The sequence below is a fragment of the Salminus brasiliensis genome, chromosome 15 (assembly GCF_030463535.1).
Source record: "Salminus brasiliensis chromosome 15, fSalBra1.hap2, whole genome shotgun sequence".
Taxonomy (NCBI): domain Eukaryota; kingdom Metazoa; phylum Chordata; class Actinopteri; order Characiformes; family Bryconidae; genus Salminus; species Salminus brasiliensis.
The window spans coordinates 19,588,232-19,703,741 of NC_132892.1; the positions used below are offsets into that span (position 1 = coordinate 19,588,232).

The 115,510-nt window shown below is 40.5% G+C and overlaps 1 protein-coding gene across 5 annotated transcripts; it reads right to left on the reverse strand.

The window, feature by feature from the left end:
* Positions 1-23,223: 23,223 nt before the first annotated feature.
* On the reverse strand, positions 23,224-88,879 carry LOC140535468 (E3 ubiquitin-protein ligase Midline-1-like). Of its 5 annotated transcripts, none has more exons than XM_072656859.1 (10): positions 88,789-88,879; positions 51,281-52,037; positions 42,233-42,328; positions 35,662-35,769; positions 33,898-34,046; positions 33,242-33,369; positions 27,885-28,028; positions 26,241-26,402; positions 25,186-25,393; positions 23,224-25,057 (listed from the first exon to the last, which is right to left on the reverse strand). In XM_072656859.1, exons 2-10 carry the CDS (start codon positions 51,974-51,976, stop codon positions 24,709-24,711), a joined length of 2,040 nt encoding a protein of 679 aa, XP_072512960.1. In that variant the 5' UTR covers positions 51,977-52,037; positions 88,789-88,879; the 3' UTR covers positions 23,224-24,708. The 5 variants fall into 5 exon arrangements, with proteins under 5 accessions (XP_072512960.1, XP_072512958.1, XP_072512961.1 ...); XM_072656857.1 differs by lacking the exon at positions 88,789-88,879 and adding an exon at positions 68,022-68,224; XM_072656860.1 differs by lacking the exon at positions 88,789-88,879 and adding an exon at positions 65,970-66,041.
* Positions 88,880-115,510: the final 26,631 nt, after the last annotated feature.

Consider the following 115,510-nt stretch of genomic DNA (forward strand, 5'->3'; position numbering starts at 1 on the left):
AAAGAGCATAGCCTTAGATGGAGCTGGAATGCTGACCCAGTAAAGACGGAGAAGGAGAAAGATGCTCAAGCTGTGGTGGGTTGGAAGACACAGACACAAAGTCTGGTGCAGACGGGGTTCGCGTTAATCAGTAGTCAGGTTGCTTCATGAGGCTGCAGTCGACCCAGAGACAAATGAGCCAAGCCTTTGTTTAAGTGAGGAGCCATAGCCTGGGGCTGTCTGTTCCCCCTTCAGTAACACATTAGGGTGTGAAACCCTGAAACAGACATGGCCTTTGTGGGATTAGAGTGTGTGCAACAATACCGGCTTGTTTGTTGCATACGTATGAGTGACTGTCTGTGGTTGTGTATGAGAGAGAGAGAGAGAGAGAGAGTTATAAAGAGAGAGAGTCATAAAATAAAGGTCAAATTTGTAAAGAAACCTTATTGAGATCAAATGTTTCGGGGACTTAAGCTGAATTCATTGCCGTAAGAAGAACAAGAGACTGATGACTGATGAACTATTGGGTGTAATGACCACCAAGAGGCCATGTTTCCATCCAGAGGTTGTAACGCTTTAGAAAGTTTGTCAGATGGTGATACTCGGACCAACCACTGTTGGTTTCGAGGAGAACCATGTCGGTCATAGCAACGTTTGAGAAACAGAGTGATGCCCAAATGTTCAAGGTGGCAGAACAGTGTGATCTGTTCTGATAAGTGTTGTGACTGAAGTTGGAAACTTGGACAAAAGTATAGGGACATCTCATTCATTGTTGCTTTTGAAATTAAGGGGATTGAAAAAGAGTTATCCTGCTTTGGTAGGAGTAACTTACTCCACTGTTCAGGGAAGAAGACTTTCTGCTAGATTTTGAAGCATTGCTGTGAGGACTTGATTGCATTAAGCTACAAGAGCGTTAGTGAGGTCAGGATGTTGGATGATCACCACCCCACCTCATCCCCAACTCCCCAGATCATCCCAAAAGTATTGGATGGAGCTCCACCATCCATCATTCCAGAGAGCACAGATCCACTGCTCTACAGCTCAATGCTGGGGGGCTTTACAGGGACAACTCTACAGGGACTAGACAAGCTGTATGTGTGCATTTGCACATCTGTGTCAGCAATGGGTGCAACTTAAAGTAGATAAATGCATTCATTAGAAGGGGTGTCCACAAACATTTGGACATACAGTGAGTTTGATGGGGGAAAGGGGAAAACAACAACAGATTTTCATTTGCGAAGAAAGTTACGAAGCGTAGCTTTTGGTAGACTGTGTGAGGTTCAACTCCTTGCCAGTCTTCATGACACACTCACTGTGTACACCGCAGATTAGCAGGCACCTCCGTGACACACCCAACCCATGTCACAATCATCCCTCATATCGTTTCCACTGGTCTGATGTGGTTCATCCTAAAGCTACAGGTCGCTTTAAGAGGCCTCTTTATAAGCTCCTCACACTCACAGGCAGTTTGCTTGCTTTCCACATCGGGGGAATGAGTCAGGTTCTCTCACCTCTCATTTCATCAGAGAGCAGCAGGAGGCCAATATTGCAGTTTTGTCAAATGTTTCTTAACACTGGCGTATGCTGCTACATCACATCCCTCCAGGGCTTCCTACTCTGCGATTAGCTAACTAGCACAGGGATCAAGCAGGGTAAATAACAGTCAAGCGTTCTCACTGGTGAACAATAAAGGGAGAAAGGATAGCAGGAAGGAGGGGAAGCTAGAGCCCTTTGTGTTCCTTTCACACCGTAAGCGGTCTGTTGTAGTCCTGGTTTAAGATATTAGAATGGCACTGTATCGACCACTCAAAAAGTGTCCAGAACAGCATTAACTATGGCTAAGCGTTGACTACGACAGACTTCCGTTCCACAGTGAGAGCTTGGCAAAGCTTGTTTGTATTTAAGGGATAAAGTGATATTACAGGTCACTGAACTGAGGTTGTCTGTATCCACTTCGTATCAAACTGGTCGTTCCTGTTATCTGATGGTGAGTTTGTTGTCATTACATATCTTACAGTAAAATACGGTAAGATATTTATCCCAAGCCTTAAATCATCATTATAATACATGGCTGCCCAAGCCACAAGGCTGAGTGGCTGGGTGGTGCCCCTCCACTTTTTCATTGAGTTTTAAACTGCACAGAGTGCAGTTAAACCCAGCACCAGAACTCATTCAAATCTTCTGCTGGAGACAGGACATTTCCCAAACAGTGAAACCTGCGTGATTAGTGAGAGAGACAATGGCAGCTCACTATTTATTGCACTAACTGCAGTTCCAAAGTAATGCACTTAGTCACAGGTTATGCTACCATGCTATGATAAATTTACATAAGCTTCAGTAGCAGCATTTCCTTTTGTTTGCTTGCTTAGCTACAATTTGATGTTGGCTGTCTGAGCAGAACCCAGTTATGGCTGGGTCAAATATGTCCCAATATGCTAGTAATTTCGAGTTTCATGATGTGTATATATCAAATTGTCATATTGCAAAAAGTCTGTTTGATCATTTATGTGACATTTACACTTTATCACTTGTCATTTGCTCAGAAAGTCAATGGAAACGTAGATGTTGAAGCAGAAAAGACTGTTCAAGTACTAATAGCGCCCCCTTGTGGGTAATCTTCAGTCTGTTACGAGTGGGAAGGTGAGCAAAAGGAAGTCCAAAAGCCAGGCCCATGAGGTGCCTCGCATCTGACAAACATGAGTCTCGCCCCACCGTACGCCCAACCAGAGATTCTCGATGCTAACTGCGCTAACTGAAAGTAATGCACTTATCATATACCTTAAGCTAATAATCATATAAAAATATGTTCCAATACATCAGTTCACAGATGGCATCAGTTTCACATAAATCTGGTCCCACCCACTGGAAACTGGAACGTGATTGGATGATTCCATTGTCAGTTTCCAATTATGTTGATCTGGCACATTACCAGTCCCAACCAATAGGAAATAGAAAACAGAACAACATCAGGTCTGAAAGGATTCCACGCCGATTTCCCACTTAGTATAAATATTACAGTAGCTGTTTTAGTGTCGCTCTGGAAGAGTAGTATAACTACCCTACTCTCTAAGACTCGAAAAATAAAATCATTTAAACTGATCCAAATGACACAGGGTCCTCTTAAGGTGCTTAACAGAACGGAAGCCTACGTGGTGCAAAATGTGTAGGTGCAACAACCTCAGAACTTTGATTTCTAGATTTCTGTGTCAGTCCTCATTGGTAAGTCTCAGAGCAAGTCCTTAGGTACTGCTGTGTCCTCTGAAATGATCTCTGGTGCTATATCAAATACTTTTGGAATGAGTTGGGGAGTTGGAGATGAGGTGAGGTGGTGATCATCCAACAGCCTGACCTCACTGACGCTCTTGTCGCTGAATGCAATCCAATCTTGACAGCAGTGCTTTGAAATCTAGTAGAAAGTCTTCGTCCCTGGACAGTAGAGACAGTTACTCCAACAAAATCATTAAAAGTATAAATATTACAGTAGCTGTTTTAGTGTCGCTCTGGAAGAGTAGTATAACTACCCTACTCTCTGAGACTCGAAAAATAAAATAATTTAAACTGATCCTGAAGGTGCTTAACAGAACGGAAGCCTACGTAGTGCAAAATTTGGAAAACTTTCCACCTTGAGAGGCACAGGGGGGACAAACTATTAGGGCAACATACATCCAAAAAATCATAAGAGTGATTCAAAATCTTGTGAAAATTCTAACTTTGTGAAGTAAGGATACATGCTGTTAATACTAAACATAAGCTATAATGACAGCAAAAAGAAGCGAGGCAACCTAAAAGGTTTTGATGCTTATGGACGTATTATGTTCGATCCAGAGTTTTTCACATGTACCTATTGGATTCGACTTGGCCCTGCCAGAATGCAGTAATACTAATTAGACGTGTCTTATTTTATATTATTATAATTAGTATAATTGACGGGATGAACGTTCTTTTTTTCTAAGGAAAAAGTGAGAATTGACTCTTATTTTGGCCGTAACTCTACTGGGGTTTAATTTTTTAGGTTATTTGCTAAGTAAAACAGATTATTTTGACACCACAGTAAAGCCACAAACTTGTAAAGGATTCTCTTCTGCGCATAGATGTAAGCATGTCAGTTCAAACTGAATTTTCGGAGGCCCCCAAGTGACCACTGCACCCTGTTTTACATTTTTGTACACAAAACGGCAAAAAAGATAATTAACAAGATTAAAATATGTAAAAAACATAAACCTGTATCATATCAAAGCCTACACCATGTAGAAAAAATATATAAATATATAAATATTTGATAGTAATGAAACTAATAATAATTCAAATATGACCTTCTAATGCCTATATTCACAAAGCATGTCTAAGAAATAGTCCTTACGTAACGCAAGTATGTTGCCTTACGTATAAAATCCGTTTGTCATTTTTGTGTCATTTCATTTTATCACTTGTAATTTGCACAGAAACTCAATAGAAAGACTGTTCAAGTACTAATAGCGCCCCTCGTGGATAGTCTTCCGCCTGCTGTGAGTGGGCGAGTGATCAAAAGACGAGGCCCATGAGATGCCTCATATCTAATAAACATGAGTCTCGCCCCACTGTACACCCAACCAGAGATTCTCGATGCTAAGCTTCAGCTTGTTGTCAAATTCTGAAGATTTTAATCCTATGCGCTCCACTTTGTTCGAAGTCTGCGCAATGAGCCGCCGCTCCCTACAGCGTAAGCCTAGGCTTCCGAGACACTCTCTGAAGAGACGCTACGGGAGACTGTTGGCCCTGGCCAGCGGCCAACTCAAAGTGCCCAGGAGCCAAGGTGAAGGGAACGCTGCTGATTAATTGTCTTGGAGTGATTCCGCGTGACCCCTCTGATCCAAGCTATTGAGAAAGACTCTCTCTGTTCTCATTCTGCCTGAGACACAGCTGCCAGCCATGGCTGCTTTGCTCTTTTACACCTCTCTTTTTCTCTGTCTCCCTCTCTGTATCGCTCGCACATATTGTTAAATGTGTCACACTCTCTCTTTCGTACGGACTCACTTTGGTGCTGTGTAAAATCCATTAACAGGGAATAATTTAACTACTGATCGTTAATGCAGAGACGATGAGGCATTGTTTGGGGTGAGAAGCCAATTTATCTGCTGTTTCCCAGAGCTACAAGTTTGATAAGGAGCTGTTTTAAAGTTTTCCCACAAGAGACATTTATGTACAATCCGGATAAAGCAGCTGTTCCAGAGGGTAACATGACCCGCATTTCTCCAATGGCTGATACTTTTCAGCTGTGTTTTCTATGCAAACAGTGCATTCGTCTGTACACGAATCAGTGTGCGTTATTATATTTTGCTGTTGGCTAACCTACTGCTCTTTAAAATTGTTAGTTTATTTTAGCAGCTAGATGTGAACAGTGCGTTAACTGAAAGTTACAGTATTCCATAAAGCTGTTCTCAGCATATTATGGTCATGGTCATGGCTTGACTCCACGCTAAGGGACTGAATGTGTTGTTGTTGTTGTCAATGTCTTTGCACCCTTGGCGTTTGAGCCAGCCACTGTGAAGCAACAACATCAGGACTTTGATTTCTAGATTTCTGTGTCAGTCCTCATTAGTCTGTCTCAGAGCAAGTCCTTAGGTACTACTGTGTTCTCTGAAATGATCTCTGGTGCTATATCAAATACTTTTGGGATGAGTTGGGGAGTTAGAGATGAGGTGAGGTGGTGATCATCCAACAGCCTGACCTCACTGACGCTCTTGCTGCTGAATGCAATCCAATCTTGACAGCAGTGCTTTGAAATCTAGTAGAAAGTCTTCTTCCCTGGACAGTAGAGACAGTTACTCCAACAAAATCAGGATAAACTTTTTAATGTCCTCGATTTCAGAAGAAATAATGAATGAGCAGGTGTCGCAATACTTATGCCCATATAGTGTATGAGCTTGAGTTGGCCAGATATTTTACACCAAGATCAATATTTAATACAGAGTTATGTGAGGATGGAAAGCTCATTATCTGTCAGTGCAGATAAAACTTAAAATCTTTATTGATGTATGGCACCAATGGAGGTATAGATGATGTATTGCCCAGCACTAGTACTTCTACAGCCATGTCTCCTGTTGTTTCCTCGACTAAACTGCAGCAAGTGTATCAGGCAGTATTCTCTGAACCCCTATACTAATTACTCTTGTGGCTTCTCCAATGGTAGGTGAGTTTTGTTATGCATCCCTCAATCACCACTCAAAACAATGAAGTGAATTTGGTTTTAGGACCAGACAGCCAAACTTCGTGAATTATTACTGTAATTGTCATTGTCATATAAGTAGATTGATTGGCCAAGCACATTGGTTAGATTTCCCTAGGAAGAAGCAGGAGCATTAGTATTTTTTTCCCCTTGTGATACAAAGAAAAAATGACCTGGTCCATTTTGGTAATGGAAATAACATCCAGTGCATTTGTATAGCAGCTGCACTGTGGCACACTGGCAGTTCTTCTTATTTCTAGGCATAATAAATGCATTCAATGTAAATGTAGCTACAGGACAAGAAACGTGTGATTAAAGAAATGTAGTACCTGCAGTAATGCAATTCTGGCTTTTCGCATTGTAAGGGAGAAATGATGTTCTTTGCACAAAAGGCATCAAGGAGGCCATCGGTTGCCTTCTAGCACTACATTAATCACACACGCGCACACAGACATACAGAAAGTAATACAGTGCACATAGACCCAGGGAGCAGGCTGCCCTACACTCAGTTGCCTACTGCCGAAGGGCCAGATGCAGCTGAACTGTAATTGCATTGGGGATGTAGGGGTCTGACTCTTATTATGCTCTCTCTCTCTCTCTCTCTCTCTATCTCTCTTCATGTCTCTTTCTCTATCTCCCTGTTCCTCTTCCTCTCTGCCTCCCTCCCAGAGTGTCCACCTCTTGCCCATGCCCAGAGAAGAGCTCCTTGTCCCTATTACTGAGAGCCCCTGTTATCCGGCGCATGCTTTGCCAGTCATTTACGATTATCTGCTCATTCCTGCTTTAATTCACTTTCCCAAATTTCCCTCTTCTACCGTATATGTCGTAAGTTGATAGGAAGATAAGGAATCCTCCTTTCTTTCATTTTAACATCCGCTGGACAAGCAGTCCATTAAAACATTCTTTTTAGAGGTAATAAGAGCTTAATGGGATTGTTAATCCACCAGATGTCTCAGAGTTAAGGTGACTTTCTAAACAGCACAGGAGTCAGAGCCAAAGTGTATCGGCACTGATGCATTCGTCTTTCTCAGTTAGTTGCTAACGTTTATCTGATAATAAGGAATGAGCACTAATAAGCAGTCAAGCATCGTTTTGCCTAATTAGGTAGAATGTTGTTACCATGTTTTATACAGATGCTTTAGTCACTAAAGCATCACTGACTATAAACAATATAGGACAACATAACAACAGTAATACTTCTATTAAAGGACACACTCCAGACTGTCATTTAAGAATATTTGCCTACTTTTTGGGTTCAACATGTTGAAATTGCAGCACTCATGGCTTGGGTATCATGGCTTGGGCATGTATGGCCGCCACCGGCACTGGCACTCTTTATTGATGATGCAATTGCTGGTAGTGAATAATAATAAGTAAATTAATATCTTATCTGATCAATTTCCAGTAAATACCTCTAAACTAATCAGGGGGCAACTCATCCCTTGACCAGAGATAGATCCCAAATGTACTGCTAATGCAACACAGGTGTAAAAAGAAAAATGGGAAGTTCTTGCCAAGCACCCAATTGCAATTCTGTTGAATTGCAGAAGAGCTCAAGATGGCTGCATTTGAATCACAGACAAGCAGTCATTCTATGTGAGAGATACAGTCATGGGAAAACATTAGGATACCCCAGTGAAAACCTTTGTCGTTTTTAATATATTTAAACATATAAAGATTTGATCTTCATTCATCCAATATTAAGAAATGGAAGTAATATAACTAAACCAGTAAATCTGAAGATGTCTTTGTAAAGCATACACCCCCCCCCCCCCCTCTCACACACACACACTAACAATTAGGATTAAGAAAATCAGTAAAATCTAATTAGTTGTAAATCAATTTGTCTTGTAAGGAAGAAGTTAGGACGCCCTATGCCCTAATAGCTGGTATTTCCCCCCTTGGATGAAATAACCTCAGTTAGACATTTCCTATAATGATCTACCAGTCTCTGAAATAAACTGGGAAAAAGTTTGTCCCACTCCTCCATGCAGAATTCTTTTAGCATTATTTTAGCAATTTTAGAAATTTTAGCATTATTTTTAGAGAGATAATAAAGAGATACAGTACTCACAAACCAAGGGCGTAGAATTGGCTAGAGACGTCCCTACCAATGTCCAGCGACTACTGAATTGTCCATACCAATAATTTTGATCATAAATTAAAATAGAATGGTCCGTCAGTGTAACAGGTTAACAGGTCTCACAGATCCTACATCGCTAACAGGATTGGCTTTGCAGTTTCTTGCTAATGTGTAAGAGGCTGTGGTTGTAAGAAGTGCCAGAGTTCTGCCAGCTAGATGTGGCAACCCTAAAAGTGTGTGTGGGTATGCTATACTTGATTCTGCTTGCTGTTCACATATGGCAGCATCACTGTGTTAATTAGTCAGGGGACAGAAACAACCGGGGTGTGTAGTAGCTCGGTCAGAGAAGAGGCAGGTGGAGAGGCAGGGTCACAGGTAAGGTCGAATAAAGACTTGGTGATCTGTTGGCACAGAGATATAGTGTTGTGACGGATGTGTTAGGCTGATGATGCACAGTGGTTAGACAGAGTGTGTCTAAAATTAGAGCTTTGAACGGGCACATGTTGTCTTACTGCTCATATGGCATGTGTTATTCTATCAGGTGATAGAAGGTGGGAGTGTGTTGACTACGATACCTGTAAATAAAGGCTTCATATGACATGAAATTATGGTCAGAAGTCATCATACATGCAAAAAGCCTCAACTTCCAGGGGGCCCTGTGGACGGCTTTTATGTCGAAAGTTATTGTCTTGCCCTGAACCATGACATTTCCACCTCTAAGCGTCACAGTTGATATGGGTTCTTGTGCTCAAATACTGTGTCTGGTTTACGCCTGTGTCCTCGGTTACTGTGTCCAAATATTTCAACTTTGGACTCATTTGTCAAAAGCACATTTTTCCAGATGTCCTTGTCTTGGTGACAGGAAAATAGTATTTTTATTACATTTTACAAATTATAAAAAACATGAATTATTTTTTTTATTTATTATTTCCTTTTTTTGTTTTATATTATGTTTAAATATGTTGAAAAAGACCAAGAGTGTCCTAACTTTTGTCCTAACCTCTCTCAACATGATTAAATTACACTGTGGAATGTGTACTTTAAGGACATCTGATTGGTTTGATTTGAGATTGTAAAATGTGGAGCAAAGGGACATATCAAGGAAAATTATGTCTTTGTCTCATACATTAGGTTGAGCAATAGACAGACAGACAGACAGACTGACTTGACAGACAGACATTTTCCATTTCGTGATTTCCTTTTACCCTGTACTGTAAAATACACCAAATGTCTTGTAAACCAACTTATTTGTAAACAATTTAAGCAACATCATTATAATCCCATCCTAATTTAAATATGCCCTGAGAGAAGGTGTCAGTTTGCCTGGCGATGCCCCACCAGAACGCTCTTTACATCTGCACATTCATATTCCAAGGCTTTGCTGCACTGCAAAAGTCACATTGATGAACCACAGCCCCATAGGGTCGCATACAGTGTGTCTTTTGTTAGCTCTGTCTCATTCTTGACCTTATCTATTCCCAGACACACCAAATATAAGCATTACTGTTAGTTAGATGTCTTCTTCTTTAACAGTAGATTGCCTCAGGGGGTTTCTGGCTGTAAATTGATGGTAAATTTGAACTGCGAGCTGACCCATCTAATTATGGCCGTCCTACGCAAATTCACAACCGCTCCAGCTGCTTCCAGGGTCTGTAGATCTTTCCTGGAGACAAGAAAAGTGTTATTTTGAGCAAGAAAAAAATGGAGTCATGGAATTGGCATTTCTTTTTTTAGTAATGCCGAAATGTCATGAGGGACGTTGTTACAATTCTCGAACAAACTATTGCATAGTCTTATTAAATGACATAAATGCTTATGGATTAGGGGCCCACATTGGTGCAAACATATGTTCAAATAGCTTTGACATTAGTTCATCATGCTCCAAATGACTTCACAAAAACAAATTCTTAAAGAAGAAAATAATGCTAGTTATAATTTAAGATTTAATTTCATTTACATTTACACTGAAAGCATTTAGCAGACACTCTTATCCAGAGCAGCTTACAAAAGTGCTTCTTTGTTTACTCAGAGAATACTCTTAGCCAGTTTGTACAGACTAGAATCCAAAAGGTTCCTCTTAGAAGCTAAAATACTACTAAACAAAAAAGTCAGTATGGAGACCACAATACTCAGCACTTTACTTTTTTTTTTTACTAAAAAAAAGCATAATAGAAATTCATAATATTCATTTTAAGACGCAGAAACCCATCTTGACCTCAGCATAAATAAAGACCACACCAAACATTACAACGACTGAAACTAAAGAATACACATAATCTCAAATCAAGCTACATGATCTGACCAGACCACAGTCATTAGCATTTCTAGTAGGGCTGCGCACTATATATGGTTTCGGCATTGTCGACGCAATGTGGTCATGTGCAATAGTCATGTAAGGCAAATTGTACAACAGCTAGTTGCGGCCTCACAAGCTGATTGGTCGTGAAGTTTGTTACTGGGACCAGGCAAACTGTGTCAGTGCCTGCTGCCACCAAATCCTGCTGCAGGTCTTTTGCAGTTGCTGACCACCTGCCTCCTCAGGAATCTGGGGGCAGCCAATGATAGCTTCCTATTTCTGCCACATTGTTTACTTTGTGTTTACTCAGAAAATACCCTTAGCTAGTGCTTGTGCAAGGCTCTGGACTTTCTGGACACTTCTCTTGACTTAGCTATATTTCTAGTGTGCAATCAAATGTCGTAGTCATCTCAGGCACACCTGATGCAGCTAAATGAAGCCCTTGACTTGCCTCCTGATTTGGAAATGTGTGCTCTTATGAAGAATTCTGTTGAGGGGTTAAATCATTTTGTAACTGCACTAGTCTTTAAAAGTGTCATTTCCCTTTTTGTTCAATTACCGTGATGTAGCCACAAGCTGCTTGTTAAGGAAATGCTAACGGTTCTGAAGGACCATGTTGGCAACATTGCTTTGTGGGGCTCTAGTATTTTCTTTGCAGTTGTTGAAAGACGAAAAAGATTTCATGCTCTTTCATTAACGTGCGGTAAATGAAGATATAACCTGAATATTGTTTTAATACCAAAACATTAAGTTATTTAGAAATTGTCAGTTATTTTAACTGTGACATAAACTGTTAAACATGCTTCTCATTTATTTGGATGATTCAATTACATGTTGAAAAAGTTGTGGAAACAGTTTAACAACACAACTGACAGCAATATTATCATATTGCAGAGAGAAGATGATTTATATTGTAAGTCATGCTGTTCTCAAACATGTGACAAGCATCTTGTGACTTGAAGAGGCAGTCTCTAAGTGGTTTCTATTCTAATAAGGAGATCTCACCGTCCTTTTGTTTTTTTGGGTTTTATTTTCAGCTCTTCGCTGCTTGTGAAAGTGTGGGTTAGCACCTGCTATCCAGAAGTGAGAATGTGCAAAGCATATGCTTCCAAATCACATCAGCTCACCTGTGAGGTAAAATGCAAAATGCCGTAAGTTGTTTTTTCTTTGTTTTGCCCAACAATGTAGTGGTAGGTTAACAAACTCCTACTGTGTTTGCTAACAAAATGGCCTTTTTATGTGATCAAGACAACGCAATGCAATCACGACAACAACCAACCCAAGCTGATTATTAGCTGGTGGGCTTAGCGGTTAGAGCTCCAGGCTATTGATGACAGGGTTGTGGCTGCCACTGTTGGGCCCTTGTCTTGTCTTGTCTTATTCAGTGAACAGAGAAACCCTGCATTTCATGCTTGGTATACTCCTAGTCTGTTATTGAGCTTATAGATCCCTAACCTGTCAGCTGCTGCTGTCTGTGAGTGATGTAAAAATGATTCAACCCCCACTGCAAATTAGGTTTTTTTAGCAACATTTCGAAACATTTCGAAGCTGTATGCAATAAACCGATCAAAGAAGATAAATTTAAACCGCTTAACATAACTAATAGAACAAGTCCACATTCAACACTGAAAAGCACCTTTAATGACTGCAGTCTCAGAATTATTCCATCCCTTTAGTACTTAGTAGAGCCCCCTTTTGCTGTTATGACCTAATGCATACATGAAGCATAGCTTCTGGCAGTGTTCCTGAGGAATCTTGGGGTAGTGTGCTGCAACCGCCTTATTTAAATTCAAATCAAGCGACTGTGAAGACCACACCTAACCCTAACCCTAACCCTGTTGGAAGGTCCAATGATGCCTAAGCTTCAGCTTCCTTACAGAAGTCAGGATGTTTTCTCCAAGAATTTTCTGATACTTGATTGAATCAATTTTGCCCTCATCATGCTGCAGCTTTCCAATGCTGGAGGAAGCAAAGCAGCCCCAGAATATCACAGAGTCACCACCATGCTTTTCTGTAGGCAAAGTGTTCTTTTCAGCGCATTTTTAAGTCTTCCTCCCCCAGACATACCGCTGATCCACAGACCTGAAAAATTCCAGTTTTGTGTTTTTCACTCCACAGAATAGAATCCCAAAACTTCTGTGGCTTATTTATTTGGTATTTAGCAGATTGGAGCTGACTTTTCTTGTGCTTTTGGGTCAGTCGTAATTAACGGGCATGGGGATCTTCAGTGTTCAGTATGCGCCTTACTATGCAAACTGAAACCTCAGTGCCTGCTGCCACCTATTCCTGCCTTCTCTTTCTGCCACGTTCAGGTAGCATAGCTACCTTCAAAGCATAGCATAGATTTTTCAGCTGTATCTCTAGGAACATCCTTTTCCTTGTTTGTGCAATGCAGTGATCACAATCAATCAATCGTCACAGTCAGCAAACCCTCCCAGCCAGTCCAGATATTTGATGTATTTCATCTGAAGCCCACCTAATAAAGCCCTTGATTTGTCCCCTGATTTGTAAATGTTCTCTATTCTATAAGTTTGTAAACCCAATCTGCAGTTGAATATTTTGACTGCAACTGTACATGAACTAACCAAACTATTGAATTAAAATATTAAGAAAACATAAGCAAAAACTAACCTTAAATACGCCCACTCTTGTGAAACACCCTGAACTTACTCCATATGGTGCCATTTGAAGCTGAAGCTGGCTGTCGTTCTTCTGTCTACCTCGTTTTCTCATCCATAGAGTCATGAATGTGCTGAACACTGCAGAAGGTCTCTTGATGTGACCTTGGTGGTGACTGGAGGCAGGCTTTGCCATGTGGAAGGGGACAGAGGGGTGGTGTGGATGGAAAGCATTCCAGCAACTGTCACCTCGTCAGCTCGTCACAGGCACTTCTTATGATCTCCTCTGACACCCAAATCGGAACAATGTGGGCAATTGCAGCTGAAAGGTTGAGCATAGGTACCAAGGTCGTTTTCTGCGTGGAGCCTGTGGAATGGTGAAATTACACAGTAGCCCTAATAACACTGTCCAGGTTTTGTTTGCATAGGCATTTCCTGCTATGATCTTTGTGAACTGCTAGTTTTTTTTCCATATCAATCGTGCATCTTCTTCAGACTCGTCTATGAATTAATGACAATATGCAAACATTTGTTTGAATCTGAGGTGCAGTTTTAAGTGCAGAAGGCACCAACAGACGAAGAAGAGCTGGGCCCGGGGTCCACTATCATCCTTCATTCTCCTGAAAGCAACTAACGAGATAATAAGCTGTCCGTATCCCTTTCAGAGAGCTAAATGTGACGACTCAGATAACGCGCTGTATAGATTCTCTTGTCTCTGCCTGACGAAAGGCCGCCCTCCCTTCTCCCGCCTACCCAACACATTCGTGCCTCTCTCTCGCGCTTTCTCTTTACTTTTATCTTTTCTTTGCCCGGAGTCTCACAGCCCCCAATTTCTCCTCCAAAGTCTCTCCATTTGCTAGGCTCTTTTCCCTTGCCGCTCAGCTTCTTTCACTCCTCTCTTACGCTTCCTCTTATCTCGTTACTTTTACCTCCTCCCATCCCATCGTTTTTTTTTCGTTTTTTTTTCATCTTAAGTCCTTCTCCCTCATTCCCCCCACTCGTTTTCCCAGCTTACGTTCCCTCTCCTCCTCTTCACCTGTCTATTTTAATCTATTCTTAAGCACTTCTTCTCTGTGCTCACATTATACTTCCCCCCCCTCTCTGTTCATTCCACTGGGGAGGGTTCTTTCTCATGGGGGTGGGGGTGGGAAAAGAGGTGTGATGGTGGTGGTGGAGGTGGGGGGGGGGGTACACAGTACGTTGTCTGCTGAATGTTGAGCACCCTGGAACAAGGTCAGGCAACATTTTCAAAAGTGCTGACTGCCATTCAACTCCATGTTGTGGGAACGTCGCAATGTCCTGCGGTGGATTAAGGGCATGTTAGGTGCCCTTGCTTTAAATTGGCTTTGAGGAGGCAAATCCTGCCTTGTGAAAAGTCAACTGAGGGTCAAACTGCTTGAGCGGTTGCTACAGCAAAGCAGTGATATAGGTGTTGGAAGACTAAGGTAGACTTTAGGTAATGTCATGCAGGGGTTTCTAATGCTGCTAGATATGATGATGATGATGATGATGATGGTGGTGGTGGTGGTTGCTGGAGTGTTTGAGGAAGAAGATGTGTCTAAGTCGGATGTTTCTTTAGGTACATTGGAACAGAATGTCATTCTTTAGGCCTGTGGTGCAACACATAACAGCAGGCTTGTTTGTGACCCGAGGACCTTCTGTGTTTTGAGGTGGGTATTATGGTCACAGCTCAATGGAACCTGCAGCATTACATTGGCATAGTGTTCTTTTGCTCTTTAATTTGTTAAGAAACAAACATACAGGATATATCAACACTCCACATCTCATGATGCCATGCTTTAAGTGTTTTTACCCCAGCAATATCGACTGACCAACACTCTCTCATATTCCTAAGCTCAATACCTACTCAATCAGACCTTTGCTCAAGTATATAGTTGATACTTTAGGTCTTAGCCCTCTATTCTCCTATCTTACCTGGACCAGAAAGGCTTTGTACAGTGCTGCTTTAATGCTTAAAAGAGTTAGCACAGCGCCTCCTACTGCCCAGTGCAAAACATGCTTTACCCAGCATCATTTAATCTAAGACACATCTCCCTGTGGTTATTGAGCTACGAGATTGGAATCAGTAATGAAGGGCTTACTGCCGCTGTGTACATTTCAGTCCTACTTTACACTCTTTTCCAAGTAGGTCACTGTAGTTGGTGAATGCGTGAAGGCAACATGCTAGAAGGGTGTGGGACACATCTCATTGTACCGAGATCAAAGAGGGTGAACATTGTGTCTTTTGTCAGTCTGCTCACTCATTGTTTCTTCTGAAATCAAAGGTATTAAAAAAGAGTTGATCCTGCTTTTGTTGGAGTAACTGTCTCTACTGTTCAAGTAAGGCTTTCTGCTAGATTTTGGAGCATTGCTGTGAGGATTTGATTGTATTCAGCAACAAGAGCATTAGTGAGGTCATGATGTTGGGGATTATCACCACCCATCCCATCCCCAACTCATGCCAAAGGTATTGGATGGAGCACCATCAATCATTTTCAGAGAACACAGTTCCACTGCTCCACAGCTCAATGCTTTATAGCACCTTTAGCCCACGCCTAACATTAGGCATGGAGCCAATAGGTTAATGTTGTCAGCAATGGGTGCAACTTAAAGTACCAAAATGCATTCATCAGAAGGAGTGACCACAAACATTTGGACATACTGTTTATTTTGTATTCTGGTTTGCTTGTAGAACGCACTGCATTGCACTCACAGCCAGGATTAAAGATAGGAGGAGTGGGGGTAGACTGTCATTTACCAGAGCTAAAAAGAATGATAAAATATGTCACATGGTAGCTACAACGTGGGCAGATGTTGTTAACACTGAAATATGTTAAGCTTGTTTGTACTTCTGGAAATGAAATTATTTCTCAAATGAGGCATCACAGATAAAACTGCTGATAGAAAAGAATTGCCAGTGTCAACAACAACATAATAACAGACCAAAATGGCTACCAAATGTTTTAGCCTAGTTATCAGATATTCAGCATTTCTAATAGTATAGTATAGTAAAATTACATGTATTTATAGTTTAACCCTTACAAAAAAGTGTACTTAAATAAACTTGAATAGAGTTTAAGTATATTTGTCAAGCATAGAGTGCAGTAAGTACACAAATACCAATGCATTAGTAGTATATTTGTATTATCATTTGTATTATTATAATACTATTCAATATTTCTTGGAACGATATTTATAAATGAAATAAATGTAGGTTTATGAAAGGATACATGTAAGTATGCTTTAGGTGTAAGAGCTATACACGTTGAGTAGTAGTTATATAGCTCTATCCCACTTTTTAGTTTATGAAAGTATATTTTATACAAACTCCCTTTAAATACTAGTTTTATACTACAAGTATACTGGTAAGTAAGGATGCACCGCACTGACGTTTTATGTTTCAATACCCATCTGATATCAATGTTGAGTTAATAAACCATATAACTCCCCATATGGGAGAGATTTAAGGCTTCAGGATTGACTTAAGCATTACTTTACTAACTCTGTAAAACACAGATACAAATGAACCGACCTTCGGACCTTCGCACAGTGTTGTCTGGGCTCATGACTTTTATTCTGAAATTGTGAGGCCTTCTTAGTTCTCCTAATATGGAAGACCAGCTGTGGCACTGATGTCATTGCCACTCTCTCTCGCACTCAGCTGTCCTCTGTTACAGGTGCAAACCAGCCTCCAAATGAGCAGTTCAGCTCTGGTCTCTCTTGATCACTGAAAAATTGCAGAAACAGTAAAGCTGTGGCTTTTAAAAATGGAACTTAAATCTGGAATCTACTGATATTTAGTGAAGAAATACATACTCTGTGGATTTTGGACACTTCTAGGACAGTGTTTGGCCGTGTCTGCCTGTGTGAGAGAGATTCCCTGCTCGACCCTGCTAACCTGCGCTGCTCTTGAGTAAACAGAGCAGGCTGCTAAAGGCCTTGTGTGTGGATTTTAGCTGGTTTTCTGAGCTGGATTACTGCGGAACTGGATTATCACAGGTTACAGGAGGGCACCATACTGGTTGGATAGGGTAAGTCTTGCTATTTGCCATGATAAGTGCATGATGTCTGATCTGTACTACTCTGATCCTGAGTTATAAAGCCTGGAATACCAGCTGGATTACAAATTACACACTAGCAAGTATTTGCTGTTTTTAATGTGTCCTTTCTGCATGGATTAAACCCGATTAGAGCAGTTTTATGTTGCTTTAACATCACATTTCTGTGTATCCTACTCTTCTCGATAACATTTGGAAAAGACAAGCGATGGCAACAAGGCCAACATTTTGAAATGGTGTTTCTTTCTTCACTAATGTGGCTTGGGAAATGAGAATTAATGGCTTGTGCTGAAATGACCATACGAAAGGAAAGCCCCTACAAGTTTAATAACACCCATTTTATTTTTTATTCTTTAAAACCTTCTAAGCTCTAGCAGACGAGCTTCTAAAAGTAGTCATCATCTGACGGCAATTGCTCACTAAACACTATACGATACCATATATGCTACACTACTATAACACAAAAGACACCTTACACAGTGTGGGTGTGTGAAATTCCAAGCTAGGTTTGTTAGGTTACATAATCGGATTCATGATTTAGATTGGTTCATTTATTCCGATCTGATATCTGATGCAGCATTTTCTCCTGCCGTGATATTGACGTGATACATTACCCACTGATAACTGTTCAGTCATATTCTGTGCTGATACACAAATAATGCACAGTCTATTCTATATACCCTTGCCAATCAGACTGCATTGCAAACCAAACCAAGTGACAGAACAGTCTCCAACCTCAGATCTGTCGGTAGTGATTGGAGTAAGCTGATTTCAGAAACATGCCTTAAAGCAAGGGTGTCCAATCTTATCCGAAAGGGCCGGCGTGTTTGCTGGTTTTCATGCTAAACAACCCGCAGCACACCTGATTCCACTTGTGTAATCAACTGGTGGAGTCTTCAAACAGCTGATTACGTGATTCTGCTTGGCTGCAATAAAAAACCTGCCGCCACGCCGGCCCCTTTGCGGATAAGATTGGACGTCCCCTGCCTTAAAGGCATGATTCTCCTCTCCTTCTATTCTGTCAGTCCAAATATTTAGGCTTTCTGAAAGCATATCCTAGAAGAATGGATCAGATTCTCAGCCTGAGAAATTCAAATATTCATTCCCACAGAGGTCATCATGAACTTTATCTATGAGGACAGTGACTTTCAGAATGCAATATGCTAGGCGGCTGCTCAGACACTGGCAGGTAAAAGAGTACAGATACCGCAGCCGTTGGTATCTGTGCACTGCTTACAAATACAATACCCACCATGTGTGTAAAGTTTTTCCACCAGTGCGAAAAATCTCTTTAGCCAGGAACAGAACTATGTAAGCATCCAAAGTGTTTTTGTTGTTATGGGTCCATATAGAACCATTTCCATTAGCATAGACTCGGAGGTGCCATAGGATGGTAAAATATGAGAGTTCAGTTGATTTAAATAATAACTCTTGATCCTCAAAAAACTGCTCATGTCTCATCATTTAAAAGCAAATGGCACATCATCAAATCTCCAAACTCTTAGGTAACAGTCTTAACTTGAGTCTTGATTAATATTAACGGCCCCCAAAAAATGACCTGCAGACCCTAGAGACAGTTGGTAAAATGCCACAAATTCTGTGATTTTGTTACTAGTAGTTATTTTTCTGAGACGGCCTTTGCCATAATTGTGCGTTAGTAAAATTGGAGAGCAGCACATCATCCTCAGACTCTGCTAGATGTCAGAACATGGGCTGCTATGCGAACCAGAAAGCCAAAGCCAGGAAAGCGCATGGATATCTGCTCTAGGCTAGAAGCTAACCCTGGCTGACCGGCTTTACCATCTCCTCAGCTAGCTAACCATACGCTCCAGAACTGGATATTAGCACAGCATGATATCAGAATATAACAGAGAGCTGCTGCCTGTAGCCAGCTGCTAACAACAGTACATAACAGCCAGGTTAAGCACGACTCACAAAGGGAAAGGTCTGTACAGTGGGATGGGGCAACTTACATATGAAACTTTTTGAACCAGGAGCGAGACAGTGATAGGCTATGGAGGTTGCTTGTATGTCTTGAAAAACCTCCATGGGCAGATGCTGTTCCCTCTCTGCTGTTGCCAGTGTGGCCTCTGTCCTCCAATCCTGGCAGATTCTTTTGACATCTGCTGGGATCTGTAATCCTCCGTCCCAGCTAACACAATTGCGAGCCCGTCGCCCGCTTGCCAGTGCTGTGGAAATAAGTCCTTGCGCCTGTGCCCATGCCCGTACTCGTGCTTGAGTGATGGAAATGGCACTCCGTGGAAACTCTGTGGAAAATGGGCAAACAGTGGCACGCTGCGCTCCAACCGAAGTCATCCATAGGGAGCAATGCACCAGTGTAATAGCTGATGATTAGATTAAGCTTTTGGACGGCATATGATAAAGTAGAAGCAATTTGAGTTTTTAATATGGACTAAAAAACAACAGGCAGCAGATTTTGCTTTTTAATGCTTTCCTCTCTTATGAAGTTTTTAATAATGTATGTGTTTTTTTTTTTTTGTTTTAAATCTATTTTTTAAGGCAAAGGATAAAAAAAAACAAAAAACCTCAAAGACGTTATAGGCCGAATCCCAAGACATGGGTCCAAAAAGAAATCCAGCATTCAAAAAAAAGAATAGCTGAAGGTTCAAGACAATTTTTTTACCCTGTCTTCCCCAGGGTAGTCAGTGGACTACAAAAAAAATAAATAAAATAAAATCTTTTTATAATCCTTATATAGAAACTAGGGCTCTTCAGCAAAATGGAAGAACAATTACATCTAAAAAGCTTTGAATAATTCATAAATCATTGTTTGAGAAGCTGTCATTTGAAACAACAAGGCTGCTCTAGATACAGTGTCCTAGAGGAAAACTATTAACTGGCAATCCTATTTGTGAATGTGAGCACAAAGCTCCTCTTGCTGGAGGACATGGTTAATAACACTTCTCATTAACCGCACACGCCTCAATTCAAATAATAATATCCTGACGACTTCTATAAAGGAGATTAAAGTGAAGCCCCTTCAATTCATTCCCGAACACAGGATCTGGTATGCTATTAGAACATGCTGTAATACGTCTGTATTGTATTATTTGCATGTGTGTTGCTTTGTTAGCTGTGTGGATAGTGGTGTTGGGGCATCTTTGCTGAATAAGGCTGCATTGCTATTGTTTTTCCCCATTGACAGGCAAGAGATCTGTGGTGTGTTTGTGCCACCTAGAGGAGCGATTGTGTAAAAACAGTTTCCGTTCTGTATGATAAAACGGTGGAGGTGAATACGGTAACTAATGCATGTAAAGGTTACTCCCAAAAGTTACTCTGCATGTAAGGGGTTGGGTTTTCATGGTGCCATAGATTACAGACTAAATACCCAGGCTCTTCTAATTTCACACACCCTATCCACTCACCAAATTCTTTAATGTGAAGCCATGTGCACCTTCTAATGTATGCAGTTATCTAATCCGTCACACTTATGGCAGCAGTGCAATGCATAAAACCATGCCGAGACAGGCCAGCAGCTTTAGGTCATGTTCACATTAGCCATTAGAATGAGGGGGGAATTAGGGGGGACATTAATGATGTTTACTACGGCTTGATTTTTGGTGCCAGACAGACTGGTTTGATAGACTGATATGCTGGGATTATTACCACAACAATCTGAAGAGTTAATAAATAAAGAAATAATATATAAATTATCTGTATCATTATTATTAGAAATAATCTGTAATAAATAAAAAGATCCAGTGAGTCAACAGAGAAAGTCCAGACTGGTTTATATAGTCTGATAGAAAGTCATGGTAAATCAGATAACCACTCTGTACAGTTGTGGTGAGCAGAAAAGCATCTTAGTATAGTCTCTAATCCTATAAAAGGTTGGGGCATACCTATGGTCTGTTCAGAATGTGGGGCAAGTGGTATGAATCCATGGACCCCTGTGTGAAAAATCCAGGCTGGTGGAGTTGGTGTGATTAGTGTAGGGAAGATACCAAGCAGTCATCGCTGGAATGCGACAGTCTGTATGAGTATTGTTGCTGACCATGTGCATCCCATCACGGCTAAAACTGACCCTTTTTCTTATGGGACTACTTGCATCAGGTCACAAAGCAAAAGTCATCAACATGCCTTCAGTGTTCTTCAGTTAGTAGTCACTGTGTCTGAATCCAGTGGAATACCTTAGAAAAGCACTGCAGATGCTCTGAAGAATGCTCTGGAGAATCTGCTCATGAACCTGAGGTCATCATGCTCAGTGGCAGGTATCAGGTAGCGGTGTATTAAAGCCTCCAGTGGCCTCCCCAGTGGCCTCCCTAGTCACTGGATCTGAAAATTCAGTCCTTAGAAATTCACAGTAAGTAGAATGAGATGCTCTGTAAGATCTGCCCATGACCCTGGGGTCATCATGCTCAGTGGCAAGTATCAGCTAGAGAGGTATGAAGCACTGAACCAAAGAGCAGCAGAACTTCAACTGTTCTCCAGTGTAATGAAGCCTCATCCAAATACTGGAGTGGAATTTGTGATGCAGAACGTATCAGCCAACATCAGCACCTGACCTCACCAATGCTTTTGTGACTGAATTTCAATCAGATCCTCACATCAGTGTTCCACAATCAATGACTTGAGGCCATTACTGCAGCAAACACCCTTTCAGTACTCTTTATTTTTTTGGAAGAAACATTGGAAGAGCAGTTGTCCACAACCTTTAGGCCATGTAATGTACCAGTGTGATCAGTTTACCTTAGTTTTAAATATTCTAATTTAATTCAACCTTAGAAGGACAGATGGGTGTCATATAAGTCATATCTTTAACATCTGATGTTAAGTGGGGGCCCAGAATGTCATTTCCTGTTTGTACCATTGTCAAATGCTGCACTGATGGCTTGTTTGTAATGTGAAGCAACAAACCACAGCCTTGCCCACAGTCACAGTTTTTCATCTGTGATTCGAAACGAAATGTCAGATCTGGTGCTAATCTGCCAGATCCTCATTGAAGGTACCTAAGTTGTTCTGCTTACATTCAGGCAGGACATGGTGCATAACACTAAAACCACCGGCCTAATACAATGTTGGTGCCCCTTATGCCACCAAAACAGCTGTGATCTGCCGAGGCATGGACTCCACAAGAGCTCTGAAGGCGTTCTGTGGTATCCTTTGCAACATTCACTGTTTAAATCATCTGATTTCTCCATGTCTGGGTTGCATATGAACAAAGGTGTCAAAAATATTGACATTCATTACTCAGGTAGAAGTGGAGATACTAGGGTTTAAAAAGACTTCTATAGAAGTTGAAGTATCAGCTTCAGCTTTTTACTCCAGTAAAAGTGTAAAAGTACTGGTTTTAAAACTACTTAAAGTAGAAAAGTAAAAGTAATGTAAGGAAAACAAAGGCCAAAAGCTTAGCGGTCGCCACAGGGGCCTATAGTGCACTACCCCACCTCCCCAAAAACACATTTTTCTAAAAGCCATAATGAGGATAATGTTCTATTAAAATGTTCATGTTGAAAAATGTTGGGCTGCACTAGGCTGCCTGATTCAGCTGCAGATCTGCCCATTGAAAATGAAGCATTTTAGTAATATCAGCTCTATTAAAGGAGCGTCTATGTGCACTACTGAGCATTAATGTGTGTTTCATGGAGGGAAAATATGATGAGAATGATGAGAATATGATGCAAACCGAAATAAAATAGGAGAACCTAGGCTATTTTTAAAATGTAAGGAGTAGAAAGTACAGATAATTGGGTGAAATGTAAGCAGTAAAAGTAAAAAGTCAGCTGAAAAAAAATTAAAGTAAAGTATCGATAACCAACATTTCTACTTAAGTAAGGTAACAATGTATTTGTACTTCATTACTTGACGCCTCGATTTACTGATGCAACCCAGACGTGCAGAAATCAAACGGGTGAAATTAAACAGTGAATGTTACAAAGCAACCAGTGTAATAATTGTATTTTGTAAACATGAACTTAATTAGCCTTATTTTTGTTAGTTAAAACTAAAAACATGCTACCAACAAGTGACCCATATGTTTTAATTGATCTTTTGACAAATGCTACAAAAATTGCACAGTGATACAAGCTTTTAAAACAACTCTTCGCAAAAGTGTTTTTTTTTGGGGGGGGGCTCACTTTACCCTCAGGGACCCGGGGCAGGCAGTTTATGTACAAAAGGGCAAAATCTTAACCTTTGTCACATAGATTATTATATCTTCAAAGAAAAAACTTAGACCTCAGATTGAAACAAAATATGTATTTCCTGACTTTTAAAACTTCACAAAAACTACTGGAGCAACATAAATAATATACACTTATCAAGCAAGCATTTCAGGCTGAAGGCAAGAGCGTTCTCTTGATGAAGTGAAGGTGTGGTCAGATCTGCTTTGTACAGTCCGTGTGATGGTCAGTAGCTCTCTGGGATCAAGTCCAAGTGCAGAGGTGTAAACCATTGCGTAGTCTGGGTAGCAAGAGACGTACACCGTGACATGAAATGACCTTTTAATTGAAGCTATGTTACGGTCAATGAATGATCTTACCTACACTGTTTTTAAAAGCAGAATGAAAATGACAGAACTTTCCCCGCAAACACAATCCAGGTAATTTGCATACTACATACTGTGTACATTTTTTTTTCTTCTTTCTTTCTTTTGTGTGTGTGAGTGTGTGAGTTCACAACAGAGATAGAAAAGTCAGTGAGTTCATCTTGCGTCGTCTTGCGGATATAAACAGATAGATTCCTCAAAAAAAGCCAACGCACGAGGCATTGACCTCTTCACTTAAAGTCCAGAGATTTGGAAATCTAACACATGGTCACTCATTTTCCAAACATGTCTTAAAGTAGCATTAGCAAAGTCAAGAACATAAAAATAATGTATTTGCAAAAATAATAATAATTGTTGCAATTGTCCATTGAAAGCAATATAATAGGTCGCATGACACGTTTGATGTATTTCATCAGTCCTGCTGCATTAATGATTATTATAAAGTGTGGAAATTAATTTCTGGCCATTTAATATCCCCATACCATACAGATATATTGCCTCTTACTTTTATTGAAGCAAATAATGTGCTTAGGAATATGTAATAGGATTGCGCTAAGTAATTACATAAGTGCATCAGATTGTGAGACTGACTTTAACCTGTTTAAACCCCTTATTAGACTTAAACCCCTCTTACATAAATAAAGTATAGACATTGCTGTGCAAAACATCCTCCAGTATAACCAATATCAAATTATCTTATCTTTCATCTCCAATAGATCACTGTTTTCTATACAGTAAGAGTATAAGTCAACGCATCAGACTTGTGCCCGCCTGTTCACAAGGAGTCCCTGTCAATGCTTTCTTTACTCTCGGTTCGAAAAAAGGAGGGCGATTGTGGCCAACGATGGTCCAGGGTGCATAGGGTAACTTGGGATAGCTTAAGATAGTCAGAGCTGGTGAACGCCACTGTCAGCAGCTCAAGACGTCCACTTTCCTGTTCATTTCAACAATGGCCACTATATCAGTCCAGAAGCTCCACGCCCTCCAGATGGTCTGGAATGGGGAGGCCAGTTAGGACTGTGAGACATTTGTTCCATACGTTGAAGACTGGGCAGACCGGCTGGGTAAAGGAAACATGGAAGGTGTGAAGGTGCTGAGATCCCACGGCGTCGTAGAAAGCCAGTGAGCCGGCGTCGTAGTCCAAGAGCACTCCAACTCTTCTCAGATGGGGTGAGGGCTCGATGGCCATCTCCTTGCTGTTATGACGCACTACCCAGGAATTGTTACAGCGGCAGAGCACCCATGAGGAAGAGTTTTTCCCAATCCATTCATGCTTGGGTGCGGACTTGCAGGCTATTCCCACTGCGTACCTGAGGAGAGAAGTTAACAGTTGGTCAGTTTTGGAGTTGTGGCTACACTTGGTCATGTCTGCAGTGGTGCTAATGACCCAACAATAATCAGATTCAAATAAACAACTCCGGCATCTGGGAAACCTCACCAAGTGCTCCCTCCAATAAGAGCCTCCCAGTAGTGGCGGCCGCTGTCAATGTACACGTTCCCAGTGACCCCATAGCTGCTCTGGCTGCTGAAACGCTCCTGACCATGGCTCTTCTTGGAGGATGTCTCGTCACGCTCTACTGTCAGATTGTCGTGCGACACTTTGAGCTTCCGGTGAGCAGACTTTGGGTCAAGCTTAAATGGTTGACCTGTGGAATGGAAAATGACAGCATTCAGTAACACATCCCATTTAATCAAACCTTGATTAGCAAATTTGACCTGAGGAATGTCACCAGTTGGACTGTCCGCTAAAAAGTTTTCAAGCTTTAGAAATTCTCTGACTTTTCAAACCTAGCGCACAAGAACTTTAGGCTCCCCTAAAGCCACTGTCTAAAGAAACAGGAGGCTATAAGAAGATAGCCAAGTGTTTTCAGCTTGCAGATTCTAGTGTGCAGAATGTTATTAAGAACGGTCAATTCAGGAAAACTACTGTAGGGGTCATGATGAGATTTGTAAGACCAAGAAAACTTTAATCATCAACAAGTGCTGTGGTTTGATGGAAGTCTGCCATCGTCCACCATCAGCAAAAGCAAAAAAAAAATAATAATAATAATAATAAGATTGCATTTCATAGAAAGAGCACCAACTGTGAAGCTTTAGGTAAATCCATCATGCTTTGGGTTGTGTTGCCACCAGTGGCATTGGCAGTTTTGCCTGGGTGGAGGAAGGAAAGGATGGATTCCACAAAAGATCAGCAAATTCTGAGTGAAAATGTCAAACCTGTCTATAAATGGGATGGGAAGGCTTCCACAATGGATTGCCTGAAGAGACCTTTTGGAACATTAGGGAATGGCACCCACAGTCCAGTGAGCTAAACATCATGCAACATTTGTGAATGGACTTTAAATGGAATGGAATTCCAACTGCAAAAACTAAAAGACACTCAGCAGGCTAGAAAAAGCTCATCTGATCTTTAAGTTATCCAAAAAAAAGGTTTTTAATGTAATACTTCTGTATTTGACCACAAGCCCAGTAAGAGATTTTGCATGTTCTTACTGTTGGTCTTCAATGTTCCAGGTTCACTGCTGCGACTTCCTGCCTGATTGATGGCTTTGACAATGAAGATGTACTTGGTACCGCTCTGTAGGCCATGAACCGTGTAGTGGTTTTGCTTGATGTTGGGGACGATCATCCAGCTATCAGCAGAGTTGCAGAGACCTGGACGGACGAGCACAAGTAAGTTTTGCGGTTCATATATTACAGCTTTGATTCAAGCTTCTTTTCTATACACGTAATTGTCTGAGAACTGTCACACAGGTAATATCAGGCACAATTAACATGGCCTTCTTCATTATCTAACTGAAGTTGGGGGTGGCAGTTTTGCTTTTTCACATTATGAATGATATGACCCTTTGCTGTGAAGGTCATTCAGAGGTATATTATGAAAAATGGTTGCTTTAAAGAAGGGCAAGACATGTTTTTATCAGTCCTTGTAATGCAGTTAGGTAGCTGGTTGGCCCAAATTGGCCCAAACCTCCTGATGCTATTGCTTAAATGTTTCTCATCACTGACCTACATTAAGGAATAAGAGATTATGCAGTAGTGTTGAATGCTGCCCATTATCCTTTGTTGTATGAAACTTGTGTGACACAGTTAACCCAAATACATGGCTCAGAATGTTAAAAACTGTGAAGCTCTGTGAAGCCTGGCTTTATCCTTTATTTCTAACAGCTGATACCCATATACAGAAACCATACTTACTGTGAACTGCTAAAATAAACACGATCTGAGGATGTGCAGAACATTTCAACCGAGCGATTTGTAGTAAGAGCATTTGCCTCAAACAAGTCATAGATCTCGCACATACCCTCTCCTGTTAATAGCTCCTGCGGGTGTAATGAATAGGGATAATGCACAGTCGCTGTGCTGCTCCAGTGCCTTCTACCGATGACTGTCAGCATGAAATGTGTGCTGCAGCCTTTAGTGCAGGCCACACTTCCGCTTCACTGCCACCGTCTCACATGCTTTCATGCCTCCGGCACTGAGCATGCACATGCGTCTGCTCCGTTATTGTACTAGCTGGGCCTGATGTGCTAAGCCTTTTGAGCCAGTTTCAGCTGTAGTTCGGCCAAATTCTGCCTGTGTGTTCTATTCTACCGGCACATGAGCCTAAGCCTGCATTAGCTACAGCCTTAGTAAACTGAATGCTAATTTTAAGCTCATTGTATGTAGATCCACTGTGGGCGGAACTGCTATAGTGAATTGTACTGTAATTCAATGAACCTTTTTATGAAGAGATCAAAATTACAGTGAGTGCACAGTCACAGTTAAAACTGTGTAGTCGTTGTTTGGATGATTGTGGTTATTCAGGTATGCATGTCTTGAAATCATTACAATGTTGAAGAACTCCTTAGGTATTGGAATTTAATGTTGTAATGTAACATATATAGATTAAATATTACTATTATTACGTGAATCCAAGTTATCTTTGTGTAGCACAACTGGTGGTGTGTTAAATCACATTTGACCAGAGATAAATCACAGAAGCAGCAATGCACAAGCACCTAGTTTTATGTGATAAACTAATTGTAAATTAAATAAATGACCATTATTTTAAAAGTGCAAATATTGAGTGACCTCTTGAGGTGGACTAGATGCTGTATCATTCGTTAGAATCCATAAGAATGTGTCTGTACTTACTGACAATGTTGGACTGTCCAGTGAATATGGCATACTGAAGCTCATAAGAAACCACAGAGAACTCGTCATCAGATGTCCAGTGCACAGTAATTGTGTCATAGGAGGCGGTGCACAGCTCCTCTCGGATGCCAGGGGGACTCGGTGCTGGAACGAGAGGGGGGGCGGCGATTTTTAAATACATAGCGTTTAAGATGAGGCGAAGATTCAACAAACTTATATTTATATTTGTGAATTGAACCTGATGATTGATTACAGGATGCCCTCATTCGAAAGTGTAAAACTCATAAACATAACTGTTCAAAGCTGAAAGTCATTTTTAAAAGAATAGCACCAGTAGGGGTAGGTGGTATTGCACAAATAAAATCTTACTGTACATAAAAACATTTTTACAATGCACAATAAGCATCACATGATTTTTTTTCTTACGTTTGATATAGTCAGAATAAGTCAGAAAGCTCCAATAATCTTAAAAAAAAAAGGAGTAGTTTTACGAACAGTACAGTAAATTTCATATTTCTCAAGCTACAGTCCACAATTAACCAGGATGAATTACAATACTGGACTTCTGAAATCTAGTATTTCAAAAGCATTGATATTCCATTTTTGATTCCATGTGAAAAGGTCATCTCCAGTGGTTGCCAGTCTCGAAAAATGCAATTATAATAATAAAATAATATTTGAAGGCCGACAACAGATTATGCATAAGCAACAGATCTTCAAAAGTGACTGAATTTCAGGTTAGTTTGAAGCGTCAGAAATTTCTAGGGGTGTATGAAAATATTAAGAAATAACAAGATTATGATATGTGCACGTATTTGTCACTGCACTATGTACAGTGAAATGTATCCTCCGCATTTTACCCGTCTGTGGTAGTAAACACACACACACACACACTAGTGAACTAGGGGCAGTGAGCACACCCAAAGCGGTGGGCAACTAATTCCAGTGCCCGGGGAGCAGAGAGGGTGAAGGGCCTTGCTCAAGAGCCCAACAGTGGCAGCTTGTCAAGCCCAGGTATCGAACCCACAACACTGTCATCAATAGCCCGGAGCTCTAACCGCTGAGCCACCACTGCCCTACAAAGTCACTAAAGATTTGCAATACTGTATTGATTCCAAAAATCACAGTATTGATATTTATTTCATATTATATGTACAAAGACAGTGGCTCATTGTGCTTTGCAATCTGTCTGACTTCTGACTTCACTGCATTTTATGCATATGATAATGGTTTTTTTAATACTATGACAGTTGTGCTATGGCAATTTTTTTATAAAAATAAAATCACAATATCGGCTTGCTTACAGTATCGTGATATATCAAAATCTATTAAATAGTAACCCTTGTATTGTGAGACGTACTGTATCGCCAGGTTTCTGCCAATACACAGCCCTAATGTTGGCCCACTAACACATTTTTTCTTTTTTTGTTGTTTCTTTTTTCAAATTTGTATGATTGTGTCCATTTTGACCGCAAGATGCTATATTAAATGTGCAGATGTACTGTTTTTAGGCACTGTCAGTAGAATTAAACACATGGGCCTAAGGAGCATATGAGGGCCAGTGCCAAGCATCAACTAGAGGAGCATAAAGACCTACAACACCATGCAGTGTTGCCTATGGTATGTTCAGAAAAGCTTATTCTGACAATAGTGATAAGTGCCATTAAATTACCCACCGCTATCACCGAATGCTTTCAGAGGATCTGCTGGGTAATGCATTTTAATCCTCTGATCGTCTGCCAAACACTAAAGAAAACGTAGCCAGGAAAAACAGCTGCTGACCATCCATCTCCATCTGCTATGATCTAGTTGGCAGACAGTATGGAAGCCTCTGCATATGGGTCTGGGGTTTCACAGGTACGTGCGAATTCCATTACACTGTGTCACGAGGAGGGGACAGCGCTCATACACCTGAGTGATGATGATACGCTCTGTAGAGCGGTAAGACAGATCCACTCCAGAAACCAAACATCAAACCAACTATCAGAGGAAGTGAGACACACCAGATCTGGAATACTTTAAATGGCAATAATTATATTATATTTTAAAGAAATGCACTGAACTATCCGTCTCCCTCTCTTACGAAACCTGTCACAACTATAATGCAGCATGCTGTGCTGTACAGCACAGTGCTGTAAATCCCTACTTTATTAACAAGCTTTTCTATAAACTAAAAACTGTTCCCTAACTTCAGCCCTGTTACTTCATTAACATTAATATTTCCATGTCCTGCATTTATTTATTTATTTATTTATTTATTTAAAACAACATAAGCCTTTCTCTTTAGGGGACGTCCATAGAAAATAAGATCAGGTACACATAAAAGTCAAGTTATCTAGATCTTTCTAGCTGCCTGTATGTTTTAAAGCAACATTATGTAACATTTACCATAAAATATCTACTTCAAAAGCCTGTCAGTGCTGCTCTTTAGTTGTAATAGCGAAAGTAGCATCTTAACATTGCTACTCTGGGCTCGGCAAGCTGCTACTGCATGTAACTTTGGTGAAGTGGGCAGGACAACGTTCGCGAAAACTGTGTAATGCTGTACAACCCTAGGCATATTTGTGTAAAATCACATCACTCATGTTTCTTTTTATTTTCAGTAATGGTCCTGTATCTCCCAGCTTGTCCAGAAATGCATGTAAAGCATGTCTTTTATGGATAACTCGCAGCGAATTCCTGACTGTAAGTAGAGCCCAGAAGCAAGACCTACCAATTCTCCATAATGCTGCTTTAAGTCTATTAAAACAAACCCAAGACCGGTGAAGACTGATGAACATCCTTACACTCGCACTGATGTTCAAAGCAGTTCTAATATCAGCCTTTCTTTTTGTCTCTGTTACACACAGGGCTGCAATACTACCATACGTCCCTGTAATCGAGCACACTTATTTGTAACTTAATGAATGGAATGCCTTTAATGAGAGAGACTCTAAACTGGATGTCTGGCAAGCCTAGTTAAATGCATACAGGTGGCACGTAGCAGTACACATTCAGCTGTAAACCTTTTTTTAATAGGTTTAGAGAAGTAGATCAATCTGCTACAATTATTGCTAATTAACTACGACGATATTTGTAGTAGAAGACAGCTAGAGAAGCTGGCTGTTTGCTCATTTGACTTCACTTTTAAACCTCCTGGTAAATCCTGAACACTGGCGAAGTAGAGCTGCTGGTACAGTAAAGGTGCAGGAGAAATGCCAGCTGCATTGACTGCATTTCCCTGCATCAGCCCTTCATGCAGGCATAAACCAAAAAAATGGCTTTAAAGCAACCTTATGTAACATTTTTACTTTGAAATAACAGCTTTAAAATCACATTGATGCTCCACTGACCTGTAATGAGGAAAATGACGTTTCTGTAATTGCCGCTCTGGGCCGACTGTTGGACCAGGTCATTTGTTTGAGCTGCATGAGAAACTGCGTAACCCAAGTTGTATTTATGTGAAGCTCTACCACTTCAGTCCACATTCTACCTTCACTTTTAACAGCGGTACTGGATTGCTCTCGTGCTTGTAAAATGCATGTCTCCTCTGCAGTAAAGTAAAATCAATGCCATTCTCCACCAGTAGGGGGAGCCCAGAAGCACAAAATTTCAATTCTCCATAATGCTGCTTTAAATATAGATTCGGAAAAGCAAATATACTCTCTAGCTCAGGTTTAAAGCCCAGGCTGCTGTCTTATAAAGACTCCTTGTTCGTAGCTTGTGGGAGAAAGTGGAGCCTGTTGCATCGTGCCTCTTGCTCGATCCAGATCCAGAGATTTCTGACTAATCAATCATTTTACACTTACTAAAGTCACAGGGATGAATTCAAGTTCATTGAAAAGCGTTTTAAACCTTTTTTTTCGTTCCTCACGTAGGCTACATTTCTAGGCTGTGTACGAAGGGTCCTTCACTTTGAAACAACCTTTTATTTGAAGCAGCAGCTGAGAAATGCGGCCTACCTCGCCTGCAGCCTTGGCTTTGGGCCACAGCTTCTGTTTAAGCCACAGTGGTTTTAAAACGGTCTGATTTTTAAACATCGTTATTTACCACTGTTTAAAAGCAAAGAGCCAGTGATTGATTCCCCCTTCAAACATCAAAATGGAAGTGTCCCCTCCATCTCCTTTATGATGAGATAAAAGTAAGGCACACCGTGAGAAAGCTCAACTTCTCTAGTTTAACTTCAGACTTCACATGTGCTGATATCTCAAGAGCGTCTTACGTTATCCAGGTTTAAAAAAAAAAAAGAACGTCGCCTGTATGTACACATCGAATTCATTAAGGAGGTGTAGGCCTGAGCTGAACCCAGGAGATCACAGTAGATTTAGGACACTTTGGCCAAGGCTACAGCACTTTTAACAGAGTGACCAAAAGACTGATGGCCCTTAATTGCTTCTCAGTCTTCACTTGTTCTCCTCTGACTGCCCTTGGCCAGCGTGTGAGTGTGTGTGTTTTGTGAGGGGGAGACTGGAACTGATTTGCCTCGCTTTTTTGCCCCCTCGTCGAAATTGCTTTGCAGCACAGGGCCACGCCGCACAGTGCAGTGATTTTTAGAGTGCACAGCGCTGACAGATTTGTCGTGACTGACTTCGTGAGCTGTCTGACGAATTTAGCTCTGTCTCTGCACGAATAACCCAATATACAAGAAATGCCTAACGGAGAGGAAGAATGTGAAGTATCGTAGGATCATCGGATTACAGTGCACATTTATAAACGCCTGATTTTGTATTTAGAGTGTGAACTGAATAAAGATCCACTATATGGACAAAAGTATTGGGACGCCTGTTCCTTTTTTTTTCCTCACAAGAGATTCTCCTTTTTTTTGCTGGAGTAACTAGAGTCTCTACTCCCCTGGAAAGAAGGCTTTCTACCAAATTCAGGAGCATTGCTGTGAGGATTTGATTGCAGTTCGCAACAAGAGAATTTGTGAGGTCAGGATGTTGGATGATCACCACACCACCTCATCCCTGATTCCCCATGTCATCCCTATGGTATTGAATGGAGCACCATCTTTCCAGAGAACACAGTTCTTCCACTGCTCCACACCTCAATGCTGGGGGGGCTTTACACCCCTCTAGCCCATGCCTGGCATTAGGCATGGTGCCAATAGGTTTGTGTTAATATGTCCAGAAAGTCCAATTCTATTGGCAGTACTTCTCTACAGGGGCTAGGCAAGGTGTGTGTGTGTGTGTGTGTATGTGTATATGTATATGTATGTGTATATATATAATATATGTATAATATGTGTATGTATGTATGTATGTATGTATGTGTATATATATATATATATATATATATATATATATATATATATGTGTGTGTGTGTGTGTGTGTGCTGTATGATATGATATGATATCACATGAGACATTTGCAGTTACCTGTGAGGTAATCAAGACTTTCCAGCATTTTCTTCTCTCTGGTAAAGTCCAGTGCGAAGGTGTCAAAAGTGTCCGTCAGATTAATCTCCGGTATCAGGACCTGGGAGGATGCGGTTGCCATGGAGACCCTGAAACAGCAGTGGAATTAATGGACATGTGATCACTGTTCTTTCATTTTAAATAAATATAAAAAAATCTTAGCATAAATGTATATTTACTGCCAAAAGTTAGTTGTCCCCAAATGAACAGGGACTGAGCAGTAGTAGGGAGGAGATGGGATGAATGAGGGAGGGACATTTGTAAAAAGATACATAGAAAGAAGAAGGACCTTCAGATCCTCCTCCTTACTGTCTATACAGGACGCTGTTTTTTACATAATGGCGTTGCAGGGGATTCCAAATGAAAGTATCTAACCAGCTGAAGCTCCCTTTGCTGATTGCACATGCATAGCCTGTAGGGAATACAAGGGCACTGCTTGTAGGGACCCTGTGGGGCGGAATGAAGCTAGGAGACTTTGCTAATTGAAAAAGGCTATTAGAAATAGGTGGATCCATGGTGGATCTAGAACAGGAGTGTCGATGAGTCTCCCAGTAGTAGCAATAAAACTCGTCGTGCAGCTCATTTTATTGGTAGCGTGATTTTATTGGGTTGCTTACCGTTCCGAGATGCTCTTGGCGGTCTGGAGGAAACGGGCATGGTCGGTCTCTTTGAGGGTCTGGTCTGCCTGAGTTATAAGGGCAGAGGAACGCTCTATGCACTGCTTGCAGTTGGCAATCTGCTGTGCCAGTTTGCGCAGTCGAACCGTCTAAAGGCAACAAACATCACATCGTTAAATGGAACAGAATGTGTTACTTATTGGGGGGAAAAAAGACATGACCATCATGAATATACATAATATAAATAATAGTTACGTTGAACTCAAAAGCAGCTGTTTATGATATGATATAACCCAATATACGAGAAATGCAGAGAGAGAAAGAAAGCATGAAAGTATTATAGGCTCATCGTATTATAGTGCACATTTATAAACGCCTGATTTTGTATTTAGAGTGTGAACTGAATAAAGATCCACTATATGGACATAAGTATTGGGGCATCTGCTCCTTTTTTTCCCCCCAAGAGATTGTCCTGCTTTTGCTGGAGTAACTGTACTCTACTCTCTTGGGAAGAAGGCTTTCTACTAAATTCAGGAGCATTGCTGTGAAGATTTGATTGCAGTTAGCAACAAGAGCATCAGTGAGGTCAGGATGTTGGATGAATACCAGATGTCGATGTAACGACGGCGTATGGTATTCTGTGTCAGTAAAGGGCAACCCATTTTTATAGTGGTGTGTTAAAATGTGAGTAAACTGTCATTTGCATGTAGGTCAGAGAGGATTCGAAGGATTTAGGTCGTAAAGCTGGTAGCTTTAGTTTGATACGGCCAGGCATATGGCAGGGGCATGAGCACATACTCTTTAGACCTGATCCCTGACCTCTGCAAGTGCTGCAAGTGTTCATTTTATGTAGTGTATTTACAGCTGTCAGCTAAGCAACCATATACAGGGGTATGCAAACATTTGGGCAGCCCTAGTTGTTCTGTTCTGATCTCCAAAAGGCATATTTAAGCAAGATTCTCTGAAAATGAAACCAGTGATGTTCACATGGGAGGAAAAGGCCTAAAGAAGATAGCAAAGCGCTGTAAGGAATGGCAGTTAAACTGTTAAATGGTGGTGGTCAAGCTGACTTGGCAAAACTTTCCAGATCTCGTAGAATTGCTATAAGGGCAAATCAAAATTCCAGATATTCTGCAGTTATTCTCCAGTTATTCTTCTGATGACTCATCCATGAAAGTCATATTTGTGCTGGTGTTGCTGCACAGCAGATTCACTATAACTGTGCAGCAACACCAGCACAAATATGACTTTCATGGATGAGTCATCAGAAGAAAGCCTTGTAGACTGAGAAATGGGCAAAAATCCCCCCAACAAGAAATGAACAGGTTGCAAGAAGCATTTACAAGCTGTGAAACTTCAGAGGCGTGACTACGTCCTGACCATGTAGGGTTTTTGATATTTTAAAACTGTAAAAAAAAAAAAGGAAAAAAGAAGGAAATAAAGAAGTAATCTTGATGAATATATTAAGAACTGGATCATGGCTTACTTGCTTTGCTACTCACGGTAACAGATATTTTCATCTAGAGTCCATAAACTTAACCTCCATAAAACTCCATAAACAGTCGCTGTAAATATGACTGACATTTTTTTGGTAATGTGTGGAGTGCAATGTTATGGTTGCAAGTTGATGTTGAAGTAATTCTGTACATTTCCGTTTTGTACACCCTGTTATATGACATATGACATTAAGTGTCCAGGTTTTAAATGTCCATCTGCAGGTTCTCTTGTGAAGACGTTTTTTCATTGCAAAAGCCAGTGACTTACCTTGCCCTCTTTGATTTTAGCACCGATGATCTGTCTCCGCTCCTGAATTATATTGATCAAAAGGTCACACTCATCCATGAGCTTGCCTTCCTGCCGTGACGCATTCATCTAAGAAAAATACACACATGGTCTATTAGGCAAGGCATATTAGATTCATGTTTGCAGAACTTGGCAACATTTCTTATGACTGTAGCGTTGCCAGGATTCAACCCTGTGATATTCCAACCATCAGGCACTCCTTGCACTTGCATCATCACCAACTTACCACCTGTTTACTGTTTAGCCCGTTTATCTACCAGTTCTCGGTACAGGCTAAATGTGTAGATTTGTACACACAACACGATCATGGACAAAAAATTACCACAGCATATCCAAAATGGTGACTTAACAGGAGCAGGCAAAACTGTTCTTAACTCTGAATGGAAGTCAAATAAAGAGCTTATTTTGGATAATTTAGAGCATTTCTATTGGTCTGTTCATCCAGAAATATTTACATTGTGTACAGAAGCAGCTACAGGGTTTAAAAATGAGGATACATGTTTTGTATTGGACAGCAGCGATATGCCTCCAAACATGAGACTAACAACTGAAAAATATAAATACTATGAATAATATAAATTTAAGTGGTGATAAAAAAAAGAAGAGAAAATAAACCTAATAACATAAACCAATAAAACTACTAACCGCTCATATTTATTGGAAAGTGTAAGATGTATCATTAAAGCAACTGGACTTTGAAGCAATTTAAAATTTAGTTTACGGAATAGCGGTAAAACATTAAAACACAAATTAATAAATGTATCAGTGTTCACCAGCCTAATGAACAAACCAGCGTTTGTGTTTGAGTGAAGCCGATGTTTCTACTACAGGTGTAAAGTTTTGAAAAGTGCATGTCATGAAAAATAGTAAGATATTGCCTAGGTTATACATATAATTCTTGGTCCAGGGCTGCGTTACCTTTCAGTTCTTATTTCTACTGCATGGTGAGCAGCAGTAAACACATTGTGGTCAACTATTTAACCAGAGCTGGGCAATATGACAATTTTATCATATTTTATTGTGATTAATTTAGTTATCATGATACACAATATGCTCTTCTAGGCATATTGAGGATTTCTTCAGAGCTTAATAAACACTGATCAGCTGCAGGTTTCTTTACAAGCAGTGTAATTAGACTGGTTTAATTAGATAAAGTGCAGCAGATGTTGAATATAAATCACTGTGTTCAGTACGGGTATCTGAACTATCTGAATAACAGTTTTTAAGAATCTGTAGCTACTGATGTATTTATTGTGATTGCGATTACAGTGTATCGTGATAAATATTGTGTAACATGAAAAATGTCTTTAAATAACGTGATATAGTATTTTTACCATATCACCCAGCCCTACTATTAACTATTCAGTGCTGCTGTTGTTTTGAAGAGAGAGGGGTCAGATAAATGTCGCTCATTTTGCATGCTCACAGTTCAGCTAATGCTGTGATCTATGATGTTCACTAGAAATTACGAGTGGGCCGTGAGTTTTTAGTGCCTCAAAATCACTGGTATTTCATTTCACCATTCGGACACTGAAATAAAAAAATGGCCTACATGCTCAGTAGTGCCCTAAAATGCAAATACGGAGGGATTTTGGTCACGGTCATTGTTATTTTTTGTTGAGCACAGTGCCATCATGTCATCTTCACTGTGTGACCATTGCTAACCATCTTGTAGAGGCATTTTGCTTCTTTGTCTTGTTTGAATGTTCTAATAAACATGTGCTAATTTTAGTTTGGTATTGGGACTTTAGACCATTTCAAGGAACTCACCAGTCTCAACAGTCAGAACATTAAAATTCACCTTAAGTCACCTCAAACCTTAACGAACTGTTCTGAAAATTCACCATGCAGAAACACCTAAATCATGCCAGTACGGCCATAACCAGCATTCTCCAAGGCCTACATGATGAGGTAAGATGTGAAAGCAGGGGTTGTCTGAGACTTGCGAGACCTTTGAGGTGTGTAATAGCTTCTCTCTTGAGTGATTTTAGCTTTTTTTTTTCTGTGTGAAAGAGACTTATTCACTCACAGTTCTGGCCTTTCAACACTACTAATTAGGTCCCCTGACCTTTGAGTAGTACTCTCAGTAGTGCTACCACACAAGTCCCTTTTTTTCCAGAGGTTTTTTAGCATCGTCTCAGGCTGGTACCGTATTAAAGCTCACAGGGCTCTTCGGATGACTCAGGTGGGGAGTGAAAAAACTTTGGTTATAGATTGATTTCAGACATGTCAAACACTTGCTATTATTTTTACTTATCCCATTATGAGGCAAACTTTCCATCCCACTTCATATGCTGCAGCATTCTGGCACCTATACAGGACTGTAGAATCTAACTGCTGCATAGTTTAAGGTGCAGTGGAAAAGCAGCTATCTTCAGCTCAGTGTTTATTACCAGCTATTTGGAAAGATTACAATCTCTAAGTTTATTATAATTATGCCATTATAGTAATGATACCGTTTAGACAACTGAAAAATACCTCAGTATCTCCCAGGGCAGCCCAGCTAGCAGTGCTGGTTCAGCCCTGAACATCATGAACCATAGCACTGCATAACAGTGTCCCATTCTCACCTTAGTCATTATTTTTCTTTATAATTGTAGTTATTTTATTATTATTATTATTATTATTATTATTATGATAAAAGTAATATACAATGATGCCTCTAATTTGTTCTGTATATGAATGTGAGACACATTCAGTATGAGCACATTCATATATTTTAGGAATATTTTGTTAGAATTGGTTCTGGTCTGTGGGTTTTCCACAAGCCTCTTGCCCCAAATACAGATGGGTGTTAAATACTAGAGGGAGCATCACACCGAACCCTCTCTATCTTGGAAGATTTTAATAGTATTTGAGAAAGTAAGCTTGGATCAGGAGTCTGATCACCCATATTTTGCAATACAGTATACAACCCCAGCTAACAAGCTCAACATGTGAGGCTCACATGGGTGAAACGTGGGTTTCGAGGTGGGTTCCAGATGAGGTGGACATGGGCTCTGAGTGGGTTTGTACATTTGCGTTGTAACTGAGAACCAGCTAGGCTTCCCAAATGGGCCCCATCGTCACAAGGCACCTTAATCTCACATGGAGTCCACCTAGGCACCACATTCAGTGCTCATGTTTGGCCCAGATGGGACCCTTATGTAACCCCTCCTGGTTTCATCACTCACCCTGGTGGGCATCCATATGTGGGACTAACATGGTTCAAAAAAAACAAAACAACACAAGACGAAATGTTCTGGTTCCTATTTAGGCTTCCCATACAGGCCCTGCATGGGTATGTTAACTGGAATGTTGCAACTAGTTACAATTTACGATATGATCATAATAAGAATAATAAAAAATAATAATAATGATCAGAAAATTCCATGTAGACCTTGTGTTACAGTAGTTTAGACCAAACTAAACTTTCCTTTACACCCATTCTTTCCAGGAAATCCTTTTTTTTTCTCACATCCTTTGCTTGATACAGAGCAAGGGGCATCACTGATTGGTAGCACTGAGGAACACTGGGACTTACATAAGTAATATTGATGAATGAGGCCTTTTTACTATAGTAACATCCAGTAAAAGAGGATCGGCTTGTTAATAGGACAGGGCTGGGCTGATCTGTATGATTGCCTGCAAAAAGAGTTTGATGAATATTCTGTCAAAAACTTTTGCGGTTTGACTTTTTGACATAATGTGAATCTATCATTGTATCATAATTTCATGATGAACGGACCAATAGAAATGCTCCAAAATGACCTGAACAAAATCTTTTTACTTTGACTTCCATTAAAAGTAAAAATAAAAATAAATAAATAAATAAATAAACTACTTTTTCCTTCTCCTCTAAAGTTGCCAGATACGTGTGTGTGGATCTAAACTTTTTTTTGAAGGCATTTCTACCTGTCAGTCCTGTTAACAAGTCCTTCCTCTTTAACTGGATGTTATTCGAGCATGGAGGGGGGGGGGGGGGGGGGGGGGTTGTGGGGAGGAGATAATAAACCGTGCAGGACAGTGTATTGACATCCACTGCCCTACATCATTCGAGTCTCTGTAAGTCAGCTGAAACAACATGGCTCATGTTTTCACATGTGTATACTCTGACAAACATGCGCCTGTACACTCATGAACATGCCCGGTACGCTGAGAGGCAGATGTAGAGCAGCACTCCAGTGAGTGCAGTGCCCTTAGTGTGACTGATGTGACGAAATAGTCCTCGACAGAGCCATAAGTGATTCATTTAACCCTGAGGAGATGCAGCTTGGCAAAAGGCCACTTTTAGAAGGCAAAGAGAAAAGCCATAGAAGGGATGGAGCAGCTTTTTGCTCTAAAATATTTAAAGACCAGGCTTAAACGCACATCTGCCTCCTATGTTTCTTGCTGTGAGTGCTCAAGAAATCCCAACAACTCTTGTCCAAGTATTGCACAGTTTGAGATGATTTCTAGCTAGCAATTTAAAAGGGCAGTAAAAAGGACATTGCTGCATATTGCAGGTTAGCTGCTTGTTATAGCAAAAATCACCAACTAGCCATACTTATAAAGTTATATGGAAAATGCTTCAGTGGGTAATTTTTCATAAAGAGACAAGAAACAATATTTGGCACTTAGACCACATGTGCATGCACATATAGCCTTGATCTTGTACATCAGCGTGGGGGATGTGGGAGGGCTTCTCAGCTTGTTTTACTGTCCTTGCAGAAATTGTAATGCTTGCTAGAGGTGTAGATGTCCATTTTTGCCGGTTTTGACTTTGACATGAATTGACATGAAAGATATTTACCTAAAGAAATGTTCCAAAATGACCACAAATACAATCTTTTTACATTGACTTCCATTGAAAGGTTGCTATTTTGGAGATACAAGTTTTTTGCATGCCAGCAGCAATATATTTCTTTAATGTCATTTATATGTCATGTCATATCACTGCTGATGTACTGTGCTTTAATTGGATTCTTCAAGGTTATTTCTAACATTTATAACAATCTAACATTGCAGTGGGGACTGCTCCCACTTCCAGCTTAATTAAATGTGCATGCTGACATTACACACTGCCCCATGCATGATGCACACGCAAGATCCACAGTGCAAGCTGTAAAAAGGGCATGAGCGTGTGCGGAAACGTCAGAACTCAACTCCGGTGACCCAAATGCAACACAAAAAAAAAGAGGACAGGCTCTTCATCTTTGTGTTTACTCTCCTAAATGCATTATTTAAACACATCCGATTTGCAGTCCCGTTCTGTTCGCGGTTCTCCTTTAGGCCTGGAACTCTTCAGAAATGCTTTAAGGTGGCTGTGGCAGAGGTGTTACCCTCGATTTCTCCTCTAATCCTATTGCTGTGTTTACGAATACAATGGGTGTGAATTCCTGTAGCCAATAATTGTGTTATGGAGGTTGCTGCATTGGAAATGATCAAATAATAACACTCCCAGGTCACTTACTCCAGATCCAAACTGGGAGTAAGTGGAATTTTACTTACTTAATCTTTTAGGTCAAGTGAAAGCAAATGGGCATCAACCTCGTGAGTAAGTTTGACAATTTTAAATAAGAAATAAAAGGATAAGACATAATATATCAAAATATCCCACTTATTTAATAAAGCAATCAGTGGTGGGCAGTGCAGATAAAGTGCAGCATTTTAAATATGTGTCTCCGTCTCAGATGATATTTAATGTAGCATTAATAAAGTTTAACAGTTGTTATTTAATACAAGTTATTAATAACTCATTTTTGCAAAACAAATGCAAAAATCCGACATGCTTGTTTTAATTGAACTGGTTCTATTTTTAAATTTTTATTTTTTAATTGAACTGGTTCTATTTTTTCCTAATTATAAACATTAGTATTAATTCTAGTATTATTAAAAAAATAATCTTTTACAAAATGTAAAAGTACAACTCAAAACAAGCTGCTTCTCTACAAGGACGCCATTATTTCATATTTAATGGGAATTATGTATTGGATTCAATACATATTATGTTTCAGATATAATTAAATATCTGTGAAAAATCAGTGGATCAAGATCCTCTAACCCTAAATTGGAAAAAAGCATTACAGCAACTATAATTCCTCTAATTTTCTATATTTCACCTCATTTTTTTCAGATTAGATTAGTTGCAATAATAATATTTTTCAGAGCAAAGAAGAGTTTTATTTCAAAGGCTTTTTTTAAATATAGAATATAGTTTAAAAATGTAACAACATGCTGAAATACTTGGCTTGTTAATTAGGCTTGGTTTACTAGTCATGTAGAGCAGAGAACAAGCGCACACACACACACTCACTCACACACTCTCTACTCATAACTGCTACACATTGTCAGTTCACTTATATACTTATATGAACAATTTGTCCACTTCTGAATCTTTTAAATTCCAGCCCGGCAACACATTTACAATACAAAAACACTTCAGAGCACATACATGCACATTCTCTTAATTTATGATCATACAAAACAAACTTTATTGTATAATTGGACATTAAGCATACACACATGACCCTCTTAGACTCAGCCGTGAAGATCAACAGCGAATGCCGCTTACCTCCACATGTTGGCAGGTTTGGATTAGTTTCCCCATCAGAGATTCCAGCTCGTTGTTCCTCTTGATCAAACTGCTGAGGTTAGAGTCCAAAGTTTGCTGTAGAAAGAACAACAACAACAAAAAATGCCTGAGCAAAGATCAAGTTTTGGGGGAAAGTCTTTCCTAGAATCTTAAAAAAAATAACTTACCATAATTTAAAAAACAAAATAATAATAATTAAAAATAAATAAATAAATCAAATTGCAGTTGCAAAAGCAGGCATCGGACTGTAGTTCGCGAGCGCCTTAGCTGGAGCAAACAGCAAACAAACTGAACACGTTTACAGACTTCCTGTCCTATTTTTCCTGTATGAAGCCTTGTCACTTTTGGTTTTTGGAGATTGAACCACTGACCTCGGGGCACTGTCTCTCTGCCCGATACCTCCTCATTGCGACCGCTTGTCTACAAGCTTAGATTCCAACAGACTCGACTGGAATAACCTCGACAAGGAATGAGGCTCTCTTGAGGGAGGAAAAAAAATAGATATATAAATAAGTCGACCCACTCAACCAGCAAATTGAGCATCAATAGCCCCTTTCTGACATCCGGGCTACCTATCAAGTGCAGCGTCTTTTACGTAAGATGTCAAGAGATTGTTTAGTTATTTATTTATTTTTCTTCCCCCTCTCTCTCTCTCTCCTTCTCTTTGCCCAGAAACAAGGATGCTCTGTCTCCTTTATTTTTGCATGCCGTCCTATTATTGCTCCATCGGGCATGTTGAGCCACAATGGGATGCAGAGATTAAATTTGCCCAGCAGGGCCAGTGCTGTACCGGTTAATGGACGAGCCCTCAGTGCTGGGACGAAGCGAAAAGGGCTTCAAGTTCTATAGCTAAGGCTTCATCAGTGATGCTAAATATAGATTCTGTTATCAGGAAGGGATGCATTGCAAGGCATTAACATTGTATGGCATCTTGCAAAAGCATGCTGTGAGGCACATGAACAAGAAGAGATTTCCATTTTAATGTCTGGGTTGTGGGACAGTCATGGCCAGTTCTCAGTGGGCAGATTTCCATGCATATTATCTATCAGCCTCATGATCCAGCAAATTATTCTATGCTGTGGGATATTTGTTATACCATACATATGTCTGTTTAAATGCACGGTAAATTCTAGTGACAAACACTGTTGCTTTTCAATTAAATACATTTATATGTTTACATTAATACAATTAATCATTACCATTAGGGTTGAACTTTACCCTGGGAATTAATGGGTAATTATGGGAATTAACGGGAATAAATGGGAATAAAATGGGAATATTCAAAGCTAAAGTTGACACTTACATATAGTTACTATATTCTTGGCTGAAATATTTAGATATGAGACCAAAACGACTGAATAGCAAAGCTGCTCCTCAATCCCAGGCACACTGCACATTAGCCAGGGCTATTGAAACCACACCCCCTGCATGCACTGTTCATTCCTCCGTCACATGTACAGCATATGTCCAGATGATTTCTAGAAACTTGACACTCGCCACTACTGAAAACACACATTTGGACCAAAGAACAACCTAAAGTCAAGTACGTTTTGACAAGGTTCATATTTTTATTGACAGTAAAGGCATTAAAACATTTAAGCAACTGTTGAATCAAGGTAAACCAGAGAAGCTTAATGAGGAACTTAATTTCAGACTAGTTTACCAAGGTTAGCAAAGAGGTTACCAAGGTTAGCATAGGCTCCCTGTATTTTTTTGCCTTTAAAGGGTTTCTGTAACCATAAAATAATACTTATTAATTATTTATTTAACATTTTGAAGACCATAAGAATGCTATTTGGATTTTCAATTAAAGAATTATGCATTTATAAAGTTCTGCTTGCAACTACCTGTCATAGTTATTATTTTTATTATGTTCTCATTTCTGCTGTTGACAAAAAACAGTACACTGATGATGGTGTATGATGTAGTTTAGTATAGTAGTATTACTATAGTATAGATATATTTTAAATTATCCAATATTTTCTATAAATTCCCACAAATTCCCATACATTTCCAAAGGTCCCAAAGGTCCCCAAGTGCCCATGGAAAGTTTACATTTTGGAATAATCCCAAAGTTCCTGAGTTAAATGTACTGGTAATTTACTGGAAATTTATCAAAATGTTTTGACCCCTTTGCAACCCTAATTACCATACAAAAAAAGGGAAAATATCGTTTAACATGCAGTTGAACTGGGTTTATTCAATATGTTGAATCAGACATTATTTGATGCAAAGTTTAGTTTACTGACAAAGTTTTAGTCGAGTAAACAAAGTTTAATTACTTGTTGCCACATGAACCAATTTTTAGGTTAAATTAATGCAATACTTTTTAACAATGTATAATATACAAAAACATATTATAAAAGACAGTGAGTGGGTTGATCCTGGTTGTATATACTATAGACTATATATAATCACTTTAGAAGCTTGTTTTTTTTGTCATAGCTGACAAGCTGGTTATATTACAAGCGCTGCTACATTTGGTCTAAAATACTTTTATTGTTTTTGAAAAAATTAGCTTGGCAACAGAAAGTTGTTTTAAATGATTAAAATCATGGAAGTAATGTAAAATATGCAAAAAATAAACAAACAAGCAAGCATTTGTGCCACTTATATGTTTCTATTGCTATTTGTCTCTAGTATTAACACAAGCCTTACAATGTAGAGTGAATTTGGCTCATTAGTTTTGGATTCAGTAACTACAGTAGTGAGTACTTAATCATTAATGTATGTTAATTAGTACTTATTGAATGATTAGTAGGTACTGAAATTATGTTCAAATTACTTTTTATAATAAGGCTGAGGTTCGAGGGGTTCAAGTACAAGTTATTTATTTTTCAGTAGATATCTGTGAGGAGATTAGATACAAGCTAATCCAGTTACATCAAAAAGGGACGGTAATGGAAAAACAAGTGGAAAAAAATGAGACAGAGAAAATCATTTCGCTGTGATAAAACAACACAACACTGTGGGATAAAAACAGATGCAGATATCTCTATTTTTTTTCTATTTATTTTTCTATATTATATTTATTATTCCTTTCCTCAAGCAGGGGTTTATGCTGCTCTGCCCATCTCTGTCTAACTGGCATCTGTATGCTTTCTCTATGGGAAAGTTAAAACTGGGGAAACGATTAGATCTGACGTAATTTATTGAACACAGATTAAAACAGCAGTGGAAACCTACTTAATGGTGAGGCTTCGGTGAGGTCCACAACAAGTGTTATTTTTAAAGGTCTCAGTCCTGCCCTTACTTCAGACTGGGTCTGTTTTCTGTAGTCACTCACCTTCAGTCTTTTTTTTTTTCCACACCCTATGCAATCTGCCTTTTACTGTGTGTTTTAAGAGCAGTATGTCTGATCTGTGTTTGGTCTGTCCAGTTTCCTCCCTCATAAGGACGAGTGGCATGTGGTGTTCTACATTTTGTGTCCGGACGTCTAATTCTACCCAGCTGCCTTTCTGTGAGATAAACACTATGATTATGTTTACTCTTCGAGACAAGCAGCTTTGAGCAATGTGTAGCACCTGTGGTAGCACTCGTGCTAAATAAAGATAGAGAGAGGAACAATCATGCGCCACAACCAAAATGAGCCAAATGAGTTGGAATTGGTTTAGACAGAGAAAACAAAGCTGATGAAATATGATTTCTAAAGCCATGGCCTTGACTTACTTATAACCTCATCATCTCGCATCTTATTGGTTTCCAAATCAATGCTCAGAGCCAACAAAATGATGATATCACGAGGGTAAGGTCAGAAACTGCCTGAAATTGTGGACATTGTTTGGTGTGCGAGTGTGTGTGTGTGTGAGTGAGTGTGTGTCCCTTAGGAAGGAAGCCTTTATCCCAAACCTGAGATGGAGCTGTGCCAGATGGTTTCGGAAGAGAGCGGTGCTCTAGTTGTGAATTGAATTTTCCACTCAGTCTATTTCACTGTTTGAATGCGACCTTCCAGAGTCCAGCTGGCTCCTAATTTGTATCGGTCATGTTGAAAATGGCAAACGGATCTCGAGACCCATCATAATTCTTTCAGGTTCAGTTTAATTCAACGCAGAGCTCTAAAATCTCAGAGCAGTCGCAGCTCAGTGTGCTGCTTTAATCAACATGGCTTTCGGCTTTATCCTGCCTTCTGCTCAGTGATGACTATATAGCTCATTTCACAATCGCACATACGTCGTCACATTTCAGACGGACCAAGTACAGTATGTTCTGATTGTGTTTTTTTTTTGTTTGTTTTTTTTCTGGAGGGTCCAAGCTACAACCAGATGTGCTAGAATGTGTCTGTTTTAACAACACATCAGAAATGAAATATAAATATAAATACATAAATACATTACATACATAAATTGACTTGCTCTACTTGCTTCATATGTACCTAAAACAAACCTCCAGTGGTTATTTAGGGGGTTGCGTACCAGTGACCTCTGACCTAGGCCCGTAGACCACCAAGAAAAGACAAGACTATTTTTGGCCATTTCCTTTTGGTTTCCTCCCCTTCCTAACAACATTGTGAACCATTCTCAACAAGACAAGGATGAGTCTGTGTGAGGAGTGTCTATTCATGACTTAAAAAAAATAGAAATGACAGTTGTGCAATTTAAAAACAGTCTAAATACTACTAAACAAACTAAATTTAAAAAATCTTTATCACAATAAATGACAATAATTATATCCAACATTTGTTTATTTATTTATTTATTTATTTGTAAATTTTTCTCCATTTCTCCCAATTTGGTACTGCCAATTAACCCACCCATTCATAGCTGCCTCTAGCACTAGCAATGCTGGCAACACTAGGAGGTGAGGACTACATGCAAAGCTAGCCACCGCTGTTGATGCGACATAGCTGGACGTTCCGTCCGGCTTGGAGTAAAATCTGCATCAGCTAACCATGCCTATGCCGGACGACGCCGCTTTGAGAGTGATAAAGGGGGAGAGCATCATCTCCCCTCCCAGAGAGAGAATGGGGAACTGTGTCCTCTCGGACTCCGGCCACTGATGGCAAAGCGGCATGTCTCTGGATTGGAACTTGCGAGCCCTGGACCGCTGTGGTAGCGCATTTGACCGCTGAGATGACTGGCTAGCACTTTTCTTCGCCATAAATGTTTTGCTGGCCTTTCTGGACGATGTGTTGCAGTTTGAGTGTCTGCAGTACAGTTTGTTGACTTTGTTGAAAGACAAACTCCAGTTTACTCTGCCTTTAAAAATAAGTGTCTTATAAATCTGAGGTATGAATTATTTTAATGATGACGGGTCTGCTATACAGAACAGAATGTGATCCATAATGCAAGAGGTTTTAGTTGATGTAGCCTGTAGTTCTATTTTTGTTTTTCCACAGCACTAAATAATTCACAAAGACATGAACAATGATAAAATCTGCAGTGCTCAAAACTTTGCTTCTAAAGGATAGACGCACACGTCAGTTTATCTTTCAGCCATACTTCAAAATGTATTCTTTTCTAAAATATGTTTGAAGACATCACCAACACCGCTCTGTTATCATGTACACAATCAAGGAGTCTGTTTCCAGCAAACCTGCCCTGAACCTGTTCAACTTTCACTGGGCTAATCTAGTCTAATCGCATTGGCAGTTTTGGGGTCATACAGAATAACAAGGTCTTAGCCCTCCGTTCGGGCTGAAATACTCCTGCCAGATGGCTGTTCTCCACCCAGGGCTCTGACAGGTGTCCTTAATGCCTGTACAGTTACAGTGAGAATCTACACAACGTTCACCTCTAATCAGTATTATGTCCTTTGGATTCAGAAATGCTATTGGAAACTGTACTGTTGCCTGGCGATTGTTAAATTCCCTTCACCAGCTACCTTCGTTCAGGACACATGTACTCATATATATTCCAAATAATGCTTCCTTCAATAGTTCTTTGAGCTCTGCTATAGAAGAACTGTATTTGGTTCCATAAAGAACTAGAGTAATAGAGATGTGTAAATTGGTAGGGAACCAATTCTTTAGAGCTTTAAGGATGTTTCTTCACATTTAAAGCACCTTAATGTTTTAAGAGTGCTAATGAGTGTATTCCGCTACTATAAATTGCACCCATTGCTGATGCAGATGTGCAAATGCACACAATCGGCTTGTCTATTCCCTGTAGAGAAGTGCCACTAACAGACTAGGACTCTCTGGAGCAGATAAACATGACCTTATTGGCACCATGCCTAATGCCAGACGTCAGCTAGAGGGGTATAAAGCCTCCCAGCGTGGAGCTGTGGAACTGTGTTCGCTGGAATGATGGTTGGTGAGTTGAGGAAAAAGTGAGGTGGTGATCACCCAACTACACACTTGTCGCTGAATGCAATCAAATTCTCACACCAGTCCAGTGGAATCTAGTAGAAAGCCTTTACCTGACAGTAGAGAGGGTCAACTCTTGCTTGATGCCCTTGATTTTGGAGGAAACAATGAATGAGCATGTGTCCCAATACTTTTGTCTATATAGTAAATTAAACCAGTAGGGTTATGTGGTAATAAATACAATGCATTTGTGCCAACTTTCTGTTTTAGCCATAACTCAAAGCTGCAAGATTGATAAGGGGGGGGAGGCATTTCCCAGTAGGGCCTCCCACTACCACAGCTATGCTCAATTAAACACACTCGCTGTGGAGAGAGCAATTAGAACTGCTTAACCTGAAACACAGAGGGGTGCTTCAGCTTGCTGCTTTTTTTTTTTTCTAATGAGGCTGGGAGGTGGGCCATTTTTTTTTCTTAAGCAGTAATAGTGGAAAATTAAGCCCCTGGGCTTTTGCACTCATGCAGTTTATGTCTTCCTACCATGATTAATAAGCATAACTATGACTATCTGACTCCACATTAACATGATTAGGATTTTAGCTCTTAGTAGAGTTACCATTAACAAATTGGAAAATATCCACAGTGCTTTTTTTTCCAGCGGCACTAGGGTATTAATATCAGTGGGCCACCACTGATATAAGGCAACATTGGGCCTTATTCATCCTTCAACCATCCTTGGTTAAATTTACAGGGAAGTGTAGAGCTGTGAACAATTCAGCGATGTAAAAATGCATCATGAATCTGATGCAGGGCCTGATCTTACACCCTGCGCAAGGCGCTGTCGCGATGCTCATTGCTATTTTAAACCCAGACAACAGTCTATTTTCACACCTTCCGCCTGCGCCGTTTAAATAGCAACGGTGCTCGCAAATATGTCTATGCTGATGGGAGTGGTGGTCTCGAAATGAGGTGTGTTCAGGTACATGATTGCTATCTTGGCAACGGACAACACAGGAGAAAACAACCTAGGCAGATGTCAACAGTCAGACGTTCGGTGCTATCTAGGCAGTGAATTGTCAACACAGGCTTAGTCTTAGTACATGTCTTTCGAGCCGCGTAAGGCATACTTTTTTCCATTATTACGCTAGCAAAGACACACTGACACGCCCTAAATTAAGCAGCACGGTTCATAGCTCGCCTAACGATCCCTAAAATAGGGCCCATAGACAATTTATCTTTTTATTTTTTTTTATTTAGAATTTTTCTTAGGAAATTCAAGAAAATTCTCAGAAAGATGGGACCCAGTGCTCCTTTCACAACAGCGTTTGGTTTCCACTTCATTTTAGGAACAAATCTCATAAACATGTTCTCCATAATCTGACCGTCCTTCTGGGAACTACTTCTCTGCCCATTTTAATCTGCTTCAGCTGGCGATGCTAAACATCTGGCCAAGGCAGACATGGTGAGTGCTCTCGCACACGCTCTCTCTCTCTCTGTGGGGTTTAAGTGCTGGACTTATCCATCCTTAGATGGCTCTGTTCTGACCTAGGGCAAGAACCACTGCACCAAGCAGTAGCCTCTTATTACTGTTGACACTCTGTCACTTCTCATTTGTTATTTTCCAAAAATATCAGCTTCTGTGGGTGTTCTTGCAGACATTTAGAAATGTTAGGCCGAACAAAACTTTTTGTGATGAATGCATCGTTCGACAGGACCCTCACAGCGATTTGGGCTCAGCTGTATCTGGTGCTAATGTTTAAAAGGGGGGAATGTCATGTTTTGCCTTTTTAGGTCAAGGTGCTGTGTCATGGCAGAGCTTTGATGGTAATTTTTTTTGTTTGTTTATTTTTGCAAAGATGTATTTTGTCCTATATTAAACAATAATCACCACTGATTGTGGCATGACTTGCCTGATCTGTACCCTGCCATCCAATAGCTCATTCCTTTTCGCCACGTATACAACAGAAATGGCCAATGTACTTCTGTCTAGCTCTAGCCAATCAACATACAACAATTAGAAACAACAGAAAAGGTCTACCCACTCCCATACGCTACGCTAACTCAGCCAAACTAGCTCATTCATTCATCTGCCTTTAAGATGGGATGGGGGGTCACTGATTGGGGATGTCCTTCTCTGAAAACAGGTCCAGCGTAGTTGCGAGTGTTGCGAGTTTGGTGATGTGTTGAGTTTAAATGAAAGGGAAAGCAAGCAAATCTGGATGAACCAGTCTGTTCATTATGCATGAAAACAGTCGAAGACACTCTTAAGACCGTTCATTCGACTCTCTATACTCTCAAATATGCTGCTTCTGTATCTGTAGCCGAGCTAGCCAAGCATAGGCTAATGAGTGGGCCACAGATCCAAAACCATGAGGAAATTAACTTTGTCACTCAATGTGAGCCATATTCATCTAATCTTATATAAATGGACTTATAGTCAACCAGACTTGAAATGGAAAGTTCTGTGGTGAACAGAATGGTATTGTGCTAACTATAGTATAAGTATTTTGTAACTGTCAGACCAACAGTTTAACATTTATTAAATGTTTGATTCACTAAGTTATCAAACTGTGAGCAAACTGAACTTTTCTGTATGTTTTAGGGTTTTAAAAATAGCGCAAGATGAGATGATAGAGAAGCAACGTAAATGCAGGACCCTCTGCACTACTTGGGCATCTTTGGCTATTCCCCATCATGAAAAAAGTGGATACCGCCCAACCCCGCTGTGGGTAAACGCAAAATTACACGTTGCTAAATTCAGGTCCAAGAAAAGATTTTCAACGTACCTTCAGTTTCTCATAGCGTTCGCTCAGTGCTGCCACTTGATGGTCACGGTGGCGGCCCACCAGCTTGCAGAGGGAGCAAATGAGCTGCTCATCGGTCACGCAGTACATGTTCACCTTCTCCTCCTCATGCTCCAGGCACTGCAGCCCGCGGAGGTGCGAGTCCGGAAGGGGCTCGATGAGGCGGTGCCCTGTGAAGGGCTTCTTGTTGGGGTGGGTGGCACGCAGGCACTCCTCGCAGTACGACACCTCACAGGTGACGCAAGTCTTCACCGCGTCCTGTGGCGGGTCCTGCTCACAGAACTGGCACTGCACCAGCTCGGGGGACGGAGTGGTGGTCATGGCGGCAAGAGAAGAAGGTGGAGGACGTCCCTCGTCGCTCGGTGAGTTGGGCCCACTGGTGGGCAGAAGCAGCGTGGTGGCGGACGACGCCCTCTGGACACGGTCGATGATGTTCTGAAGGGTGACGTTGCGCTTGAGTCCGTCCAGGCCGCGCTGTGGGCTCAGGGCGATGACATAGCGGCAGGTGGGGCACTGGAAGGCGCCGATGGACTCTACGGACTCGCTGGAGGCACAGTGAGAAAGCAGGATGCGCCGGGCGCAGTTGAAACACAGGCTGTGGGCACAGGGTAGCAGCAGCGGGTCCTCGAAGAGCTCCAGGCAGATTGGGCAGGTCAGCTCCGACTCCAGTGCGTCCATCCTTTCAGGCGGAGCGAAGCGGGGAGGGCGTCAGCGAAATCCAGGGAAGCCAGGCAGCTATCTGTAAAGGGGGGTACATGGAGAGAACGGGACGAAATTAGGTTAAACTGGCTTGGGTGTTGTCAAACAGAATGGGATGAGAACTGACACAACAACAGGGGGGCTGTGAAGTTTCACACTGTGGCGTGGTGGAGATTGACAAGCTCGACACATTTCCATTGTCCCATTGTCCTCCAACAGTGTGTGCTGGAGTTCTTTTGGGTTGTAGCGAGTCTTGTATAGTGTAAACTCAAGGGCTAATGAAAAATTGCTGCTTGTCTGGGGTTTTTTTTGGGCAGTAGCTCATCTTTCCTCCTTCATGTCCTGCTGTTTTAGAGTGCCAAAAGATTGTTTGCATTCTTCTTTGGCTCTTACCAGTTCATACATACTGTCTGAATTACGACATGTGCGAGGAACCTCCGTAACAAGCCCAAACATGGTTCTTATTTAACCATAATGCTTTCTCCCCTGGCCAGCCAAACAGTAGGTCCTTTGTCTTGAGGGCATCTGATACTTTCCCTAATTGGCACATTCACACCCCACCAGCCCACATCTACCACATACCAAATCCTTAACCTCTGCATAAACCCTGTACTATGCGGTTAATATTCAGATGTACCAGGCAAAAAATATCACCAAGCTTTTACTGGAGGAGAGACCAGAGTTCCTGGTCTAGCGCTTACACTGAATTTTATTTCACTCTGTTTGTTACATGACTGTAATGTACAGGTTTAGAAGAATAAAGTGCAGTTAGAAAATTGCAGTAAGGACTGTGCATACTCACAGACACTTAGTATGATTAGTTTTTTGGTATTTTCATAATTGTATGAGGTAGGACTCAGATGGGACTTTGGAGTACTGAGGCAGCTGCCATTGTTTATGGTGTTTTACAGGCTAAGATAGCGTCACTGACCTACATCCTAGTTGGGCTCTTCTGCTTTGCTGCTCTCCCTGCTCACGCTCTGGTCTTTTAGATTTGAAAATAAATGATCTCCACAACCGTCCTCACTGAAAGGACCTTCATTACATAGATTATACTGAATTGGAAATTGTACTTTGCATTAAAATACATATATTTTTATTTTTTATGTAGATTCTCACTCCATCCATAGATAATATAAATATTAATAAATAAACAGTTTACTTTCACAAATATGATGCAATAAACCTCAATCTGACAGTAAATACATGTTATTGAAATACCCACATATCCCACAACTGCAACAAAGAAACGCAGCAGTTAAAAGTATGCAGTCGTAACTCAACACCTCATCTCGACCTGCTGGCTCTCCAGAGAAGTGATTTACTCCCACACACATGTTGACTTTGATAAACACACACTTGTCCACACACATACACACACACACACACACACACAAGCGCACGCACATTTTTCGCATGTGTTTTCGCTTGTACCCACCAATGGATTTCGCCTCAGACCACACAGTGGAGACATCTCTCCTGACGAGAAAGACCAACGACCTGAATCGAGAACGCAGCGAGAGTCTCATCCCTTATGTAGACAGCCACTCGTCTGGGGCAACTTAACAGCCTGCATCATTCCAGCTCGCCCCCCTCCAACCCTCCTCCCTCAATCCCCCCTTCCATTCCAACTCCTTCTCCCGGTGGCTTAGGGTCCCGGGAAAGCAGGACGCTAGTTGTGACCAACGTCAGTTTCGGCCTGTCGCTCGTTCCACACGATGCAGGGAGGAAAAAAAAAAAAAGCTTTGACCCGACAATTCCAGGAAAGTCAGTTTCCTCCACCCTGAGCCGTGGGGGGCGGGGGGCGGTGAGGTGTTGTCAGGAGAGTTGGGACAAAGCTGGGTAGTGCAAAAAAGCTGCGAGCATGCCCCAGCGCGGAAAGTGGTTCGGTCACACACATGCTTCGGCGTGTCTTTGGATATCCGAAGTTGAAGAACAGAGGGAGGGTAGGAGTGTTGCCCAGTGCCTATTGTGTGCAAGTGATGGGGCGAGGGAGAGGAAAAAACAGCAGGGATCCATGTTGGCACACACACACACACACACACACACTCGCTCGTGCACACACACACACACAGAGAAGTGAGTGGCTTTCCTGTGTTGGGGGATTTTGCAGAACGCAAGGGAAATGGGAGTTTGAAGAGGGAGCCTGGAATCATTGACGGTGGTGGAAGTTTGTGAGGCCTTTTTTTTTTTTTTTTTTTAACACTGACTGACAATTAATAAAGGAATACATAGAAATGCAGGGCAGGTTTGGAAAAACTGCACCTATACCTGAACTAAAGGGAGGTCAATAAAAGCATTGCAAAGTTTTCAATGTGTTAAATATAGTCGCAGATGTTCGCCTAGCATTTAAGTTGAGGGTAAATTATTCTTTATGCAAGCACACCCTACACCTAACCTTGACCTAAACCATAAAAGGGCAAGGCTACGCAAGGCTATGCTCCCTTAGGTGTTTTTTTTTTTAACTAACTTAGAGTTCAGTCGCATTTATTAGCTAGTCAGTTCAATATTAGTTGAGCAACTAATGAGGCATCTTCAATGGAACGTCCAAGCCAAGCGTTGCCTACATTTGTACATATCAATCAGGGAAGAAAAAACCTAATGAAGACAAAATATGATTAAACTATAATAAAAAATAATAAAAAAACTTTGATCAGGTGTGCCTCACAGGGTAAATCACAGGTGTGTGTGTGTGTGTGTAAATGAAAAGACTAAAGACGTGAGTTTCAGATAATGTGTTGGTGCACACAGTGCTCATGAATAGAAAATAGAGGAAAAAAGAACTTCTACTCAGCAAGCCCATGCTTACAGTAACTAGATAAGTGGTCCCAGCCCTAGTGATAAGTGTAAATCCAGTGTTTCTGGTCAGTGCATCAGTAGCCTTTATCTCAGAGATGTAGAACAGGGGCTTAGTTTAGAGCCAGGACTCCTTATGTTGTGGTCTTTAACCTTTGTGTTGTTTGAAGGGTCGAAAATGACCTGCCACTATTTTTTTTAGCAGCAGAGAAAACCCCCTTGAATGGTCTTAATTCAGCTTGAGCCCAATATTACTACGTCCATGAAAGCTGCACACCACCAGTGTACACAGACTGCCTTTGGTTCATTTTTACCTATAGGATAAGGGAAGTCTACAGAATGTTAAATAAAATAGACACCATAAATAGCAAGAAACATAGCACCATACTCCGCAGAATGTGAGTCACTTCTCTTTGGACTGTATATGATTGAGCACAACAGAATATTTCCGCTGATTAACTGCCTTGTGTTCCTCATTTTGGCCCAACACTGCACTTCTGTAATTGAGGCGATTACTGTAACTGATGAAGGGAGGTGTGAAATACTGACTCCGACCTTGTCTTGTATTTTAACACTTGGTGCTAATTGAGAGATGCCTTGCCACCTGACCTAACTCTGCACTGCTGGCTTCATTTACAGCTTTAATGTGTGTGTATTAAGTCAAAACTGTGGGGACTAATAAATAGACACACAGCATTTTAGCATTAGCCCAAAATAGAGTATGAGTCATGCACAATAACTTTACTGTACTGAAAAATCTACAAAACAGAAAAAGCACAGTCGGCATCCGTCAGCATTTGATATGTGTACACTGGGAATTGAGACACCTTCCAAAGGGCCCCAACAGGAGCTCTGAGGATGAACTACACTTGACCCTTTTCTCTAGAATCAAATAAATGCCATACAAGCTTTTCCGCATGCTTGTTGACATGTCTGCCCAAGCGGGAGAATCGCAGGTTTCCGAAGGATGCTTGATGATGTGGAGGGTCTAACCTTGAGATAGAGCTAGCTGGCTGTCACTCCCAAAGGGAGAGTGTGAAAAGGGAAAGGCGGTGCCTGCAGATTCAGTGTTTAGTTTGGTTCAGAGAACAGGCCGACGGAGCCGGGTTGAAAAGAATGAGTTTTCACTTGTATCCTCTGAAGGAAGTGAGGTGCAGTGGCAAACGTATGTACTTGTCTAGGTCCAATACAGTAAGTAGATCTATATATAGCTTTATTATTTGATATATCTTGATTCGGGTCTGCACCTCAGAGGGAAAAAAAGAAAAGCACTTGCTTAAATCTGCCACAAGAGGGCATTACATGCACGTATACATTGGCCATGGCGAAAGTGCTTTGCCGTTCTGGAACGACTTGTCTTAATGATAATTATTGTTCTTTTAAAGCAACGTTATGCAGCACTTTTACCTTAAAAGACCGGCTTCAGATTCATGTTGATGCCCCACTGTTTTGTAATTGTGAGAACGGCACCTCAGTCATTGCCCCTCCAGGCTGGAAAGCTGCTAACTGCACTGTGTAATGATGCTGAACCCGAGTTCTTGTATTAGTGTACAGGCAAACATATAAAATTACTCTGCTGCGTGGGTCCAGGTGCTTCTTTCACTTTCAGAGCCGGTTTGGATCTTATGCATGTGTAGCACGAGGGGGAGCTCAAAGTGTGATTTGCATTTACTGCAGTGATGTAAAAGGGAAATTACCTTTCCAGACTGTAGGGGGAGCCCCGGATCAAAAAAATACCACTTCTCACATAATGTTGCTTTAACCCCTTAAAACAGCCTAAGGCCTGTCGGAGGGCTGGAAGTGTTATGATAAACTTCTATTTGGTATTCTACCAAAGAATAGCTCCAGCTCCAGCTACAGTTTGTCCCTGTAGATACTAAATAATACTAATAGTGTGTAATGGGCCTTTCTGTGTTAAGGGGTTAGGTCGGAATAATGATGCGGCACAACTGACGTTTGTGGTTAGCTTCTAAAGCAGTAGTTTGGGACGCAAACACCTGTAAAAGCACTACGTTTTTCAGCTTGTTGGATTGCATTCGCTACATGTCAAAATAACTAGCGCAACTGCAGTGTGAAATCAGGCGATTAACGGGAATCCGTAGCTGTACTGGTAGAAATAGCTAGTTGTCCCATCAGGCCCAGGTTACAGATATTTCTTTCTTTATTTATTTATTTTTAATTAACTTTGTACTTTTGATTGCACACATGAGAATGTATTTATACTTTTAGGGAAAAGCTTTTGTCTGCCGCCATCATTATGGGTTTGGACATGTATTTCTACATTTACATTACATTTATGGCATTTAGCTGGCGCTCTTATCCAGGTTACTTGTATTACAGAGGTGGGTCAGTGTAGTGTTAGGAGTCTTGCCCAAGGACCAAGGACAGTCACCCACAGCCGGAATTGAACCCCAGTCTCCCACATGGAGGGGGAGCTCAGTGGCAGGTAGTGGTGTTAACTGTTGCGCCACACCAACCACATTTCTATAATGCTGCGTAGTAGTGAAGTACCAAAAAGTACTGAAATGAAAAGTTACTGATACTGAAACCGAAATTCAGTAGTAGTAGCTTGGTTGATTTAGCATTGTGGCCAATAACGCTTCCCTTTTCTGCTGCAGTCTGGTATTTGATTCTCCAATCAGAGTTGATTCACCAACCAAAATCCTTGGGCAAGACTCTTAGCATTGCGTTTGCCTACTTGTGCAACATGATTCCGATATAAGTTGCTCTGAATAAGAGCATCAGCCAAATGCCATTTGTATTTTATTTTATTTTATTTTATTTGCATTAATTTTTTGCATTTGGCATTTCTTTCTTTCTTATTTTAATGAAGTGTAGTAAGCTACAAGGTGGTGAATAAAACTATGTGCTGTTAATTAAAAACTAAGCTCTTTTCTACAGAATGTGCCTCTGAAATCCAACATCCTCTCTTGATCCTCTACATGCACAGTGAATACTGCTCGCTTCGCTAATGTCTCTTAGAAATCATGCAGCAGTTCTACACAGCTGGCATTTTTCCACTGTTAATCTGCTGTTGCTCAGACTGTTTGAAAGCATCTGCGCTGGCCGGCACTAGAGAGCAGGGGGAACAAACGGAGTGTTTAATTACTGCTTCTCGTTTTCATTATCATTCCAAAGGCTGATTTGTTAAGTGTAATGTTGTTGTGGATCCATAGTCTTTAATGTCATCTTTGTTTTCTGATCAGTTTTGCTGCGTCCCTACTGGTGTGGTTTATCGCTATATGTCTTATGCACACTCCTACATGGTACAGTTAGCAGTAAAATGCTTTGGGAGCAGTCCGGTCGCATAGAAAATCAAGATAAAAAAGGATAGGATGGGAAGAAATGTCACGAAATATCACGAAATATATACAATAAAAATAAATGAATGATATAAAATAGAATATATAGAGGTCAGGAAAATATTAAATAAAATTGACTCATGGAATATGTAGAAAATAAATATTTAAGACCAATAAAAGGGGGGTGCAGGTATGGTTATGATATAGCTATGATTTTTTTTTAACTGTATATTTGTTTCTCCTTTATTCTGTCCACTTGAAAGGCCTTCAGGCCTTTAGAGGTATTATTAATTTTATCATCTCCAGACCATTGTTTTTGTCTCTCCAAAAGATAGCGCTGTAGTCCTGAGCCAGAGAGCATCATCAGTGACTCTCCATTTCATGGCCGAGGAACGTACGAATGCTTGCTGCTGTTTTAAACATGAAGCAACTTTTTTTTTTTTGGCAGAGCTACACCACCAGAGCTACACACGCCTTTTGTTTAACAAAACCTGCAGCTATAACATTTAAGCAGGCCTGAACTGCAATTAATCAACTGTAAAACTTTCCTGACTCTAGTCTACCCTTCGCGTCTCACCAGGGCACGGTGGCATTAATCTTTCATTCACCCCAGGAAGTGGAGATATGGGGATGCCACTATATGTGTAGTTTGATAATGAATAATGCATCTGCTCTTTTTCTTTCTGTCCTCTGAAAGACTGAAGTGGCTGGAATGAGAGAGAGGGGGCTAGAGCAGCAGTATCAGGAGTTCATTCTGCCATTAATGAGGAAGGACTTGGAGGTGTCGCATGTCTATCTAACGCCTACGAAATAACAAACAGTAGGACCGAAGCTTTTATTTTAAACCCTTTCTCTCCATGTTCCATGGAGTGACCACCAGGGGGAGACCTAAATACACCACCTGAATACACTGTGACCTGCTGAAAAATGCTTTTCAATGGCTTTTCCTTTAAAAAAAAAAAAAAAACTCAATTAAATCTGATCATTATAATTATTATGATTCCTGATTCTCTTGGTGGAAATTTAATAATTTTCCACTTCAGTTAGAAATGTGAATGCGAGTGATTCATGCAGATGGACATTGCCAGTCCTGCAAATTAATTTGCTTTGGATAAAAAAACAAGAGTGACAACCGCAGAAGCAAAAACTCTTATATAACGCAATGTTCATCATGCCATAACCCAGAAGAAATTTGAGCAACATGAAAAAAACAAAAACCAGCAGAGAGCTGCGTGTTATGAAATGGAGGGGAAATTGCCTATCCGATTAGAGTTTGATGTGAGCGGCTGTGGCATCCTGTGGAGAGCGGGGCGCAAAGTAGGTCAAAGGCATTGACCTATCTAACATCGTCAGCATGCACGTATGGAGTTGCACTCCCAAGCGAAGCCAGGCCATGTGTAAAAGGCAAAACTGAACACAAACAAAACGACTCATGACTGGATACTGCGTGAAGGGCTTCCATACAGTGGCATGGTAAGCCAAAACCGTCTCGAGAGCTTAAATCTTTGTGGCGACAGATCCTGTTTTTATGATGCTTAAGGCTTTTATGGAATTTCACAATGGAGATTTTTCAAAAGAGGGATTGTGGGATTGGGGTTGACTCATTGGAAATACCTTGATTGCTCACCATCCTGTTTTGTCTTTCCCTGCAGCATACTTTCCCTATGGAGGCTGGAACAGCGTTGCCCACATCACAGTACATTAAGCAGACTAATGATTAACACTTATCACCCGGGAAGGGGCCACACATGTTAACCTCTTTCTGGATTAAAAAAGAAGCAAAGCTTAGCCATCATACCAACAGGTCGAGAAAGACTAAGCTTAAAGCAACATTATGTAGCATTTTTACCTTTAAATAACAGCTCCAATGACCTGTAATAAGGTGAATAGGGCAGTTGGGCAGTTATGCTTTTGGGTTAAACCCTACGCTGTGGCCTGACTTGCACCTCCCCAAAAATGTGCTGAAAATTCACCCACCTCCTGCCTCAATCAATTCAGTGGCCATACACACTCTCCTTCGATGGCTTCTCTGTCTTTTGATGAAGACATTTTAGTAAATACTTTATAAAACGGCCTGTAGCCGTCAATTGCAATACGCCAAGACCGTCAACAAAGTGGTATCAAGACCCCCCCTTGCCAGACTACTACTTTTGGCTGTGGAGGGTTGCAGACTATGCATCTATGCACAACTTTGGGGCAGGCTACTCCGCAGACGCTGTGTTGACTTGATCTAGAACCGTAAATTAGCCTTCAGGTGTGGCTTAAAGCGCAAAGGGTTGTGGTTGCGCTTTCCAACTGAGGAGCAAATACCACAAATCAAGATTTCTGCAAATTTTATGTGACGTTAAGCACTTTTGACGGCCCGTGTTCCCGCTTTGACACGTTATCCCAGACCAGAAATGCAGAAGAGGCTTTGTTAACGGCCTCTAAATGTGGATTGCGGAGCCACTGCGAAGCTCTTGCCCACCTCCTGCGCGAATGTCATACGAGGTCTACATTAATGCCTTTAATGACGACCCTGATCTTCTTTCCCTCCTCATTAGAGGAGGTTATTTGTACACCCCGCCCGGCCCCCCCGCATGGCATCTCTTGACAGGCAGACGCCTCTCTTGGCCATGCCATAATCCACCCAGACTGCTGTGTCTGTGACCAATCACAGGCCTTTCATGTCTGAATCGACAGTGATGGAGCATGGCTGCGGCGGCTAACGGGATTGGCCGTTGATTTGAGGCTGGGCGTGAGGCAGGCCAGATTAGACACAAAACCTTAATCTGCTACATGTAGCTCCTGTGACGTCTGGCAACGCACCCTAACTTGCTCCCCATGGCTGACCTAAATATCAAATATGGGTAATTCTGTTTGATTGAAAGGCCTTAGCAGATATTTAGGGACAGTTTGCATCTAATGTGTGGAACACAAATGATTTGTGCACTTTATTCACTGTATTCAAATGTTTGGACACCCGTCAGTACTTAGTACTAAGTAATACCCTTGTAAGGAAGCTTGTAAATGCTTTTCATAGCCAGCGAAGAGGCTTTCATTTCTTCTTCAGGGGCATTTTGTCCAATCTTCCCTGCAGAAGCCTTCTGATTGTGAGGCCTTGTTGCTGTCATCTTATAGCCTCCTCCTGTTTTGTGAGCAGGTGCTTAGAGGGGCCTATGGCTGCTAATTGTCGGGACACGGTTTGAGGAGTCAGAGTATTGATAAAGCTGTACGAATGGCATCACTTTGCCTTTCCTAATGAAGATTATAAACAATCCATAGCCCTAACAAGCTATTTTACAAGCTTTGGGACCTTGGCAAATGTTATCCTGGAGCTCAAATCTCTCAGACTTTTGCATAGTGCACCCTTCCTTTTGTACAAAACATCCATAATGCACCAATCTTGCTTACAATGTTGAAAAGACAACATTAACTCTATGTCCTTTGGAGATCAGATCATCATCATCTTCTACTCTCCTAACTATGCTATTCACCAACAGAGCAGTTATGACCGGGGGAGGCCAAACTTTGCATGCCACTGTGTAACAGAGGTTACACAGCAACATGCAAACCACCAATGAGTCCAGGGTACAGTATGCTTTAAAAAAGTACCTAAAATCCTACAGACTTCTGAAAAATGGTCTTGTGGACCAATGATGACAAGAAAAAAAAGTATATTAGCCTGGCCATCTTCTTTTTAAGGCTAACTGGTTTGTGACTTGCAGTGTGGTCTCTGTATTTCTGTTTATGAAGTCTTCTGCTGAGAGCAGTCATTGAGAAATCCACACTTGCCTAGACCATACGAGGACAACGCAATGGATCTCATTATGGTCAGACATGCAAAAGCAGACTCCTGAGGTGACCAGAAGCCAAGATTCATGAGTAAGTTTCCTTATATCTGCACGAATAAAGCAATTAAACACACCTAAATCATCACGAATACTATGTCCTGAACATGATGCAAACATTTAGATTTTCAAAAATTGAGTACAGAGACAAGAAGAAAAAGAAAATATGCCATTATCCCAAACATTATGCAGGACTCTGTATAAAAGCAGGCGTCAGGGTTGCTGCTCATACTGTAATTGTCTATACAATGAACCTTTGTTGTGTATAAGTGTGTTACTTCAGCAGCTCAGCACAGTTTGGGGCAAATGCATGCTAATTTAGGCATACAATCTGCACAGTGCTAAGAATATAAGTGAGCTGAGGAGGGCGTGTGTATGCTGTGTGTAATTTTATAGGAGCGAATGTGCTACCGTACAGTGTTTAAGCATGTGTGTGTCTGCAGTGTGCAGTTATGTCTAGCGGGACAGTAAAGGTTAATAACACATCCATGAGCTGTCCACACATGTAAAGATCAGTGACAGTGTTTTACAACATTAAGTTGAAAAATGACCTTTCATCAACATTAACACCTCGTTCACACGTAATAGCTCCAGGTGACCAAACAACACTGTATTTTGAAGGTGCTCTGACAGATGGTGTTGCTGTAACGTGGTGCAGATATGAGACCTGAGACGAGGCAATAATCCCATTTGATATTTGAACCATCTGCTATTTTCACAGAAAAAGAAGCCTTGGATCGGAGCAGCAAGTAATCTTTCATGAAATACAGGGCTGTATGTTACCCAGGGGCAGCAATAGAAGCTACCTGGAAAGTGCTACCTGAAGAGTGTCTGTGTGTTTGTGTATCCATATTTAGCTGTGTGAGGTAATGTGTGTTATTTTAGACAGAAAACCTAATACGCGTCTGACACGACATCAAACAAGCAGCAGGCACCATTATGGCCCAAGCTGTAATCATGGAATCTCAAATTACACGCTTTCTGCAACTTCTTCCTTTTTTGTGCATGTGCAGGGAGGAGGGCACCTATTATTAGCTGTCATGACCCGAAACAACCAGGTGATTTAAACTCAGACTGTGTCGCAAGAAAGACGTGGCCATTGACGCATCAACAGGGCAATTGATGCAGCACTGTAAACTGCTACAAAGGCCAGACGTTCAAGTGAGGGGTTTTAATACAGCAAAGGTTTCTTATCGACAGTTCTGTTGTTGGTGATCATTCTGGAACAAGTTCTCGTAAGAAACAATATAATGCTGATATCGGCTCCTGGTTACTAACTGTATTTTACTTCAGTTTTATTTGTGCAGTGTTTGTTACATGAGAAGGAAACTCAAACTGATAACATCCTGAAGAACATAAGAAAGAACACTGAGAAGAACCAAGCCGTAAACTGATAACCTCCATAAGAGGAAGAAAACTGAGAGGAACCAAGCCTCAAACTGATAAACTCCTGAAAAGCAAGAGGAAGAAAACTATGAAGAACCAAGATTATAACTGCTAACCTCCTCAAAAGCATTAGGAAGAAATTTCAGAGACCAAAAATCGAACTGATAAACTCCTGAAAAGCATGAGGAAGAAAACTGTGAGGAACCAAGACTAGAACTAAAAACCTCCTGAAAAGCATAAAGAGAAAACTGAGAAGAATCTAAAATCGACCTGATAACCTCCTGAAAAGCATGGGGAAGAAAATTGAAAGGAACCAAGACTAGAACTGATAACCTCCTGAAAAGCATGAGGAAGAAAACTGAAAGGAACCAAGACTAGAACTGATAACCTCCTGAAAAGCATGGGAAAGAAAACTGAAAGGAACCAAGACTAGAACTGATAACCTCCTGAAAGCATGAGGAAGAAAACTGAAGGAAACCAGGACTTGACCTGATAACCTCCTGAAAAGCATGAGAAAGAAAACTGAAAGGAACCAAGACAAGAACTAAGAACCTACTGAAAAGCATGGGGAAGAAAACTGAAAGGAACCAAGACTAGAACTGATAATCTCCTGAAAAGCATGGGGACAAAAACAGAGGAACCAAGACTAGAACTGATAACCTCCTGAAAAGCATGAGGAAGAAAACTGAAAGGAACCAAGACTCGAACTGATAACCTCCTGAAAAGCATGAGGAAGAAAACAGAGAAACCAAAACTAGAACTGATAACCTCCTGAAAAGCATGAGGAAGGAAACAGAGAAACCAAAACTAGAACTGATAACCTCCTGAAAAGCACGAGGAAGAAAACTGAAAGGAACCAAGACTCGAACTGATAACCTCCTGAAAAGCATGAGGAAGAAAACGGAGGAAACGAAACTCTTAAATAACCGTGTTAGACATATACAAGCTGTTCAGTGAGACTTCAGGGAATTGCAGATGTACAGAGTGCAGACTGACCACCTCTGACTCTGCTAACAGTTAAATTCACAGCTCCACTCTGAGCTGAATTTCAGGCTACATGATACTAGCTTGCGTGACATTGCAGATCTGTCAACTGTTCATTCCTATCTAAGTCAGGAGCCTGCATACCTCACTGACAGGTGACCAACAATAAATTATGCTGCTGTTATTTTTGCTCTGACATGCGGTGTCAGGAATAGAAAGATGTATTGATCTTCAGTTATGAGCATGCATTAAGAATGCTAACATGGAATTGTAAAAAGCTGTACAGAAGATGAGCTTAAGCTGTCCTTGTGTGTTTAACAACAGAACCACAGATTAAATGATTCATTAGAACTTAATTAAGCATTAATTCTGATAGTTAATCAAACTTCTGACACATTCAATGATGTCAGTTTTTTAATATGTGATCTAAAGTTCATTTTTCTGAATAACCATAGCCATTATTTTTACCACATACAGTTTTTTTTCAAAGTGCTGTGTTCCGCATTTCCCCTCCTGTAAAATGATACTGTCAGACTGTCCTGCTTAGATGAGATACAGATATTAGAATGTAGCTGGTGGGCGGATGTTTGCTTCCTAGTGTTCAGTTCTTATGCGATATTCACTCGTTTTTATGGCCAAGGTGTAATTCTCAATGTATTTTCAAATGTAACTGCACTCAATTATTATTATTATTATTATTATTATTATTATTATTATTATTATTAATGAGGACAACCACAGATCTCCTTGAGCTGTCTATAGATTTTTAAAAATTATTTATTTATTGTTTTTGCTATTTTGGTGGTCAAAGATGACCATGGCTGTGGCTGTGTGGGAGGACTGGCATGGAATGCCACACTCAGAATCTGTCCGTTAAGGACATATTTTTGTTCAGTGTGTGTATATATATATATATATATATATATATATATATATATATATATATATATATATATATATATATATAAACAAACTCATTTTCCCTTGTAGTTAAATGTGATGTGTGTTTGAAGCTTTACTGGAGTACTGAGCACCTCTGCTTTGTTGTATTAGTATTAGTATTGATGTTCATTATGATTATTATAAAAAAAAACTATGCAACTAAACATTTCTGGTGCATCAGAGTTGAAATTGCAGGCTTGCCCTTTTTTGTCCCTCTAAGCATGAAATTAAAACACAAGAATTCACAGATCAGCCATAACATTAGTATCACCTCCCTAATATTGAGTAGGCTCCACCTTGTGCCACCACATCAGATCAGGACTCCGCAAGACCTCAGAAGGCACCCTGTGGTTTCTGGCACCAAGACATTAGCAGCCGATCCTTTAAGTCCTGTACGTTCTGAGGTGGGGCCTCCATGGATCACCATGGATCCCATGATCATCTGGCTTTTCACTGGACCACTGCATTCCAGGAAAAAAAAAAAAACCTAGAGGACCTGCCTGATGTTTTGGAGATCAGTTGTCTAGTCATCACAGTTTGTCCTGGCTCAGATTCTTATGCTTGCCCATTGCCCACCTTCAAGAACTCGCTACCTTATATATCCCACCCCCTGACAGATGCCACTGTAGATGAAGAGAATCAAAGTCTTTCACTTCAGCTGGGCTAAAGTTATGGCTGATCAGTGTATTTGTTCAAAGGCTCTTACCATTAGCAATTTGCATTGACACTGACCTGGAATGCCTTGGTAGTGGGTGTGACAGTGGTACAGGTGCATCAGGCTTAAACTTCAGGGTCACTAATAATAATAAGTTGAAGTACTCAGTTGAGCTGCAGGCTCTGATTGTACACCAGGAAGGCAGAATGCGGGTTCTGTGAGAAATGACCTGCTGTGAATAGAGTCCCTAGGAGCACCCTCTGGTGGCAGAAATGCAGAATAACAGAAAGTCATTGCGTCTGCCAAAGAATCACTTAAATAAGCCACTTTTTAGATGTTTTGAAAAATGCCTCAAATTTTAGTCCCTTTTCTGTAGCATGTCCATATAGACAACACATTACCTTGACTGTGAGTAACATTGATACAGATGGTTTTTATATCATTTATATAATCATACTTTTTTTTTCCTTTTTTATGTTCTGGTGCAGAAATGACCGTTAAAACACTCCCCACACTGCTCACCGCATACAACAGACGGGTAACCTGAGCACCCATCAGATAATCAGTGTAAGTATACACCAGGATGGAAAGAGATGAGGAAAAAAACGAGACAGACAGAAGTTCTGACACGTTTCCCACTGGAAGATCTCCAGAGCAGAATTAGAGGGAAGGCTTGATCAGCTTTGGCTCTTCAGGGCTCAGCATATTCTGATGCTGGCTTTCTTTGCTGGCACTGATTTGCAGAACTGATTTTTTTTGTTTCATGTTTTTTAAGCTGCAGCAGCAACGCTGCCTCCGAAAATCAAACAGGTAATGTTCAATCTGGTCAAATCAGAGGGTGAGGCCATCCCAGAACAAAATTAGCCATGGACTTGAAATGCCTCCCACCGTTCATTCAGAGATGCAGTCAGAGGTTATCATTCTTGCAGCCTAAAGCAGCCCATCAGGCTCCAGTCCGCTGGTGTACCAAGACACCCCGCACTGATATGGGATGACCTGGGATGGCGAGAAAGAGATTGCTCTTGCACAGCTGTGGTAAACTTTCACCTTGAAAGGTCTGAGGGTCCTAGTGGCAATCCCTTGGTTATGTTCACAGTATTTTGGTAGTCGTTGGGGCATTATTAAGTCATTGGGGCAGTCCATGTGTCACGCTGTACCCTAACAATAGGTGGCACTTTGTGAAAACTCTGACGTCCAGTCGTGAAGACAAGCTCATCTGATCCAGAGATGGCTGGACTTGATCTGTGTCGGCTTCTGTCACTGTCACCCTCGAGAAGCGTGCGACACTCTTTTAAGACGGAAAGGGGGGGGTGGGGGGACTGTTTGTCCCTTACAATATCCTTCTCCTTTCGCCTTGACTCAAGTCTAATAAAACAAACCCACACTGCGGTGTTGTGTGTCTTTACGCCTCAGACCAGAGGTTTAATCAGTAACACATCTCTGCCACACTCCCAAATTTACAACCTTTGAAAGGCTGCTAGCATGCGATCGTCCTTCCACCATTAACCAGGGAGAAAAGTCATCAGCTCACATTGAGAAAAAGAAAGTTAGAAAAAAAAAAAGGATCTGCTGATCACACCCTCTCTGGTGTGGCGAGTGTCAGAGTGACTGAGCTAAAACATCTATCAGTACTCCACATTCCTGTGTTTCAAGCCCGTCATTAAAATTTGCTGACGTGCCTGGTAAGTCTGTTGGGAGTTCCACCAATGGGGCAAACCTAAGCCTGACAGCTTCCAGAGACTGGAAGGGTCCACACAATGGCTTGAACAGCAAGAAGTTCTTAAAAAAGTCCTATCATTCTTGTTGTTGTTGTTGCCTTTACTTTCAGATGTAGACGTTCCTCCTAATCCAGGTGTGTCTCATTAATACACATGACCAGCGCTTTTACTAAACACTCAGGTGACTTAAATACTATAGCTTGATTCCATAAAGGAGCGTGCGTATGATATGGAGATGTGCGTGTTAAGAACTTTTACATCAAGTGAAGGTTCTTCAGACCTCTAACAAGTCCTCACACTAATCACAAATGCATCACACATCTGGTTCTTATGGACGCAAAAGTGGTGTCCTTCTAAGGTGTCGCGAGTGTATAATCTGGCATTGTCCTCCACAGCTCAGGTTCTACTCACCTTCCACATGGTTAAAATTCCATTGTCCACACACACAGTGAAAGGGGGAAGAAATGTGAAGTAAGACTCGGTGGTTTCCCAGCGTTCTGAGCTCCAGCAGCTCTCTTTCACTCTCCACTCAGCGCTCTGAGAAGTTGGAGAGGGAGCACGTTGGAGTCCGCCTGTGTCATTGTCCGTAGCGGCTCGGCTTTCCATGCAGCCACTCCTCCTTCCCTTGGTGAGAACGGCTCAGGAAGAGTGAACCAGTGCATCAGTCCGCCTCTGGCTCGCTCGGCCCTGCCCCCTTGCATTCTACCAGCGGACTGGGTGAATGTGAAGCGGTGGGGGCTTGCAGAAGGAGACCAATGAAGAGACGGATGGGAGGAGACAGTCCGCTGATGTGGTTTTGTGGGTTTGTCAGGCTGTTGGATGTCTGTATGGGTCTCACATCTCCAGGCAAAATTTTCGCCTTTCTCATGTTCATCCTCTCTCTCGCGCTCTCTCTCTCTCTCCCTCTCTTCTTCTCTTTCACTCTCCCAAGTCATTTGATCCAAGCTTGTCTCATCTGTCACTCTCAATTTACTCTCACCTTCATATTCTGGATCCTGTAAACAAGCTTTAGTTTGTCAACTACATCACGCTGATCCACTCTCTCTAAACACGGAATTGCAGAGGCGGGGGACGGGGGGACGGGGGGACAAGTGGGAAATGATGACTTGTTTCGTAAACAAACTTCAATAGAACGTTCTTCACTCTTGATTTTTCGTACTTTTTTCTCCTGAGGTCAAACGAGTCAAAGCCCCGTCTCCTCAGGGCAGATGTACGAGCATTCTGAATGAATCCGAAGCTCATGTCCAACCAGTGGCGAGTAACTAGCAGCGACTGAGGTCTCCCATCTCTTCATGTCATAACAAACTCTGTATCGCTCCCATCTGGACGAGCACGGACAATGACAAACACAGTGTCTCTGCATCGTAGCCAAACTAAGTCGCTTTTTATTAGCTACCACTAAGTGATGTTTTGGTGAAGAGCGGGATCAGTCAGTTACTCGCTCATTTCTCAGCCAGCCAGTCTACAAGGAAGATGAAAGGAATGTTACAGGTCACTAATGAGTCACCGTGGCCTGACATTGCCCTTGATCCATAAATCCAAACACCACCATAACACTTCTTAACTGTTACCACATGGTGCTTTAACGCTCATTTAGCTCACTTGCTTACATCCAGACACTCTGGAAGACAGCTGTGCCTATCAAAAATTAAGTGCCTGCAAAAATAAAAAGAGAGAGAGAGAAACCTCGTAGTGTCAAAATGGACCGGAAAGCGATGGATGAAAATAAAACTTCACCGAATCTGAATTCAGCTTTCGGATGTGCCACATCCAGGGATTTTCATCCTATGAATACTCTTAGCAATGGCTAATCCTTTAAGGAATCACTCTGCTGTGCTTCATTCTCTTCTCTCCTTCTAATCTTTCAGCCTGAGCACCTCAGAATTCCACATTCCTTTAGCAGCCAAGAAGCAAGCAAACAAATAATCCGTAAAAAAAAAAAAAGACTCTGAAAAGTGTGTGGCGTGGCGTTCTGGTGACTCTGGCGAATGAATCACAACTGGGCCTGTTAATACCACAGTAATTATAGTGACTGGGTTCAACAGGCCTTTTATATATTGTACTTTTAAATTGGGTTCGAGGACAAAAAATGCTTTCTGTGTTGGATAAAACCCCGTTTGCTTTGAAATTGAAATTTTTTTTTGGGAAGAGGAAACCCTGCCTTTAGCTTTTCGGAATGCCAGGAATTTCAGGGTCTTTGCCTCCTTTTTTTTTTTTCCCCTCCCCCCTCCTCTTCTTCTTCTCTTGGCAAACCCACAAGATGTTGGGGGGCAAGTTTTCCTTTGCCCGATTCCTCCCTTAAAAATCCTGCCCTTTAACAGCAAGACTGCTCTCTGATCCTATCCGATCCGATCCAGTGCCATCCTCTGAGTACTGTGGTGCCGATAGTATCTTTGGGAAATGCATTTAAAGAGGAGTCCTCTGCTCCGTATGACTTTAAATGTCATTCAGTTGGATGTTCTGGTCTTTGTCCAATCTCTGTATCTTTACAACTCGCATCCTGTTTTCCTTCATTTGGATTCCAACTGATCGGATTTCCTCTAGAGTTAATTGCTGCTCTGTTTACAAGGATATAAGTGGTACATAAAATCATTTTGCGTGGTAATTAGACTCAGAAATGGAGTCTGTCTCTGCCACTCTGTTGTGTCTCTTCTGTAAAATCCTGAGCACCCCGCTTGTCTTCATGCCCTTTGACCACTAAAGTAAGTGCACATGGCTCTTTAAAGAGCTGCTTTAAGTCATATAAGCTGCTGTAAGATACACTGCACCTTTTGTTAACTTGGAGACTTTTTTTTTTTTCAATGCCATCATTTTAATGACTCATATGTAGGTCACGCTTTGTCCTTCAGAACAGCAAAATCACTGTTACGCAAACCCCAAATGACAGCAGAGTGGGCGCATATTCGTTAATTAAGAGAATTGTTTGATCGCTCAGCCTGTAGGTCTTGTAAAGGGTCATGCAAACAAACCAAGTAAGCAACTCCAGGGCATGTCCTACATGTTGCCTCCCTTAAATAAATACAGAGGGCTGCATTCCATGTTTCAACTCAGCTGGACTGCAGGGAGCATGGATAACGTAACAACGGCAGGTAGTAAGGTGGTGGTGGTGGTGGTTACCTCATCTTTTAGGGTTGTTAGGGTACATTGCACAAAGTGCACATCAAACATAAGCAAAGATGGTTGAAACTTAGACCCAATTAGGTGTTCTAGTGACCCCACAAGCACACCAAAGTCATAAAATCAAGCTTTTGGAATGAAACAAAAATCAGAATTCAGTTTAATTGAATTTGACCTGTTCTACCAAGAAGAGTGGTCTGTCAGAAGCTTGGTAATGGCTATGGTCAGTGTGGAATTTTTGTTTCCCCAAATATTTGGTGTGCTGTATCTATATTTTTGACCCTGCAACTCCAGGGCATGTCCTACGTGTTGTCTCCCTTAAATAAATACAGAGGGTCACATTCCATGTTTTGACTCAGGGACAGCAGGGAGCATGGATAACGTAACAATGGCAGGTAGTAAGGTAATGAGGTCCCAACTAATATGAGAATATGAGGTAATATGAGGACCTGAACAGTGCTCACATCTTAAACATCAATTTGTACTACGCATCGCCTTCATCATAATCCTCAGTCCACCAAAATGATTCAGCAGGACCTACACCCCATTCGCATCTGTCTCTCATTATACACAAATCACCTTGTGTCAGTCATTCCTCAGTGTTGCATCATCATTGCGCAATCCTTGATTTCTCTCTACAGTTGTGGTCGGACGTTTACATTCACTCATCAGAGACATGAAAGTCATGGCAATATTGGTCTTCCAGTGATTTCTTTTTGTACAATTGATTTTATCCTGGGTAAGAATAAATGTACAACATACATCTTCTTCAATAGAGGATAAAAAAAGGTGTTGGGCAATAATTTTTCAAGAGGTTTCTGAAATCGGGCTCACAGGGATCACACTTATATACACACAGGGTGAAAAATATACATACACCCATTTAGATTAGAGGTATTTTAATATCGTTAAGGCTAATGCCTTTTATCAGTCTGTAAAAAGAGCTGAAGTTGTATGAAAGCACAATGATTTGGGAGGTGAAGTCACTTTTTTAAGGTCTGGAAGAAGACCCAAAACCATCAGAGCACAGGTTTGCCATGAACTGGAAGCTGGTGGAACCCTAGTGACCACTGTCTGACTGAGAGACTCCCATCCAAGAGTGACACCTTCAAGCTTAACTGATGTTTGCAGCTGACCACATGGACAAGAAAAAGCTATCTGGAGGAGTGTTTTGAGGTCAGATAAGGTAAAGATTGAGTTTGGCCACAGGTTAAGAGATATGTTTGGAGGAATTCAGCTATAAAGAACTCTGTACCAACTGTTAAGAATGATGGTGGTGGCTTCATCTTGTAGGGTTATTGGGGTACATTGCACAAAGTGCACATCAAACATAAGCAAGATGGTTGATACTTTGACCCAATTAGGTGTTCTAGTGACCCCACAAGCACACCAAAACTCATAAAATCAAGCTTTTTTAATGAAACCAAAATCAGAAATCTGTTTAATTGAATTCGACCTGTTCTGCCAAAAAGGGTGGTCTGTCAGAAGCTTGGTAATGGCTGTGGTCAAGGTGCAATTTTTGTTTCACCAAATATTTGGTGTACTGTATCTATATTTTTGACCCTGTATGCATAATCAGGCCCCAAAAAATGAAAACTTGTGCGCCAACAATATTACGGTGACATTCGTGTCCATGGTAAGCTCATGGAAACATCTGACCACAACAGTACATTTATTCTGAAAGTAGTAAAGCTTACAAAATTCAGCAATTATTCGCATTCTTATTATTCACAGAATTATCCTCACTCCTCAAACAAAGCTGTGGTAGGCAAAGAGGAGTTCACTCTATCCTAGGAAAAACACATGCAGTTCAGTTAATCCTCCCCAACCGAGGGGATCATTGTGGGCATATTAGGTTTCTGCCTTTCAGTTCTGCGTTAAGCACAATTCACACATAATAAAGTGTGACTGGCACAGAGGTGATTAAAGCTCTAATGGCATTTAATAAGTTTGAGTGGATCCTCAAAGTCCAACAGAAGCGAGAGTGTGAGAAGTCATTTTTAGGCTGAGAGAAAGGGCTTTGATCCCACTGTGGTCCCACATATAGAAGTATTTATTTTACCACACATTTGCAGTAAAATGGGTTTACAGTTGCCAGTGTTTTAATCCTTAAACACCCACACAAAGGCAAAAAAGGGGGTAAAACTATTAATCATTGATTAGCATCTTTTCAGTTTGTTATTTTAAATGACCCATTCAGCGGATACACAAATCAACCAGCTGGTTGACTTGCCCAGTTAGGGTAATTTCAGGCATGAACTAACAAGTATTACAGAACAATCACTGTAACACAATACAGCCAGAATATAATCAAGTTTACTGTGGTAAATAAAACATGAACAAATATGGCCGTACCTCACGTGTGTTGGAGTAAATGTAATGCTTATAGCTACCTACCTAGATACCTGCAACTATAGTGACTATAGTGTTCTTCAGTGATGTTCAGCTATGATGGTTATGGCAGGAATAATGAGTACTACTAGCTCATATATTATTGTGTAAAAAGTAAATAACTTGGGTCTTGCAGTCTTGTGCAGTGTTAGCGGCTGCGTTCTGTTTACCCTATCTGGGCAACTCAACTGAGCGGTCACATAAGCTTTTTGGGGTAACACAGAGATGCATTTTATTGTCATGCTTCTGTCAATTAACACAAATATAATTGTCACAAATTGTCACAAATAATTGTCACAAATTTGTCACGTTTTTTTTCCTCAGCCTACAGGCAGTGGTATCCTTTTTGCAACTTTGTCTCCCAGTGGATATAACTGCCATTCATATTCATTGAGGTGAAAAAGGCCAAATAGCCGAGGGTGAGTTTTGCTGGCTTTGTGTTGTAGAAATTTGGTCATTAAAAAGGAGTACCATGCAGTTACAATGTCTGTTAAAGGGTTAATCTTGAAACTGTATATGCAGGTGTGTTTGAGCACATGTGGAATTTAACCTTCTGTGTAATGATGAGGATTCATAGAATGTCTTGCTGCTAAACTACACAAATCACCTCTAAATTCCTGACTTAGGATGCATATCTTAATCAGACCCCAAACATGAGTGGCCAGGTCAAATGTGAATTCTTAATTTTAATTTTTTGGTGAAATGTTCTGCAACTATGTAGGTCAACCATGATTGATCACGTTTATAAACCGCTTCAGCTGCACTGCACAGTATGCACTACATACACTACATGCTTCCATTTACTTAACTGAAAAATCTGAAATGCTTTTAGCAGTGTGTGTGTGTGAACGCCTGAAAGCTTTTGATTATTAAATGTAATATTTAACATAGTGCTGTTAACACAATCAATTATTAACGCCACTAATGTTTTAATGTCGTAATGCATTTCGCTAGTTGACCTTCTAACCATCTGCAGTTCCGGACTGAATGGTTACTATGATATTATCTGTGGGTTCATTTTGACTGAAAAGTCATCTCACTGTCCTCCTCTTACCTCGCCTTAAGGATAGACACTTGTGTAACATAGGCAGGGAGAGCCATAATCCTTTTATTAATACATAAACCTTTTATTAAGATACAAAAGCTAGTTAACAAGTTCCGCTTAGTTAGAAGTATAGTGTATTAAATATTACTATTTTAGGACAAACTTAATCAAGAAGTGGACTAAGGTGCCACTATGATCTGAGAATCGCTGGTTCGAATCCTGAATCATGCTGCTTGCCATCAGCAGCCGGAGTCAGAGAGAGCACAATTGGCCTTGCTCTCTCAGAGGTGGATTGATGGCACTTCCTCCCCACGTCACTCCTAGTGTGATAATGTTTAGCACAGGCGTCTGGAGAGCCACGCTTTCTTAGCAATGCTGGTGATGGCTGGCTTCATGTGTAGGAAAAAACATGTGCTCCTCTTAACTCTCCTAGTGTTTGGGGCATTGCTAGTGATAGGAGGGGTTCATGTGAACAAGGATTGGGTAACTGGCCATCCAGCTGGAGTAGGACATTAGAAATATATTTTTTTTCTTGAGTTTATGATGATTTAGGAGAAGACTGTAGGTGCTTTGGTGATAGGAAACCAGTAACATTTATAGGATGTTAGATGTTATGGAGGAAGGGGTTCAGACATGTTCCGCCACAAACTCTTTGCTTAAAATATGGTTGAAGTGTTTAAGGATAATAAAATATATATATTTATCAGCACATTCCTACTTAATACTTTAACCTCTATATGCAGTATAAAACACTAATCATGTGATGTGCCAGATGGATTTACAAGGTAGATGTAATGTATGAAATTACTATACTAATATACTATTTATACGATTTTTATAGTATTTTAGAGCCGTTTTGTCCAATATGTGACTTACGCTTATAAACCCCAACAGGACCTACTGTAGGAGGACAAGTAATTGCTGCCTTCAGTGATTCCAACACTTTAACCTTTTAATACTTTTTACAAATAATGTTACACAGAGTGCCTCTGTTATTAACAGAGAAATAGTAAAAGGACATTTTCTGTCTAATCGAGGTCAATCTGATTACCAGTAGTGCATCATACAAAAAAAAATGTTTTTTTGGGTGGATAAAAACCTTTGCTAAGTCTTTGAGTCTTTGAGCAGAAACACAAAGTCACAATCCTTCCAACCCAAGCAGAGTGGGAAGTGGCACTGACTATTTGGAATGAAATGCAGTTTAATCAGTAACAGAGCAAGGGATTACAGAGAACAAAGCAAGTAGATAAACAGCAAGAGGATGAATCTCAAGCTTGCCTGCCCTACTGGGAGTTCTGTGATCTTATTTCCCATGCAACAAATCTGAAAATCAAATACCACGCACTCCTGCATTATGATCAGACGATCAGGCTATGGCTTTAGTTCGGGTTTGAATAGTAAAAATTTCACCAGTAAAATTTACAACTATTTCTCAGAAAGAAAGTGGTGTTTCTGTATCTGTTTTTCTACTCTTTATGTTTCGCAAGGCAACAGTTTTTGGGGTCTGCTTGTTTATGGACATTTAGGCCAAATGGTTGCATGAGTAACCACTTGACTAAATCACAGGATCTGAATTGAGCAACTCTTAAAGAGTGATTTAGAAAGAGATAATTACATTTACAGGAAATCCAAACCATCCTCCCACTGTAAGCAGCAGTCAGCAGTGTTATTACACATTTATAGCACATTTCATTTAACCCACCTTTAACAGGAGTTACTGACTAGTCTTTTCAAAAACCTTTTCGCATTATCTTGTCGTTTGTACACAGCAAATCCTACATGCATTACGTCTTGCAGACCCATTATTCTCTTTAACCCTTTAACAGGCATTGTAACCGCATGGTTGACCCTTCCTCGGCTGTTTGACCTTATTCCTCTCATTGAATAGTGTGTCCACTTATACCATTATACCCACTTGGTGGCAATATCATAAAAGGATATCATTGTCTGGAAGTTAAGAAAAATGGAAGTGCATTGGTGTGACAAGATACCTGGAAAATTTAAGAAAAAAAAAAAGAATTTAATGTTCTACAACCCCAGAGGTGTCAAAGGTATTGACATTCATTACTCAGGTAGAAGTGTAGATACTTGGGTTTAAAAAGACTTTTATAGAGGTTGAAGAATCAACTTTAGCTTTTTACTCCAGTAAAAGTGTAAAAATACTGGTTTCAAAACTACTTAAAGTAGAAAAGTAAAAGTAATGGAAGGAAAACAAAGGCCAAAAGCTTAGGCCACACCACAGGGGCCTATAGTGCACTACCCCACCTCCCCAAAAACACATTTTTTCTACAAGTCATTATGACGATAATGTTCTATTAAAATGTTCATGTTGAAAAATGTTGGGCTGCACTAGGCTGCCTGTTGTAGTTGCAGATCTGCCCATTGAAAATGAAGCATTTTAGTAATATCAGCTCTATTAAAGGAGCATCTATGTGCTCTACTGAGCATTAACATGTGCTTCATGGAGGGAAAATATGAGGAGTAGTTGTAATATATGTGTTGTAATGGTGCAAAAAGTCAAACTTCAGAGGCGTGTGATCAATAAGCTTTATCGGAATGTAAATGTGGGGCTTAGTCGGGACGTTTCACTCAAGTTCTCTTGAGTCTCTGTCACAGACGTCTTCATACTAGAGTACATGCTCTGCTCTGTCCTTGCTGGAGTGTGACGTGACGTGTGCAGGTGCAATAAATTGCTTACAGACCAATAGGGTATCAGAATGGTATATGTTTATACTTCTCATCCAACCACAATCAAACTCACACTTTCCGGAAGTCGCGTTTTATTTGGATATGATTTTATTTATTTATTTATTTTTTTAAACAATGACAAGTCTGAATGAAAACAAACCGAAATGAAATGGGAATAACGAGGCTATTTTTTTTATGTAAGGAGTAGAAAGTACAGATAATTGGGTTGAAATGTAAGGAGTAGAAGTAAAAAGTCGTCTGAAAAGTAATTACTCCAGTATAGATAACCAACATTTCTACTTAAGTAAGAAAACAGAGTATTTGTACTTTATTACTTTACACCTCTGTACAACTCTAACAATTATATTTTTGTTAAAATGGCAGAAACATGACAAAATTACCCTAACTGGGCAAGTCAACCAGCTGGTTGACTTCCGTATCCTGAATAGGTCATCTGGGGAAAAAAGGAGGGGGGGCCCTAAACAATGGCTAAATGAGTATCCTGTGTGACTGTTCAAGGGTTAAATGACTGCATAAGCACAAAGCTAACGTTAGACAGTACAGAAGTACAACAATTAAATTTGGCTTTAGTAATGAACTGACCTTTAAGCGTCAGCTCTGCAGCGGAGTCTGTAAACCCAATTATGAAAATCATTTCTTGCAGACAGTAAAAGGTCAAGTTTGTTAAAGTTAATAGAATGCCATCTAATAAAAATGGATATCAGTGACCATCTAAAGCAAACATTCTACCAAGAACTCTTCATTATGCAGCGGCCACAAGTTCCTCCGACTGTGAGAGCCTTAGGAAACGTCTACTCGCCACATAAAAATGAGCCATTTCTCAGAGCACCAAAACACCACAGCTACGACGCGTTTAAAAGTTGAAATGGCTCCCTGAGGAGCTGTGGTAAGGGAGATGCTATAGTGTTAGAAAAGACCAACGTTGGCACAACAACCTCTGCTATGCCCTTGAGCTTCGCTCTTCAGAAAGCCGAGGTTTGCCAGAGTGGAGAGGGTATAATGAATGCTGTAATCTTAAGTAAGACTTGCACACACTCTCCCCACAGCTATGTCAGCGCTCCCAATGCGGAAAACCAGTAATGGAGTGCTTAAGTCTCTGGCCTCTCTCAGATGTTTTTGATTCATTACACCTTCCCACTGCCATGCTCGCTGGCCAAAACATAATGTTCCACTAATATCATGGTAATACATTATCCCCAGCCACTGGCTAAGACAGTAGTGCAAAATGAAATATGGGAATGGTTAAGACACTGTAACATTAATTATACTCGAAATACATGGGAGAAAAGCAGACCATCGACAGATACTATATGGAAAATAACGGATGTGGTCATTATGACCTTTATGGAGTGCACAGCTATAAATTACAGCATATAGAACGCTGTGTGTGGCGCTAGTGTCAGCTGGGCCTGTACCTTTCTTACCCTCTGCGATACAGTCTTGCTTCTGTAGATGTCTTACCCCACTGAGCTGAGTCTCGTCCCCACATTATCCCTTGAAGGTAGGGTTCAACGGGTTAACACACCTGATTCAGCTTTTCGAGGTCTTCAAAAGCTTCTGAATATTGGAGCCAGTTGTGTGAGATTACGCTCGGCAGTGTGATGGATCTCTAAGAGCAAGGTAGTGCACTCCCCCTCCCTCCCACACCTCCTCCATCCACCTTCCAGCAAAATCCACCGCCTGCAAAAGTGCAGTGACCTACAGGCAGCAGGAGCCATTAAAAGAATGCCTTTAACAGTCTTAAACCAGCAATCACTTGATGGTAGGCCCACGCAGGGGTGAATTACCACATCATTAGAGTCATTCTTTGGGGAGTTTAGTGGTTGGTTTCAGTGGAAGAGGTTTTTGATGGTCTAATCAGAAGCTATTGATAGCACATGGTCCTTCAGATCAGGGCAACTCTGGACTTGATAATCACCCTCAGATGCATGTTGCCCTTGTCTTCCAGGATAAAATAAGAAGAAAAGATAAAAGTACAGTTTCCTATGGGGAAGAGGCTGCGTTTGATGGTGGCAAAGCCATTATCCTAATGTAGAAAATCTAATAAGCAGCTCATGAAATGTGGTGTTGAATGTGTTTGGAATCAGTGGCCGTCCTAGCGCTCTGCAAAAGACCTACATCACTTTTTTTAAACCATTAAAACTAATACATACCGAATAGTATACATACTAATATACTAAAAAAAAAGTTTAATTACTTTTTAACCCTTTAACAGTCTCACCTAAGGAACACATTTGCAAAAAAATATATATTATTGGTAAAGTTATGTTCCTGGATCCTCATTCGGCAACTTTCTTTGGCAATTTTTTACCAGATGACCCATACAGGAAGCAAAAACACTAGTCAACTGACTGGTTGACTTGCCCAGTTAGGGTATTTTAGGCAGGGGATTTTAATTAAAGCAATTTGCTGTGCAATTTACAGCAATACATTTTTTTATCTTGAATTTCCACTTCCATTTTTCCTAGCTTCCATCATGAAAAAAGTGCCATGCAGTTACAATGCCTGTTAAAGTGTTAAATCTGTTATTGTTAAGACATAGACAAAATGACGTATGGGCATCTGTAATCCTTACAGTCATTAAGAATGTGACATTTAATGAAAATTGTAAATGCCCCTAACTGACTGTTTTCTAAACTCCACCCTTTCTCCCAAGTACTCTGCAGCGAATAGCATAAGCTTTTGTGTTTGTACAAAGTGATCCAAAACCAAAAAATGTCAATTTAGATATTGCTTTAATTCAGTACAAACAGCAAAATATTCTTTCAAACATTTTGAAGCTACTTCTGCAAGTTGGTCACACAAGCATGGGTGCCAGACACACAGGAGCATGCCTTCACAGATCATAAATAAAAGACCATGATCCATTTTTAAATAAGCATTTAAATATATTGGAACAGTTTCTAAAGATTTCCAGCAGCTCTGTAAGAGCTCAGCCACTCTGAGTAAAGCAGTTCACTTCTCTCTATGCTCTGCTTCAGATGGAGGACGTTCTTTTTACACTTCAGATGTGGTGCTCTGTGTTGCAGCAAGCTGATAGTCACACATTGTGTATCATTAGTGTAACAGAAATGTCTAAAATGTCCAATGTAAGTCAATGTAAAAAAGATTTGACCGTTTCTCTCGTTCCATTCAGCAGGACATTTGGACAGAATGTACGAAATGTCTGCAAAAAAATATAGAAATGTTTTGCCCAAGTGAAAAAATAAAAACAAAACAGCAGACTTTGTATGACTGTGATGGTCTACTGTACATATAAGCTGATATTTAAGACACAGTATGTTCTACTTGTTAGTTGGGCTAAGCAGACCTATATACAGTGCCACACATGCTAGTTACAGGCTTCCTATGACTCCTCTGCGCACTAGTGCCTTCGTTCACACAGCCGCTAATTTTTGTAGGTTTTATGTAAAAGGTATTCTCAATGTGTGCAAGTAATACTGTGTCATTTTTCTACAACCGCCTTGCGCTTCCAGGCTGAGAAAAGCTGGTTTGAATGATTTCACTTCAGCTTTCACAGCATTTAGCTGAGGCTCTTATCCAGAGCGACTTACAAGGCTACTGATGTTACAGAGGTGGCCAGTGTAGCGTTAGGAGTCTTGCCCAAGAACTCTTATTGGTGTAGCGCAGCATAGCCACCCAGACCAGTAATCCAACCCTGTAATCTGTTGCGCGCCCACTTGGGATTGGATTAAGGATGGATTAAGAGTCTTAGAATTTTTTTTTTTTTATTTAAAACAGCAACTGCTAAATGTTGAATAGTGCTTTACTCAGATTTAGAGTATTTAGCCCAGATTCATACAACTCACAAAGACATACATCTCACAAAGCGCCTATGCCACAAATTCTAATGAATGAAGCAGCTTTTCTGTTTGGTTAAATACAGACACTAGTTAATAGAAAGTAAATAATGAAAAAATAACCAAACGAACAAGCGCAAGTGGTGTAATATGTAACAATATGCAAAAGCGAGACAAATAAGACCCACAAGGCAAGTTTTTCCAGACCGCTATCGACTACAAAATAATTGTTTTACAAGCATCACTGATAGTTCAGTAATATGAAGGCAAAATAAATAAAAGTCCTTCTTATTAAAAGTACTTTATACTTGAAATGAGAAATTTATACTTTGTGGGTTATGGTAAACATTTTATGTTTGACCCTGACTAGTAACTAGGCACAAGTTTCTTTGTTTTGTTTTTTTCTTCAAGATATATTCAATGAACGTTGTTTTTGTTGTTGTTGATATTTCAGCATTTAGAAACTGAGCATTCACACCATATTTAAGAAAAGGTTAAGAAGCAAAAACCCTTACTCAGTCAGCTTGCTTATTTCTCCTTCAGTGTGGCAATGGAAATGCACTCAATTCTGGATAGTCAGTAAAAATCACTGTAGATAACAATGTTTATAATTGTAACCAGCATAATTACAATAATATTTCAAGCAAGGATTTACACAAGTTGTCACAAGTGTGGATAATTGTAAATTTGCAAGGATAAGTGTGTGAAGCCTTTGGGGACGTCCTGTATTTTTCCATTGAAAACTAATTAAAAGTGGCCAGATCATTTTCTAAGTCACAATTATAGACAAACACAATCTGACTGAACTAATAACACTCAAGCATGTGTGCCGTCCATGTCTTTCAATGAGCACATCAAGGAAGCATTCACAGGCTAGAAAAAAAAGTGAACACTAGATTTTAATGAGCTATAGATCGCCTTTTAGCAGCGATCACCTCCGCCAAAGGTTTCCTGTAGCTGCAGATAAGATTTGCAGAAGGTTGAGGAGGGGTTTTAGACTGTAACATCCTGCAAAGGTGTTTTCAGTTTATCAGTACTTTTTGAATACCATGTGTGCACAGCCCTCTTCAGGTCATGCCGCAGCATCTCAGTAGGGTTGAGGTCAGGACTTGGCCATTCCTGAACGCCATTCATTAAATTGCTTGTGTGTTTTGAGACATTTCCTCATTGCATCACTCAACATCTCTTCAGCTTAAGGTCATGCACTACTGCCTTTACATCTGTCGGTAAAACGGTTTGATACACCTTTGAATTCATTTGTTCCCTCAGGGGTTGCAAGACATCTGGGCCTTGAGACAGCCAAGCAGCCCTAAACCATGATCTCCCTTCACCATGCTTTACTGTTCCACTTCTGTCTAATCTGTCCATTTTCCAAAAAACATTATGAAATATGGGGAAACTTAAGCCGGGCCCTCTTAATGGTTCTATGGACAGCTATATTTTATAAGTAATCAATCTAAAAATGTAGGTGATTCCAAAGTTGACTTTAGAATTTTTTCCTGCAACTTTACTGTCATTGCAGCCAATGACCGTCTATAGCCATGGTCACACTAGGCTTCTGTTATGCAAAATGACTTTCAGGGGTTTTGCCCTCATTGAGATATACTTTGCCAAAAGAATATGACACTCTGGAGCAGATACACTTGAACCATTTGGGCCCATGCTTAATGGCAGGCATGGGCCAAAGGGGTATCAAACAACACTGAGCTGTGGAATGATGGTTCTTTTCAGGATAAGTTGGGGAGTTGGCTTTTGACTCTGAATGCTCTTTTGAATCCTCAAAGCAGTGCTTCATAATCTATTAGAAAGTCTTCCCTAGACAGTACAGATTAACTCTCTTTAATACCCTTGATTTCATAAGAAACATTGAACGAGCAGGTGTCCCAAAACTTTTGTAGGTTCAGGTTCAGGCTCATCAAAACTAAGCTGACGCATAAGGACGCAGGAATTGCTTGGAAAGCTTTTAAGTCCTAAGAAAGCTTCAGTGGAAAACTGTAAACTCTGAATCCGGCACTGGTCTGTGGTCATAAGAAGAGTCACTGAGAGAGAAGTTAAGCATGGAAACATGCATTTTTAGGTGCAGGGGGTCTTTTAAAATGCTTAGGTTAGGAAAATTCTAGGAGTGTCACCCCTCAAATGATCTTAACATGTCTGTGTACTTCGTTTCAGACTAAGTGACGATCACTTGGTTGGTTTCCCTCTATTTGTTATTCTGGAAGGACAGATTCTTTACAGTAAGTACCACAGACTAAAGTGTGCTCTGTGAATTGGTACAGCCGATTTTCTGCATCAGATATTCAAAATCTTTCTTGGCCAGACCAAGCAGTTTCAGCTTTGGGCTAGTGGTAAGTGTCAAGAAATCTAGAAAACAAAGTCAAGAGCGCCCTCGCCATGACTTTGAAACAAAGGAGCAGTCTTCCCTGCGGAGAGCAGAAATCTAAAGCTGATTACACATCCATGGCTTTAGGTCACACACTGAGTCCACATTATCCATTCCTAGCAGCCTTTCTTCAGCTCTGCTGGGTCGGCAGAAAGTAGCATTTCTGACTCCGATCTGATCTTGGGATTTTTGTGAGAACATCTGAAGCTCGACTGCCACACAGAGAACTTCATTTGCAAGTAAGAGATCAGCTTACAGACCAGAAGTGACACGGTATGCATTGCACGGCTCTGTTACGAGCTCAGTCGAGCATCATAATGAGGTTACCCTACAAGCATAGCTTGGTCCTGCATTATTCCCCGGATGCTTAGTCAATAGCACGGATCGAAAGGCCTTAGGAAGGTGACGGACCCAAGATTAGTTTGTTGCTCCTGGTGTGTAATGGCATTCCGATGGGGTATAAAAAGAACACGCGGCTGCATTCAAATGACATTGCAGCCACTATTGAGAAGCAAATAAAACAAAAGATTGATTACCAACTACATAAACGGTTAAATTAGACTCGGGGGGGGGTAGTATGTAGTATGTAGGGATAGAGATGAACTAAAAGAGCTACTTTGCTACTTGTATAAGGATCTGAGGCGCTTTCAGAAGAACCAAAATGTGAGGGCTAGACAACTGGGGCACCACATCGGCAACATATTGGTCTTTTTGTGAAAAGCAGTGGTCATTACCTACCAAAAGTGTCCCAAGAAAGGACAATCAATGAACTGGCACCTAAGGCTCATTGATACGGACCATGGAGGTCCCACCTCACAACTTACAGGGTTTATCGCAAATGTCTTGGTGCCAGATGCCTCAAATGGTCAGCTCTGTTGTGGCGGGGGAGCGGGGGGGGGGGGGGGGGGGTAGGTAATGTTATGGCTAATCTGTGTAGATATTTGGAGGGAGGAGAAACCTAGCAGGCTAGAGAGGCTTGATTGCAAGTTACTATGAGTGGATGACTTCAGCACGTATGAAGAATAAAGAATAAGGTGAATCGACTTTGCTTAGCTTTCATGATAAAATCATCTCTCTCCCCTCTCTCTCTCCCTCCCCCTCTTTCTCTTTCTCCTTCGATCTCGCTCCACCCAGCCTTTTACTCACTGTATCATTTTCATTTCCTGTATGAATCTCTCTGGGTCCACTTGATCCCCAGCAGACAGCAGAAGGACGAGCCTAACTGACCATCTGTTTCGAGGACATTTGCCTAATGGGCCTCGGCCTGACTGCAGTTGGAAAACATGGTCAACGAATTGGATGAGCCAACGTAACATCCAGTTAGTGTCTGATTTATCAGGAGACAGATATTGGCAGGGCACAGTTATGGCTCTTGTCTGCTTTTGTTGGACCCCACATAAAAACAGCGCTTCTCTTAGGGAGTCACCGAGAATGCTAAGCACGGCAGGCAGAAGATATGGAGCAGCTGAGATGGATGCTGGCGTTAGTTGCCGTTTAATTAGAACCACATTGTTTAGTGTCTTTATTAGCACTGAAATATATATATATAATATATAGCTAGACCGTTGACCACAGTGCAGTGTAAAGTAAAGAGCTTGCTTTCTCCTGCCAGGAGAAATGAAAATATTTCATCCATTCTCCATCTGTTACTGTATACAAATTTTGAGTGATTTGCAAATTCCAAAGAAGCAATATCAGATCATAATAATAATAATATTTTGATAATTCCACCAAAGGCTTGGCTGCGGTCCTGTTAAGATCATGCCGGAGTCCAGCCAGAGAAGCATTCCTTGGATGCTTAGATAACAAAACCTCTTCTTCGCTCTACATATATGAAAGCACTCTCATAAATGACACAGCATGCTGCCCATCAAGTGATGGGCACTAGGGTCAATTCCTCATTATGTGTGAAGTCTATCAAAGCCTGGCATGCTGGCTGAAATGATGAGAGTGAAAAGATAGCAGTTCATCTAGAAGTTCCCAACATCCCCCCCACCACCACCACACCGCACCCCACCCCGAAAAGAAAATCAACAAAGAAGCTGACAGGAGTGAATGAATGAATAGATGCCACACTGTCATGTTCGCCTGACCATGCAGTTGAATTGGACCCGTCACTCTCGGACCTCTTTGTGTGCTCCATCACTGGAGAGCACTCAAGATCCCTTCAATGGGCTGAAGAAATCCCCAGCGAGGGAAAATCCTCAGTAAACAAATTACTTTCCACTTTTATTGTAGACTCTGCTCTTGACTGATGTGGGGAATGCAGCAATATTGTGAAGGAGGGTGGAAAGTGGTTGCCAAGCCCGGGTAGCCATAGCAGTGGGACAAGAGGAGCTTTCATTTTGGAATGAGGAGCACTGCTTTGCTGTGAATAGATCAGAGAGCGTGCTTGACGCACAAGCCAAAATCGTGCTGGGAAGAAGACTTGGTTTCCAACCAGGGCACTGACGCTGGGCGGTAGGGCTGAGGGGGATACGGCTGAAGCTGTAAGAACTATTCACTATAAGTTTGTGGTCGCCAATCCCAGAACTGCGGGAAGTATTGGGACACCTGCTCATTGCTTGTTTCTTCTGAAATGAAGAATATTAAACAGTTGATCCTGGTTTTGCAGGGCTAACTGTCTCTACTGTCCAGGGAAAACTTTCTACTACATTTTGGAGGAGCATTGCTGTGTAGATTTGATTGTATTCAGCGACAGCAGCAACCAACCTCAGTGACCATCATTCCAGAGAGCACAATTCCACTGCTCCACAGCTCAATGCTGTATGCCCCTCTAACCCACACCTGGCATTAGACATGGTTCCAATAGGTTTGTGTTGATCTAGTAACTAAATGCATTCATTAGAGGTTTGTCCACAAACATTTGGACATATGGAGTATGTGCTTCACACAGACTAGCGCTTCTCTCTTAGCCCTTGAAAAGCTTCATAATGACCTGCTGAGTTGAATACGTGTGTATATCACCTTTCTCGTTCTCAGCTGACAGTAGAGTTTACCGTTCAACACAAGGACTTAAAAGGCTTGGCTCGATGTTTTTGGCTGGATGCGTTGTTCTTATTTAAGCTCAAGTGACACAGCTGTAACCGGAGAATATCTCCCAGCCACATCTCCTGCTGCCATCTTGAAAAGTAAGTTTTACCCTTGAGTGTGTCGTTTTGATAAATGGTCATGTTGCTATCTGCACCAGCAGCACGACCTGTCATCAGTCCCAGCTTAGCTCTGAGAACAAGGTCAGTCTGTCACTTCGTATTGATTCTGACTTGGGCAGGACTTTGATACCACACAGCCATAAGATGTCACAAGTTTCACAAAATGAAAATTAGCACTGGCATGGCCTGGAGAAAAATAGCAGGGCCTTATTAAATATCACATTTGTTTATTTATTATCACAACAAGTAGGAAAACAGATCGATCTTTGTAATTAAACCGTTCACGTCTTCGTTACTGCTGACCTTTGCTTATTTTAACAGCATTTGCCCATTTTTATTAAGCATCTGAGTAGGAATTGCTGATCTGGAATCAGTCTATGATTATCCTATGCACTCATCTGGAATTTTCAGTTCTGATACGATACATAAACTTTGCATATCGGTCGATACCCAATAACAATCCGATACCATTGCTGAATTAATATACCGTATACCTCACCATGTGGGAGAGACTTAAGGCATCCGGATTGACTTAAACATGACTTTATATAATATAACAAATGAACACATATATATAAATGTTTGGCTACAGTTTGTTCCACCTAATGTTGTATATTCCCCCTGAGGTAGTTGGTAGTTGGTGCCGGATGCATTAAGCAGTAAAATGTAAACAGTGAACATGCACTGTAGATTTTGTTATATTTTAAGTGTATAAGTTTATTGAAATAAATAAATAATAAGGTCACAATTGTCTACAAAACTGAAATGCATCTCTAATATGTAATATAAAAAATGCAAAAAAATGAATAAAAAAATCATAAACATTGTGCATTATACTCTGGAGCAGTGGTGCCTCAGCGATTAGAGCTCCAGGCTATTGATGACAGGGTTGTGGGTTCGATATCCGGGCTCAGCAAGCTGCCACTGTTGGCCCCTTGAGCAAGGCCCTTCGCCTTCTCTGCTCCCCGGGCGCCGCAGCAATGGCTGCCCACTGCTCCGGGCAAGTGTGCTCATAGTCACTGGTGTGTATGTGTGTGTTCACTGCACGGATGGGTTAAAGGCAGAGGACAAATACAGTTGTCTTGTCTTGTCTAGACTAGTGTTTTGACTTTTCTTCCGCTATATTATTTTCTTCCGCTATATTAAACCCTCATCCCCCCTTAAAACAAAGTATCATTTGCACTCACCATAGTCAGACACCAATCAGCTTCAGCTAAGCTCAGCACAGCATGTTGCTAACTTGCTAACACATTACTTTTTAAATTTTTTGTATGACTGCATGCATGGCATCACAACGTTTGTACTGTTATGGGTCAGGATGAATACACCTACCAGTACACCCCCTATATAGACCGCTGAGAGTTGTGTTTAGTGAAGTTCATCTTAGTAGTTCAGAATAATTGTACAGCATAACACGTCTGCTAAGATCAGACAGTAAGCCATGTAAGTAAACACCATGGTCAATTCCTACAGCTATGGATGCAAACCAGCATGCAGCCAACTGTACATTGTGCTCAGTGTTCAGTGCTATGTGGTTGTTTTGTTTATGCAATTCATTATTTATATATGTATTTAAAAAATAATTAAGTTAATGTATTTACAGCCCTCTTGCATTGGTTCCGTATGGTGGAAGCCTGTGCCCATGAGAGGTAATGCCTTGTCTCTTTAGATATCCCGGCCATGGCACCCCTGCCATAATTCATTAATAAAAGAAGAAAACAGCAGTGATGCAGCTATAGGATGCAGGTCAGCACTGTGAGGATGAGGTAGGTCTGAAGCTCCGGAAACATTTCTGTGACAGTCAAGCGTTCATAAACAGCGAATGTAGTGTGTTACCCTGTGCCCCGGAGCTAAATTTAAAATTCCAAGCCTGCTCACAGCTCATTTGTTCTATATGGGCTGTGTTCAATGCTGCGCATATACATACAGCACTGTGTAGCGCCAGCGCCAGAGTCCATTTCTAGTAAGTGTGCATATTCATCTGTCAGATGACATAGTCCTGAAGTCTTCCAACCAGCGAAACAGCATTTAATCTTTGGGTTTCTGTAACTGTAACTTAATATTATAGTCTCACATTTGTCTCATTTCAAGCTGCCTTATTACATTAACGTCAATTACAGGACATGCTGTATGCTGTGGACCAAGTCTAAACTACTGTGATGGTATATTTATTATTTAAAGCTACAAAAGCTGCTAAACAATCAGTTGAGAGGGACAATATGTCTCATATGAATTCAATTCAACACATTTAAGCACATTTTGGCCACACATTACACATGAAAAACTATAGCAACAGGAAATATGAAAACTAAGACCAGAATATCTGCTTCCAAACATCACCAAGACACCAAACTCCACAAACATCTGCAGTGCAGATCAGCATAATCACATGAAAGGACAATGAACTCCACACATGTTCAGGGCACCCACCATAGCACGTGGATACTGTTTCTATCCCGTCTCCACCCCCCACATTGTGGAGCTAGATTCCCAATGCCTCGGCCATTAGAGGTGCATCCTCAGACCACAGCACCCAGTACGCCTACCATAGCGCCTCCCATGACATACAAAAGTTAATACTCACCTGCTACACCTTTGGCTGGGGTGTAGAAGCAGGACAGGGAGCCACCAGGAGAACGCAAAGGACGGCAGCACACGGGAAAGATGCGGCCATGCGTCTGACAGCCGACTCAAAACACAGAACAGCCGCTGTGATGCCTTGCTGTGTGGTTCTCCCCCCTCCTCCTCCTCTTCCCTCTCCCGCTCTCTCCCTCTCCTCCCGCTCTCCCATCTCTCCAGCACCAACACCCCCCCTCCCTTTTTCCCTTCTCTTGTCCTGGCTGGATGTTCGGACAAGCGTAAAAGCAGACTTGAGCGAAGACGCTAAGCTAAGCTTCTTCTCACTTCGGACCCCATTCAGCGGTGCATGGCACTCTTCCCGTTGGTCTCCTTCTGTTCAGAAACAAAAGGGCGGGAAACTTGGTGGGGGGCCGGTTGCACACAAGTGCAACTGTTCTGAACACAGATGGGATTTCCTGTGGAGAACTTTCCATCACCCAGCACAATGGGGAAAAGCAAGAATAGTCACATGCACTCTGAGAAGTCTGGTGCCGTAGTTATCACAGCTGAGATGCCTATTATCTCAATATTGACCGTCTTAATTGTCTAACATTTAGAGCCCCCTAAAAGCTTGTCAGAGTTTGCAGACATAAGCGTCCATTCCAATGCGATTTTGGTTGGAGAGACAAAGAAGGGAAGTGCCTGTAGATAGTGATACCGGTAGTCTATCTGAGCTTCATTGCTTGTTTGGTTTTACTAAAGGGGAGTGAATTTGGTAAACATCATCGAATCCACAGCAGCTTATTACTTTACAATGACTATATATTGTTTTATTTATATATAGTAAATAAACGTGTTTATTTATTTATATTAAAAAATATGACTGATAGAATAGAGAACAGAGTCAGTGAGTGAGAATGACTACACCTGCAGCCTAGTAATTGTCTGTCTATTTATCTCATTTCTAATTTCAGTTCATTGTCTACAAACATTTGGACATATAAGGCCAAATTCATAAAACTCCACTAAGCTTTGGCACATAACCTACACTGACCGGCCGCTTCATTAAAAATGTCTTGTTTCTGCACTTATTGTACATTAGATGACATTGTGGTGGTGGTGTGTTAGTAGTGTGTAATGCACTGGTGGTATGAGAAGATCAGACACAGCAGTGCTGCTGGAGTGTTTAAACACTGCATCTGTCCACTCGCCGTCCACTCTATTAGACACTCCTACCTAGTTGGTCCACCTTGTAGATGTAAAGTCAGACAGAATAACTTATCTGTTGCTGCACAGTTTGTGTTGGTGAACTAATTCTCTAGCAGTGACACTAAGGTGTTCAAAAACTCCAGCAGCACTGCTGCATCTGAACCACTCGTGCCAGCACAACACACACTCACTAAAACATCACCACCATGTCAGTCAGTGTCACTGAACTGCTGAGAATGACCCACCACCCAAATACTACACTGCTCTGTGGAGGTACTGTGGGGTCCTGAGCATTGAAGAACGGGGTGAAAGAGGCTAACAGAGAAACAGATAGACTGTAATTATTAGAACTAGCTGATCTAATGGACAATGAGTGCAGAAATAAGGAGGTGGTTTTAATGCAGTGGCTGGTTGGCGTATGTGGCATGGCAATGTGGTGGTGATTACCACTGTGAAACATGTGTGGCAAAAACTAATTAAAATTTACAATCTAGTGAGGGCATACGTATGATTGATGCTTAGTGCTTAGTGTTTCGCTGACAGATTGGACATGCTACTACAACCTCCCCCTCAAGAAAAATCTCTACAGATTCTTAGAAATGTACAGTTTTGTAACAATGATGCAGTGAAATAAAAATCCAAACAATTAAAAATCTGATTAATTAATGAATTTGGCAAACTAAACATTTAAGCACCATAGTTTTGTGCTCTGAACCCCTTCCATTAAAATGCTATGTTCACATTACCAGGCTGAAGTGACTCAAATCAGATTTTTTGCTTTAATGTGACACAGATCAGATTTTTTTCTGGGCTGTGTGGACATTTCAGACCTGATTTAATTTTTTTGCAAATCAGATTTGACTCACTTTCAGATGTGGTCCTATGACTTTTTATTTATTTATTTGTTTATTTATTTATTTAGATCTGTATGAATGTTCCTAGTGCTGTTGTCATTAGCCAGCACCGGTAGCGTGGCAAAACAACAACAGTGTAGGAGTGGAATATTTTTGTTTGCGACGGAGGCGACATGCATAGATGTATCAGTGTGCGCGCATGTTGTTTCAGGGACCGATTCGTTCACATTACAGACAGAAACAGGTCGCTTATATTTATGAATTTGAACTGTCGAGATGGCCAAATCTAATATAAGCAAAAAGAAAATGGAACAGATTAATATGGCTTGTCATGTGAATATAGCCAAAATCACCAAATAATAAATAACAATATTATTATTAATTATTAATATATTTATAATCATTTTCCCCAGTTTAATTTGTTGTTTTATGGCATAGCTGCTTTATTCCAGTCCAGGAGATTTCATTTCACTGTATATATTTTTTTATTGTATTACTGTCTTCTTTGTGACAATAGAATTCTATATTAGTTTCTTGAGTTTCTTCCTATGGGGTAGCAGAATGTTTAAATAGTTTGAGCACAATAGCCTACTTTTGGATACTTTTGGAAAAGAAAAAGAAAAATGCTTGTTTCAAAGTATTGGCTGAAACTGGCTGATTTCAATATACTGGTGTCTACAAATAATACTGATGCTTACATGAAATCTCCAAAGAGTTAAATCTGGTGTGCTGGACTAGGGACTAGGGCACATACACACAACCTCATTTCTTCTTTTATTAAGATCTGGCGCGATGTTTGCATGTATTATAGTCTGAACTGTTTTCTTGTAATCTTCATAATCTCACACTGTGTGGGATGGGTTACACTTGTAAAAATATTTGCAAAAATGTGATGTGTCTGCAAGCTCTCAATCTAATACCCACAAACAGTTCAGAGACTGCTTTTGTTCCCAGTTACAATGCTTGAGGGTTTTGGGTTTTGCTAATGAATTAAAGAAAGGAAGAAATTAATATTTATAAATAATACTTATGCATGTGCAAGGCCCTCTAAAACCAGCATGTGCATTGCAAAAGGGCAGAACGGTCCTGAGAATGCCTAATACCATATACACAGTGGTTTTAATGGAATAATTACACATGTTTAAAAGGCCACAACGAATGAATTATAGGAAATCTTAACAATATTTATTTGAAATTTACAATTGCCATTTAGAAAAGAAGCTCAGCAATATATTTTACCTTATTACAATATCCCGAACCATAATGCACAGTAATAAGAGCATAAGGAAAACCTGGTGACATTGGATAGCAAAGTTATGTTCCGATATAAGGCTTATGTGAGTTGGATTAAAAAGAGGCAGTCAGACTTGAAGCTGTGAGATAAGCCAGTATTAACACTGGCAACTCTATAGGGACTGCTGTTGCTACACACTAGGCACACAAATAATGGAGAGTTTGCTAGGTTATAGAGAATATGGAAGTTGGACAACCCAGATTACTGGTTCAAACCCCTGGAGTGTTCAGGAAAGGTTATGGGAGATGGGAACATCAGGTGAGGTTATTGGAGGCTGGTAATGATTGCAACAGGAAGATAAGTGGGACATACGAAAAGCAATCAGGCATGTCTGTGTGACGGATCCCGGGGGACAACGGCAAGGCTACCATGGTTGGATGCTGTGCTCGTGTTATTTCAGACAGCACTGCAGTGATGGTGAATAGGCAGGTTCAGGCAGTGGCATGAGCATTATTATGGTCCTACCTAGACTACATCACAGTAATCTAACCTGCAGATGATTAGGAATGGACTCGTATCAATGCATCAGGTAAAGCAATAGTAGCTACATTTCATAGCCGCCTTCGTGTGGGCCAGCCTTTTCATGGAGCTTTAAGGCCATAAATCCATCACCAACTCTACAGATTTTAGAATATATTCATATTATTCTGAAATGAGTTGCGTATTTAGCTCACATCCCATTGATTTTGTTGTTTGAATAAATGTCTTACTCCTCTTTCCACCACTGTTGGCCATGCAAACATCTTTCCATGGACTCATGCAGCATATTTTACAGCTGACACATAATTATATATTGATGGTGAGAACAAACAGGGGTTTTGAGGTTGCGGTCTCCCAAAATAGTGTGTCCATTTGCATTACAGTCAGGTCCATAGGTATTTTTGCTTCTCTGCACTACCTCAGTGGATTTAAAATGAAGGCAGGAGGTGACGTAGGTGTAGCATTGCAGCCTTAATTTAAGGTGTTAGGAATTACAGCTATTTTTTTGCATACTCGAAAGTAATTGGACAAACTAACATTTGCTAGTATGGGCCATGCCTGAGAAAATGGAACAGGGAGGTGAGCTCAGAAGATTTTTGGTCTGGAGTTCATGATGGCTTGAAGGTAGGTGGATGAGTCAAGCCAAGCCATGGCTGAGATGAACATTAAAGAAGAGGGGGGAGACTGGGTGGAGGTGGGTGCAAGGTTGTTTGTTTGCTCAGGGGATGTAAGCGGAGGGTGTATATATAGGGGAGTTTGGGGTGTGGTCCATCTCCCATAATGTAGTTATGTTGTTGTTATTATTATTGTTGTTGTTATTGTTATTATTATTATTGTTGTTGTTGTTGTTGTTGTTGTTATTGTTATTATTATTATTATTATTATTATTATTGTAATAATACTTTACATGCAAATCCAGTGAATGACTGCCTAAAGTCAGGCCTTTATTGCAGCCTTCAGTTTTGTTTAGAAAGTGAAAAACTTAGTTGGGTTGAGGGTCAAGTGACTGTCTTGGCCATTTAAGAACATTTGGTCATTATGAATCCGTTTACTTCAGAAAAAACACGATCACAATGTCATTTTTCACGATACGCAATATTTATCACAATACATGTAATAACTGACTAATTATATCAGCATCATCAGATTCTTAAACTACTCTTCAGATAGTCTCTCATACTGAACACAGTGATTTTTTTTATTCAACTTCCTTCACTTCATCTAATTAGCCTAAAAAGTCTAATTACACTGTTGGTACACTGGCAGCTGATCAGTGTTCATTAAGCACTTACAATATAGTGCGAAATTCAATATGCTTAGAAAAGCATATTGTGTATCACAATAACCAAATTTATCACACACGATAAAATATCGTCATATTGCCCAGCTCTAAGTAATCCTACTACTTCTGTCAGTACTCACATAATCAGTGAACTCCAGTGAGCAGGTTCTATTGGCAGCCATACATGCCCATTCCATAACAGTACCTCCATCATGTTTGACAGATGATGTGGTATGCTTGAACCCTTGAACCCTTCCTTGCCATGTTCTAGTTAATCTTGGTTTCATCTGTCCAAAGAATCTAGTTCTATTAAGAACTATTAACAATACTTTTAATAGAATTGAATCTGCAATGATATGAGACAATATAGATAGTGTATTAGTTATAGTTGTAGTTTATTACTTATACAAGTTTACTAAAGCCCTAAGCACACAAGTATACTGTATAAGAGCACACAAGTGATCCTTGCATTTGCAAATCCAGACATTCAGGGTTCATCATTGGCTAATGAGGCTTCACTGTTTACTGTAACTGAAACTAACAACTGTAAATAAGAATTTTAATTATCACGAAGTTAACATTACTATCTATTAGGTAGACTTTACCAGTGCCTTTTCACATACATAAGCATCCATAACAGTAAAATCACCTGCTTAATTATGTGTCGGCCCCCCGCTTGCAGTCAAAGCAGCTCTGACCCATCAAAGCAGAGACTCCGCAAGACCTCTAAAGGTGTCCTGTAGTATCTTGCACTAAGACGCAGCAGATCCTTTAAGTGCTGTAAGTTGTGAGGTGGGCCTCCATAGATTGCATCAGTGAACCATGGGCGCTCATGACCCTGTCGCCTGATCACCAGTTGTCCTTTCTTGTAGCACTTTGGCTAGGTACTGAATACTGCACAGAAGCAACAGCCCACAGGACCTGCTTGAAGTTTTAAAGATATTCTGACGCAGTAGTCTAGCCATCAGCGTATTGTCAAGGTTGTCAGCGTCTTGGCCATGTTTCCTGCTTGTAGAAGACGTCAAAGACTGACTGTTCACTGAATGCCTAATATATCCACCATACAATATATTTACAGGTACACTCTAGCGTGATTATTAATGTTATTCAACTCAATGATGAAGTCGAGTGCAGTGTGAAAAGTCAGCTCTAAGAATTGATCTAGTTCTAAAAATTGATTAGTATCATGCATCACGAGTGTGGAGGTGATATTTCAAATGTGAGTGGTGAGGATAGACAACGCTTTTTTTTTTAAAGAAAAATAGCTGTTCTTTCTATTGTGCCCTCTGGAGTTATTCCCACCCTTTGTGAAGATGGAAAAAAAAGTGTCTCTGTTGTCTAGACGTTTGATCTTCCACTGAAAATGTGTGAGTAAAGCTAACCTTGCAGTGATATAAAATTATTCAAAGAAAAAAAAAATCAGTTATTGGCACCCCTAGAACTTTTTTTCAACACCCCTGGACATATTTAAGGATATCCGTATTCTTCATTTTTAGGGAGGCTACACCTTGGTCTCTAGAAACTGATAAGTGGTCAGCAATGACTTACTCTTTCACCAGGGAGATAATTTACATAAACCATGATTAAAACATAACCCATTGATAAACTCTTCTGTTTCCTTCTGTGTTTTTTGTGTTCATAATTCTCTAGATGTATGTATGGAATGTAAAGGAAGCAAAATTAACTGAAATCCTTGTTAACTGGGTCTTATAGTCTTATTTGATCTCTCCTGGTTCTACAAGCTTCTCTATAGCCACAGCAGGGGCAAGTACAGGCAGTCCACAGATCCTCCCCAGAGGGCTCAACTGTGGATGAAACAGACTTCGCCTGGCTCCAACCTACACAGGTCTATAAAAGCAAGCAATGTAAACAAGCTCTTGCACAAGCATCACATTATGCATTGCTACAAAGCCATAGTTTACATTGTCCTAAAGCAAACTAATAAATGCTATTTTGCTTTGTTCACGTACAGTTTACAAGGCAATCCAACCAGAAAACATCAGTCTTTCATGGCATCTGAGTCTGATTATGTTCTTGAAGTAGCAGCATTCTTTAAGCAATCTATAGATCCATAATTCATCACTGTCGCACCTTACAGATCCCAGGCCCCACGACTGAGCTGAAGCCTTCTTTTCAGATGAGGATCTTCTGGAAAGATGGGATAACCACAATTTCCTCAAATTAGAAGCAACTGTGGTCAGTTTTCAAATGAAGATTTCTTGCATTGCTTGATTAGCATGTTGAGTCTTTGGTCTGAAAATGAAAAGACAAACGAGGATCACAACATAGAATTATTATAGTAAATTTACATTGACGGAAATGGGTGACATCAAAAAACTTTGGGCTATCTTGCTTTGTTTGCTGTAAATAAAATATCTATTTACATATAAATCAATGTTTAAGGCTATGCAATGACTGTAGAATGACTCTCTCGAATGAATCTAGCGCCTCTGCTGACTGGTTGCAATATAATGTGTAGCTCCGCCCACCCTTATAAGTTTCAATGAAACAGCCCATTTTCCACCTCATTTTTCTCCTCTAGACTAATTCCAATAGTTAGCCCTAACACAGTAATGCAGAAATCCACCTTAAAATGTTACTCGCGTCATCATAGGAAGGTGGGGTTACGCTTTGGAATGAAGTGATGGAGAGTTGTACTGAAACATGCAGTTCACATTACACTAACTAGACTCAGTAAAGGTGTAGGTGAGTCTGGCTACACCTTTGGTACACCTTTTCGGTTCAGGTTGCAACTCTGGTTGTAAATTTGACAACATGGAGGACAGCTTTGGCTCCATTTCTAAAGAAAGGAAGATAATGGACCCACAGCGTCCATGTTTTTTGCAGTCTTTGAGGCTATGGAACATATTGAAATTCCAGTGTACTTAACAGTGTCCAGAGAAAACCTCTAGAGATGCTTGTGTAGCATATATTTTGACTTACTACAGGAATGACTGATGTAGATGTGCCATAACTAATGAGGAATGGCCTTGTGTCAATGCTGTGCACATATTAAGTACACAGTTCCTAATGAATATTCCAGGCCTCAAGTCACAAACCTTGTTGCAGCATGATTCCACGACCAAGCATCATATATAAGCTGCAAGGCAACATGTTTACTCATGGTGACATACAGTGCTTTGATAGAACTGTTGGTTTTCAGCATTTTGTGAGAATATATTCATTGCATTGTTTGATGATGGACAAATATTTCTTTGGATGTTTCACATAAATATCAGGTATTCTCTGATACCCATGATGTTTTTCTGATCAATACTAAGAATTTACAGATATCGCTGATAATTGAAAGGGGGGGGGCTGCATTCTTGAACCTGCCAATGTGGAATGTGAATATAAATCGATGTATGAATATAAATAACTAAGTCCAAGTCTTTTAGTATTCTGATTTATTATTTTTTTATATTATTTATTTATTTTGTACTTAAAAACTTATTTTATTTTTATTTTATTTTTGAAATTCTAAAATATTCACTGTTATCAACTGCACTAAAAGCATTGAAAACCTTATGGAAACCAATAATCAAGGCTTAAACTGGTTTCTGCATTAAACATATTGTGCCAGCCATATATACTGCTGGCACTATCGTAATATTAAACATTCCATCCTGGTTTCAAGAGGAATAAATGTACAAAAAAAATGACCATTTCAGGATTTGTTCAATGTGTACTACATATAAATCAACCTTCATACAATTAACTGTCGCTACCAAGAGACGCAGAAATCCAACGATTTGAACAGTAAATTTTACAAAGCAACCAGTGAGAATTTTATTACCTGAACCTAAACCTAAACATAAACTCAATCCACATTACACCTAAACCTAGTATTACCTTAACCCACCCTAAACCTTACCTACTATGTCTAAACCTAGTATTAACCTTAATCCAACCTAAACCTAACCCGCTACACCTAAACCTAGTATTGACCTTAACCCAACCTAAACCTAACCCACTACACCTAAACCTAGTATTGACCTTAACCCAACCTAAACCTAACCCGCTACATCTAAACCTAGTATTAACCTTAATCCAACCTAAACCTAACCTGCTATGCCTAAACCTAGTATTGACCTTAACCCAACCTAAACCTAACCTGCTACACCTAAACCTAGTATTGACTTTAATCCAACCTAAACCTAACCCACTACACCTAAACCTAGTATTGACCTTAACCCAACCTAAACCTAACCCGCTACATCTAAACCTAGTATTGACCTTAACCCAACCTAAACCTAACCCACTACACCTAAACTTAGTATTGACCTTAACCCAACCTAAACCAGACCTGCTACACCTAAACCTAGTATTCACCTTAATCCAACCTAAACCTAGTATTAACCTTAATCCAACCTAAACCTAACCCGCTACACCTAAACCTAGTATTGACCTTAACCCAACCTAAACCTGACTCGCTACACCTAAACCTAGTATTGACCTTAACCCAACCTAAACCTGACCCGCTACATCTAAACCTAGTATTAACCTTAACCCAACCTAAACCTAACCTGCTACACCTAAACCTAGTATTAACCTTAACCCAACCTAAACCTGACCTGCTACACCTAAACCTAGTATTGACCTAAACCTAACCCGCTACACCTAAACATAGTATTGACCTTAACCCAATTCTAACCTTGACCTGACTTGCACTTAATCTAACCCTTACCCTAACCCATGTAATTTTATTACCTGAACTAACACCTCAAATTACACATACCCTAATACACCTAAACCTAATCTCCTAAACCTAACCCTTACCATAACCCATGTCATTTTAAAACCTGGACCTACACTTCAACCTAAACCTAAACTTAACCTACTACACCTAAACCTAATTCTAAACCTACCAATTTACCATAAGCCATGTAGTTTTAGAACCTGAACCAACACCTCAACCTACACCTAAACCTAATATCCTAAACCAGCCTAAACTTAACTGGACCTTTACCCTAACCTGTGTAATTGTATTACCTGAACCTACTCCTCAACCTACGCCTACTGTGATTTGACTCTAAACATAGGCTAAACTTAACCTAACCCTTATTCTAACCCTAACTTTATGCGCCCCATAATGGAGAAGAGCAGCATGCTGTTGCGCCGCTGTTTTCTCAATTCTTCATCTAGTACATGCTGTGTATGTTTGGCAAAACAGCACCACCAGTTGACTGGAGCTCATTGTGAATTGTAAAATATGTCATGTTGAACATTTCTGTATGCTCCCCTTCTGCAAAGGGTCAAAAATAACCAGAAGGCAGTCTATGTACCCTGATGATGTTTCGCTTTGTCTAATGTTAGGGTCCATCAAGGAAACAAATCATCATTTAGGGGATTGTCTCTGCAGAGACAAACATAGTGGCTGGTCATTTTTGACCCTTACGACAACACAAGGATCAAGATTGTATGTTAGACACACATTTCGTGTGAAGTTTACATCTTCACCCATCTGTACCATTGTGAAAGGTACTAAAAAGATTTAATGACATCCTGCAAACTCTATTATTGCCAGAACAAACAGGACAGTGCTAGGTTGGAGCCTTGCTAGATATAATAACAGCTAATAACAATACCTAACTGGCTGGTGTGTAGAGCTCACAGAGGATTGTTTGTTTGCTCTACCCTCCTGGTAACATAAAAGCTGAGCTTTGCTTAAAGAGTAGCTGAAAGGTTGTTCAAGCTGTCTTGAGTCCAAGTCACATATCTCATTTCTAAAAAATCCAGCTCCAGCTTTGGTGAGATCACTCTGGGTTTATCTCTCTTGTGTCTTTTGTAAGTCTGTTGGATGCTTGGGTCTCCTCCAGAGCTTCAGCACAGGCTCCAAAAATCTGCTACCCCCACTGCACATGGACCACCTGCAGCCTTCCCCTGAGTGTGGACATGGGCAGAAGGTTGCAGAGTGAGCACGCCATTGCCGCCCTTCCTGCCTCAGACTACACCAGCTGACGATGACCTCATTTAATCTGACCTCCAGACTGCTTCATAATTAGCTGTGAATAAAAAAAAAACCAAAACAAAAAAAAAAACCCTTGTGCTAACAGTGGGCTAGGTCAGCTGCAAAGAGGCTAGGGTGAGCAATGACCTAGAAAGAGGAGCATTCTTTCGCTTGAGGGCCTTGGAGGGCAGTGGGGGCAGATAGGGCTTATGGCGTGATAGGACAGCACTGCATTACGGCATACTCTGAACCTCAACTGTCAAACAAAGGCATTGGAACGCATAGCAAACTGAGGGTTCGATTAGATTTTTAACCCTATAGTGTCCTCTCCACAGGCTACAAATTGGTTTATCAATCCTATACTGAAATACTGTCAAAATGATTCAAATTGACATTTTTATTTTAGATTTTGCATTTAATAATTCAAACAATTATTTAAATAAACTGTCCACATTTTTTAAAATAAGAGAGTAAGGAAAGTTAGTAACTGAAATGTTCATGGAAAAATTGATCATTTTTGTGGATTTTTTTTGTTTTGTATTATTTAGTAATAATGTAGTTATAATAACTGCTGGTATTTTAGGTTTTCACAATATTTAAATTCAATACTACAATACAAATTACTACTAATGTTTAAATTCAATACTACAATTACAAATACTATTAATACAAATTCTGTTTTAATATAGTTTAAAAGTTATTTGTTTTATCCGAATGAGAGATTTTAAACCCTGTAATAAAATAAACCACTATATTCAGTTATGCTCAGTATTGAACCTGAGTATATGAACCTCCACAGTGGGAGGCTGTAACACTACCCACTACACCATGAATTGTAAGTAATACAGGAAACTTACTAACTGCAGAATTCAAGCTAGTGCTGTTGCCATGCAAAGAATTGTCTTTTAAAGAAAATCAGTGGCTTATATTGTTTTTGAGGTACAACTGCACTTGAACCTGTGGCAGGATCATGGGCATTCAAGACTCACTGATACACATGAGGGGTGAAAGCTTAGGAAGCTTAATGCTAGTTTTGTGACTTTACCGGCTTATATTTGTGGGTTCTATGCCTTGACAGATCAGAGGTGTTTTGGTGTCAGGAGGAAGACCCACACAATATTAGGTATATACATATATTTAAAATGGCTGATCAATGTGTATTTATTGAAGGGTCAAAACATGCATAAGTCTGGTCTATTATATACACTACAAGAGCTCAATTGCATTGTAGGATTGCTTTTTTTTGTTTATTACTGTTGTTTATTTTCATACCTTAATGTGACAAATCATGTAGCCTCCGTACTTAAAAGATAAATAAGCATGGGAGCCTTGCTTATTAAAAAAATAATAAATAAAGAAAGAAAGAAAAACTAGAGAAAGGTGCCAGGCTGTGGGCTGTTGGCACTCTGGCTTGCAAGTAATAGCAGGGATTTGGGAGGAATGCAATCCCATTGTTGTCTTATCACCGCCGCCATCGTATGGTCGTAATTGGCAGAGCTATTGCAGAGTTTTTGCAGTCATCCTTCAGAAGGAGCCTGAACGCCAAGACAGGCTGCAGATTGGAATGGGGGGAAAAAATTGAGCATGGGCTTAACATAAAGCTGGGTTAAGGCCTTTTTTTGCTGAGACATGAAACTAATTTAATTCAAGGCACCACATTGCATGCTTTCACACCAGTTACTGGAGAATAATAAGAATGTAGAGACAAGATAATGAGTCCACGACTTCCCCTTGTGCTCCTTTTCATCCTATCCAACACTGGAGCTTAGGGAGTGATTAGTCCAAAAATGGAATTCATTTCACACCAACTTATTTTGGAAGCTCCTTGCGGTGGAGATGCCCTCACAGAAGAGCCTTATTTAGATTCTCAGTACTGCTTGTCAGTGGTTTCCCTCGGCTTCCGCTTGCAGTTTTGTTGTGGTGGACAGGGTAATTCAGTTAAATGTGCAGGCTGCTCTCATAGACCCGCTGTAAGACTAACGCAATCCAAGTCCTTCCTGCTTTCTTTGTTCCTTTCTGTTTTGACTGGCCTTGCAAAAACCATAAGGTCTGCAGAGCTCAGTGCACAAAAGGTAGTGCCAGTCTTCTGTTCTCACATTGATGAGCTGCCATGCTTGGTACAATGGTGTGTCGGACACAAACACTCAGGGTTCATGGGCGGATCGTGGTGATGCTTTTGTTCAGAGGTTGACGAGAGAGTAGCAAACAGTTCAGTACTGTTCACTATATATGCCTACACTATAGGTAACATGCAATGTGGAGTTGTACCTTCTTCAAACATAATTTTATATTGAATAATAATAGCTGAATTAAACAATACGTATTTTAAAAAAAGAATAATTGCTGCATCAGTTCTTAGTTTTCATACGTTCATTACCCATTGCTTTTATTCTACTGTTCGGTCAAAAATGTACATTTAAATGTACAATATTGACAAAATAAACAGTATAATCATGATACAAATCATCCATACCAAATACAGTCATGTGAAAAACTAAATATCCCTCAATTCTATGGTTTTACCATGATATAATAATAATAATAATTATAATAATAATGATAAATAAATAAACTCAAATCTGTCCATTTGGTCTTAAAATTAGGAAAATGCAACCTCATAAAACACATGGCACATTCCACCATGCCATTATTTATTTCACAAAAAATTAAGGCAAAATGGGAAAACCATGTGTGGAAAACTAAGTGACTGAATCAATAACTTGTAGAAGCACCTTTAGCTGCAATTTAGGCCCCATCTTCTTTACAACATTGCTTCGGTTCATTGAGGTCACTTGAGTTAAGCTCTAGACTTTGACTGGGCCACCTTGATTGCATCGTACGTGGTGTGCTTGGGGTCATTGTCCTTTTGCATGACCCAATTTTAGCCAAGCTCTAACTGTTGGATAGATGGCCTCATTGATTCTAAAATACCTATATATTTAATATATAAGAGGATATACAGAGGAGTTCATGGTGAACTTAATGACTGCAAGGTGCCCAGGTCCTGTGTCTACAAAGTCAAATGAATGCAAGCCCAAATTATCACCCCTCTACCATTGCGCTTGATGGTTTGTATGAGGTGTTGTGCTGATATTCTGTGTTTGGATTTCACAAACGTGGTGCAGTGTAGCCAAACATCTTCACTTTGGTCTCGTCTGTCCAAAGGACTCTGTTATAAATGTGTTGTGGTTTGCTTGGATGCAACTTTGCAAACCTAAGCTGTGCTGTCATGTTCTTTTTAGAAAGAAGAGGCTTTCCGCTGGCAGCCCTTCTCCATACAAGCCATACTTTTTCAGTCTTTCTTATTGTACTGTCATGAACTTAAACATTTAACATGGTAACTGAGGCCTGTATTGTTTGAGATGTAGCTTTTGGTTTTTTTGGGGGGATTTTTTTTTTAGTTTTTTTGCAATTGCTCTGAGCATTATGCAATATGCAGTTGGGATGAATGTGCTGGGGTGTTCACTCTTGGAAAGGCAACTGTCTTGAATGAGTGTTTTCCACTTGTGAATAATCTTTCTCGCTGTAGAATGATGGACTTCAGATTGTTTAGAAATGGCCTCATAAGCTTTCCTACATGGCTGGGCATAAACTATTGCTTCTCTAAGATCATTGCTGATGCCTTTCCTATTTGGCATTGTGTTAACACACACCTGAATGCTATCAATTAATAAAAACATCTGAGGTTGTGTTTATCTAATTTTAGGGCCTTCTAAGGATTAGATGTTTTTATTGTGCATCTCCAAGACAGGAACTTTAATGGTAGAATAAAGAATAAAAAATATTTATTACAAGTCAGAGCAGCTAGAGGATTAAAAACAAATGATGTCCTGATGCATAAAACCATAGAATTTAAAGAGGGTGTACTTTGTTTTTCACATGACTGTAATTATCAAGTGGACTACCCTCTAATATTACCTAAAATGTAGTATTAGAACTACTTTACATTATAAACACTTCAATCTACGCAGATGGCTTTACAGATATTGCCCAACTGGTGCAAGTTTATTTGTCATTTTACTCTCCATTAGGGAACAGTTCTTGTGTTTCTCATTAGTTTCCAAGCTTAATTTGCATTTAACACTGCCTGTCCTGCACTGTAAAAATAGCTCATCTGTTTAACCTAAAAAAAATACTTTTAAAGTACTTTAAAGTAACAAATATTTGATCTAGGTTTATTCGGTGGAAATCCATACTTTGAAAGAATGCTTATTTGATTTAAAGTATTTATATGAGTTGAATTAACCCAGTTAACCTGCCTGTTGCCATAAATTTTTAGGTTGAATGGACAGACCGTGTATAGTCTTTCCAGGCTGCATTGAAGTAGTTGATGATCTGCTTGTATGGCCTCTTTTTAAGTGCAGAGGACATTTTAATCTAGGGACCGGTTATTAGGCCAATTCCACACAACCTTGGGTCCATTATTATTACTGTGAGAAAGATTGATCACAATTGGACACTTAAGACATCCTTAAGACGTCCCAGCACATTCACCGCAAGGTCACTACCATCCCATGAACTATATTATGTAACTGTGCAAACCAATGGAAAACTGAGAGAGGTTTATTTAAACATGACCCATAATGCTTAAGTCACGGGTACATTAACTCGACTTACTTGTAGTCAATCCCCAGGAAAGTCAAATGGGAGTATAATAATAGGAGTCATTGATTCTTTAAAACACATTGATCAGCAGCCGCTGATGAAGCTCAGTCGATTGCTTTTAAATAGGTTTACAACAGTAGATTGATCGCAACGTTGATTCCAGTTCACTGGCTTTACACACTGTTCTGCTCTGCTACACAGTAGGAATTAGCCTTAGGAAGTAGGCCGATAACGAGATTACTGACTGTTGCGATAACTTGAATATGCTCCCTCTTACAGAGAGCGCCTCCCACATTTGCGGTATGTGTGGCGCTGCCGGTTGGGCACAAGTGTTGTTGACCGCAGCTTGTGCGGACGGGGTGTAGCAAATGCAGCACATACCATGACAGCTTAAGAGGAAAATCCATAACTACTAAACCAAAAATACATTTTATGGTACATTTAAAAAAAGTCATTTTAGTCTTTTTACATTTGAGTTATTATTGTTTCTGTTTTGCTTTTTTTAATCATTGCAGTGGAATAATTCCTAGGATTATTTTTCAAGTAGGCCTAAATAAATGAAGCGCAGTGAGGAACTCAGAAGATTCCGTTGCAATCTTGTTTTATTAGTTTTCACTTTTGTCTGTCCCATTGTAAACCGACCAACATCTTTCCAGGCCACAAAGAAAGCCCTTCTGTCTCTGCTGTCCCCCATGTATTCTACTGCAGTGCCAGCCCCAGATGCCCTCTGTGCTCGCCAGGCCTCAAGCAGAGAGGTCATTATCATCTCATCGACCCTTGGCAATCCAGCACGCCAGTTTCCCCCCATTCAAACACAACTTTGCCCTCCCGGGGTTACTTTCCCACTGAAGTGGCAAAGGGCCGTTCTACAAAACCATCTGAGCTTCTCCATGAACCTTGGGCGACAGGCCTGCCAAATGTGAGCCTGCTAGCGTTGTTTTTTTTGTTTTGTTTTCCCCCTCTCTCTTCAGCCTGACTGCATCATCTGAGAGCGTTCTTTTGTTTATCATGGGTGCAGATGGGTGTAAGGTCAGTGTAAGGGAACATGGGCGAAAATAGTAAATTAAAGCAATGTTCAGAGCGAAATGATGAGCGTGATGATGGCAGCGGTGGCATTGTGAGGAGATGATTAGCGTTGGGGTATATTGAGTTTGTGCCGCCATGAGGCTTGCTTTGTCACTGGTGTGGATTCGGTGGGTCAGGGTCAGATGGGGTCTCACTTGTGACTAAACCTGATGTAATTAAATGAAAATCAAGTGCTGTAGCACTAGATATGTTGCATCCCCTGCCAAGCATGTATGTTTTCCTGTTCTACATGAACCACAGAAGTCAGAACAGTGAATGTGTAATTGCACAAGAATAGTTAAGCTCATTGCCCAACCTATAGGCCCACTTGGTTAATCTGTATTAATTTAACCTCAGCTTTATTAATGGGTTTAGTTTTGAGTCAATCAATTTAAACTATCACGGTGGCAAGTTTTTAAAATTACTGTTATTATTTATTTATTGACCTATCCTGAGGGCCAAATTACTTGGAATCAGAGCCTGTCAATAGCCAGATTTCCTCTTTTCTGGTGTTCTGGGGTAATTAGATTTTTCCCCCCACGTTGGTGGTTTTCTCTCTCTTCCACTGAGACATTTTTTGACTAGACTTGCAAATATTTCCCTATTTAGTCTCCTCAGTGGATGTATGGAACGATGGTGGAACTGCATCTCCAGCCTCTCTACTTTGGCATTAGCAGGAAGGAAAAGGAAAAACAAGATCCTGCAGGCTTATTAAAGGTGCATCAATGCTATTAAGCATTACTTAATATCACCACAAAACCTTGTATTTATGTATAGTATGTATAGTAACTTAAGTATGTATAGTGACTGTAATACAAGTCAGTGTGAAAATGTAAATATTTTTAAGCATTTCTATTGGTCCAGAATCTGTGAAATTTGGACAAAATCAAAACAGACAACTACCAGATTTTCATAAAATCAAAAAGTAAAAGTCTTGGCTGTGCCGATCTGAACCTCAATATAGTCACATGCTTTCTAGAAAAAAGGAAAATTGCGAGTGTAATGATACACAAATTCAACATTCAGTTGGATTACACTGGACACTACATATGGTGGTGTCTTGATGATTTTTTTCCTGAAAAGTAATTGGACCAACTAACAATATTATTAGAAAAATATGGATTCATTTTTTACTTGGACACAAATCCTTTGCAGTCAGTGACTATTTAATGGCTGGCTCCCCTGGACATCCCCAAAAGCTCAGTTTTCTCTCTTGAGATGCTTTGCCAGGCCTTTACATGAGTCTCCTCCAGTTGCTGCTTGTTTGTAGGTCGTTCTGCCTTTAGTTTTGTTTTCAGTAAGTAAAAAGCATGCTCAATTGCATTGAGGTCAGATGACCGACTCAGCCATTTGAGAACATTCCATAAATTTGCCCTAAGAGGCTCTTCGGTTTTCAAATGCAAATTCAATGCAGTACAATTTTCAGATTTCTTTTAAGCCTCTTTGTTGTATTTATTTAAAACAATAAATGCAATGTTTTTGCTCAAACCCTTGAATTAAAGCTTAAAGTCTTTACACTTCAGTTACATCCTGGTGGCTTTTAAAGCCACTGTGGTGGCAAAAGTACAAAAACTGTCACTGTCCAAATACTAATGGACCAGACTTTATATGAGACCCTCTTTACTTACTTGTTACTTGTACATCTTCAGCACAACTTCAGTGCAGGGCAGCAAGGTCAGAGGAAGTGATGCGTTAAGAAGCTCCACGCTTCCAGAATCTTTGGAATTCAGTATGATCCCATGCCTGTCTTTATTGGAGCCATATGTGCCCTATATATGACCAGGTGTTTGGCCTACAGAGTAATGCTGCTAACCTTACACGTTCTAGTCAATAGGCTGTAAAACCTGGTAATGTAATATGTTGAACTGGAAGACCTAAAGGTTTAGGTTTATATGTCTGGTGTTGCATCACATAGCACTAAAAGCAAAGGTGGGCAGTAAAAAGTTCTGATTATTAGGGGTAAAAAGATTAGGCTTATTTTCAGGTTTGATACAATGTTTCCATGTGTAGACGTCATATTTTCTTCACAAAGCCAATTTAAAGTGCTTAATATGATTAAAGTATAAAAAACCCTGTGAAAATTAAAATAATGGGCTTTGAAACTGAAAGTAAAACAATAATTAAAAATATAATTGATAAAAACAAATTGTACAGAAATAAAACAATGTTAAAGGAACAGAGAATGAAACAGAAGAAATAGAAAAGTACTAAGCAGATGCAAAGTGAAATTGCTTAACTTCCTAAACTCCAAGACCTTTATTATTTATTATTATTATATCCAAAGTTAATTTGTCAGTAATTACATGCAAAATCTGTCATATCTGCAAAAGGGAAGTGTTGGGTACTGCCTTAGCAGGACTTTGTAGCTACTGACTTAGTAGGTTGCACATGCTATATTTACCCTGTTATTTTCCTATATTTTTTTAATTAATTAATACCTTTGCTTTAACATTTGAGAAAATTGTTTCCTAATCTTTTGTCTAAGCCTATATAGGGAACATCCTGCTTTTTTCTCATGCCAACTATGAGTGGTTTGTAGCGCCCATGAACCACAGATTAATTGCCAAAGTTTAACCACAACAGTGGAATACAGTTTTACTGCTGCTGTTACTTTTTACAGGCATATTGTGGTTCCAGCCAGATTGTGTCAAAATAAGTCACTAATACAAACGAAGCAGTAAAACAAACTACTTTCAAACTGAAAGCTTAAATTACTGTCTCATATTTGCCATATTGGAAAACTGATTTATTTGTGTTATATTTTACTGCTGCTACTTTGCACATCCTTGGTTTTAAAAGGGTACTGGAGTTCTGCTAGCAGGAACGTTCATTAAAACAATGACTTTTTAAATGTTATCCATCTTTATTGTCTTCTATGTTAGTTTGGAATGATGTAAAACAACCTCAAATGTTGTTATATGGTTACTGAGCGATTACAAATTCAGTAGTCAGTAGTAATTAGATATATGTAAATAATAATTAGATATAAATAAATAATTAGACTATGTAAATAGTTGTTAGTAGCAGCCCTAAAGTGACACAGATTGACTGTTTTTTTCAGGGCTGTGTGGACATGTCAGATTCGATCTTTTAGTTTTTTTTTTTATTATTTTCATTTTCATTTCATAGATTGTATATGTTCCAGTTCACAGGCATGCAACATAAATGTGGGCAACGTCAGAACGTAGGTCATGCCTGTTTTTGCCTGTATGCAAAAGGAGTGCTACTCAATGAGAATACACTATTAAAAATATCGCTGTTGCAAAGGTTTCTTTGAGCAATGCCATAGAGGAACCGTTTTTATAAAAGATATGTGAGTGTGAGGAATCTCTAGGTTGGTAAAAACCTATACATACATGTTAACCTTTAAAAGGTTCTTCACACACACATCCTTTACAAAAGTGGTTCTTCGATGGCATTCCTCAAAGAACCCTTTGTAGCATCTTTATTTAAAAGTGTTTGATTGAATTAGGGGTAAAAGCTTGTTACTGTCTTTAATTGAACTTCGGATTCGCAGCTGAGAGACACTCTTAGAGCTCTATATGCCAAACCTCCACAAATCACAGACCCTAAAAGCTTCTGCAATCACAGCTGTGAGCACAGAGAGCAAGAGAGAGAGATGGAGAGAGAGAATTACCAAGAGACACCGTTTAATCCCCACAGATCCATGCAGGGCTCGGTTAATTTCCCCATAAAAGAAAAGTTCTCCTCTAAATAATTCACCAAAGCCAGATAATGCTCAGCCAATTTTAGACAACAGAGGGAACACTAGTGCATCCACTTTCCTCCATGTATTTTTTATGGGCCCTGATTTTCCATATATGTGTAAAAATATATATTTATGCGCTTCCGAGGCTCTGCCTTGTCCCAGAACAATGGAGGCCTGGCTCTTAAGAGGCATTAGGCCATTCGTTCCTCATAAGAGCCTGAACAATCGCACTCAGTCGAGATGCACTGCCTCTCAGCACCGCATGAAATCTTAAACACGTTCATAGCACTTTTTTGTTGTTCATTGGAAAAGCACCTAAACTGGGAAGCAGAGTCCCCCCCCCCCCCTTAACTTCTTTAAGCATCTATAGCGTCAGAAGACTCTTATACAGGGTCTGACTTTAAATACTATACATGTTTGTTTTACAAACAGGGAAAGGCAAGGGGTGGCAGTAAGACTGGAGGACTGTGTGCTTTGTTAGTTCTGAAGCAATTCTGATATTGTTATTTTCATATTCATTATTTATTTCTGACCATTTAGGCTTAGAATTCTGCAGGCATGTACACTAGCAGTCAGATGTTTTACAACCCCCTCATTGTACCAGTTTTTTCATTTAAGCAGTTGAAATTCAGTTCATACCTGAAATGGTACAAAGTTAAGTCAACTCTCAGGAGGTTTGAAAATGAAGGAATACAGTAAATTGTATAATGGGAACATGTCATTGCTTAACAGCTACAGCTGGTTTGTAGCGATGGAAGTAAATTAATGCAAACAATTCAGATGCTTTGCTTTATTTATATATATATATATATATATATATATATATATATAAACTGTCTGAACTGACAGTGTCACTGCACTCTTTACTACAGCATTTCTACCTAAAGACTCTGCAGACATAAGAGCAGTACAAATTTAATCTTGACAAATGATGAGATAGCAACAATGTTAGCAAGTTAAAAACTCTTGGTTGATAGATAAAATCTTTGGCATATGCTCTGTCATCCCACCGAACCCCCATCGAGACCAAACTGGGGGGGTTGGTTGGGATGAAGGAATGAGAGATATAACGTCACTTCTAATAACAGCAACAGTAAGTAATTAGTGGTCTTTTAACACCGGTGGGGGCCAGTTCCCGGTAGAACTTTCGGTAGGGCTTTTATTTACACGTCATGTCACTCCACTGCTGCGTTCTCTTCACTGGCTTCCTGTAGCTGCTTCCCTCATCAGATTCAAAACTTTGACGCTGGCCTACAAAGCCAAGAACGGACCAGCCCCTCCGTACTTGATGGCAATGGTCAAAAGCCGATCCGCCATCCCTCAGAATCCGCAGAAGACGAGCGTCCAGGCTTTTTTCTGTCCTGGCACCAAAGTGGTGGAACGAGCTTCCCCTGGGTTTAGAGTCTAAACTTAGAGGTATCTTTGAATTATTAGCCTATTCAAACTAGCTGAGGTTATTCTTTGGTAAATAGCAAAGTGGCTCTGGATAAGAGCGTCTGCTAAATGCCTTAAATGTAAATGTAAATGTACACAACATTGCACACCTGGATTGCTCTCATAATGCCTTCTGATGCTGAGTGCTTTTTGTAGACAAGTTTCTGAGAGCGTGATGGGCAGCTCACATGACATCTTGTAGCTCAGCTTAAGACTGGACCAAGTCTCCATTTCAGCTGTGAAGAGAAGACTTGGAGCTGCAGGTCATTGCTAAGATGGTAAAATAACGTTTTATTGGTCAGCACCGCCAGTGGACTAACTGTAAAAATGGAGGTGTTCTTAAATTCTTGTCCAGTAGCGTGCTTGTATTTTCTTCTGCTTTGCTGTTTCCTGCCAGGCCTGTTTGCCAGCTTGCCTCAGTGGCTGCACCTCTCCCTGAGATTTGCTGTGTGTAATCAGTACACTGAGTGCGACTAATGTGCCTTTTTGCTCCCCATGAGAGACGCGTCTTCAGTAGTGAGCTTTTCGCAGCAATACAGCAGTTTGTCAGACAGTTACAAATTGCATGTCATGCGCGTGTGGGGAATACCACCAAACGGCATCTGGAAAATGTTAGCATAATTACAGCGTGTTCAGAAGTTGCGAGATGAGACAGCATAACAAGCTGCTTCATACAAACAGGAGGTCAAACTAACCATGAAAGGAAGCGTGAAAATTGAGTTTTACTTTTAGAAAACCACCCTGAAACTTTACATAAATCACATTTAGATTAAAACGGATTAAAAATTTAAAAAATAAATAAATAAATAAACCTCCCAAGTCACCGACCACTAACTATTATCAACCAAGTGCTGGTCCAAGAGATTGCAGGTTGCCATTGCTGTCCTTTGCTGGTAGTCCTAGGGTCTAAAATTGGCCTCACACTCTATCGGAAAATTGGAAAAATGGTAAATGGACAGTGAGTGTAGAAACAAGTATTAATGTTATGGCTAATCGATGCAAAACGTAATTTAGTAACTATAATAAATAACCTTTGCACGTTCATTTGCATTTAAGATAAGTGAAACATACAGAAGTACAACATTTCTAACAATATCCATATTTCTTGATTGCTGATTGTTACACTATCTGGCAAACAATGCCCAGATGTGGTTTTACAAGCCCATTTACAACCCTCCGAATTTCTTTCGGCGTTCATGGGTTCATAGTAGCCACACAGCACAGCATAGCATACTGATGTTCTGTGCCCTTAACAAGAACATCACAATATTTTTTGTCATTATTCCCAAGTCTTACTGGATAGTGTTGCTGTCCTTTCAGTGTGCAGAAAGAGTGTGCAGTGTCCACTGCGTTTGGCTTCATCATGCAATGCTTTTGAGTAACCTTCTGATGCCTGATTAACTCTGGTCTGAAGTTGTCCAGTGTGTTTTTCCGAGGGAGTGGCTGTTGGACAAAAGGCGATCAGCTAGGGTTACCTTTTAGCCTAGCTTTAGTTTCCTCGCTCACCAAGTTTGAGTTACTCTTCCACGAATGCTGGCACAGGACCTGGTTCACGTAGCAACCAGCAGCTTTCAGCAGAGGCTTTGGGCGATGCGCTCCTTGTCTCAGAAAACTGTCTAAATATATCAATAACACCCAGCTAACATGCTAATGTGGGGCTAGTGTGGGTGTTATGTGGGCTGGGTGGGTATGGGCTCTGAGTGGGTTTGTACATTCCAGTGTTATTACAGGAACCCAGTTGGGCTTCCCGAATGGGCCCCAACGTTACAGCACACCTTAATCTCACATGGGTTCCATCTAGGCCTCTTTGTCTAGTGTTCTGTGCACAACCCAGATAGAGTCATGTTTAACCCCATCAATGACCCTGGTGGGCATCCATATGTGGAGCCAACATGGAACCTATGGACAAAACCTTTACTTGGCTACTCATGTTATCCTGGGACACCATGTTATCCTGCGTTACGTTTTAGGGCAGCTTTGCTTGTCAAAAGTTTTGGCCAGCTTTACAACCATGTTTTGGTTGTGTAGAGAGGTTAAGGTTCACAATAGGTCACCTCCACATACTTTTTACTACCTCACTGGATTCAATATTTATTGCACACTGCATAATTTGCACACTACTCGTAAATTATTTATTATTCTCTGTCTGTACTGTGTTGTGTTGTCTGTCCGCACTTGTACTGTGTTGCACTTGTGTTCTGTATGCACTGTCTATGTTGCACCATGGTCCTGGAGGAACGTTGTTTCGTTTCACTGTGTACTCTGTATGTAGTTGAAATGACAATAAAAACCTTCTTGACTTGACCTGACACTTGAACTCTCATAAATAATAATAAATCAATACAGTTTTCTATTTAGGACTTCATCATAGCTTATTAAAGCAAATCTGTTGTGTTTAAATGGTCTAAATTCTGAAATATTTGAAACCAAAGTGAAGGAATATTGTTGATGAGTTAATGTGGGGTGTATCTGAACATGTACTTTTAGAGCACACATTTCTGGGCATTCAGACTTGATAATGTGGCGAAGGCCTCAGCTGTCGTTGTACTCTGACTGGCTTTTCTCCAGGGCTGGATCATTTTAACTGACATCTTTCTCTCGCACTCTCTCTCTCTCCTGAGTGCAATATGTTATACTTGAACATCTGCACATCACATCTCACATCTCTGCATGCATGGATGAAGTCTGTAAAATATAGGAGCTCAGTAAGGTATGTGATGTAGAATGTTCTGGAAAAAAAAAAAATGAAACAGACGAGAGGGCTTCTCGCTTCTTCCTCTCCTCTCTAAAGGACATTCTCTCTGTTGCGATTCTGTCTCCCTCAGCAGTGAGAGTGACACTCCACCGTCAGTTCTCGTACCATATCAAGTGAATCATTTTCATATGAATAATACGACTCCATATTCACCTGTATATGTTGACATTATCTCTGGTGACAGCCCTGCAGAACGCAGAGTTGTCATCGTTGACCATAACCTAGAAGTTCACTTTCCATGAAGCGGGTCAAGGCTCGCTCATTAGACCTAAGTCATGGAGATTAGTAGGCTGCCTTGCATGTCAAATTCTGTTTACCGCATCACATGTACCATTTGTGTACAGATTGAATGAGATGCTGACTGTATGTTGTGTGTGGGTGTGGACCAAACACTCTTATGATCTCATAAAGTTACTTCTGGGTGGATAACACTGTTAGTACAACATGGATTTTGTTGACTTATTTAAAGCAGCATTATGCAATTAGCAGCATGCAGAGCCCGGAGTAGCAACAATAGAGACTCTATTCACCCTATTACTGGTCAATGGAGCATTGACATGATTTTGAAGCTGTTTTTTTTAAAGGCACAAATGCTACATAATGCTGCTTTAATCAAGACATTGTTAAAAAGAGAACACATTTCAGAAATAAAGGCTTATTCCCCTGAATTTTCAAAGTTTGTAAAGTAATTCAGAGCTTTTTTATTGGTCTATTCATACAGAACGATTTATACAGTGTACAGAGCAGCTACAGGGTTCAAATCATGGAGAAAACTAAAACTGGGCAAAAATGGAGATACATGGTTTTCATTGGACAGCAGTGTTATGCTCCTAACATCATTACTGTTGATATTAGCAAACCTAGTGCTTTCATTTTGCCTTGCTGGGTTAAGCTGGGAAACAGGAAGAAATTAATCCTAATCCATATTGCTCTAATTACAGGATCTATTTTCATTTTATTAAACTTTTATTAGACTCTGAGCCCAGTCATACAGTTGTGTGCAAAGGTTTGGGCATATTATATTTTGAAAATGTGTATTTATGGTTCAGACATGGTTTTTGGGCCTATTTACAACCCTGTTATTGCGGCGTCTTTATCCTGTTTGTGCCTGCCTGTCTTTGTTTTGGTTTCCCCCATGTGCTCCTTAGCACATGGCTTTGTTTGTGTTTCCTTGTCTCCGCCTTAGCCCCACCTTGTCGTTAGTGTTCCCACCTGTGCCTCCTTTGTAGCCCTGCCACCTTGTTTGTCCCCAGGTGTTGGTTGTTTGTCTCTGTGTGTAAGTAGTCTCTTTGTTTCAGTGTTCGTTGTCTGGGCTTGTTTATGGTTCCTGTGTGTGTGGTTCTATTGTTAGTTTTGTTCTGCAGTTTGCTGTTTGTTTGGTTCCTGTTTTGCTTTCTGTCAAATAAATGCTTTGTGTTTACATCCAAATCCACCCCAAGCTCACCACTGTGACAGTTATTTTGCCTAGCATAGATTTTAAGACTGTAACAAGAACTTGTAACAAGAACTTGAACTTGTTTTACTGGGCATGTTGTTGTCCTCTCTGGGTCCTCTCTGGGTCCTCTCTGTGCATTCTGCACAGTGTATGGTTAGCTAGCTGAAGGGATTGCTGCAGGGTTGGTCTCGTAGCTTGAAGATTTTTTTTCATGGTGGAATAATTTGTCAACTTTAGCAATGTCCCCATTACAAACCACTTCCAAATGGTAGTAGATCATGTTTTCATGTCCTGTGACCACAATATTAAAGAATTACTGCATTAAAGGAAATTAGATTAAAAAGTTGAAACACCCGGTCATGCTGGTAGCTATCGGCAGCCGGGATCCTGAGAGAGGACAATTGGCCGTGCTCTCTCCCCCCACATCACACTAGTGTGGCGCTGGCTGTCACTGCATCTGTAACCGGTGCGGTATACAGCACTTCCCTCAAGGTGCGTTGATTGCCTGGTGATGTTGCATGTGCGGCAGTTTGGAAAAGAGGTGTTGCTGCCTATGCATGTGTCAGAGCAGAGGTGTCAAAAACTCCGTTCCCTTACATTACTGGAATAATTACTTTTCAGCTGACTTTTTACTTCTACTCCTTACATTTTCACCCAATTACCTGAACTTTCTAC

Coding starts and splice junctions, on each gene's coding strand:
- LOC140535468 (XM_072656859.1), bottom strand. CDS start 51,976: ATGGACGCACTGGAGTCGGAGCTGACCTGCCCAATCTGCCTGGAGCTC. Junction 35,770..42,232: donor AAACCTGCCAACATGTGGAG/GTAAGCGGCATT, acceptor TATTTTTCTTAG/ATGAATGCGTCACGGCAGGA. Junction 33,370..33,897: donor GCCAAGAGCATCTCGGAACG/GTAAGCAACCCA, acceptor CTGCTGTTTCAG/GGTCTCCATGGCAACCGCAT.